This window comes from Eschrichtius robustus, chromosome 3, assembly GCF_028021215.1.
Source record: "Eschrichtius robustus isolate mEscRob2 chromosome 3, mEscRob2.pri, whole genome shotgun sequence".
Classification (NCBI taxonomy): domain Eukaryota; kingdom Metazoa; phylum Chordata; class Mammalia; order Artiodactyla; family Eschrichtiidae; genus Eschrichtius; species Eschrichtius robustus.
In genome coordinates this window covers 79045525-79189703 of record NC_090826.1, presented here as the reverse complement: position 1 = coordinate 79189703, position 144179 = coordinate 79045525, and the positions used below count along the sequence as shown (strand labels likewise).

General features: G+C 40.3%; 1 protein-coding gene across 3 annotated transcripts; it reads right to left on the bottom strand.

Moving 5' to 3' along the window:
* Positions 1-46698: 46698 nt before the first annotated feature.
* LRRC8C (leucine rich repeat containing 8 VRAC subunit C) lies at positions 46699-132183 on the bottom strand. Of its 3 annotated transcripts, XM_068538062.1 has the most exons (4): positions 96707-96875; positions 75393-75534; positions 46969-49012; positions 46699-46878 (listed from the first exon to the last, which is right to left on the bottom strand). In XM_068538062.1, exons 2-4 carry the CDS (start codon positions 75528-75530, stop codon positions 46739-46741), a joined length of 2322 nt encoding a protein of 773 aa, XP_068394163.1. In that variant the 5' UTR covers positions 75531-75534; positions 96707-96875; the 3' UTR covers positions 46699-46738. The 3 variants fall into 3 exon arrangements, with proteins under 3 accessions (XP_068394163.1, XP_068394162.1, XP_068394161.1); XM_068538061.1 differs by lacking the exon at positions 96707-96875 and adding an exon at positions 132058-132183 and having other exon boundaries at positions 46699-49012; XM_068538060.1 differs by having other exon boundaries at positions 46699-49012.
* Positions 132184-144179: the final 11996 nt, after the last annotated feature.

Genomic DNA, 144179 nt, shown 5'->3' with positions numbered 1-144179 from the left:
GCTGGGTGTACGTCAGACATTTATACCTACTGTCCCAACCCTCCCTCTCCCACCCAAACCGATTGATCCCCCGAAAGCCCCCCAAGACCGGGGAATCTCTAGAGATAAACTGTCATGAAAGCCCCATAATCTTTCCTTCCCCAGGACATGGCATTAGAGAAGTGATCTCAGCTAAAACGATTATCGCTGGGCTACTGCCAACAGAGAATATTGTATTCCCGGCTTAATAATAATAGAAAAAGAAAATGTAAGTTGAATCCAAATGAAATATAATTCTATCTGCTTTTTATCCAAGTGATTTCTGTGGACAGAGAATAGGGCTCTGCTGAGAGCAAATTAAATGAGTCCTGGGATACATCACAGTGGCTTTTAGGGTGGTGAGGAGGGTGGGCTGGAGAGGGAGGGAAGGTCACACCCCCTCCCCAAAGGCAAGTCTCTGAATGTCTGAAAAGAGAGGGAGGTGAGGGTGGATTGAAGCCCTGCCTTACTGATATTCCTCCCCAGAGGAGTGTTCTTCCCTTGGAAAATCACTGCTGTAAGCCATGGGGAGTCACAGAAGATTCTTGAGTAGGCGGGTGGCAGGACCAAAGTAGCATTTGGGAAGCTGAATAAATATTTGTTGAATGAATGAATGATTCAGATTAAGGGCAAGACAGAGACATGAATTTGGCTACTTCTGAATATGGATTTTAATAAAGGATTTAGAAAAAAGGATTAGAAAATAATATCCAATCAATACCATAATTATAGTTTTAGGTTATTTGTAGCTTTCTATCTGCTTATTCTTAGGTTAGTATAACAAAGGTGTTAAAACAGATCTGACTGGTGGATGTGATAAAATGCAGCTCTACTTTTGTTTTTACAGATGACGTTTATTTTGTGTGGCACTCTTTTCCTGTCCTGGATAAACACGATTCACCCATAGGTAATAGACTGTCAGTCCTGTGGTCATTTTAAGTCACAAACACGGCCTAAGACACATTAGAACACACAGCTCTGGGAATAATTAAAACCCTGAATTCTATTTAATGTCAAATCTTGCTTTCCCTGGCCCACATTTGGCTGGCAGCCCACCTTTCCCCTTTATTTCTCTTTTCTTTCTTCTCCTTCCTCATTAGGCATACTCCTAGGGTTGGAACACAGAGAAAGGGAAGATGGGAGCAGGAAAGGATCTTACTTCTGCTGTGTCTGCCGTTCCTTGGCTTTGTGCTGAGTTAGGCTCATGTTTAAAGCTGACATTCTCTTGAGGGCACTTTCGGATTCTCTGGAGATGTGTTTGTTGATGCCCCTTTTTCAGCTGGCTGCCCACCCTCTTCTCTGAGGACCCACCCACACACTGCTGAGGTCCCATTGCCCTTTCTAGGTGGTGGTCCTTTAGGGGGATCCTAACACAGCCTCAGGATGGCAGACTCTTGATCCTGGGGACTCTGCACTGGGAAAACACTTGTACTACTGCTGGAGGAGGTTGAAGTAATTTCCCAGACAAAGTGGCTAGTTGCCTTGACGCCATCATCCCCAAAACACTTTCTCTCCTACCCTTCATGTTTCCTGGGGCAGAAGCTAGCCCTCAGCTCACTGTGTCTCCCAAACTTCAGACAACACCTGCCAGACTCTCAAAGTGGCCATGGTGAACACCTCCAAGGCTTGACCTCCTTTATTTCCTCAGGGGATGAGAGGTTTTGAGGTTCTTAGGACAAATTTCTCCGAAGAAATCCTTCTCTCTAGAATCTTTCCTCTTGCTTCCCATTCTCCCAAAACCTTTTATACTTTTGAAATGCAAAAGAAGCCCCTGCATAAATATCCTGAATTTTTAAATCAAACCTCAGATTTCTTTTAAGAGTCTTCTTGTGGCAGTCTGTGGCATATATACCTTGGTACCTGAGAGCTATAACATCAGTCCCTCTGGAGAAATTGAGGTGAGAAGTGTTCTATTTAATATCAAGTTTCATTCACTTTAAGTAGGGCATTCTATACAGCAGCTTTAATTCCACTCACGTAATATTCTTGCCCTTTCAAAGTCTGAAGTTGAAAGAACTTCCAAAGTACTCAGACAAACTGGTAAATGATATCTGCAATCTTTTTTCAGTCGTAATTCATTAATTTATTAAACATAAAAATTAAAAGCAGAGTGGGCTGCTACTTTTCACCTAATAGGTTAATAAATATTAAAAAGTACGGTAAAACTTAGTAATGATGTGAAAAAACTTTCACAAACTGTTAGTGGAAGTAAACACTAATGCAAAATTTTGGAAGGTAATTTATTAACATACATCCAAATTTAAAATGCAATCTCTATTGATTGCAACCATTGCCTGACCTTCAGAGACAGCTCTGGGTTGTGTAGAAGATTTCACAATTTGAGGGGCACTCTTTAAGAAAGAGAATGCAAAATTAGGAATACAAAATTGGATACGAAAGCAAATATTTACTTAGAATGAGAACAAAATTTACAACAAATTACAAATTTTAAAATGCTGACTGATACCAGAAACAAAAAAATCCAGAAAAATTACATGATGCTTTTGTGAATAAATTACCTTATACACATACTTCTAGAATTTCTTTTGAATTTTGATATGATTCAAGAATTCTGAATAAATATAGAAAATTATCTGAAATTAAGGCATTCACAGGAATAATTAAAATGTGTTAAAACACTTCTACATTGCATTATGCTACTTGATTATATAATCACATTATTTTTATATTACATACATCAATTTGTTTATAAATATGTATAGTGATTTTGTCTCTGGGTTGTCTCTTTAAGTTCTTATGCTCCATCGATGGATAATTTTTCATCTCTTTTTGTCTAAAACTGCTGATTCTCTTCAGGATGTGATATGATCCAATATGTTGGATGTATAAAATATGTAACCAAACAAATAGACATGGTCACCATGGGATTCGCACTGGTTTGTACCCTACAAACCCGGGAATTCTGATAACTTCTATTTTATAAGATTTACACCAAAAAAGAAAAAATATATTGTGGGTTTATAATTGCATGCATTGCTTATCAGGTATATTCATGGCAGGACAGAACTTTTGCCTAGGCATCTGTGAGAATCAAATACTCTGCTTATAACTGTACATATCTGAAGATTGGCAGAACTTTCTCAGACTAGCTTCTGCTTCACACTTTTGAAAACTCGTTTCTCCTTCAATACCCACATACTTCCAATGCCTGGTGAATAGATCACATGCATGTCCCAGTATGGCCTCTGGCATTGCCAAAGTAGGCAGTGGGAATATTGCCTGAAGCCATCCCTGCACCAGAATAGCTAGCGATAACTTAACTAGATGTGAAAGTGAACCCCATAAATATAACCTTCTTAACATAAACCCTATGTGTCTTCAACTCAGCTTCGCCTTAGCTGAATCCGAAGCAGCCCGTGGTCTCTCTAACACCAACCTACAGAAGAGCGAGTGTAACAGAGGGTAAGTTGGAGAGGAAAGAGACTGAGGTCCTAAACGACTGTGGCTAAAATAACTTTCACATTTTACAAAAGCATGTGATCATGTGAACACATTGCTTGGATCCCAAACAGGGCCTAGAAAGGGGCCTGAGCACATGAGGGGCCTAGATGTCATTAACTTCAAGGTCAATCTGCCTTGCCAACCAGGAAGGAGCCCTTTTTGGATGAGCCTTCTATTCACAGCAGACTTAAATTTTACAAGGTTGGTGCACCAGGGTGTTTGTCGGCAAATGCAGGTTAGTTATGTTTACAGTTGGCTAACCTCCGACAAGAGTCAGCAATTGAGTAGAATTTTCCTAAGTCTTTATTTCCTAGCCTCAAGGGCTGAGGAAAGTTACTGACCTCATTATGGTGATCATATACCATTGAAAGGTGTTTGACTTAGAAAATGAAGGTATTGATATTTTGGTAAACTAGCAAGAAGGAGGCTCATGGAAGGACCACGAAAGGGGTGGGTTGTGCTCAGACATTGGGAAAATTAAAGAGAGCGTGGGAAGATGCCTTAATAATCAGTTTAAGGACTCTCTTTTGTACCCTTTATAAGGGAATAGTCAGGAATGATTTCAGCTGGAAGTAACAGAATACTCAACTAACGGCGGCTTAAATAATCAAGATGCTTAATTAACTCTTAGAATAAAACATCTGAAGATAGGTGACCTTATAATTCTGCTATTTTGGGACTCTGGGTCCTCGTCTCTGTGATTCTCATGGTCAAAATATGGTTGTCACAGCTCCATGAATCCTTCATCCAAAGGCAGAAAACAGGGGACAGTGAGAGAGAGTGTGTGCCTTTCTCCTTTTAGCAAGGAAGAAAAATCTTTCTAAACAGTTTCCCATCAGAATTCCTCTTTAGGTCTCATCGGCCAAAACTGGGCACGTGGGCAACTCTAGGAGAAGAGGGAATTGGGAAAGTGGGTGTCTGGCAAACGGTCATGGGAGTTCCATGTTTGGCTTAGTCATGCTTCATCTTTCTGCGCTGAACATATGGTTTCCCTGAACAAAAATATGGATTCTATTAGGAAGAAAATGGGAATTTCTACTTGGAGAAAACTAATGTTACATGCAGTTGGAACTTTTGTGCTGAATATCATAAAACTATCCTTTGCTTAATAATTATCAAACTAACATGAATTGAGAACATAACATGAATACAAACTATCAGTTATTTAGTCAATACTCTGTGCCAGGAATGGGCGCTAGCTGTTAGATATATGTTATCTGCAACTAGCCCAGCCCTGCAAGATGAATATTTTTATTATTATTTGCAGAGAGATTAGGTTACCTCCCCATTGGGGAAATAAGTAGCTCTATTTGACCTCTATCATTAAAGTCCTTGCCTTTCTTGAACTTCAAACGAATTAAATCATATAAAATGTTCTCTTTTGTTTCTGACTTCTCCTGCTCAATATTAGGCCTGCAATTCATTCATGTTGGAAAGGGTATCAGTAATTCATTTTTTTTATTACTGTGGATTATTCCATTATTTGAAAATATCACAATTTATTTACCCATTGTACTGTAGATAGATATTTGGGTTGTTTCTAGTTTGGAGATATTCTGAATAAAGTTGCTATTAACGTTCTTAATGTGTGTCTTCTGGTAGATAGAAGCCCTCCTTTCTGTTGGGATTTATATCCAGGAGTAGCACAGGGTATTTTTAGCTTTAGTAGATACTCTTTAAATCTTTAAAAGATTTCCAAAGTGGTTGTACCAGGTTACACTCCCACAGCAATCGATGAGATAACCATCTGCCAGTGTTTGTTTGTTTGGTTTTGTTATGTAGAAGGTGGTAAGAAGAAAAGTTGGGCAAGATAAAGGGGATTGTTAGCACCGGGGGAAGTGCGGCAGTTTGAAATTTTAAATACAGTGGTTAGGATAAGCTTTCTTTTTTCTTTTTCTTTTCTTTTTGAGAAGGTGATGTTCGAGAAAAGTCACAAAGGAGGTAAGGGAGTGATCAATGCAGGCATATGGAAAATGTCCTGGACAGAGAGGGAAGAGCAAGTGCAAGGGCTGTAAACAAATGCCCGGTGCATTCAAGTCAAAGCAACAGGTCTATGTGGAAGAAGCCAAGTGAGTGAGGGGGAAAGCAGTAGAAGATAATATAAGCGAGGCGGATAGAGCCAGAGCCGGCAGGGTCTTGTAGGAATAGGGAGGACTTTGGCTTTTACTCTGAGTGAAATGGGGAGTCACAACAGGGTTTTGAGCAGATGGGTGACATAACTGACTTACATTTTCAAGAGATTGTTCTGACTGCTGGGTTGAGAATAGACTGTAGGGTGGGAGCAGTAAGCTGTTGCAGGAGGTGACAGTGGCCTGGACCAGATGGTGACAAAGACATGTCAAAACTGGTCAGATTCTGGACATACTTTGAAGGTAGAGCCGTTGTTATTCTCGGCATCACCAGCTTTAGTACTAGCAATGCTATGATAAAAATAATAATCATTTTCAGCCTCTTACTATGTCTCTACTCTCTGTTTTATTATCCTCATAAACTAAAGCTCGAAGACATTAAGCAACATCCCTAAGAACATACATTTCATAAGAGATAGTCCAGGGGTTCAGTCTTAGCTCTAGCAGATTTCAAAGCTCTTAAAACTGCTTTATCACCTGTTTCTGGTTTCCTTTCTGCCTAGCCCACTCAGTGCCTTATACATAATAGGTGATCAGTATCTTTATATTGAATTAATCAATGACACCATTCACTTTTTCCTGTACTTGCTGAGATTAAACTATATGTTTGCTTCTGAGGTTTTTAAAAAAATGTTGTTTTACTTTATATTTATGTACAGTAAATTTCACATGTTTTGGTATATAGTTCTATGAGTTATCACACATGCATAGATTTGTACAACCACTACCACAATCAGGATATTTCCATCACCCCTCCCCGTAAATTCTCTTATGCTGCATCTTAGTCAGACCCTACCCTCACCCCTAATTCCTGGCAAACACTGATCTCATCTTTGTCTTTATAGACTATAAACATTAGGGCACAGGTTTTTGTATGAGTGTTAGTGTGCATTTTGCATTTTTCTAGGGTAAAAACCTAGGCTGGGTTTGTTGGTTCATATGCTTATTGTTTGTTTAACTTTATAAGAAACCGCCAAACTGTTTTCTAAAGTGGCTGTACCAGCATTTTAGTTGTGAATAAACACGGCATAAGCATACTTTAAAAAACTTACCCCCTGCCCTTCTGGACCCAGATATCTTTCCATTTGGAGACTGTGTTATTGTGCTGTAACTTAAATATAAATAACAAAACTTGCTTGCAGGATTTTGTGGCCAACAAGGAATTCCTTATGAAATAGGCCTAAGCTTTGCTTTTCTTTCAGGGATGTTGTAGAAGTTAGACAATCATCATGAGATGATGAACGGAAAATTGCCTCAAGATATAAGAACACACATTAATATTCTTATTAAAGATGCCATCACTTATTAATTAAATGAAAGCAGTGTTTACTAAGTAGCTAATATAGTGAAGGTATTTTGTTAGAAATGGTCTATGGAGAATATAAGTATAAAACAGAGGTCTTATCCTCATGGCATTTATACTCTGCTTAAGGAGACAAGTATAATGTAAAAGAATTTTAAATAACTGATTCCAGTAACACAAGAGTATGCATTACAAGGATTTATTTAACTTTTCAAAATGGTTGTACAGACAATAAAAATATCATACTTATCTATTAAACATCCATATGTATATTTATTTATATGGTGAACTGTCGCAAAGTATATAAGTTTCCTCTTACAATACATATCGTGTGAGGTTGACAGGTCCAAGATTATTATATCCGTACCTAAGCAGGTGAGGAGATTTGAGCTGGGTTTGGGAGAACAGTGGAGTCTTGGTATTAGAAAGGAGGGAGAGGACATTCCAGACAAATCAGATGTCAAGAGCCAAAGTGCAGAGTTAAAAAGTGCAAGGCATGTGCGGGACCCGTGAATGAACCAGTTGGCTTGTTAACAGGTGAGTGATAACTGAACACTCACTATGTGCCGAGCACTAGGCTAAATCTGATACATGGGCTGTCTCACTTAAATATCTCCTCAACAGCTTCGTAAAGAAACAAAGAATTTAGAACCTTCCATACAGTTACAAAGCTAATAAGTTGTAGCCTTGGGGCTCTAACCCAGATAGTCTGATTCTAATCCTTCACCTGGACATTATGCTGTAGCTTAAGCCTAGAAAGGAAAGTCGAGGCCAGATTATGGAGGGCTGAGATGTTGGAGCTTTATACCCGGAGGACGTGTGATTCTCCATCTTTTCGCCACTTCTCCGTGTTTGAGGGACAGGACCCCTGGAGGAACTGCTCCTCAGTAAGTGGCTCAGCACGAGCACGGTTTGGGGGAAGAGCATCCACATCGCCAGCCTCCGTGTGGACATGCCACTCACCTGTCCTGAGATGGTGAGATGCCTCTCCAGGAAGGGCATCTCCCTTTTGAGGATCAGCGCTTTAGACAGTGGGGAGGCGAGGAAGGCTCTTAAACACAGAACATAGAAGGTAACAGTGAACGTCTGGAAAAAGAATTTGGCAGCAAGGTGTGTAAAGAATTAAGACACAAGCGACGGAGGCAGAGAATCCAGGGAAGAGACTACTGCCGCGTAACTCAGCCTGGCTGATGAGGCCACAGTTAGGCTGGAGGCACGGGAGAGCTGTTGGGAAGGGCAGGCTGATAGGACTTGGTGCCCAGGGGGATTTGAGGGCGATGGAGAGGGAGGAGGTAGGCTCTAAACATTTTATTACTGTGCTTCCTTCCTGCGTCTTCCAGGAGAGCTGACTAGCCTCGGCACAGAGTCCCTGGGCCCTCAAAGACTATTGCCACATCGGCCATGGCCACTAGGGGGCTTCCCGGCCTCGTCTGCTTGCACCCAGGGAGGGCAGCTCTGCTGTTGAAAATCCAAGCTAGGCTGGCCCTGGAACGCTTCGGGGGAGCTGGGGTTTAGAACATTTGATCTCCATTGACACAGAAACTTGGAAGGTCTCCCACTCGATTGACAATGGCTGGAAACTGGGCCTAAGATGTAGCGATGAATTACAGAGCACAGGCTCTTCGGGACCAGGAGGCGGGGAGGAGGAAACAGCTGCCTACAAAACCCCGGCTTGGCGGCAGCCCTTGGCTTGTCCTGGCCCCAGGGGCCTGAGGCTCCAGAGATTCTGAATCCCTGCTTGCCGTGGTCTCTCAGCTGGGCCAGCAGTTGTTATGTTCCTCTCCTTGTCCCAGGTTTGAAGTGTGTGTGAGTGTGTGGATGCATATGCACGAGTGTGTGTATATAAGTGAGTACGTGTGTGCATGTGTGTACACATGTGGGTGCAGATATGGGAGTGTACGTGGGTGCAGATATGTGAGAGTGGGTGCCTGTGAGCGTGCTTGCGTGTGTGCCTGCCCTGCAGGCGGAATGTTAATGTTTGTTGCTTGGCTTCAGCCCAAAAGAGAAACAAATAATGAGGTGAATGGAAGTGAGCTCCAGTCTGGGCTTCAGCACTAATTAGCTGCTATCAATTTTGACAAAGAGGGCAGACAGTAGTCACAAATGAGCAAAGGATGGAAAACCCAGGGACCAGGGTTGTACAGGGGGCTGGGAGGCCACTTAGCAGTCTCCTTGGGCAGGCAAGGCCGTATCAGAAGGGCAGGTGCCTGGGTCAGGCGGGTGGATCCTTCCTGCCCTTAGGTGCAGATATGTGCGTAACCCCAGCATCTCTTCGGGCTGGTCTTGATCTTACTAAGCGCCACTTCACTTTCTGATGGGCTGATAGTTACCCACCTCACCCTCCCCGGGTGGTTTTCTCCTTCTCTTTGTCAAGCTGGCCCCTGCCCACACTTCCCAGAGATGTGGTCACAGCCCTCTTACTCCACCAGCTGCTCAGATGGCCCTGGCTTTGACCTGTGTCTGCACCTAGTCAGTGTTGTTTTGTCCTTAGGCTCCCTGTGGAGGGTTGGAAGCAGAATGGTAAAGGCAGAAGCACAGACTATTTAGTCGATTGCTGAGAGGGAGCTGCTCCTTAATTTCTAGACCTGCGTATGTGCTTATGTGCAAGTGGGTGGGGAAAACGGTGGTAGAAGGTGACGTCAGACCCCCACCCCACAGGCAAGTCTCCACTCATCAGCAATAGCTGGGGGCCCTGTCCGTGGGTTTCCCACAGGCCCAACTCCCATGGGTTCAAAGACACGGGTTCAGCTGGGGGATGGGTGACCCCCAAGTTGCCAAAGTGCCTGCCATGCCTTCAGAGAAAGAGGTCTCTCCTGGGCCCTCACAACCCCTGGTGAACATGTCTCAGGGGACACCAGGCCCCTTGAGCAGGACTATGAGAAATTTTTCCAAATCTCTCCATACACAGCAAGTTCTCCTCACACTTGTACACTTGAGTGTGTGTGTGGTGGTGGGGAAGGGGTGACTGGGAGGGTATACATCACCACTTCATTCGCACCCTAATAAATCTAGAGAGTGCTCGCTTCTTCTTAGAAATTATTCATAACACCTCCTGTTTGTTATCTGTCTTCAAATATTCCCTGTTCTTTGTTTGGCCTCTTCAGGGCACAAGTGACTCAGTCCCAGTCGGTTTTCTTTCTAATGTGGTTCTTCCTTTATAGTTTGCTAGAATGAACAGCAGTGGGAATTCTCAAATTATAGTAAGAAAAAAAAAAAATCTCCTGAAGAGATTGTCTTAAATGCAGATTTCTCAAGCCCTGTCCAAATCTATAGAATCAGGCTCAGGAATTTGCATTTGACCAAGCTCTCCCCTGTCGCTCCCCACCCCAAGATCCAAAGTCAGGTGGTCCACAGAACATATGCTGTAAAACATGGTGCTGGGGCTTCCTTGGTGGTGCAGTGGTTAAGAATCTGCCTGCTAATGCAGGGGACACGGGTTCGAGCCCTGGTCCGGGAAGATCCCACATGCTGCGGAGCAGCTAAGCCCATGCGCCACAACTACTGAGCCTGCACTCTAGAGCCCGCGAGCCACAACTACTGAGCCTGCGAGCCACAACTATTGAGCCCACCTGCCACAGCTACTGAAGCCCATGCGCCTAGAGCCCGTGCTCCACAAGAAGAGAAGCCACCGCAGTGAGAAGCCCGCACACCGCAATGAAGAGTAGCCCCTGCTCACCGCAACTAGGGAAAGCCCGCGCTCAGCAGTGAAGACCCAACGCAGCCAAAAATAAATAAATAAATTAATTAATTAAAACAAAACAAAACAACAACAACAAAAAAACATGGTGCTGAAGGATGCACCTTTTTTTTTTTTAAATGTTGAGTTTTGAGAGTTCTATATATATTCTAGACCCAAAGCCTTTGTCAGATATGTTTTTTCCCAGGCCGTAATTTGTCTTTTCATTCTTTTTACAGGATCTTTCACAGAGCAAAAGTTTTAAAATTTTTATTAAGTCCAATTTATACATTTTTCCTATTATGGATCATGCTTTGGTGTCAAGTCCAAAAATTCTGCCTAGTCCTAGGTCAAGAAGATATTCTCCTGTGTTCTTTTCTAGAAGTTTTATAGTTTTGTGTTTATATTTAAGACCATGATCCATTTTGAGTTAATTTTGTATAAGGTGTGAGGTTTAAGCCCAATCGCTCCTGCACCACTTCCTGAAAAGGCTATTTCTCCTCCAATGGATTGCTTTTACTCCTTTGTCAAAAATTAATGGGGGATGTTTGTGTGGATCTATATCTGGATTCTCTATTCTGTTCCACTGATGTATGTGCCTCTTCCCTCCACTAGCAATACATTTTCTCAATACTGCAGTTATATATTAGACCCTAACATTGAGAAGAGTGATTCTCCCACTTTATTCTTGTTTTTCAAAATTGCTTTGGCTATTCTAGGGCCTTTCTCTTTTTCTTTCCAATATAAATTTTAGAAGAAATTCATCTAGGCCTATAAGGAAACTTGCTGAGATTTAGATAGGAATTGCATTAATATGGATCGGTTTTAAAATAGGACTATTTTTTTTTTTCTTGCAGCAGAAGATTTTTAAAAAGCAGCTCTAAAGTCTTACCTGGTTAAAGTTATATTTTTACTTCCAGGCAATACAATCTATTCTTTGGTTACAGAGAAGAAACTCTATGTGGAAAAGTTGGGGGGCTGTAGTTGGTATAAGATTTGCTAGTAAACGGTGTTCCATCCTAGAATCCTGGAACCTAAGCAGACTAGTAAGGGTTCAGAATGAGCTTCCCCGAAATGTGTCACTTTTATGTGAGAATTATTTTGAGCTAAAGGCAATTGAGACCCTGGTAGTTCAAGAGAAACTACTACCCCTCCCTTAGCTATCTAGAAGAATTTAAATTGGGGATGTTCGCCAGAAAAGAGTCATTACCAGAGATAAATTCTATTGACATGGCGCCGTCTGTATGGCAGAGCAAATATCTAATTACCAAACATCTGCTCTTCTTCTTATTGTCCTGTGAATGACCTTCCTGTCCTTGGAAGCACCAGGCCCCTATCCCATTCCTTAGCTCAGGATGACATGCATGCCTCATTTTATCTTTCTGTCTTTGAACCTCTTAAAGTACGTGAGGTCTCTGACCCTGCCATGTATGTGAGGTTCCCATACATATGAAATTAAGTTTTTCTCTTGTTAATCTGTCTCATGTCACTTTAATTCTTAGGCCAGCCAGAAGAACCTAGAAGGGTAGAGGGAAGATTTCTTCCTCCTCAACAGACTCAATGCTTTCAATTGGCTTCTTCAGGGCCCATTGTAGCTTAATTCATACATTGTCTTAGGAAAACAGAATAGAGATGTCTGAAGAGAAGTGGGTTATACTTCTTGAGTCTGTGAGAACCAAGCGTTTCCTTCAGCAAAATTGATCCTCCTCTCTACTCTGCCAGAGAAGGAAGATTGAGTGGACTTGAGGGATTATTGGAAATAAGCCTCCCACCAGCACCATCAGGAACTGTTCTGAGGGCAGGGGAAGAAGTCATGGCGGTGCACTAAAGGGAAGTTTTGTTGAAGGCCTTCCAACCTCCCCTCACTGCTCTTGTCTCCTCTTGTGTTTTCTTCATGCTTCTTATCCATGAGGGGACCAGCTCTCAGCATCAGATCCTCCTGTCTTTACACCCTTTTTTTCAGTGTTACCACATCCTCCTAGTCACAACTTTAGTTCTCCAATCCATTGTCGTATTTTTAGTCAGTGACCCAGATACTTGACATGTTAACCTTCATTTTAGTTAACACCAGATGAAGCGATCTCAGTTCCCCTTCTGTCCTCATCCAAAAGTTGGCCCCAGACTAGTTCAACAAAATCTCTGAATTCTTCCTGGGCTGGGCTAAGCAATGTGTGCCCCTTTAGTGAAATGATTTATACTGGCTCTGTGATGGGCACCACATCACACAGCTGCAAGCATTGCTAGGGAAGCCTTTGATAAGAATGACTACTTATTCAAAATTTGCCCTCAGATTGTGGGAATGACTACGGATGACAGTTTTGGGGCATCCCCAGATGCTTCAAGGGGTTCTTCAACTCTGAATTTTATAGAGGCAATCAAAAGATTTGTTGAGAATGACTAACCTTACATGTGGGATGAGAACTGTATCCAGTTAACTAAACAGTTAATTATATCAGTTAATACTTAAATGTGGTATCAACACAATAAGCTTCAAGTGGCATCAGGTACGTTGTAACTTAAAATGCCTCTATCTTAGGGAATTAATGACAGCCTTAGATCTGGCTAAAGAAATGACTTTATCCGAGCTCAAAGACCTCTTTCCCCACTCCCTCCCCCGTTATCCTTATTCGATATTGCTTACCCATCCTCTCGTATGTCCTCTGCCATGTTCCATTGGAATGGTTCTTTTTGGATGCAAACTGTAGCTGATGTGGTCATTGGGTCCATTGTCCCCCGAGAGCTCACTCATGGTGACAGGCATGTCCAGGGCCTGAGGGCTGGAACCCAAGGGAGACAAGGGTGGAGTGTTGCTGAGCTAACCAAGCAGCTGTGTCCTCTCTATTTTCTCTCCTTGGACCATGAGAGCACACAGCTGCCTTGCTTGGGATTACAAGCTTGTGGGGCAGCGCCTGGGGCTATGGAAACAATAACACCCATGGGACTAAGCCATCACTTCTCTTCTTTGCTACGTTCATTTCCATCACCAGAGCAAAAACCACAGTCATCCTCTTCTCCCACCATTTCTGCCCAATCAGTCACCTCTTCCTAGGCTCACCACACTCTCTCTCCTCACTTGCCCGAGGAAGAGGGGGTCTCTGTTAGGATGCACAGAGGGTCCTGAGTTTCTAGTGACACTACTGTGTCCTTCCTCGCCCCAAGCTCCTTCTGCTGATTGCAGAGAGTTCTCAGTTTGCAGGGGCTGCTTCTTTCAGTTCTGCTCTCTGCAGAAACTGGCCCAGCTGCTATTTGGGGGATGGTATCTCCCGCTGAGGTCTGCATGGACTCTGTCCCTGTAGGCTACAGGGATGAGAATGGTTTTTAAGTCCTTGGCTTTTTGGTAGGAAGTGAGACGCTTTCAGATTGAGTATAAGCTAAAACAGGTTTTCCCCTCTGAACTGAGATCCTTGATACTTCCTGTGTTGCAATAACAAACAGCCCTCCTAGCTGCTGCCGGATATGGACTTGGCTGTTTAACCCCTTCAGGCTCACTACGCAGGTGGGGCTCGGAGAGTGGGAGCTGGGGTGCTACCCTTTCAAGTAGGCTCCATCTACAGGGCACTTCCTATAACTCCCTTCCTGCTTTTGTAATCTTGGCAGGACAGAGCTGCCACCATTCCTCTTTGCCAAGCACTGTCTCTGCTCAGCACCTCCTGTGCCCTCTCTAATTTCCCTCTTCCTTATAAAATCCAGCTGCCTGTTGAGGCCTCTCGCCCTGTATTTACAGCCGTCTGATCAGCTGGTAATTTACTTTCAGTCAGTGCCAGATTGCGTTTCTCAGATTTGTATCTCTTTCATTTAGTGAGGAACTTATTGCCTTTCCTTTTTACCATTCATTTTACACATTAGCTGCCATGTTGTGCTGATTAATAGTCCCTTAAGTATGAAGGTATAACCTGCCAGTTCAAGGGCACATTTGTCCAAAGCTTGGCCAGACTTACATCACAGGCAGGTTCAAATGCCTGGGAATGGAGTAGAGTCTGTCCTGCCCAGTCTTATGGCTAATGTCTTAAATCTTTCAGTTATCAGTGTCAAATTTAGATTTCTAGAAGCTTTCTATTATTTAATTCCAGCCAGGAATCATCTTCCTTGCAGGCTGCCTGTCAGGACCATCCTGAATCCTTAGAGGTGGTGGAAGGGCGGTGGAGCTGTGTCAAGGTGTTCTGTCCCTAAGACTTGAGCTATACCTGCTTATAGAGGCTGCCTGATACAGTCTGAAAAACTGTAGGCCAATAGCAAGGAGATTATCTTTGTGGCTCGTGAAGCTGGCTGAGTCAAGCGGAAGAGAAACTGGGGCGCTGAAGAGAGCAGGTGAGGGCAGATAGTCACACTGAGTGAAGGACGGGTGGGCTGAGGGGCAACTGAGTCTCATCCACCCAGACTTTCCCCTTAAGCGCCCCTTGGGATGCTTCACTGGACAGGGGATGTGTCCTTAAATGACTGACATTAGTAATCTGTTGGTCTTTCTGCTTTTCTGAGAAAGACTCTCCTAGTGGGACAGGATCCGGCTGGAGCCCTTGACCCCTGCCCACCCTTAACACTCCCTCCCTTTGTTTGACTCATCCCCAAGGGTATTCTAGGATTTCTCTAGAAGAGGGGCTTACTGGTGACCATCTGCTTGAAGCAGGTAGGTAGGGTGATGGATGATAGGGAACCTGTTTCAAAGCTGCCCGGCATGGTGGGCAAACTGCTTATCCTTGTGAGAAAGGGTGGGAGGAAAGGGTAGCTCTGGAGGCAGACTGCCCGAGTTCAAGTCCCAGGGGCGCCACTTAGCTTTGTGATCCTGGACAAGGGTCGTAACCTTTATGTGCCTCAGTTTCCCCCCATATGAACCAAAGGTAATAATTTGGGAGAGTTATTTGGGAGATCTGTCACTGGACTAGGGCCTGGAGTGGAGAAGGACTGGCAAGGGTGTGAGGGAAGAGCAGGCCCCCACCTAGATCTGTTCAGGGAAGGGGCACCTGGGGACACCAGGCAGCACAGGAGCCCACTGGGGGCCCTGGATCCTGGCTGAGGTTAGCAGCAGATGTGGGTCTGTCAGTTCTCGGGTGTTGTGCTAAGGCCCTGGGGCCAGGAAGGATACTAAACTACATAAAGTGAGTTAGGCCCTCCCTGCTTCTCATGCCTCAGGATTACCTCTATGGCTTCATGAAAGTCAGATCTGAGGCCCCATCTTGGCGTTACTGAGATGAACATATCTGGAGGTTAAGCTTCAATCTGAAGATCTTTACTGGGATGACCACAGGCTCTGACGGGAGGAGCTAGAGTCAGCAGAACCAGGGGAAATGAGGTGGAGCTCACGTTGGAATCAGCCTGCAAACTCTCACATCTCTGGACTGATTCTGACTGTATTCGTTTGCTAGGGCTGCTGTAACAAATTCCCACCAACTGGGTGACTTAACACTGTAGAAATTTGTTGTCTAATGGTTCTGGAGGCTAGAAGTCTATGATCAAGGTGTGGACAGGCTTGGTTCCTGCTGAGACCTGGGAGGAAGACTCTGTCTCATGCCTCTGTCCTTGATCCTGGTGCTTTGCTCCCGATCTTTGGTGTTCATGGGCTTGTGATATATCGCCCCATCTCTGCTTTCATGTTCACGTAGTGTTCTCTCTGTGGTGTGTATGTCTCTGGGTCCAAATTTCTCCTCTTTATTAGAGATAAAGATGCTATCATTATAGATTATGACCTCCTTTTTTTTTTTTGGCCACACCATGTGGCATGCGGGACCTTAGCTCCCCAACCAGGGGAACCCTTGCCCCCTGCATTGGGAGCATGGAGTCCCAACCACTGGACCTCCAGGGAAGTCCCATATGACCTCATTTTAACTTGATTGTCTCTATAAAGACCTTATTTCCAAAAAAATATTACATTCTCAGGTACTGGGGCTTAGGGCTTCAGCACATCTTTTTTGGGGGAGGGAAAGAATTCAACCCATGAAACTGACCAGGTGGGAACGGGATGGAGGGTAGTAGAAGGTGAGTGGGAATCATCTGAGAGCCCAAAATTGCTCAAGAGGGACATCTTGGCTCCTTCTGACATGCTTTCAAAACTCAAAATAACATTTGAAAATTTTTGAAAAAGAGAAAGAGAAACTCACAGGTATAATCAAGAGATCCAATCTTGAGAGATAAGTAACTTTCAAAAAAAATTCTGATAACACAAGTGGAGGTGATCCTGAAGAAAGGAATGATTGTGTCTGCAAAGAGTGCTCTTTGGTGAGTTCTTATCGTAAAGGGTCATGGGCAGAGGAGCACATAATCGAGAACAAATATAACCCGCAAAAGGAAACTGAGAGTGAAATGCTTCTTACAAAAGTACTTAGGGTGATAAAATGGACTTTGTTACACAGGTGTAGAGCAAGGAGAACAAATGAGGCAGAGGTGATGGATGGTAACTAAACTTACTGTGATCGTTTCACTACATATATATATATCTCCAATTATTGTGTTGTGTACCTTAAACTTATATAATGCTCTATGTCATGTGTATCAGTAAAACTGGAAAAGAAAAGAAAATGTTAATTGAGTAACTTAAAAAATGAGAAAGTGATTTTTGTTTTAAATAAATGAACTTTATCATAAAAAGTACCAAATGTGGGAGAGACACTGCATGGGGCAGAGGATATATGTCAGCAGATGATAATAGGCAGGTGTCTATTTTGTTCTGAATTCTTTAATAGAAAGAATACATCTCAAATTGTAAAGGCAGTTCAAAGATGGGCAAAGAGGAAACATCCAAATATAGATGAGCTGACAGAAAGAAATCACATAGCTGTCTTAAATGAGTTAAAAAATTTACCCTAGACTAGGGGTTGGCAAATTTTTTTCTGTAAAGGTGATATTTTAGGTTTCGTGGGCCACGTGGTCTAGGTTGCAATTACTCACGTCCGCTTTTGTAGGGTGAAAGCAGCCACCGATAATTTGGAAATGAATAGGTGTGGCTGTGTTCTAATGAGATTTTATTTATAAAAACTGGCAGCTAGCCAGATTTGGGCTGGGCTGTAGTTTGTAGATCCCTGCACTGAAGCAATGACAACCCCAGAAAATGAAAAGAATCACTGTAGGTCATCTCTGAGGAAGCTTAAGGAAAGAGGAATCATCCAGAATCTGGAGAAGGGCTGAAAACAAAAAGGGGAGATTATTTTTCTTTTTAATTGAAGTATAGTTGGTTTATAATGTTGTGTTAATTTCTGCTGTACAGAAAAGCGATTCAGTTATATATATACATATATATATATATATATGTATATATATATATATGTATATGTATATATATATATATATATAGGTATAGGTATACACACACACATACACTCTTTTTAATACTCTTTTCCATTATGGTTTATCACAGGATATTGAATATAGTTCCCTGTGCTATATAGTAGGACCTTGTTGTTTATCTATTCTGTATATAATAGTTTGCACCTGCTCATCCCAAACTCCCAACCCATCCCTCCCACACCCCCGCTCCCCCTTGGCAACCACATGTCTGTTCTCTATGTCTGTGAGTCTTTTTCTGTTTCATAGGTAGCTTCATTTGTGTCATATTTTAGATTCCACATATATGTGATATCATATGGTATTTATCTTTCTCTTTCTGACTTACTTCACTTAGTATGATAATCTCTAGTCCCATCCATGTTGCTGCAAATGGCATTATTTCTTTTTTTATGGCTGAGTAATATTCCATTGTATATATGCACCACATCTTCTTTATCCATTCATCTGTTGATGGACATTTGGGTTATTTCCATGTCTTGGCTATTGTGAATAGCACTTCTGTGAACACAGGGGTGCATGTATCTTTTTGAATTAGAGTGTTGTCTGGATACATGCCCAGGAGTGGGATTGCTGAATCATATGGTAATTCTATTTTTAGTTTTTTTGAGGAACCCCCATACTGTTTTCCATAGTGGCTGCACCAACTTACATTCCCACGACAACAGTGTAGGAGGGTTAAGGGGAGATTTAAAATCTGCAATCCACTTAACGTCACACTTACTTCTGACAAATTATTAGATAATCCTATTCGACAAATGTTATTTGAACACCTACTTTGCACTGTTCTAAGTTCTCAGGGATAAACACAACAGGCATGGTTTTTGCCCTCAAGGAATTTTTTTAGTCTCAAAAAGAGAGAAAGTGCTTTTGTAAGAAGTGATTGCCGGGGTATTGAATGTCCTGAAAGGGGAAGAGCAAAGGGCAAATGGTTTAAGTGAGGAGATCTAACTTGGTTTAGGGGGTCAGGGGAGGCCTCCCTGAGAAAACTGAGATTTAAAGTTTGAGGAATTAGCCTGGAAAAGGGGACAAAGTAAGAAAACATTCTAAACATAAGAAGGAGCTTGTGCAAAAGCCCAGCATTGGAAAGAGTCCTCAAGGCAGTGAAGGAAACCAAAAGGGGTACAAGTGGCCAGAGGACCGATGAGAGAGAATGGGCAGAACCAGCCTGAGTGGTGGGCAAGAGCAGGTTCAGGGCTATGGGTTTGGTCATTTCCCTGATACACCAGTCTAGCAACACTGGCAAATGTGGGAATGAAGTGATTATGACAGAACTGTGCTTTTCATCAGCTCGTAGTGGCTCCCAAAATCGTCACCCCCTTTCCAGATGCCCTTGAGCCAGCCTCTTAGCTGTTCTTCCTGCTTGGTCTTAGCTCCCTCCAGTTCGCTCCCCATCAGATACATCTCTAAAATTCAAATCTGATTATATCACAGTCACGCTTAAAAACCTTCAGTGGATTAACTACCATGGTCCTTGGGACTTTAGTGTACATGGATTTTAATGACATTTAATTTACTCTTTTTAATGTCTTTGGGTGAAAAATTCAATTTGTAGCTGGATGTAGAGTCTTTAATGGAATTCATGTAAGCTCCCCCTGTAGTTATGACATCTAGAACTTGTGGCCTACAAGGTCTCTGTGTCAGGGGAACGTAAGAATAAAAGAATCATACTGGCTCTTAAATGACTTGGCCCAGAAGTGACATCACCTTCATTCACAGTTCATTGGCCACAGGAAGTCACATGGCCCCAACCCAATTACAAAAGAGTCTGGGAAAAGCAGGGGAGTACATGGCATATTTGGTGATAGGTTAATATGCCTGATAGAAGAATTAATATTCAAAAATATCTCAACTGGGTAGAAGGATAAATCTAAACTAACAAAAAGATATTTAGGAGGATTCAATATAAAATCTTATACCTAGGTGAAAGGTTGGACTTGATGACCACTAATATCCCCTTCTATGTCCAGATTCTATGACTGTCTCATTTATATATGTCACTGTTCACAGGACGGGCAATAACTAGAAAGTTTTTAATGATTCTTTTCCATGGTAATGCTCATCTAAGAATGCCACCATTCAATAAGCCACATGTATGTATTGATGTTTCTGCTCCTTGATTTTGTCCCTGATCTACCTTCAGCAGAGCATGGGCAGCTCCTGGAGCAGTGGAGATGAACTAATGCTTCTTCATTTACCTTCTTTTGTCTGGTGTCCCATATGACCAAAGGGAGCCCGTGAAGTATACAGCCAGATATAGAGAGGAAGAGGGAAGCAGCATTCATCATGGAACGATGCAATGCTGATGGCCCATGTGGCCAAAACGTGGCTTTGTCCTCTTTGGCCCTCTGAGTGAACCAAGATTCAATGCTGTTTGAGGGCTTGCAGGGAGGAGAATAGGGCCACAGTTGTGTTGACCCCCAAATAATTCAATTCCAGTGGAAAATAGCAGAAGACTAGGACCCTGGCCCACAGATATTCCTCCATGGTGATCTTATTAAAAAAAAAAACCCAAATCTGACCATATCACTCCACCAATACTCTCCAACTGTCCTTATAATAATATCCAAACTCTAGATCATGGCTTAAATGGTCTGATTCTTGCCCCTCACTCCAACTTCATCTCATATACTTGTTCTAATATTTATTTCTTGAGGGTAGAAACCTTTTCTTGTGCCCTGTTGCATCGACAATGTTGAGAACAGTACTTGGCATATACTTTAATAACTATCTGTTAAATAAATGAATCCAGACTTGACTTCCAAAGAACTTGACTGAATGCATGTAATGGAACCTCTCATCACTAAATTCTTAAGAATAATCCCTTTTTAGAACCTCCATCCCCATATCCGCATCATGCTTTGGAAATGAAAAGCATTAGTTTAATGCATGAGGGGATAGCTGAAGAAGTGAAGAATAATATTGAATATCATGTCCAGTTCAAACTCCTTGGGAGAATTTGGTTGGGAGGATGGAATTACCCAAGTTGGACTGTGCCCAGTGCACCAGGCTTAAGTTATTGGATAAGAGTATATTAGAAAAATGAATTTTGGCAGCCAACAAAATATTCTCTTTATGTGGAAGTAAGTGACCTTGGATTTAGTTTCTTTTAAAGACTGGTTTTCTCTGGCAGGGGCAAGAGATGATACTTTGTAGGAGCCAGGATTTTGCAATGACAGCAGCAGTACCAGGAAATTTGGGGGTGGTTGTCCTGCGTCCACTTCTCAGCATCCATTAGAGTAGGAATGTGATGGTCCAAATCTGCTTCTTGTTTTGCCAGTATTTGGTCTCTTCTTCTGGAGAATCACCCATGATTGTAGCTGACTGTATTCCAAGATTCGTGAGCCTTGGCACCTGAATCAGGTACCTATGGATAAAAAGAAACCATTTATTTATTCCTTTCTTCTTTCTGTCTTCTTACTCCCCTGTTTAACTGTCCCAAATTGTCAGCAAATGAGTCAAGTGTTCAACATCTTTTTCCAGAGAGACTGAGTTTGGAAAAGCTGATACAGTCCATCATACTGTTTCTCAGCAAGTTTACCGTGACATTCTGGGATTTTGAAAAGACATCTTTTCTGTGTCAAGCCATCCTAGGGTAGCTTTATACCCCTTTGTTCATCTTTGGCAAGACAGATGAAGGACAGGGCAGTAACACAGCAGGATGAAAGGGAGAGAGTGGCGGGATGAAAGGTGGCGATATGGACGTCGACAGTGGAGGGTGCAGATGGAGCAAGAGGGAAAACAGCAGGGAGGGCTGAGCGACCTCCTTGTCTGAACTGCTCCATGTTGCGCATGTCCCTAAAACTGGAAGAGAACTTAAACAGTGGAGGCCTTCTCTGAGGTATTTATAGTCTTTGCTAATAAGGTCATAAATAATCACCTTTATCGTGAAACCAAATAGATTATGTAATGCCAGTCATGGTGGGGTTTGGAGGAAACCACCCCAAAACACCTCCCCTACCAGCCTGGTCTGGCGCCTACAAGCTCTGCTCCCATCCTTTCTTTGCGCAAAAGCCCTGTCTCTCAAAGCCCCTGTGAAAATGCATTTTACCTGGGAGGGGAGGGAGGTCAGTTGACTGGAATGGGGTCGGTTTATTTGGCTGTCAGCTAAGAATTCAAGAGATTGTAGCTAGAGAGTTTGGAATGGGGGCGGGGAGGTGGGGTGGCAGCTGCAATTGCTTTCACACTGGAGAGCTCTGGGGAGGCAAGAGCAGCAATAAAAGACACCTGTTTGGGGCCAATTAGGTGAGTCAGAAGATTAGCGGCAACATGTGTGAGCTACAAAAGGACCATTGCTTTGCTTCTCCCCTTCAAATCTCCCACAAGAATATCTCCTGTGGCCACTCTGATGGGACACGTGCAGGGAAGGGAACTCTGGGAAATGCAGTTCTGCCTCACCAAGTGGACACTTATCAAGCCAGCCTGCCAGGCCAGCTGCTTCCATATCCTGCAGACTTCCCATGACACCACATCGCCCCTCTCCAAATGGCCTTCTAAGTTATTTCTTCATTCTTCCTAGTTCAGCCTAGTTTAAGTATTGATACCACAGGCCTCGAGCAGGGTTAGTGCTGGGGGCAGCGTGGAGGAGAAAGACGACTCGGAGGTTAGTGTCTTCTCGGGGAGATCCAACCACAGATGAAACTCCAGCTGCAAAGGAAAAGGGTCTCATCCTTGGGGTGTATACAGTAGGGGTCAGGCATTTTGTTTTTCTTTACCCCTAGCCCTCCAATACCTCCTTCTCACATAGCCAGCTACCAGGTGCACTTATGCAGTTTCTGTTCTGCACAAAGATGTCCAACCAAGGAGGAATGTAGCCCTACTTCTCTCATTGGGCTCACAAGTGCTTCAGCCTTGAGGAATAAAAAATGTTTCCGATCCAAGGCCCTGAAGGAGGCACATTTTTACAGTGTGCACAAAGGCACTGGATGTGTAGCTGAGCCCCTTGAGTCACCTGTCTGTAGCTGTCTCACTTTTTTTTTTTTTCTTTTCATTTGGGAAAGCCGAGCCAGGGTGGTGTGCCTGGACTTCACAGATTGCCCTCAGATAAGCTCAGCTCCTGGCCTTCCTGTCTGGAGCCTGAGTGCACCTCCAGGTGAGGAAGGTAAGAGCTGAGAGGAGGAAAGTCCTCCCAAAGCATCGGTACAATGATGCCTTCATTATGATTTTGAAGAGTTTCTCCTTTTCTTGTTGAGGGTCAGCAGAGCATTTCAATCAGAAACTGAGCTTGATAGAGGAGGATTTGGGGTGTGTGTGTGTGTTGTAGGAAGTGAGGCGATCGAAGCACATTTTCAAAGAACCAACTTCCCATCAAGATGAGAGGCAGACTGTTGACTGATTTTGGCTACATACAGTCTGTGAGCTCACAGAATAGGAATGTGTCTTATCAGGATGCCCTGATAGCTTAGTATCCACTGAGGATGCTTCTTTCTTTCCTGCTGCCTGTCATGGCTCAGACCCACCTGCTTTAGCACTTCCAGCCTTTTGCTCTGATGTCCCTCTGAGCTTTTGCTTTGGCCCTTATAGCCTGGCACACTCCTGGTGGTGCTATTATGGGATGGCTAACTGGAGCTGGTTTTGGACAATTCTTCATATTTCCTTTTAAGCATCAAATGAAATGCTGAAAGTATGTAATGCTTGTGATTAAAACTGCAGTGGAAAGTACAACTGGCCCACACCAGATTCTGCTCTAAGAATCAAAAAGAGATGAACTAGTTGGCTAAAGAGCAAACATACATTGTTTTCGAGGCTTTCTGATGTAGACACAATGAATCATCATTATGTGGTGGGCACTTTGTGCTATTTAGGGGTCCAGGCCTGGAGCCATTCACATACCCACATCTGTAGACCCAACCCAAAGTAAAACTATGCCATTTAGGAAGTCTGTTCTTATGTTCCTGGATCCTTACTAATTCTTTTATCTGCATCCCTTTCTGTCCTCTCTGGAACTTCATAATTCTTTACTCTTTTTTGCAACATGGAAAAATACAAATAATCATAGTTAGTTAATGTGTATTACATACTTGGCACGTACAAGGCATTGTGCTGAGCACGTTACATAAATTGAATGCTATTGTCCAATAAATATTTATATAGGACTTACTATATATTAGAAGATGTTCCAGGTGCTGGGGTTACGGAATAAAGCAGACAAAAATCCCTTCTGTATGGAATTTACATTCCAAAGGGAGATAAAGAGAATTTAAAAGGTAAAATATATGATAAAGATGATGATAAACGCATTGTAGAAAAATAAAATGAGAGAGGGTGCTAGGAAGTGCTGGTGAGGGTTGAGGAGCAGACGGTGTGGGTAAGTAGGGCGGATGGCAACACCGAAAGCTGACCCACATGACATCTCTGTAAGACAGATAATACTGCTATCCTCATTTCACAGATGAAGAAACTGAGGCTTAGAATATTAAAACTTCTTCTCAAGAATAGATCTACCCGCTCTTCTTCCGCCAGAGTCTATCCCTCCCAGAAGCATTTGCTATAACTTCCTTCCTAGCTGTAGAATGCAAAGCAATTTTACACAGTTGAGGAATTATATCAGCAGTGGCTATGCCAGAAGTGTGAGAAAGGAAATGTTCCGTTTCTTGTGGCTCCTACAATCACGATGGTTTAGCTGGCTTGCTTACCTTGTCTCCCTCTTGAGATAGAACAGACCTCTGCATGATGCTCGGCAGGGTTCTATGGCCATAGAACTAAGACTTCAAAACAAAAAAAAATCTCAGCCAATTTTAAAAAACGGACTTTATTATTTAGAGCAGTTTTAGGTTTGCAGCAAAACTGAGTGGAAAGTACAGAGAGTTCCCACACCACCCCCCATTCCCACCCTGTCAGCCTCCCCACTATTGACATCTGGCTAGTCTTTTATTTACAAGGGTAACTTCTTCCCTGTCCTGTTCCTTTCTCATGTATTAAATCTGGGCTGCAGATTCAAACACTATCACTCACTAGGTGCTGAGGCCCCGATTCACACCTGGGCTGCCCCATCCATCAGGGGCCGGCCGTTCTCTCTCTTTGCGAGGAGGACGCAGTGCAGGCAGAGGAGGTCAGAAGGACATGCAGGAAACACAGACGGACAGACGGCTGTGCTCCTGAGTGCTTGCAGGGCAGTGAGCTGCTGCAGGTCTGAGGCCATCCCCGCCTCGTAGCCCTGTCAATTCAACCAACCTTCCCCTGCCGGCCAAGGTTATGCAATTTCCTAGGAATTTCTCAGCCCTGGGTTTCCCCTTTTGCTTTTCAGTTTCTCACTGTGAGTCAGCTCACCTTGCCCTCCAGACTTGCCTAAAAACTCCATATTGGATGTTGAGCCGTGAATAAATTCCTGTCTGCTGCCACGTGCTGAGTCACCGGGGACTCCTCACTGACTCCTGCCTGCCTTTTGGGCTGGGGGGCGTGCCCTAGGGCCGAGAGGAAGCAGCGGCCAGCGGGATAACCACACCTTCAGGCAGAGGCGCTGCTGAGAAGCCGTCCTCCATCCTCGGGGTGAAAATGTGTCATCAGCCAGGCGGGTGGGAGAGGTGTGTGGGGTGGGGCCGGGGGTGACATCATGCCCGATCTTTCCTGCCAGATTGGAGGGGAGGTCATGCTTAAGCTTGACTTTTGAGGGAAAAGGAGGTGGAGTCATTGATGAGCTTTCTCTACTTGAGAGTCAGGGGATGAGGTCACATCTGGGTTTGTCTTCTTTCGAAGAGTGAGCTCATGCTGCTCTTTCCCATATTTTGGGTCCTGGAGTGAGGAGACAGGGTTCACTGTGCTAGGATTTGCCTTCTTTAAGAGGCTGGGGACGTTAGGAAGCTGCTGTGCCTTCACAGGGAAGAGCTTGCTTCTCCCTGGGAAGGTGCCTGAGGAAGCAGCCCTCTGGGGCAGCACAGTGTTGGAGAGTTCCGCCGTTCTGCTTGGGACATCCAAGGCCACACTATGATTTTCATAGGCCCCTTCCTCCATGAAAAAAGATTAAGAATTTTCTTTTATAACTGTGTTGGTGTAGAGATGAATAGAATCCAGACTGGAATCATTATTACATATGCATTATTATATTCATTTTCTTCTGATTTTAAAAGAAAATGAAAACATTCTCGCGGGTCTCTAAGAAGTTTCACGGGCCTTAGGCTCTCTCTGCCTAATGGATAAATTGGCCCTGAGGTCAGGGGTCTCCTCATCTTCAGAAAGGACTCTGGGGCTGGAGCAAAACACACAGGGCACCATCGGCTCCCCGGCCTCACTTTGCCTGACTGAGATGTTCTACCGGGAACTGGGCTATGAGACCGCACAGAATGCAGCCTGTCTTCTTGTGCAGACAGGGCACTGAGCAGAAGCAGAGTGGCCCAGCAGGCAACAGGCTTGCTTACGAGGACTGACGTCCGGTGACCTGCCCTTACGCTAAGTACATAATTCATCCAAGAGCAGATACTAGTCATCTCCTCAGGCAAAGGCAGAGATCCACGGGGGCAGGATTTGGAAATTCATGTCAGGTGATCAGTGTTGAGGAAGCCATATAAGGTAAGAGTGATCACATACAATATTCACATTCATTCATTCAACAGATATTTATTGAACATCAGCTATGTGCTAAGCACCAGGCCTTGGGGGATACAAGTTCTGACATTCATGGAACTTTCATAAATATTGTACCCTGTGCATTCTCCAAGGCATCTATTTATAGCCACAGATAAGTTGGGGAAAAGGGGAGGGAGAAAACCATTAAATTGTGAGAAGCCATGTCACCTACTACCTGCCAGCAGCCTGATGTGCACTGTCACTTGATCTTCTCACCACCCCATGAAGCATAAATGTAAAGGTACGTGCATACCTCTGGTTGAGATACGTGCAGCGTCACTATGGGTGCCACACCTGAAGTGTGATTGCCTGCCCCAGACACACTCAGCAGCTGGGCACAGCAGCCAGTAGAACATGGAATGAGAGGTCTGCTGGGCAGGAAAGTTCTGCAAACGGAAGTCAAGTTTCAAGGACCAAACCTAGCTGGGGTCAAAATCCTGGGATGTACAGAACAGGAACCTCAGATCAGCCAGTCTCCTTCAGGCGGGCACCGACGATCTGGGCACACGCGGTTCCGGAAGCAGGGGGTCAGAAACCACAGCCCTGGAGACCTGGACCCAAGCGAGGTGAACGCCAGTCCCACAGAGGGAGCTGTCTGCTCCTGACTTGTTTTTGCCATGTGCTGGTGTGTGTGTGTGTGTGTGTGAACATCAACTGGGGCACAGGGAACTGGGTTCCAGGTATTCACAGGAGCCAGCAATCTAGCAGTTTCTGGATGAACCCTGTTGCCTCCTGAGGCAGGGTTAGATTATTGTGTTGACCTCTCAAAAATGTGAAATTGCTCGTTCGTTTTACACTGCCATAGCATCTACTGATTGAAATGATCGAAAATGTACTTAAAAATAATACAAACAGGTATTTTTCTTCACAGCCTTCTTATACTGTCCTTGTTTTTCTCTTATATACTGAGACTCACGTATAACCCAGTCCTGCCCCACCCAGGCTTGGTCACATAATAGTAACTCAACAGAATAATATGCTGAGACACATAGTTGCCATCATCTGTCCATTAACTAACCTCTATTTCTGCTTCTAAGCCCAAACCCCATTACCCACCCAAGTCACTTTAGAAATAGATTATTTTTTCTTCTTTCCCCTCTAAGTATCTGACCAAACCAAGAGCATGTGAGTCTTTGGATGAGATCCAGTCTTCCCAATCTGTATGGTCTTCCCTCCCTCCCTCCCTCTCTCCCTTCCTTCCTCCTTCCTTCCTTCCTTCCTTCCTCCCTCCCTCCCTCCCTTTCCCCTTTCCTTCCTTCCTTCCTTCCTTCCTTCCTTCCTTCCTTCCTTCCTTCCTTCCTTCCTTCCTTCCTTCCTTCCTTCCTTCCCTCCTTTCCTCCCTTCCTTCTGAGTAGTAAGTAGAGTATATAGAACTTAATTTAATCTGTTTTAGTTGATAATGAAAATCCTTCTGGAAATTCAGATTCACCATTAGGAATTATTTTCATTGGATAGAATGATGAATATTCATGTATGAAGTCTATAGACTAGTCTGAATTGATAAATCCTTGAGAAGTGTCCTGAAAGTTGGTGGTGAGCAATCCTCAATTTAGAGTCACTTTTTTTGTGATTTCCCATTTTCTCCTAAAACTCAAAGGCAGAAGAATTTCTGATTAACTGAAGTTTCTAGTTATTTGGTCTCTGGTTAAAGCTTTCTTTGCCACTTTCTTCTCGTCTTTTCCTGATACATCTGGGTTAAATTATTAGGAAGAACCTAACAAAGGAAAAGCCCTGCTCTTTATAAACCGTCCACATATTTGTCTGCAAGATCATCTTCATGTTCATAATTATCTCTAGTTGAAAACATTTTATCTTGATTAATTAAAGCACTTCTGCTGCTACCAACAGCAGGGAAGGGTCTCTGGAAAGGACTCCAAAGTCACTTAGCCTCTTTAAAACCTCTACTGTCCACAAGTCTAGACAAGCACATGTCTGCCACCACTTTAATATTTTATCTAGCATAGCAGAATTGTGGCAATTACATATTTTCAATTACTTCTGTCACACTTGAACTCTACCCACATAATTAACAACCTCAACTTTTAAAAAATGCTTTTCTGTTTTAAATTCCATATATTTTCATTGTAGATACAGAGAAACATAAAAAAAGTACAAAGATCACCCTTAATCACACTACTAAGTGATAAACATTAACATTTTGGTGAATATCCTTCAAGTATTTTTTTTTTATTTACACAATTTTTTATATTCAACTTAAATCTTACATTTTATAGGGATTTGTTATTTTTCCACTAAAAAATATATCACAGATATTTGTTCCATGCAGGTAAGCATTCATACACAACGTGACGTTTAATGGCTATGTAGTGTCCAGTTGTGTAGATGTATCATGATTTAGTTAATAAATCTATTGGGAACCACAATTAGGTTGTTGTCATTTTTTTTCACTGTTGTATGTAATAGAGACATAGACAGCCTTGTACATAAATCTTTGCAAGAAATCCCAATTACTTCCTTATGGCAAATTCCCAGAAATGGAAGAGTTGGCTGACAGGGCTTAAACATTTTCAAGTCTTTTGCTAAAATACTGCCAAACTTGTCTCCAGAAAGAATGTACCAATACTAGTGAGGCTGAACACTGTTTTACATGTTTAATTGGCCATTTGTATGCGAGCCTTAGGGAATGGTTCATTAATGCCATCTACTCAATTTCCTAATGTGATGGCTATCTTTTACTTATTGGTTTGTAGGTGAGCTAATTGTTAGGTAGTTTCCTCTGTCAGATCATTTCCAAAAATAAATTTTATGGCAATGTTTGTTTTATACACTTCTTTTTTGTCACCTTCTCTAAGAAGGTTATGGTAAGTGAATGCATGTTAAAAACCCGCCAGATTACTTTGCTTCCAAATTTGCAAGTAATGTTTCTCCTAAGTCTATTCATATAATTATTCTGTTTTGAAATTTTGCAGTGACTCCTTTTCACCTTCAGGATGAAAATGAAACTCACTAGAAAAAAGCAACATACCTGACCTAGCAGCAGATTTCTTCTGGAGCTGTGCTGTTCAATACACACTAGATCTGATGTTAAGCATTCTCACCACACACAGAAAAGAATAACAGAGTGCAGGAGGAAACTGTTAGAGGTGATTGATATGTCTGTGGCATAGACTGTGGTGATGAGTTCACAGGTGTACACTTACCTCCAAACTTATCAAGCTGTATACATCAATTATGCACAGCTTTTTGTATGTCAATCATACCTTAATAAAGTGGTTTTAAAACACAGTAGCCACTAGCCACACGTGGCTACTTAAATTTTAAAAATGAAACAAAGTTAAAATTTCTGTTCCTCACCTGCTCAACAGCCACACATAGTGAGTGGCTAACTGTTTGAACAGTGACGATATAAAACTTTTCCATCACCGCAAACGGTTCTGGACACAACTGATCAACAGATTTAGCTTTTTCCAGTGTCTGGATCTGCTCTCTTCTATACCTCCTAGCCTCTACGTAGAATGCCCTTCTCCTTTTCTTTGGCTAATTCCCACATATCCTGCAGATCAGCTTTCACCTACTCTGGAGAAGTGTCTCCTAACCACTCATGTCTCCAGCCTGGATTGCATGCCCTTCTGTGACACATTGGAGCCCTGGGCATAGAATGCCCACTACAGTCAACTGCAGATGTCGGTTCACTGGTCCTTGTCCTCTACCAGCTCACTGAAGGAAGAGTATGTCTGCAACTTCTGATTCCCCAGGACCTAGCTTAGTTTCTGGAAAATGGACAAAGCTTAGTGTATGTTGAATAAATGGTCTGCCCATCATTTGCCCTCATCCTGTACAAATGCAGTGAGTGGTTTATTCTTAAAAATTCTCAAGAACTAAAAAGTATACCAAAAGAAGTATTTAAGGAACAATATATTTATTTTAGGAATACAGTTATTAACTGTAATAAAGTAATGAAATCCATGGGCATGCTTTATGAACCGCCTCATAAAAGATAGCTACAACAGCAATACTCTAACCTTTCTCCTGATAGAGATATAGACATATTACCTTTATACTTCAACAAATATACATCATTGGAATAATTACAAACCATTTCCTCTTAATAATTCTCATAAAAAATAAAAGCTTTTCTGTTATCCTTAATCTTCCCGACTCTCTCTGGGTTCTTCATCGCCTGTTCCTTCTAAATTGACAGAATATTGCTGGAGAATGTGCATTTGTGAGCACCAGGTCCAGGGTGCTTTTTTATCTTTTAATTAAAAAAATCACAATTCATATATATTTCTTAGAGAAAAAAATAAAATACTGATACATGTAAAAAAATAAAGGATAACTCACTCATAATCCCATCACCAGATGACAACCTCTGCTTGCATCTGACATATAACTTCCTTCAGTTTTTCTCTATGAAGAGATATTTTTTTTGTTTCTTGCAAAAGTGAGATCATACTGTCCTTAGATTTTAATTTTTTTCAATTAACACATCATAAATAAGTTTATTTATCAAGAAATATGTCTGTAACATTATTTTAAATGTCTATCTAGTATTTAAAATAACACTGTCCGCTTTTTGGAAGCTTAGATTGTTTCCAATCTTTTTTTTTTTTTTCTTCTTCTTGTTAATAGTGCTGTGACGGCTCTCCTTCTGACTAAATGCTTTCCAGGGATCTATAGATCTGAATGTGTTCTCCTCCAAGGCAGAAACAAGGAATGACCTTCTTTTGGGGCTGTAGAGAGAAGAGGTGATTACAAACCTGCCCAGGCCAACTCAGAAACAAACCAACCAAATTAATGGGTCAGTGGACCACTGTTAGTGGATTCCCTAGAAAACCATCTGAGGTTAAAGCTTACCTGCTAATGCTTCTCTGGGAGGTGCAATGGCAAGGTCGTGAAAATGAGGGGAAAAGAAAAGCAAGGCAGGGAAGGAGGAAAGTGAGTACTTGTTAACGAGTTGGTTACAGCTTCACGATAAAGCACAGCTGGTTTCTTGGTGACATGGGACAGCTCTGGCAGGGCATAACAAACAACTCAGCCTCAGAATGATCCATAGCAGGGAGGATCCTTGGGTCTCCTTTCTCTCTTTGGTTCAAGTAAATCCCGCCGGCATGAACTCCCCCTCACTTCCAGGTTGTGTCACCTGGTCAGCTCTGGACAGCGGTCACTATGGGGCGGTGTTTCCTCTAGGTCTGAAAGTGGTTGGAAGAGCGAGGGACTCCTTGGGTGTAGTCAGGGTGAGCACGGGTTACAGAGATGCTTCCACCATGGCAGGCTCACGGGGTCCTGACAGAACCTGAGCCCCACCCTGAGAGAGGCAGGAAGTGCAAATAAACTAAGAAATGGTACCAGCAGAGGAGGCGGATAACCTCTGGCTTTTCAACCTGTAGTTTTCCCAGTAGGCCTATCAAAGTCCTTGGTTTTGAGAAAAAAAGGGATTCTGCAGAGTGCTACTAGCCACGTGAAACACCAAGTCCCATTCTCCCCAGGAGGCAGGACGGGAATGCAGCATTGTGAAGAATGGGAAAAGGAAATTAAGTTCTGTGGGCAGGAAAGCTCCACCTTTCCTCTGGGGAGAGAAAAAGAGCAAGAGGTCAGACGGGGACACTTGGCTGAGTCCAACCACGTCCTCCTCTGCATCTTCTGGTCTGGACCCTCCAGCCCACGTGACTCAAGCCAGCAGCCGGGCTCAGCCAGGAGCCGGCTTCAGAGAGGGTGGGCAGATACAAACTGTACATCTTGTTGTGCCCTGAGACCCACAGCACCTCCAAATGAGCACCCCCAAACCACAAGGGGCAGAGGCAGAGGGGGGAGGTTTTGATTCGAGAATGACACTAAGAGTTCAATTTAATTGAGTGGTTTCCTTTATGACTTTCCAGACTCTAAACAAGGCAAGTTTCCCGCAATCAACTGGTCTATTAAAAAAACGGCAGCAAAGGAAGAAAGTAGGGTGTGAAAGAAGAGGAAGAGGCAGGGACAAAGGAGAATGAGTCTGGGTGCTTCCCCTGAGGTCTCCCATGCCAAGGACAAGTTGAAGCAACACATTACTGTTTATGAGTCTCATTATGCACGGCCAAGTTTGCTCTGGGCATTGTCAGTCTGCCCACACTTGGCTTCTCCTTGCAGCCTTTGGTTTTCTTCAAGACCAGATGGTAGTTTTTTCTTTTTACAAGGATTTGAAAACAGAGAGGAAGGTCTCAGACAGCCTCTGTAAGATTATCCAGGCTTGGAATGTAACTGAGGATAGGCTTAAATTCCTTCCTGTTTCCCACTGCCTGAAGGATAAACCAAAGAGCTCTCTGGTGTTGGTGGCATATCCAGGGCGCCCTCAAGCCGATCTGTCCATCCTTACTTCCCATCCATTTCAATGGCTCTTGATCCTTCCCTGCCCCTAAGACCTCCAATGACATCATGGGCCTCTCAGGCCTCTGTGCCCACTCAAAAATCTCTTTCCCCACAGTGCTCTCAATTCTTCCTGGGCGTCACCTGCATCAGGACTCGGCTCAGGTTCACCTCCTGAAACCCTTCCTATCATCAGGTGAATCTGACTGCACCCTCCCCGTGCTCATGTGTAGTGTGAATGGACATCTAGGTAAGCTCTTGGAACACACTGTAGCTATTGGAGACACGGCTGTCATTTCCTACTACATTATGAAATATTTAAACACAGGAATCATATTCATTTTTGATCTTTCGGCATCTAGAACAGTGTCTGGTACCTGGAACGTGCTCAGAAAATGCTGGTTGGTGGAGAAAAGCGCCTGTGTTTCCAGAGTAGTACAGTTGGTCCTGTGGATACAGAGGGCCGCCTATTCTACGCTATTTTATATAAGGGGCTTGAGCATCCATGGATTTTGGTATCTGCATAGGAGCCCTGGAGCTGTGAAAGGAAAATCAAAATGGCACCAGTGTTGCTAAGAGAGCCCTCTAAATAGAACTGGGAGGCCATTGAGGAAGTGTGGCTTGTACACATCTCGCCCGCATAGAATCTGAACTTTTGACCACTTATTGTCTTAAACGCAGGCACCCAGAACAACTGCCAGAAACTCAAGATGCTTACCCAACCCTTACCTTAAAACAACTGGTGACAGCCTATCCCTTAAGGACAAATATTTCTTTTCTTTTGTCAGAGTACAGCCTCATGGCTTTTGCCTTTATAAGCCCCTGACTCTTTCTTTTCCCTGGAACACTCTTTTGGCTTTACCTGAATCTGTCTCCCAAAATGCAATTTTCAGACCCCAAATAAACATTTTTCCCATTTGTAGCCTTCTGGGCTTTTTTGTTCCACAGAACCAATCCCCTACAGATATCTAGGGACGACTTAACTGCATTTACACGCCTGCTACACCACTCATCATGCTGCCCAATGGTAACTGCTTACCTGTGGCTCTCCTGGGATGCTCCAGCTCCTTGAGGGAAAAAGACAATGCCTTTGAGACGATGCCTAGAACATTCTAGGTGCTAAATAAGTGTTGACTTTAGGAAAATGTACAGTATTGTAGGCTACTTTTTACATTACCCAGAGCTCATTACACAGTCATAATAACACAAGCAAATTTCTTGAGGGCAAGCATTGAGCTAAGCACGTCTTACACATTACACAACTAATCATCACAACAGCCTTTAAGATGGGTACCCCTCCCCCGCCACCCTCCATTGTATGATGGAGACTATGACTCAAGGAGCTAAGTGATTTGCTGTAATATACACATCCAGACAGTGGCAGAGATGAGATGTAAACTCTGGTTTGAATTCAGGTGCTATGAGGCAGCCAGCATTCGGGCTCTAGCCCTTCCTCCCCATATCTCCAGTTACTACCTTTCAACATCTGAACTTCCAAGAAAAGGGAACAAGTCTTCCTCCCCTAACTCTACCCACTTCTCCTCACAGTTACCACTAACTGCTCCTCCATAGAGCTGACCAGCCACTTGGTTGACTGCATTATTACTACATTGTCATTCCATTTTACTTTTTGGCTATCAAACTTTAGGTTGTATCATAGAGACCTTGAAAATAGCTATGACTTGTGGCTGAGGGTGCAAGAATGGAATACTATGCAGCCATAAAAAGGAATGAAATAATGCCATTTGCAGCAACATGGATGGGCCTAGAGATTATCATACTAAGTGAAGTAAGTCAGCCAGAGAAAGACAAATTCCATATGATATCACTTATACATGGAATCTAAAATATGACACAAATGAACATATTTACGAAACAGAAACAGACTCGCAGACATAGAGAACAGACTTGTGGTTGCCAAGGGGGAGGGGGAGTTGGGGAGGGATGGATTGGGAGTTTGGGATGAGCAGGTGCAAATTACTATATACAGAATGGATAAACAACAAGGTCCTGCTGTATAGCACAGGGAACTATATTCAATATCTTGTGATAAACCATCCTGTGATGAAAGAATATGAAAAAGAATGTATATATATGTATAACTGAATCACTTTGCTGTACAGCAGAAATTAACAAAACATTGTAAATCAGCTATACTTCAATAAAATAAATTAAAGAAAAAGAAGAAATTTACAACTTAGTAAGGACAGACTTGGTACCAGCATTAGGATGTATAACATTTTAGTACTTCCTGAGAAGGGCCAAAATATGGATATCTTTAACATAAACAGAGGCCAGAGAGTTTACATTAACTTTCCCAAAGTCATACATCAGGTACATGGAGAGTGACGATTTGAATTCACGTTGGATTCCAGGGCCTGTATTGGAAATGTAGGTCAGGCCTAGATTATGGTAGATCTTGAAAGGAAGTCTAAGACCGTATTAAGAAGACAGCGAGAAGGTTTTTGAACAGAGGAGCAATAAGATCAGAACTAGACTTTGGAAAACTAGTCTAGTAACGGAGAAGAGAAAGTGAGGGCGGAGGGACGAGAGGTCTGTGGGGAGACCGTTTAGGAAGCCGCTGCCATGACTAGTTACGCTTAGATGAGCTTTGCCCTCGGACACATTACGGTGTGTTGAGATAAAGGACAAATGGAAATGCCCAGAAGCTAGCTGGAGGTGAGAGGTGGAAGAGAAGTGGTAATTAGAGGCAGAGATCTGGGAGTGGCTACAGAAAGGCTGCAGACAAAGCCCTGAAAGTAAATGAGGTCACTAGTGGCTGGGCTAAGAAGGAAGGGGGCCGAAGGAGTGAGGATTAAGCTTGGAGATTCGGCATTTTCAGAGGGAAGGAGAAAGGCAGGGAATTTTGAAGACAGGAGGAATAGTCAGAGAGGTGCAGCTCAGAGCAACGACTTGTAACAAACTGGCTGATAAGACAACTTAACAGCAGACATGAGAACTCCTCTTATGGGATGCAAGTGTGTGAGAAAAACTGTGATAAGCTGCCAGGGTGACAGGGGTGAGAGCGAGGAAGTAGATAGCGGGAGAAAGTTAAACTACCCGGTGCTGGAAGTGAGGAATTTGAGATTAGGGCTGTGGTGGAGCAGAGAAAAGACCAGAGGGCTGGGGAGAGGGAAGGATGGGGGTGGGGAGGGGCGGGGGGAGGGGTGATAAGGAAGGTAGAGGGGATGGCCAAATCCCTCCGTAGACTGGCTGAAGGGCTGTTACAAAATTAGGGCTCTAAGGTGGCTTTCATGGCTCTCATGAATGCTCTGTATCTCTCCAAACCTTCATTAAAATCTGAAATGCACCGAAGCCTGGTGTGTGCACTGGGGGAAATCAAGGAAAGGGCAGATCGTCTTTCAGGTGTAGAACAGGCATCAAACAGGGGGAACAGTGAGTATGAGTGGAAGACATTCTATAGAAACAGAGGTTCAGAGCCAGTGGCCTGAATCCATAACCATACCAGAAATTTGTGAACTTTGGGGAGGACACTGGACTTCCAACGAGCACGGAATGGGGGAATAGCCAACTTCATCTAAATCTTGAGACATTCAGACTCCAGCTGACACCTGTGGTACAACCTTATGGTGGAAGACATGCCCTTCAATAGTTATTCCTTCTGAATGAACTAAATATGCTGGTGGATTTTAGAGAGGGAACATGAGCGAGGAGAGCCCTCAGTGAACTGGTTTGGAGATTTAGTAGGATGCAGGGAGAACACAGATCTTAAGGCAGCATTACATAGCTCACATCAGCTGTAGCAGGGCAGGCTGCCCAGCTGTGAGTCATTAGTTTAAATTGTCTGCTGGAGAACATCTCTGGGACTTTTCTGGTCCATTTGCTCATGAGTAATTGTTTCCTAGAAAACTTTTCCAGCCCCCAAATGTTCTTCCTGAGCTAGAAGGATAGGACCTAACAGATAAGGCTGCTGCAAGCAAGGGGTCAGAGGCTTCAGAGACCTGTTCTTGCTGCCTGTCCTGCAGTCACTGTGAGGGTTTGTCAGGAAGGGAGCTAGGGAGGGAGACAGCTTCTGTGCCTGGAAAAGAACGGAAGCTGAGGAACTTGGCTAAGGGACCACGGCAGGGCTCTGCAGTTTTCCCCACAGACACTGATAAGACTTTTCCTCTTATTAATTTGTGTATGTAACAGACCCAGGGTGTAGGCATGTTTGTGTACACATGCATCCCTGAGCAACTGAGGAAATTTTGGCTGACACTGGGAGAAACATATGATAATCAAATAAAATTTCTGAAAGCACCTTGCTTATACCCTGTCAAAAAGTTGACGATTTTTAAGATGTGATTCAATAAAATGAAATGATGGCTTTCTTCCAGTTATTTCATAATAGTTATTCTGCCAGGCTCTCCCAGCTTGCCCAAAGAAATTAGAAACAGAAGGAGTGAAGAAAATAGTAGCTTTCTCAATTCTCTGGTTTTTTACAATAATCACCAGATATGCTGAAAGATTGTATGAAGTTTGTGAGGGTACTTGGCCTTCATGGATCTTGTATTTCTTAGCTACAATTGCTAGTGAACATCAGTTATGGAGAGGTGCTGCCCAATGGTTGAAGAGGATGGTGTATATTGTGTGACAGATTATATTTTTCACAGGCGCCTCAACAATATCTCCTGCTCCACATATGCTTCTTACAATGTGACATGGACACTCCTCCCGTTGAAAAGTGGGGTTCTGTGTCCCCTCTCCTCTGCCCCTGAACTGGACAAGATTTACAGCTATTTCAACCAATGGCAGAAGTGATATCATAAAATGTGAGGCACTACACTTTCTGCCTGTTGGAATAGTCGCCTCGGAACCCTAAGCTATCATCTAAGATCTCTGACTACCCTGAAGCTGACATCCTGTGAGGAAGCCCAGGCTGTATGGAGAGGCCCAGCTGAGGTTCCAGCCAACAGCCAGAATCAAATGCCAGACGTGGGAGTGAAGACGTCTCCAGAAGATTCTAGCTTCCAGTCACCGAGTCTTCCCAACTGAGGTCCCAGACATCATGGAGCAGAGATAAGCTGCCTTTGCTGTGCCCTTTCCGAATTCCCTATCCACAGAATCTGGGAGTGTAATAAAATAATTGTTTCACCCTATTAAGTTTTGGGGTGGTTTGTTACAAGGCAATAGTAATTGGTACAGTTATGAAACCAGGAGCCCTATGTGGTCCCCGAGTCCTCCTGAGATACTCTGTGGAAGAGTTAGAGCTTCTTGGAATACTATTTGAAAACCTCTGGACTAACCAAGGGCTCCAAATTCCGTGTTTCTAAGAAACCTGGAATGTAATAGCTTTATCAAGAAAGAGAATTGTCTTGCTCAGTGTTATGAACTGAATTGTGTCCCCCCAAAAGATGAAGTCCTAATCCCCAGTACCTGTGAATGTGAATTTATTTGGAAATAAGGTCTTTGCAGATTATCAACTTAAGATGGGGGCATCAGGGTGGGCTCTGATCCAATATTCTGTGTCCTTATAAAAAGGAGAAGTTTGGACACAGAGACACACACAGCGATAACGCCATATGAAGATGAAGGCAGAGATTGGGTGATGCATCTATCAGCCAAGGATTACCAAAGATTACCAACAAACCATAGACATATGGAACAGATTCTCCCTCACAGCCCTCAGAAGGAACCAACCCTGCTTTCACTTTGATCTAGAAGTGTGAGACAATAATTTTCTGTTTGTTTAAGCCACCCAGTATGTGGTAGTTTGTTACGGCAGCTCTGGGAAAATAATACATTCGAGAACCAGTTTGAACAGGAATGATGGCCCTTTATATCTCCCAGGCCCTCAGTTAATGCAAGTTAAGTCTTTTGATTCATTCAGCAATATCTTTTCAAGGTCCATCTCATAGAAGTCACAATGGGAAGCACTTCAGAAAAATACAAAGATAAATTAAGTCTTGGTTTCCACAATCATTGGAACACCAACTCTGGAAGGAGAGATATGATAAGTCCTAAAATAACCATAGTACAAGTGATAAGTGCCCTAGATAATGAGGCATGTAGAAAGTGTTAAGAGAAATTCTAAATAAGTCTTAAAATTCTTTTAAAAAGTCTCAGTGATCTTAGTATAAGTAGAGCCAAAATTAGATTTGGATGGACAGAGTTGAAGGTAGAAGGGGCATTTCTATGAACGTCTAACACTCAGTGGGTCCCTGGCTAATCGATTAAAGTATATAGGTAAAGTATAATCGATTAAAGTATATAGGTAAAGTATAACTCCTTTATTGTCAGGTCTATTTAAAGCATTTATAGAGTCCTAGATACATTTTTGTATAATGATTGTTTCCTCCCTGTACACATAAGAAAAAAATGTGTATGAGTCTAAACATTTTAAAACAACCTAGAACGCAACTTCTGTCTTACAAGCATTTACTACAAGGCTTTAGAGTCAACTTCCAGGCATTTTTGAGGCAAGTTCTTTTTTTTTTTTTTTTTTAGTTTTATTTTTATTGGAGTATAGTTGATTTACAATGTTGTGTTAGTTTCAAGTGTACAGCAAAGTGACTCAGTTATACATATACATATATCCACTCTTTTTTTAGATTCTTTTCCCATATAGGTCATTACAGAGTACTGAGTTGAGTTCCCTGTGCTATATAGTAGGTTCTTATTAGTTATCTATTTTATATACAACAGTGTGTATATGTCAATCCCAATCTCCCAATTTATCCCTTCCTCCATCTATCCCCTGATGCAAGTTCTTGATCAGATTTATAATTAAAGCTCTCAATAGTCACTAGTAGTTTCTTTTTAAAAAATTATTTCTTTTCATTTATTTTATTGTATCAGTTTCTGAGTTAGGAAAAGTTATTTGAAAATAATGGTCTAGCTAGTTTTCCATACTTGAGATTTGATTGTTTTCACATTGTTGGTAGAATTGAAGGGCAACAAATCAGCCTGAAGTTTAGAAAGTGCACTGAGCACCCTTTATCAGGGGGTTCCCCGTTGACTCACACCTCTACTCCCCATACTACCCCACAACAAACAAAAGCCTTATGTAATATAAATCAGGTTATTTAATCCCTCTGACATTTTTCATATTTCCCATTTGAAACCAATTCAGTTTCTTTAAGAGGTTATCTGGCCTTAAAATATTTATGTAGCTAAATGTTTAGACTGAGTAGTTTTGATTGAAGCTGAATCTCTAGTTTTCAATTTCACAAGCAGAAACTCTTTTTAAATACTTCCTCACTTCTCATAATAACCTAGAATAGAAAATAATCTTAAAATTATATATATATATATATATATATATATATATATATATATATATATATATATATATATATATATATATATGAAGTACTTTTCTGTACACATGAAGCTAACACTACATTGTAAATCAACCATACTTCAATTAAAAAAAAAAACAAAGGGGAAAAATACTTCCTCACTAAAGTTAGGGCAGTTAACATCCTGTCTTTGTTTTTGGATGCATAAAACAACTAAACCTGTTAGCATGCTGATATTGTTAAGGCTTAGAATGTGACTCCCAAGAATATATGCAAGTTGCATCACCAGAGGCTAGAACCTGGGGAGAATTAAGATAAAACCCTGAATAAATAATAAGTCCTGAATAAAGTCTTCCTTACCATTCTAACAAGTGTCAGATTAATTTTTTCTTTAACACCACTTAGAGGTCATTAATGTACATGGCCTCAGGTTTTTGTTGAGATTGGCTAAATCATAAAGTATTTTTCATAAAGCGATTTAAATCATTAAGAAATATAATTTATACATACAACTCAACGGGCATAAATGGAACACATCAACTATTTCATAAACTTGTGGACATTTATTTCTCAAATTTACAATGATTGTAGCTTCACATTTTGCACTGATTTTATTTATTCTTGGACTAAATCAGCCTGAGATGTTGAAAGCTGTTCAAATGTTACTTAGAGTATGATTTTAACAAAATTATTCCACATAATCTATGTGAAATTAAAACGGAATCCCAAGAACCTTGTAATTCAGATTGAAGAAATGTAATTTTTTCCTATACCAAAATCTCTGCTGAATAGTTGATTTTTTTTTCTTAGAAGAACTATGGAGGAGATATAAAATGCAAAACTTGCATGTTGCCTCTTTGTGTCACTTTCCCCAAGATCTGTATTACATGAAACTAATAAGAATGGAACTAAATACTTTTTTAACGGTGCTAAATGTAACCTGAGTTGAAATAAAATTAATTCCACAACACGGACCTACTGTATAGCACAGGGAATTATATTCAATATCTTGTAATAACCTATAACATAAAAGAATCTGAAAAAGAATATATCTGTATATATCTGTATCTGTATATCTGAATCACTTTGCTATATACCTGAAACTATCACAACATTGTAAATCAACTATCCTTCAATTTAAAAAATTAATTCCTTAAATGTTTAAGAAAATAAAGTCCCTCTTCTAATTGTTCGTAAACTTCATAAAAGAAGAATCCCTGAATCAAAATAATCAGAATGGTCATTTCTGTTCTGATGTTTGGTAATAAAATCTTTGCCTAATGTTGTGTTTTTTATGCAAAATCTCCAAACTCTGAAAATACTTCATCACTTATGGTATGCCTGATCACATAAATGTTTACTCGTACCTTGCCTTGTTCAAAAATGTTTAAATATGAAATCTAAAGTATAACCTGTATTCAAAGATTTACACACAAAAATAATGTAGCTTATGAAGAGCTTTTCACTTTTTCCTACTTGGATATTTAGGATGACATTTAAATGTACATTCAGAAATATGCAGGCCTTGTGCTATGGCTATTTAAGTATCCCACTGAGTCTAAACTGGCTTTAGTGACTACTCTCTTCATATACTTCTTCATCCAAATCAAAGTGCTTATCTTATATCTCGCTAGCCAACATTAATGAATAACTGAATCAATCTAGTTAATTTCAGTGTTTATCTCAATAGTCTGTACAAATGAAAGGACTGGAAGATGGGGCAGTGGAAGGTGGCCGTGGACAAGAGACTTTTTCTTATGTGCAAATTGCACTGAAATCACCAGATGTCTCTAATCTGCTGCCCATCTCAGTTCTTGTCTCCCACGTTTCTCCAGATCTCTCACAGACTCCCTTCTAAGTTTCTGATGCACACATTCGCAAGGCCTCTCTCACCACGCTCACAATCTTTCCTCATCTCAACAGTTCTTCTCCAAAGGATTATCAGTAAAATAACTGAGTCATAAATAACTATAGAAAAATATGTAAAGTGACAATTTAGCTTCGAAATTTACCAGTCACAATTTTCTTATGCATAAGTGGTACATAAAGTTTTCTTATAAAGGGCTTCCCTAAGCCTGGGGTGTATGTGTTTAACTAGGGGAGGCCTTCTGGTTGTACAGAACCATTCCGATTTCTTTAACGACAATCATTACCATAAAAGTATTTACTGAAAGCTGGGCTGGACAGCCATTGTACAATCTGATCTGGCAAATGCACAGAAACTGCACTCCAGATTACACAGTAAGGCACTAATTACCCAAATGAAACTCCAGGGGCACCTTGGGGAGATGCAGTACAGAGAATTAAGGAAGGAAATAATTAGTCACAATTGCAGAAACTAGCTAAATACAAAGTGAAAGAATGCATGCGGCCTATTTCCTGCAGAGTACAGGAAGCCTTAATAACAGAATATGCAAAAATACAAGAGAAATCCAAAAGAGAAACATGATTTGTACAAATGAATAAGAAAGGGACCAATCTCAATTTTAAATTACAAAAATGACTTTATTTTCTGTTCCTAGGTACTACATAGCCAAATAACTTTAAGACATTGTATCATGAGTTTACACTATGACAAACCAACTTTCAAGCATTTTCTTGACAGTCTTAGAGGTTTTGCCGGCATTTGACACAATCTGAACACATACAGTGCGAGAAAACAAGCAGCAGAAGGAAAACTAAGTGACCACGTAAGGCATTGAGTTTCAACCCTAGTAAAAATATTCATTAAATAGGCAGAATCGTATGGGAGAGGGAATGGTATTCAGCAGAAAGCAAATTTATTCCACATCTGAAACCACGCATAGGGACTGTTATTTAACATGGCCGAGAAATTAAGTTGTTCGAAGTTATATACCCCTTTTTAAGGTCTTCTAAATAAAAAAAAATTCCTTGGGGTGGGAGGAGACCCTCTTCCCTCTCCCCAAAAGGAATTCAAGGATGTTACTTTTATCAGTGAAAGGCTCTGGGAAGATGGAGTAAGAGTGGACAGCTAGTTTGGAAGGATGGTATGTAATTGTATTAGAAGCATGTCACTGAGGCCTAAATCTGAAAAATCAATGGCACGTCTGGTCGAGACTGTCCAGGCTTTCTTACAATGTATCTGAATAGACAAGAAAAAAAGTGAGAAAATCTTACCGACCCTTGAGGCATTCCCCTCACTAATTAACTGTGCTGTTTTGCTATGGAACCCTATCTACCCTGAGTTCTTGAGATCCTACCAAAAATGTGAATCGCTTGAACGGCATTATCACATTCAGGATTTATAGGAGAATGTAAATTGAATCTTAATTTAGTCTCTAAACACAAATGGAAATTGTTTTGAGGTTTATCTTATCTATTCACTACTACATATTGCTGACAGTTTTCATAAAGATGGATCATGAGTGTTCACTCTTTTAGTAAATATATCATTACTACTGATCAGGTATTTGGTATGAAATTAGATTAGAGAGTAAAATATTCCTTAAAAAATGGACTTTTCTTAGAATTAGGAACATAAACAACAGCCAAACCCTTTGGGGAAATGATAACAAGAGATGTAAAGATTTTTTTCTCCTCTTTCTTATAACAGAAATCATAAGATAACATATTGCAGAAATGTGGACTTTCCTCATCGCAAGTAACCTAAGGAAGATTCCAGGTTGCTTAAGCCCCTCTCTATAAAGATGGCTTCAGAGGCAGATAAGGAGGCACCTCTTAAATGACCGAAGTATTCACAGCAGGCTTATGTCCCAAGCCTTTCTGAAAAAGCAGTGCCTGCACACAGGATGCCATGGAAATTGTTAGAACTCATTACAATAGCTACATTGGAAACCTAAGGCAGAGAAAGGTGGGTGAACAATCAGAAAATTTACCAGTGTAAATAACAGGTTTCACTGTATCAAGAACACTTATATTAAAAGTGTTGTATTAAAAACAAAACAAAGTGAAAACCCAACATATAACTAGTTTTCTGAGATGTGGTCATCTTAGGTGAGTTCCACTGGGATATACTTAGATGCTCTGTTTCAACCAGACCATCCCCAGACAACTGTCCGTTCTACACTTAACCATTAAAACTGACCAAAGAGCATATTCACTATGGGTGTCCAATAGCCATAGGATTTAAGAGCACATACGATGCTTTTATATTTACATAAGCTGTTTCTCATGAGTCTTACAGAAGTTGGAGAAATAGAGCTAGTTGTTCCTTTTTAGCAAGAGCACTTGTTAAAATACGAAAAGGACTGGGTTTAATACCCCTTTTAACACTGAGTTGATTCATTAAAGAACTTTAGAAAAGTCAGCAGTTCATTTACCTGAGTTTCCCAGTTAAAGGCTAAAGAGTAATTTAATGCTTTTCACTTAAGAATGTGAACAAAAATATACAATATTAAAAAGGGTCAGGGTCAGAAAATTTAGACTCAAGATGAAGTTTGAACATTTTGAATTTTTATAAAATCTAACAGAAACATCTATGAATTTTCCTTCCTAGTTAAACCATAAAGTCATAGAACTATACTGATTTACTGGATGTTATTTAGAACTTAGGTTAGGGGTCAGCCTGTGAAATCATTAAGAAAGCGAATCAAATTCTTTTGGCATTTTGAGCAAATTGTCACAAAGACTAATTATTAGTGACTTCAGTTATGAACACATATGAGATTATGAGTTAACACCAGATAAAGATTTCAGCATAAATATGATTTTTAACCTGAATAGGTCCCTTTTAAGGGTGATATAGAAAACAACTATAAATTTTATCCAGAAAAATAGTGCACCTAATGTTTTACCACCTTTCAACAGGGGTATTCTTGTCATGCTCAGCCATGGACAATCTTCCAGGTTTGTTTGTTTGTTTGTTTAAAACAGGTAGGGCTATGTTTCTAAATATAACACATTGTTCATAATCAGGATCCTAACAACATTCTAGAATTGAATATTTTATCCTACAAGAAATATAACCATGTTACTATCTTAAACATTTTGTTTCAATTCCAGGGCGAAATAAACCAGCTATACAAAATCACCATTGTTAACACTTAAACACAGAGCAGAGACAGCAAAGCATTCTGGTCTACATGATTCAATTATTAAATAAATGAAAGGCATCTCTTCCCCAAATCCTTTACCCCACGATGTATCATAACATTTAAAACACAATTGAGGTACATACATCTGCTGAGTAGTTCCCATAGCTGTGTTCCATGTATGACTCAAAGTAGCATTAAACAAAGTCACCAGGATCAAGGGGTAAATTTTAAAAGCAGCATCTTGAAACCCCAAACCATCTTTCTACTTTTCTTCGTTAAGTCACAAAACTTCCTTAGGTCAGACTAGGGTTCCGAAAACAGTGTGAATTTGGAGCATAAAACAAAAATTCCCACGATAGGTAGCACTGGTCCTGGATTGAGGGCACAAATAGTGCTTTCATTTTCCTGTTCTATACAGCTTAATAGTCAGTGAAAACTTTTGCCCAAGACCCATACTACGTTGGGTGTTTAAGTACAGAGATAAATAAAACTCGGCTAACCACCAGGCAAAAATTATTTCTATCTACTTAGCAATTTATTCACACTTAAAAAAAAAAAAGGAACAGAACCATTTTAGATGAGATACTTTTTTTAAGCCAAAGAGAGCAGACTTTCTGTGCTTGCATCACTAGCATTTGCAGCAAGGGCAGTCTTGAGGGAGATAGATAGATTTATATACGTACATATACGTGGATTATTTCGTGTAACAGGCAGAATTTGAATAGAGATCACCACTTCCACACTACCCAGAGGAACCAGTGTGCCTGCCTGGGTGCACCAGCTCTTCAGCAGAGTGCTTTAGTAGCACATTTTTTTTTTTTCCATCGGATGTATTCACATATCAAGATATCAAAGATGATTAAGTTACTGAAAAACAGGCTTCTGATTCCGATTTTTAAATTTAATTACCTATTTTAATTAAAATAAATTAGCTTTTCTAAGGCTGTTCACCAGTACTACATACAATATTGATATTACATGGGAGGAACCTCTGTATTTCCTTTTCAATGATATTTTTTAAATGTTGGTAAAAATGTAAATCAGTTAAATTATAAATGACCAATTCAAGCAAGCTGACCATGGGAGATTATTGTCTTTACTCACTTACAAAATCCTTGCCCAAGGATAAATAACTGTCAGGTATGTGAAAGAATAGAATTTAGGGTTCTGTTGGAGGCAAGGGGAAATTTCGAAAATAATAGTCTATGACAATGCCCTTATGTGAGTTTACACTCCAGAGAAGTGTTTTCTATAGAGTGAAATACTTGGCCAATGGAGAAGGCAGCTGGAATTAAAATAACTAGCACAGATTCCTTGGTACACATACAATGAAAACAAAAATAAGGACCCTGTATAGGTGTAAAGAAGCTAAAAATGACCTTGGCAAAATATCTTCACTGATTTAAAAAACACCAAAAGCATGCAACTTAAAATTCCCTTCCCTTCACAAGAATGAACTGAAAAACCAAAACAAACAAAACAACCAAAACAAAAAAACAGACGGAACCATCTGTTTCTGTCAGTGGAAAACAGTAATAGATACATTAGGTTCCAGGACAAATAAAACTTTAAAATATTAATATTGAAAAAATACAATTAAATTTTTATTAAAAATACATACTCCTTAGCCTTTGTGTACATTTTGTTTTGTGTGAAAAAGAAAAAAATAATAAAATAGGAAAGGCGCTAAGACTACCTAATTATTTATACTGTATTTGGTAGAAGCATGTTTCAGTCAAACTTTAAACAAAAATAAGTTATTCTGTTTTCATTTGCTCCCGGACATCAGAAGGCAGGGTTTCAAACAGAGCATCTTCTACAACTAAACCAGCCCGCTTCAGAGCCCGACAGTCGCCCAGTTCGGGAGGGAGAATTTCAAAGTGATTGCCTTTAACATCTAAATAGGAGAGAAACAGTAAATTTCCAATTTTTGGTGAAAGTACTGATAGGCTGTTTTTCCCAATCTTCAGAGTTTTGAGTTTCTTACAGAAATAGAGTTCATCTGGAAGGCTCTCCACTTTGTTACAAGTGATGGAAAAATACTGTAAACTTTGTAGAACTCCGATCTCAGGCGGGATAAATCTAACGTCATTGTAGGACAAGTCCAGGTATCGGATCTTGTTGCATAGGAAGAGGTGGGAAGGCAGCACCTCTATTTTATTGTGACTAAAGAAGAGGCGCTCCAGGCTGGTGAGTTTCTTTATATGCTCTGGGATGTAGGTGATGCTGTTATGCCACAGTTTTAGCACTGTCAACTTTCTCAAGTGCTGGAAGCTAACGATCTCTTCTATAGATTTCAGATTATTTTCCTTGAGGTCCAATTCCTGGAGGCTAAGCAGGCTGAACACGGCGTGAGGAATGCGCTCCAGGTCACAGTGGACCAGCTCTAGCTCTGTCAGATTGGTCATCTTCTTCAGATTGTTAAGCATCACCAGCTTGGTGCCATCGTTGTGTATGCACATCTTCTGGAGATGGCTGGAAACATCAACCACTGCCTGCGGGATTTTGGAAACATTGCTTTTGATAGAGAGAATTTTAAGGCTTTTGAGATCCCGCAGAGACTCAAGGGTGATATTTTTGGAAATATCGTGACTTAGAGAGCCAACCAGGGAGAGCTCCTCCAGGTTCCGGAGGCCATACATCCAGGGGGGCAGCTCCCTCATATCATCAAACTTGACGCTCAAGACCTTGAGGTTCTCCTTCAGGAAAGAGAGCGCCGCGCTGTGGATTTTGACCGAGCACTGGTGCAGAGAGAGCTCCTGGAGATTGTCTAGCTGTGCAATGGTGGCTGGTATCATGACATTCTTAATGATTTCAAGTTTTAGAGACTGCAACTCTGTGATTTCAAAAACAGTGTCTGGAAGGCCAGAGAGCATGATGAGAGGCAATTCCAGGCGGTTATGGGCATTCGTCTGCAGCTTCTGCCTCAGTTTATCCGGAGTCCACTCATTGTTTAAATTCAGCTGCTTTAATTTGTTTTCACTCACTTCAGATAGGAACACTGCAAACCTCTTGGAATACAGAGGGTCGTACTGATCTATCATATGAAGCATAAAAGCAAAGTCATTTTTCACGTCTGGAATATCATCAATTCCAGTTTCCTGCCGGACATACTCAAAAGAGTACTCCCTCAGAGAACGGTAGAACAGCCAGTATAAGGTATAAAGGCATGTCAATCCGTAGATACTTACAAAGCACAGGTAGCAAAAGGAGAGTTTTGAGAACAAGTGTGCCATGGTATGATTGCAAGAAAAGTTTTTATATCCAGTCATGTCCTGAATGTCAACATTACAGTCCACTGTAAACTGGACTTTGGAAACCAGGGCGCTATTATATGCAATGATGATTAGGAATTTTATAACCTTAAGTACAGTCTGACGAACATACATAGCATATAATATATCACCTTCTTCTACGTGCAGCCTGAACTTCTTCACCTTCTCAAATAAAGCCTTCGCTTGCTCACCCTCCTTCTTATCTAGAGCCCCTGCAGTGGATTTGTCAACCACAAACTTCTCAGGAATTGACTTTAAAGACTGAGAGTTGACCAGGCTGCCTTCTGGACCAGACTGGGTGGTGTTGGACCGGCTCATGTTGTTCTTCCTGTTGTCCTTTTCTTCTGAGTCCTCCCCAGACACTTCAGATAAAGCCCGTGTGGTCCAGGGAGAGTCAAAACACTTCCCCAGGATTGAGATGAAATGTTCTATTTTGGAGCTGGAACCAGGGAATTTGAACCAAAAGTTGCTACAGAGCATGAAGACCAGGGTATGGATGAGGACAAGGTAAGGGAAATACTTGGCGTACCAGTGGAGGGCTCGCTCATAGCACATCTGGTTAATAAAGCTGTACTGCTGAAGGTCCAAATCTGTCTTCAGTCCTTTCATTTCCACAGTGACTGGGTTAGTAGGAGACGGTTTCGGTGGAGGCAGCGGGGTGGTACTGGCCACTGCTTGAGAGACATTTGAAACAGAAGAGTGGTTCTGAGAAGGCTGCACTCTTTTTGGAAGGCAGATTATCTTGTCTTGCATGACCTGAAACAAAGAAATAATATTTTCAAATTATATTACTCAAAGAGCTTTCATAATGTCATTAGTGCGAAGAAAGCAGCAATAACATCCAATAAATGTCCATTTCCTTTGCCTGGAGAACACAATGTTCAATTCCAGCACCGAGATTTTTATTCTTAGCCCACATGTTGGAAAAATGAAATGTATCGATATATCTTTGTTCACCATGTCTAACTCATGACACAAAACGCAGCAGTTTTGTTAGGACACAGAACGATTCACAACAAAATAAATATTTAAAGAACATTCATGTTTAAAAAAAATTTTTTTAAATTTGCATTTCTTCTCTCACTGAAGCCTGGGAGAATCAGTCATTGGTCTGGGAAGTACATCCTCTTATCAGACTCAGTCTTGAATTGGATGGCTCCCAAGATTTATATTAGTTTCTGTATGAGAAGCATCAAAAGGAGGAAATACGGGAGAAATTCCCATCTTTATCGTTTCCTCTTTTCTTTCTATCCATATCTTAGACATGCACAGATGAACGTGAATGGCTTTAATAAAATGGGAATTTACTAAGCTTTTGTAAAAACTATTTCTTCAGAGAGAGATGAAAAAATACAGAAATGTTCGATAGTAAAATAGTTATGTCTAAACTTGCTGCTTTTCACACAAAATATTACATCAACTTCTATCCCTCTACCAATGCTTCAATTTGTTGAAAAGAATATTAAGCCCTAAGAATGTCCAGCAGTCTCATAAGATTGCAATTTGGGTAAGAGAGAACACATTCTTTCTGAAGATGAGGTAGGATGAGGCAAAATACTCCTTGAATCAACCTGGAGGAATCACCCCCAGGAAGAAGTACACGTAAGTGGAATCATCTGGACAATAAGCAAACAGTTCAGAGAAAGAATAATAACCAAGAAATTGATGGTAATAACATGGAATTAATAATGCAGGGGAAGTCTATTTGTACCTTATTATGTCAAATGGCTGAAACTCCATAGTGTACAATGATTTTGCAACAGCAAAGCTCTTTATGTTGATTCTAGAAGTAGAAACTGACTCTATTACAAAGTAGACTGCTATGGCATGAGAATATGACCATAACCTGGTGACATGGGAGATATAGCTAGTATGTTAATATGACATTGTTAATGGTGTGATGAAAATAGAGACGAGCTAGAAGGTAAAAAGGCAGGCACCTTCTGGAGGTGCTAAGTCCCTGCCAAGCAACCAGGCGGCCCCATTACTGCCCCCTGCCCAGCCCTTCTCCAGGCTTGCTGCTCATGGGGGAAGACGATAAACCTCTGGAGCGTGGCTGCTGCAGAGGGTTTCAGGTTACGCCCTGCACCAGGGTGCCCAGCTGAGGGGCAAGTGTGGGCTGAAATCCTGCTTGTGCCCCCCCTCGCTCATCTGTTCACCCTCATGGGATGCCTTTTTATATTCTGCACAAAGGTACCTGATTGGCTAGCGTCTGCCATGCTAGAGAGGTAGGTCATTTTCTCCCCATTCTACAGAAGAACCCAACTAAAGTTCAGAGAAGTTCAATAACTTGCCCACGTTCATATAGCTAGGAAACAGCAGAGCAGGCTAGTATATTTCCACCACTCCAGATAGTCTCCTCATTTCTCCGAGTTTCTGCTACGATGGCTTTAAGAGAACAGCCCAACATAGGAGGGGAACACATAGGCAATCTACAAAAGTTCCTCTCCGCCTTCTGATGTCATATTTCTTTCAATCTTCACAAAGATGTAATTTTTAAAATGTGCCTATTTAAATCCCAGGAAGGTAAAGACAGTGATCTATTTTCCAGAAGCTGTTAACTACTCAGAAATGAGCACAGAGTAGAAAAAGATACTGGAATTTAGTCACTACGAACAATAGCTGCTCATGCTGCCAAGAGAACACATCCTAAGAAGACTCCAGCAGAGACACAGCTCATGGTTGAAGTCCCAAAGAATGTGATGGCAGGTTGTCTATCCAGGACTACGAAAAGGAAGAGGGCAGGTTACGGAGTCCAACAGTAAAGAGTGGAAGTTATCTTCCATGGTTAACGGAAACTCTGCAACACTGAGAAGAACTGGGAGAAGCATCAATATTTTCAAAGGTACAGTAAAAAAGAGAAAGAAGACAGAAAAAAATAAGGCAGATAGGTTTCTTTTAAAAAAAGAAATGGGTAAAGGGTGTTTCTGTGGGATATTTGTAAATAGCAGCTTGTAAGAACTTGAAAGTTTCTGTTTCACCTTTTCTGCTCTTTTGAGAAGCTTGTCTAATTAAACCTATACCTCACTTCTTTTTACCTTTACCCAGAAATTTAAAGATTAAAGTACAAAACAAGCCTTAAGGGAAGGCTGCAAAACAAATTGCAGGGCTCCAGGCTGCCGGTGCAGGGCTAAGGGAGAGTGCTTGGGGTAAGATCAGGGAGAAAGCCACCACCCACATCCCATTCTACAAACGATCGAGGCTCAGACCATCACCACCAGCTGATACACACACGTCATTATGACGAGGAATCCCATCCTTTTCTTCTAGGGACAACCCTCAGACTGCCTTTGGAGGAAAAAGCATTGAGACTAGAGCTACACAGAGTGTTTACATAGGGGGAGGGTGAGAAAGAGGGGAAAGAAATGAGGGTAGGGGGAAGAGAGAAAAATTTAAAAAGCAAGATGAACAAGAGAATCTGATCCACAATATAGCAAGGTGAGAAAGTTACTCTCCTAAAAGCAGATACGAGAATAATTCTTAAAAAAAAAATTTTTTTTTTTGATGTGGACCATTTTTAAAGTCTTTATTGAATTTGTTACAATATTGCTTCTGTTTTATGTTTTGGTTTTTTGGCCACGAGGCATGTGGGATCTCAGCTCCCCGACCAGGTATCAAACCCACACCCCCTGCATTGGAAGGTGAAGTCTTAACCACTGCACCACCAGGGAAGTCCTCCATGAGAATAATTCTTGAACGAAATCATCTACGTTAAAGAAAATATCTCAGTTAGTTTGGGAATGAGGAAGACAGGGATCTAGAAGGAGGTGAGTCACTGAGGGCAAAGGTCAGGTGAAGCCAGGCAACAAAGATGCTAAACCCCCCACGCTGTATTGGGATGAACAGGCTTGGAGTTAGGAGGAGTGAGTCAGCAGAGCAGAGAGGGTCTAGAATCGAAGGAAATAGCTCAAGCAACATGGTAGGAGGCTGGGGTGTACACTCATTATTTCTGTTTTGAGATGTAAATACCTTTCACTCTTCCCTAAACCTTTGGTAAAATCTGCTAAACACACACACACACACACCCCTATTATGAATGAATTTTGTGGAAATCACAGCAAAAAAAGGACTAAATTTCATGCTTGGATCAAAACTGAACAGACAAAGAGAGTTTGCCTGGGATGCTAAAAATCTATAAACTGTTTCCATGGAAGCAGGAACTGGGACCATGAGAACCTAATTCTTCTAGGAGTGTGTCAGAACTTAGGCCATGGACTGGAATTTGGTCCAATATCCTCTAGGTCCTAAGGAGCAGCTGACATCCAGTAATATAAATATATAAAATGCTCCTCAAGACTTTACAATTAAAGTTCCTAGAGGAATAAAAAATATACATGTAAAATTGTTCCATGTCTGTCATAATATCTAGGTAATATTTCTGGAAAAGAAACACAAGGGTTGCAGTGATTGGAGAAATGGGCTCACTCAAGTTGGATTCATGAATTCCCATTTGCAAATTATTTTGAGATAACACCACAGCTGTTTTTGAAAAAAAATTCTAAGGTCAATGAAATAAACTGAATTTCTTGCTGCTACTTTCTACAGGCGGATGTCTTTCAAGAGAAACAAAGTCAAATTCAAACTTCTTTAAAAAAGGAAGCAACCCATCCAAACTATGCCCTGAAATGCTGCTCAGATCTAGGAAAAGAAATCAAATATTTAAAATTGTAATTATCACATTTATACTAGCAAAGAGATGCATTTTTTTAAGTAGAGTATGTACCCTCTTGATCGCATATTGAAATACCTCGCATGGTCAATGTAAACGTAGGGCCTTTTAATAGTAATTTTCAGTTTTAAATCATTAATGTTCGTCTACATCTTTGATTGTTTATCTTTGATGACGGTTATTTGATTCTCAGTCCCTTTGTTAGAATCATAACACCCATTATTATAATGTAAAAATAAGATCTACTTAATTTAGGCAGTTTCCAGAAAAGGATTGCAGTGAGAAGCAGCAGGGAACAGTGGTAACATGTTGAAACAGTTTCACATTTGCATGAATGAGACACCAAAGGGCTGAGGTTCAAACCAAACCAAACCAGACCAAACCACTTAGCTTCAGAGGAACTGCTTGATATAACAAAAATAGAGCAACATAAATAACGGCCAGCTTATCTATTACATGAGGGAGACATAAATGACATTGATGGCGGTGGTGTAGGATGTGTAGAACCCAAGTGCTGAGTAGTTCTGCGTGTGCCTCAGGAAAAGTCAACCATTGTGGAGGTTCTGCTGTACGTCAGATATGTTAGAGATACCAAGAGCAATGCGCCCTTCAAGGTCAAGCACAGGAGAAAGACAACTGAATCAGTCATGAGTGTTGCAAGTGCTCAAATTCATGCTCATCTTTCACAATGAACTTTATAATCAACTTTATAGTCTAGATCCAGAAAAAAAAAAAAAAAAAAACCTTGGTGGTATTTTTATTGGGATTACATTACATTTGTAAATTAATTTAAGAAACACTGACATCTTTATGGTGTTGATTCTTCCTCTCCATGGTGTGTGTTTCCACTTGTTCAATCTAATTTTGTGTCTCCCAAGTGTGTTTCATAGTTTTCCCCAAATAGATTTTGGACATTTATTGTTAAGTTATGCTTAAACATTTTATTTTTTGCTATTATAAATCTTTTTTAAAAAACACATATTTAGCACAGAAGGGAGTCCCTTCACCTTTCCTACTCCCTTGCCATTCCTTAGGAAGCCCTGATAAGCTGGGTGCGTACTCTTCTGGATCTATATCTGTGCATTTACAGAAACATGACATATAAACACATGGGATCTTCCTATATGAGTTGTTCTTGCACCTTGAGTTTTTCACTTTCATAGTTATGTCTTGGAGACCTTAACACATCGGCACATAGGGATCTACTTCATTCTAAGGGCCACATTATTACATGGTGTGGATGTGCTATAATTTATTAAAAACATTCCAATGACGATGTGCATTTAGGCAATTGTTAACTTAAAAACAGTGCCAGCCTCAAAAAAGTACATGCTGCCTGATTTTACATGGCATTCTGCAAGTCAGGCCAGAGAACAGATCAGTGGTTGCCAGAGGTTCACTGCAAAGGTTCAGAACCAGGGAATTCCTTGGGGTGTTGAGACTCTTTTGTATCCTGTGTGGTGTTACAAGAATTTATGCATGTTTTAAAATTTAAATAGATACCTTGTTTTGATAAAGAGTGCATTTTAGAAATGCTGTCTAATATTAACAGAGCTCCACTGGCTTTTTCCTGTTTTTTAAATATCCTTCTTTAATCTCTATTTTGCACTTTTGTCTGTGATTTTGTTTTAATTTTTTTGGGTGTTTGTTTTATGTATTTTTTTAAAACTCTAATCACCTCTTTCTCTTACAAGTGAATTTAATCTATTACATTATTTTGCTAACCTCACTCATATTTGGACATTTACTGATATTTGGATTTATTTCCATAATTTTATTTTTATTTTATTTTATTTTTTTAACATGTTTATTGGAGTATAATTGCTTTACCATGGTGTGCTGTATAACAAAGTGAATCAGCTATACATATACATATATCCCCATATCCCCTCCCTCTTGTGCCTCCCTCTCCATATTTTTATTTTTATATATACCATTTCTTCCTCCTTCCTGCTTTCTGTTGCATTGATAACATCTTCCACATCTCCTATTTTCCATCCTGCTTCAGCTGATTGGGAAGGTGAAGACTAAATTTCTGTAATAAAGGTTATCTATAATTTCTCAAAATGTATACACTTAAAGCTTTTCAGAATCCCTACCTCCCCTTCCAAGCATGTTTTAACTACCCGCTGAACCAGAGTTTGTTTTAGCTTCCCTTTGAAACACACAATTAAAAAAAATAATCTGTAGTTGATTGTGATTACTTACGTATTTATCATGTGCTCACCAATTTTCTTAGATCCTTTATCTTGCCCCTGGGTTCCTTTTCCTTTTGGCTAAAGTATCTCCCTTAATAATTCTCTAGGGTAGCTTTGAAGATTTTACCTTTAACCCCAGATCTTCTATATTTTCACTTTAATTTTAAGTGTATGTAGATGAACACTGCTTGATATCTGTAGCTAAGGACTTGACTTTCTTCAATTTTGGAAAACTTTAGCAATATCTCCTTAAATAATTGCTTCAAAACTTGCTTCATCATTTCTTCCATTTTTTTTTTGCAATTCCTATTAAATGTATGTTAGAGTCTCTCAACCGATCTTCCACGGGTGTGTGTTTGTGCTTTTTAATCCCTGTCTCTCTCTGTGCTGGCCTCTGGGTAACTCAGAACTCTTATCTAAGTCATTACTTCTTTCTACAACTGAGTACAGTGTCATTATTCTACCTATTGATATTTTAAAGTTCAGTGGCTTTTTTATTTCCATGATTTCTAAATTTTTTATATCCATTTGATCTTATGTCATATCTACCTACTTTTTAATGTTATTTCTTTGACCACTCTAAATCTATTTTTTCTGCTTTTTATTTTTTTTGAACTTTTTAAAGTAAATGTATTTATTTTAACTTCACTGCTTGTTTTTTTTTTTTTTTTAATTTTTTTATTTATGGCTGTGTTGGGTCTTCGTTTCTGTGCGAGGGCTTTCTCTAGTTGCGGCAAGCGGGGGCCACTCTTCATCGCGGTGCGCGGGCCTCTCACTGTCGCGTCCTCTCCTGTTGCTGAGCGCAGGCTCCAGACGCGCAGGCTCAGTAGTTGTGGCTCACGGGCCCAGTTGCTCCGCGGCATGTGGGATCTTCCCAGACCAGGGCTCGAACCCGTGTCCCCTGCATTGGCAGGCGGATTCTCAACCACTGCGCCACCAGGGAAGCCCTTCGCTGCTTGTTTTAAAACTTAGTTTCATCTCAGGTGGAGTGAATCAATATTCCAACTGTCAGTTTTGCTGAGAGACTTTCTTAGCATCATTTTCTTCATGTGTTCTGGGTGGTAGGCTTGTTCTGAGATTGTTTTCTCTCGCGCACTCTTTCGTGGTTTCCTGCGCCCAGCTCTCCAGTCCACCATTAGGACTTGTCATGGTGTTTTGATGTTCTCCTGTGATGTCAGGATCTCACAGTTCCAGTCAGGGAGACATGGGCAGGCTGACTCAGTTCCTGGTTGGGAGGCACCCCAGATGCACGGTTTCCTCTGAAGTACCAGCTCCAGCAGCCAGTTAATTGCCATTCTTTTTAGCTTCCTTTTGGGAGTGAGGACCTTTGGCTACAAACAGTGACCAGGCTCCGGTCTCTTATCTTGCTTGGTGCATTTTTAGTTCCTTTACTGGCAGGAGCTGAGCTCCTGGCCGCTACTGCCTGCATTTGGATGACAGCCCAGCTGTTGCTTCAGCCCCGCTCAGTATTGCATTTGTGCTCCACAGAAGTGTTTATCTTGTTTTTGAGTCCATGTATGCATTTTTGGTACCTCCTTTTATATTTTATCATGGCTATACACGTTGAACACAGGGAGTGTTTTCAAGCATAACTCTTGCTTTACTATCTTTTCATAAGAGAGAGACAGTGTTCTGTAATATAAAATTAGTCTCAAGACTACCATTATGAAGAATCAACATTGCTTGGGTAGCGCCAAACAAGGTAAACCTGCAATGTCAAATTCCTCTCCCCACAAGAAAAGGCTGGATTTCTTTATACATCTCCCCCTAACAGCATATGAGAGTACTTATTTTCCTACAACCTCAACAATTAAGTACAATATTTTTTCTATGAACTATAACCCCAAAATTATTTCTCTGGTTTAGACTTTAAATCTTAGTTATGACTATATTATCACTGAAAGAAGTGAGAAAACTTGCTGCATATGGTAAAACAGCAGGCATCATTCCAATATGTTAATGTGTGACCCGGGGGTATTCTTTAGATTGTGACCTGTTCTTTTAAAAGATGGTGCCTTAACTTGGTTATGGCAAGTTGGATACAGACATGTAGACTGGAGCCACAAAGTGGCAGGTGGGCCAACAGGAAGGTGATTAGCTTTTACCCTCCCTCCACTCCATATATACAAATACAACTAGTTCCAAAGGGTTGCACCCTGAAGCTGATCGTCCAGGTTTGTCCCCAGTCTGATAGAACAAAACAAGCTATCTCTGCTGATCTAAGAGTGACCTAGCAAGAAACAGATCCCAAAGACCTATTCCCCAGGGCTTGTTCAGAGAGATACTAAGGACAGACTATCCATATAGTCTAAAACTATAAGGATAGTTTATCACTTATTGAATATCTACTTTATGCTAACCATTATAGGAAAATCAAGGAGGCATAACTCATGTTCTAAAACTTATTGAATATCTACTTTATTGAATATCTACTAAAACTTATTGAATATTTACTTTATGCTAACCATTATAGGAAGATCAAGGAGGCAGAACTAACGTTCACTGTTCTAAAAGCACTTACAGTCTCGTTGGAGAGACATAAATAGCCACATGAAAAGTCAAACAACAGTGCACACAAGGCTGTATATATACCATGTGAATGATGTGGTAAACGAAATAAAAGCTAAGGCTTGCAGTGAGCAGAGAAGGATTCATGAAGTAGGAGCAACTTCATTTGGGTCTCGAAGCTGCTGGATTTGGATAGGTTTTGCTGGGAGGGTAAGGTCAGAACCTTGTGGGTTCCAGAGACAGGAGGCAAAGGGCTGCATTTGGGAAGAACAAGGAATAAGATTAAAAAGATGGGACCTCCCTGGCGGTCCAGTGGTTAGGATTCCGAGCTTCCACTGCAGGGGGTGCAGGTTCGACCCTTGGAAGGGGAACTAGGATCCTGCATGCCGCACAGCGTGGCCAAAAAAAAAATTTTTTTTTAATAAATAAAAAGATGGACTGTTGCTCTTCCTTTCTGAGGTAGACCCATTTCTCCTGGGAAAAGAGATGGAGATACAAGGGAAGGGAAATAACTTTCATGTCACTAAGTTATCAGTTAATGTACGAACTAATTATGTTCTCTCAGAAATAAGATGCTAGAAGACAAAGCATCTGTCCTCAAGAGACGTGAGATTTACCTTCATCAGTGATAGGATTAACTCTGAGAATGCAGAATCTGTTTTAAGGCTAACTGCTGAAAATATTTTAAGTACCAAAAATCTTGTTGAGAAAGAAGGAACTGAAAAGGCAGGGAAGGTGGTTCTAAAAGGGCGAAGATTTAAGTGCTTTCATTCTCAGCAAATGTCTTATTCACAAGGCTTGCTACTCTCCAAGTCCAATACACGTGTATTTGGGGGCAATCACCACTGGAGCACAAAAACAGACATCCACGAGCACCACACACACTGCATGACTCTCACCAACACAAACAAGTCCTTGTCCCCAGGGGAGATGGAAAAGCATAACTGCAAGGGTGTGGCATCTTTTCCTGCCTGCTGTGCACGTGGTAGCTTCCTTCTTTAATGATGATGTTTAAAACTCATGTGTTGGTCAGGAGATAACACCCTGTGTATGGAGGAAGTTTAGACGCAGAGAGTAAGGAAAGGAAGAGAGCGAGCAGTCTAAAGATAACTGACAAACTTTCAGATGTTTATTAATAAACACAAGGGCTGAGTAAAAAGTCTGCTTTTATTGGTTGCTCGTTTCCTCAATAGCAACAGGAAAAGGAGAAGCACAAGATCATACCCTGGCACCTCTGGGGCATGAAGGCAATGTCCTGGGGAAAAAATCGAAGGGGTTGGAGGGGTGAGCTGATTAAAACTTAGATTTTTGAATTAACGAATTCTCTTGGTGGTAAGGTGTAACAATAGTACACTTGCTATAGGATTCATCTGTACATGATTAAAAACCAGACATCAAGCAAATCTTCTCTAGTGAAGCATCAACAGAAATTTATCTGCTTGAGGAACATAAAATGCCACCAGTCTGGTAGAAGAATTAAACATTGAAAAAGTTAAAGCATAATTACCTGAGTCATTACTATACATTAATAGAACAAAAGTATACAGTTAACTGGAGCAGTTTTTAAGTACTGATTTTCCCTCTATCGTAGTACCTGTGGAAACATAGTGTAATTGTCTATTATCATTTTACCTCCTAGACCAATAAGCTCTCTAAAGGCAAGCTCCAACCTTGTTGATATTGCGGGGCACAAAGTAAGTATGTACTAAATATGAGGTGAATAAATAAACACTGTGCCCCCTCTCCAAAGGAAAACAAACCACAACAACGGCAAGTACACACATGTATAAAATCAGATGCCAGTGAACATCTGGAAAAATTTGCCTTAGCTACTTTCCTCTGAGATGAAACAGCTCACTTCGCACAACCTCCAAATTGCCAAGTGATGTCAGCCTAGTGATTCCTAAAGCCGGAGCTAAGTGCTGACTCATTTAAGATACACAAAGAGAGTGCCAGATTTGGGAGGCACTACCTATTCATTTCATTTCCAAGTAAAAGAAGAAACCATCACATCTACTTTAGGATCCTGTATGCATTTTGATACCTCTCTTAATAAAGGCAATTCTCCTACCACTATGAATATACATACACTGACTTTTCGAGGGTAAGGATGACTATACGTACTATGAATGTTAATTTTTTTTAAACCCTCGGTTAGCCTGAGACTTCCCAGACATCAAGGATGCTTTCATTTCCTGTAGCTTGTATTTTAGTTGTATCTATGTTATGTTTTCTTCCCCTTTCTTTTAAGGAAAGCTTCTCCAGGACACAAAAAAAGAAAAGAAAAATGAGGGAGTGGATGAGATTCAAAACTGTTTTCATTTTGCTTCATGGCATTTTTCCCATAAGCCAGGTAGACTAATGAATTATTTGATCCATGGCAATTTAAGATTTAAGTGGAAAGCATCCATTTCAAAGTCAAACCATGCGAGAAAATTCAGTGCAGATACAAAAACTATGGATAAACATTAGGAACATACTGTTAGTGATTCATAACCAAGACAATTTGTTTCTGGTGCTTAAAAATTTGAAATATTTATAATTATGCTCTTGAAATAATGAAGAAAAAGCTCTGAAGCAACCCCCGGGGACTGAAACCATAGTTCTGTACTCAACTGACTTATCTCTGGACACTGTGCAGTTCACTGATAAATCTGTGAGCAGGAGTAAGATAAAAGAAATTGGGAGAGTCCCAGAGAAACATAAATCCTCTGGACTATCCACACCAATGTACAAACAGCACAAAGATAAGGAATTCTAACACTGGAATCATACAAATAAACAAAAAAGTATTAAAAGAATCTTTAAAAAAAAGATCATTTATTTTAGAAATTTTCTATAGTAATCAAAGAATAATTTGCTCTAGTACTCAGCAAGTGAATGATGTCAACTTCCAGGCTGTGGTAGCTGTACCTTGTTATGACATCACAGAAGACTTGCAGGTAAGGTAAGAGTCATGATAATCTGTCATTTAGGTGTGGTGGATGGTAGGAGAATTTTTTTTCCCAGTCATTATGCTTTTTGGAAGTTAAGCTATCTGGACTTCAGAAATACCATTAATTTGGTTCCACACATTCCAAGCGAATAGATCTTTTACCATATAAGGTGAATTTCGGTTATGGATTTTTTCTTTTTTCTGACTCATCTAGATGGCTGATCTCTGGGCAGGACTCAAGACTCTTCTTTGTTCCTCCTTACTTCTTTCTAGGAGAAGGAGGGCTAGTAGAGGTGGCAACATTAAAGGAGTAGTGTCAAACCTTGGTGCTCATAAGGGGTTAAGGCTCTGAGTTCAAGCAGGGGATCTCTTGGAATTAGTTTGTTTGCAGTCTCTCTTTAGAGCTTCTCTTAGGAGTCATCACTTTGAAGTCTCTCTTCTTCCTTGAAGTTGATGTGATAGGGTGGGTCTGGAGCTGCCTCCCTCTTGGAAGGGGATTATACCCTCGGAGGGCCAGGGGAGGATAGCTCACACAAGCTCTCCTCTTGGCTTTAGGGAGAATCAATAGTCAATTTCCTCCTCCCCACCGCTTCCTCACCCTGTCTCTTCCTTGCCCAGGTTCCCCTTTTCTTCATCTGGGCAAACAGAGATTAAAGTACAGGGAAAGAGGGTAAGGAGGCTTCCTGTGCTTTCTCCAGCTTCTGGTCCAGGTCTTTAGCACTTAGGCAAAGGAAGTCCTTGTGACTTATCTGATTTCTGGCCTAGCTCACCAGGAGAGTGATAGTGAGGTTTGGCGCCAGAGCTTAGTTGTCATTAAATGTTCTTTTGTCTGTCTTGTCCTCTGTCTATATAGCTCCTGCAGATCCTCTGGGAGAGGAAGGCAGATAGCTGTGGGAGGGAAGAATTGGGCATGTGGACCTTGATCTCAGATTTCTCTCAATCCGTTTGCCAGAGACCCAACTCATCACACCTGTGACATATGGAAATGCCCCAGATGAAGAGAAGGCATTTGAAGTCTATAGTTTAAAAGACTAAAAATAATAAATTTCTATTTTACCATCATTTTTTTTTCATATCTGTGAAGTAGGAATGATGCCAATCCTACTCATTTAATACAACTGGCTCAGAAAGGCCATGTATTTTACCCAAAATCATATGGCAGAGCCCATGTTTTCTGCTTGAAGCTTTGGGGAAAGATTTAACTCTTCTCTTTAATTTACTTGACCTAGCCGAAATTATAAAACTTAACCAAGATTTTATATTTCCAGTGAGCATATGAGGTTTCTTACAAGGTAAAATGATGATGTAGCTGATGGCCTGTTTATTAGACAAAAGATTTGTGGCTGATACTGCAGAATTTCTAAAAATATTAAGTTAAGAAACTGACCAGTACAATGATACACAAAAGTGATTCAGAAAGGGATCTCTACAACATTGTCTCATCATGCATTAGGTATTTTATGAGTCCAGTATCCAGCACCAACATTTTAAAACTTAACATCAACATCCCGAAACATAAGCTAATGTACTTGAACTTAAGATTACACAGCCTTAGCTTTAGGTATCAGTGCAAAGAATCTCACCAGCTCTTAACACTAATATACCTTGAGTAGGGAGATGCCAACTCAAATTTAAAGTAGCTAACTCTAATATTGCCAGTTAGCATAGTTTATTTCTTAGGAAGGCAAAAGATTTAAACTTGCTATTACATGATGAACAGTCATGTGTACATTTAAAAGCCTTTATTCCTTTATTCTTAGAAATAAAGTGCTGTTACACCTAAAAAGCTGAAAGTCTTTATTTGCTAGACACTTCCATGTGGACATTTGCCTCACAAGTCTTATTCTTTGTAACACACCACAACACTTTTTTTTTTTCAGGAATATAATTGAAACCATCCTACCTAGAAATCAAGAAACTTGATTTCCCCAGGTAGACTTAACTATCCTTCCTCTTTTGCAGCTATTGCAATATATGGTCATTGCAATATGAACACACACACACACACACACACACACACACACACACACACACACAAACCCTGCAGCAATTATCTTCTGTTTTAGAAGGATGTATATGAATGTCCATCTTTGCAACAGTTTAAACATCTTCAGGGCCAAGACCAAGTTTTGTGTTGTCAGAACTTAGCACAATGCCTATAACATAGCATACTGAATAAACTGGTACAATGAATGAATGTGTTATTTTGCTTCTCCAACTATTCCTTAAGCTCCTTTGGGGCAGAGATGGAGCCTTAAATTATTTTGTATTCCCAATAATACCTTACAGTGCTGGGAACCTACTCAACATTCAATCAATATGCACTGATTTATTTGCAGTTTCATAGCAAAAATTTCATTAAACAGAACACTTCTTGCTATCACCAAATATACTCAAGTAGAAACTAGATATTAATCTGTCAAGGAAGCTATGAAAGAGATTTCTATACTGGATGAGAACTTATACTAAATCACCTCTAAATTCTTTTCCAATTCTGAAATTCTATTATTTTTATTTTTAAAAGAAATTTAACTAGTGTAGGATTGTAACCTTCTTAGAATAAACCAATATCATGAAAATATCACCATTACTCAGAAACCACTAAATTTTAAATGAATTTTAAGAAATCTCCGAAAGACTAAAGTATACTAAATAGTTAATGAACATAACAAGCCCTCAAAAGTTCATTTGAAAACTGGTTGTTTAGAAGGAAGAAACCATTTTCCCACAAAACAACATGGAGGTTTTTAGACTCTCAGGGCAGTTCATAAAATCTGTTCTATGGGTACAAGATCAAGTACTAATACTGTTACAGAACTCAATCAACACTCATAATGTGGTTTATCTGGGGATGCCCGAAATATACTTCTCCATACAACATCCGTATGAATGGGCAATCATCTGGGTAAGAAAAACCTGGTTTTCACCATGGCATTCAACTTTATTATAAAACAACCACATATGGCCAAAACATAAATTCTCTGTTTTGTAAAAATATACTTCATTGGTCTCACTGAAATGATTCTGTAACTTGCTCTACTGAGGTGCCTCAATGTCTACAGCTTCTTAAGTTTCTCTGCCATAACAGCATGATTTTTTTTTATACACAAACTTTGGCTGTAGTTTTCTAACATGTGAGGGCATATAACATATACAAGTCAGGAATTGTTGATCTATTATTAGCACATTTTTGCAGTACATCCTCAAAGGACTTTTTCTTTCACGTTTATTGCTCAAGCATAAGGGCCTGTCTCCCTTCTCTGGCACTAGGTTTATGCTAATTATTCTAGACAGGATGCTCCTCGTATTCCTATCCAGCTCTGCAGAGTGCTGTGGTTAATCTCGGATACTACTAAAGAAAGACCATTTGCTACTGGCTGCTTTTTCTACTTTTTGCAGGGGAGATCTGATTTTTATCACCTTGTCGTTAATTATCCCACACAAAGCTTTTCTCCATCAGTTTATGATCCAGTTTTAAATTACCGTTTGTACAATTGTTTTTATTATTAAGAGAGTCAATGAATTCTTAGAGCTGCTGAAGCACATTGATGCATTCACTCAACACACATTTCTTGAGTGTTAGGTCTAAGACACAAAGGTGGGTACAAAGATGTATCACACACAGATCCCGCCTTTTAGCAACTTGACGTCTTGAATGGCCCATGAGATATATTCTTAACATTTTCTTCCACACACTGTGGTTAGTTAAGTGTCAACAAAGAGGTAATACTAATTGTTTTGGTAGCTCATAAGGTCCCAGATTCCAGACACTGCAGGATTAAATTCTTTGTCTTAACTCTGGCAAGTCTGAAGCTTAAATCTCAGAAGGCTGACATTTGCAGTAATGCTCAGTTTAGGTCAATATTGACTTCAAGCCTTACACAGTGGATCCTAGCAAGAGAACACTGCAAGGGGCTACACTCCCTCGTGCTGTCTCTATATCTGCCACACTGGCCTCTTGTGATTCCTTTGCCTGGAATGTTCTTCTTCCAGATACCCACATACCTCCCTCTCTCAGTTCCTTTAGTTCTGCTCCAATGTGACTTTTTCAGAGAGGACTTCCTTGACAACCCTACTTAAAGTAGGACCCCTGTCCCTCTCTCTCCTCACACTGCTTTTTCCTTACAAAGCACTTATATCTGACATTATATTTTAAATGGATCTTTATTTATTTTTTTTAAAAAATTTATTTATTTATTTATTTCTGGCTGTGTTGGGTCCTCGTTTCTCTACGAGGGCTTTCTCTAGTTGCGGTGAGCGGGGACCACTCTTCATCGCGGTGTGCGGGCCTCTCACTGTCGCGGCCCCTCCTGTTGCGGAGCACAGGCTCCAGACGCGCAGGCTCAGCAGTTGTGGCTCATGGGCCCAGTTGCTCCGCGGCATGTGGGATCTTCCCAGACCAGGGCTCGAACCCGTGTCCCCTGCATTGGCAGGCAGATTCTCAACCACTGTGCCACCAGGGAAGCCCCTAAATGTATCTTTATTTTTTTGGCAGGGCCTTGTCATTTTTATCACTGCCTAACCCCATTGCCTGGAACTATTTATTATATGTTAAAGACAAATGCGCATGGTTCTCAGGACACATGGATTCTCCTTGTAGCCTCCCCTCCAACAGGCTATTCACTCTCTACATGGGCATCTGCAATAATAGGAATCTCACTACCTAACATGACATTTTCAGAAAGTTCTTAACTTTTTGAAAGTTGAGTTTGTATTGAGCGAAAATCTTCCTTCCTAAAACTTCTGTTGTTGGTTCTATTTGGTGTTCCAGGACACGTGGAATCAGTTTAAACCATCTGCACTTTCCACATGGCAGCTCTTTGAGCATCTGCTGTCTGTGCTCATAGTCCCATCAATCTTCTCAACTTTAGGCTATGTATACCTTCAACCAGGTCTCATAGAAGGGTTTTTGGTCTCTCTTTTCTGCTGGTCACAGTCTCTTAAGTTATGGTGTAAAATACCCAGAAATTAGCACAGTATCTCTGTAATTCAAAGGTCTCAGTCCCTTTCCACAGCCGTTAAATGTTCACTGTACATTAGCACATGCCAAAAATGTCTCATCCACTTTTCCTCACTCACTCATCCCTTCACTCCACAGAATGAACTCTGGTCAGCACTTACACATGACCCACAGGACTGCTATGGTCTTTCATTCTGGGGGTGCAGGAATGAACCCTACAGACGAGGCCTGGCCTTATAAAGTTTCTATTCCTAACAATTAGAGGTAATTCTTCCAACTAGAGTTTTGTTTTTGAAACAGAGGATGCTAAATCTTAGAGCTAACAATTCACCCACTTGTAAAATTTAGAGTTAGGAAATTTCCTGCTTGTGAAATAGAATATTTGCACAGAGATTTAGAAATTTACAACTGGAAAAGGGATGAGAATTAGATGGAGCTTCTGAAGAAATTAGCTCATATAGTCAAAGTGTTTTGTTGTGTGTGCGGTGGGATTGGGGACCCTCCGGGCAGAGGGCTGAACTCTCCATATTCCTCAAGGTACAGTATGTTATCAGTTCCTGCAAAGCCCCTCCTTCCCCATCTCCTTCATCTCCTCTTCCTCCTCTCTGTTTCTTTTCTTTCCTTTTATCACCTCACACCATTCTATTCCCCTTCACCACCATAAGTGAGCACTCTTCATATAAATTTTGGTATATGTTCACCAAGTTGTTTCTTCTAAAAAAAAAAATCTAACTAGAATTTTCTTAATATTGCTTTGAATTTATAAACTAATTTGTGAGGACTGAACATCTTCGTAATATCAAGTTTGTGCCATCCAAAGACATACAATGTCTTTCCATTTATTCAAATTGTCTTATATGTCATTGACTAGGCATTTAAAGTTTTTTAAGTTCTTGTGTATTCTTTTTTTTATTTATACTTTATAAACTTATTTATTTATTTATTTTTGGCTGCGTTGGGTCTTCATTGCTGTGCGCGGGCTTTCTCTAGTTGCGGTGAGCGGGGGCTACTCTTCATTGTGGTGAGCGGGCTTCTCATTGCAGTGGCTTCTCTTGTTGCGGACCACCGGCTCTAGGTGCGCGGGCTTCAGTAGTTGTGGCGCACAGGCTCAGTAGTTGTGGCTCGTGGGCTCTAGAGCGCAGGCTCAGTAGTTGTGGCGCACAGGCTTAGTTGCTCCGCGGCATGTGGGATCTTCCCAGACCAGGGCTCGAACCCGTGTCCCCTGCGTTGGCAGGCGGATTCTTTTTTTTTTTTTAATTAATTAATTAATTTATTTATTTATTTATGGCTGAGTTGGGTCTTCGTTTCTGTGCGAGGACTTTCTCTAGTTGTGGCAAGCGGGGGCCACGGTTCATCGCAGTGCACGGGCCTCTCACTGTCGCGGCCTCTCTTGCTGCGGAGCACAGGCTCCAGACGCGCAGGCTCAGTAATTGTGGCTCACGGGCCTAGTTGCTCCGCGGCATGTGGGATCTTCCCAGACCAGGGCTCGAACCCGTGTCCCCTGCATTGGCAGACAGATTCTCAACCACTGCGCCACCAGCGAAGCCCGGCAGGCGGATTCTTAACCACTGCACCACCAGGCAAGTCTTTGTGTATTCTTGATTAGCTTAATTCCTAGATATTTGATAGTTTTTGTTGCCATTCTGAGTGGTATCTTATTTTTTGTTAAATCTTTTAGTTGGTATGTATCTTTCTAGTTGGGAGTGTTTTATTTCATAGTTTAAAAATTAGACACAAAATAATAATACTAGATTTAAAGAAAAACTATATGAAGGCCAGATGTCCCCAAACAATAGGAATTATAAAATAACAAAAATGCATGATTTTACAAAGGAAAACAGTAGTATAGGGGACAAAGGAGCAACACTCATTATTTATATTAAATAGAAGACTCCAGATATAACCTAGAAACCTACTAGCCTTGCAGTTAAAATGTAGTGCCAGTGTTAGCCTAATCCTTACCACAGGGTCACTGTATGGCTGGGAGGATCCAGATGTGGTCAGTGTTCTCAGGGAAACGGGAAAGAGGGGCCTTGGAGAGGAACCAAGCGAGGACAGAATTCAAGTGGATCTGTTTGCCTGATAGGATGAGAGGATCGGGGAGGGTCTCCAAATCAGGGGTCCTGATTAGAAATACAAGATTATCTCCCCCCATATCATGATAAACCCACTTAACAGAGATTTTTAAACACGGATTTTGGTGATTTACAGTACAGGATCCACAACAGAGACTAAATATGCAGTAAATCTCATTTGCTTCACATAGGAAAAACTCCAGTACTCTGTCAGTGCTTTATTATTTGAGGGAAAAGATGTATTATTAAACAATCAATAGGCAACATGGTCGTAACAATCCATAATAGTGAAATAAAAGGAAATGTTCCCCATTCACTGACTGGCATTGGACGGCAGCAGATGATCTAAGAAAAGCATTTAGATTCATGCCCCGTGTTAAACCCAAGCAAGTGAGGTGAAAGGCACTCATATATTATTCTTGTGGCCAGGAATTCACTGCACGTTAAGTTGTCAAGCTGATAGATGACAAGAAATAAAGTTCTAGGGAAGAAAAAAGTATGAGTTTGAATAAACCACCATAACAAGGAAGTCCTAACTAAGGCATATTTTTGTTACTAGATGTAACAGGGATTTTGAAGTAGTGTTTCTCTCACAGCATCCACCACCATCCCTACAGAGATGCGAAAGGTTTCTCTTTAAAATTATTTTCACCATCAAATGATTTTTGTTTCATATTCCCCAAAGACTGAAGAAGAATATTGACATGTCGTGGGTACATAGAAACTTTATAAAACATATCTTAGATGAGGTCTTCATTTTAAGCCTACCCATTGGTGCTATCTGCTGTTTCATTAGGATTCTGAATTTCACCTTAAACAATAGGCTAATCTAAGTACAAATTTCTGAGTCTCCATCTGTAAATACAGATTTGGCAAAAGAAAAAAGATCTACTAGAGATCCCGGTTAGTATGGGACAGACGATTGGGGGAGAGAGGTATTATAGAAGCAAGGATTCAGGACACATTATCAAAATGAACTACTCTGAAATCCCTCTGCAGTCTATAATTTTTACCACCTGTGCTTTCCAGTGAACTGCCTGTGAGCATTATCAGCTGAAGGTCATGTGCCATGGCGTTGATGCTGATGGTTCTAAATCAGAGAAGCAGTTGAGTATGTACCAAAAATAAAAGCGGGGATTAACTCCAACCAACCAGCTCAGATGTTCCAAACTCTTCTCCAGTGTGAGCCTGCTGGCCAGTTTGCTCCTGGTGATTGGCTTAGTACACAAGGATTTTTTTTTTTTTGGTAGGTGGTTTCAAGTCATTGAAATCATTCTCTTGGCTTTTTTTCCCCCCTAATTCAGAAAGCAGGAAATGTCTTTCCTGTGTAGCAGTCACAGAGCAGTCCCCTAGGGTTTCCAGGGGGCTTGTCTTCCAGTTCCTGTTTCTGGTTTCTAACTGTTAACTCTATATTTGGTAATGGCCTGACGATGGGCTGGTTTGGATTCGGTCATAATAAGATAACCTGGAGTCACGGAGCAGAGATCTAAAGCAATCTTATTTTTCCAGGAAGCAACGTGTTGACCTTTCAGGATTTCGTCTATTTTATTGAGTGTTTTGAGTATCTGAATAATGTTGTTTATTTACAGCACAAGGTTGGGTGTTTATGCTATGGGTCCTTGAGGGTCTGTGACTGTACAGAAATAGGATACATACACTCTCCTGGTTTACAATGAGTTTATATTTGTTTCTTTCTGATGTAATCTAAGGAATGCTCTTTATGCATGCTCTTATTCCATGGCAGCCTTGAAAATAGCTACTTGCTCAGAAATGAATAAATATTTGTCAGATGAGTAAGACAAGTGTTGATTTTTTTTTTTATAAATTTATTTATTTGTTTATTTTTGGCTGCGTTGGGTCTTCGTTGCTGCTCACAGGCTTTCTCTAGTTGCAGCGAGCAGGGGCTACTCTTTGCTGTGGTGCACAGGCTTCTCATTGCGGTGGCTTCTCTTGTCGCGGAGCATGGGCTCCAGGCACGTGGGCTTCAGTAGCTGTGGCACGTGGGCTCAGCAGCTGTGGCTTGCAGGCTCCAGAGCACAGGCTCAGTAGTTGTGGTGCACGGGCTTAGTTGCTCCGCGGCATGTGGGATCTTCCCGGACCAGGGCTCAAACCCGTGTCCCATGCATTGGCAGGCAGATTCTTAACCACTGCACTACTAGGGAAGCCCACAAGTGTTGATTTTAATCCTTTTACATCAGGGCAAGAAAGAATCAACACCCCATTGATAGTTGATAACTTCCTCCTTCCCCCAGTATCTTTAAAGCTACATAGTGTTAAACCTATATGCACACAATCTTTTAGGAATAAAGAGATAATGAAATATTGTTTGCCATTGGAAGAAGCCATTTATAAAATAGTCAAAAAGCTATTAGATTCCTATTTTACCACCAGAGTGCTCTTCTAACCCTACTTAGATTTTGCTTTGTCGTGTTTTCAAACCCCAAGCGTTAACTTGTTTTGTAAGTAAGATCAGAATGACTGCACTTTCATTTCACAAAAGGAAAATCAAGGCATAAAAACATATTTTGATTATTGTACGATCACCTTGGAAATGGGAAAGGATTTTGAGCTTCACAGAGAACCTTTTGCTTATGAAGCTATCAGTCATTAAACCAATTTCAGAGGATTATCATAGGAGAGCTAAAATAAGAGATTAAATTCTCCCCCTTGGAAACATTACTTTCATTTGTAATATGAATACTGGGTGGTTTTACTTTCTTTAGTAATTTATATCTTATTTCTTGTCTGTTTAATATTCACTATAGGTTGGAAGTTTTTTTTTTTTAATGGCAGGTGTATAGTGAATAATCTTGTAGAGAATCTAAGCTGTAATTCAGAAAATCAATTCTTTTTATAACTTTCTATTTTCTCTTTTAGTCATTTTGCACTTGTTTTTATACTTAAAATCCTGTTTTACAAGCCAAAACTTGGCCACAGGATCTGTGCAATTGTAATGATTCCATAATATCCCATAGCAGGGTGCACAGGGGTGAAAGCCACATGCTGGAGAACTGACCTGAGATCTGAACCCTCACTGCATCCCTCTTGGCTTTGGGGCATTACCTAACCTTTCAGATGAGAATTCTCACCTGAAAGATGGGACTAATCTACTCCCCAGGGGTCCTTCTGGGAGCTAGACAAAGGACATAAGGATTCTACACACAGGGAGCACAGGTTCCTTACCAGTGTCACTCAATGCGAGTGCTATTAGCATCCTGGATTCTGTGGGAATGCCCCACCCAGTGCAGGATGCCCCCGAAAATGCCATGAGGACCCATAACGAGGGCTTTGTGAAATGATCACACTAAGTCTATTGCTTATGCTGATTTTTTCTTCCATTCCTCTTTTTTAAAATGTATAGTTTGGCTTTGTATACTCATTCTTTGAGAATTAGCTCAAATTCACCTCCTCAAGTCCCTAACTTCCAGTAGCTGAGATGACATCATACTTAATGCTCTTGAAATCTACCACCATAAAGGTGCTTACACACCAAATGGCATTGCTTCTGTATTTGTACAGTCTGTAGACTATTAGCAGTCTGAGGGCAGGGGCTGTACTGTATTTCTCTTTCAGTGTTTCGAGCACCCCACATAATGCCTGATGTATCTCGGGTGCTTAGGGATGTTTGTTGAACAAATGGTCCACCCCATATGAATTCTGAGCCTGGTAACCTTCATATTCTGATGGAATCTTCCTTTGGGGTATTTCACATTTTTTAGAATCTTGACATCTCAGACTACACTTCCTGTACCCAGTCAACTGGCGTCCATATTCTTCTTAAGGGCTGTAAGGATAGAACAGGCCTGTGTGTGAAGGGTCCGGATTAGGTCACCCATCTGAGGGGCAGGCACTGAGCGTGCTGGGCAGGGTGCTCAGTGGGATGCTTCTGTGCAGCAGAGAGACGTGATGGGGGCTGTGCTCCGGGAAGACGGTTCTGACCAGGGCTCGGGAAGAGATGCTTAAGTTGTTCCTGAATCCCCTTCTGAACTCACTGTGGCCACATCCCTAAATGATGTTCATCATAGACATTTTCATAGGTCCACACTACCATTTTCATTTATTTTGTTCCAAGTTAGCTACTAGTTCTTATAGATGCTCTGTGTGGTTTCTCTTTTCTGCATTTCATCCTATTATGGAATAAGTAAACAAGAGAAACGACGCCATACTCCAATATAAAATAAAAAATTTTTTAAAAAAAGGAGAAACGACTCCTGTGCTTGCTCATAAGCAGGTCCTGTGGCAGTGCTGGTGCTGTGCGTGGCACAGTAATAAAGACAGACGGAGAGTCCTCCTGCAATCTATGTCACCTCCCTCTGCTATTTCCCAAACTTGCCATTCCAAAATTCGCCCTTCTCCACTACCTACCTTGTTGTCACATCCTGCTACCTCCCTTACCTCACAATCTCTCAGCAGATGTGTCACTTACTATTTCACAGAAGCTACAAGGCACACACTCCCATCTTACTGTGCCTCTCCTCTCCTGCAATAAAATGCATCTGTAGCCACCATTACTATTCTTGTGGAAGGTATCCCCTCCACCCAAATCAAGGATAATCCCACCTGGATCCTGGATCCATCACATCCTTCCTCCTGAAGATGACCATTCTTCTCTTACCCTGAACTACCGGGTCTTATATCCAACTGCTTACTCCTCCACTTGGATATCTAACATATTTCAAACTTAACATGCTCAAAAACAAACTTTTTCCAAGTGGCTCAGGCCTAAAAATCTTAGAGTCATTCTTGATTTCTCTTTTTCTCTCATACATATCACTCACGCTCAGTTCAATCTTCTAGCAAGTCTTAATGTTTTTCCTTCAAAATATATCCAGAACCACGGCTTCAGTCCTGGTCCAAGCCATCTGATTCATGTCTTCCCTGGATTATTGCACTAGCCTTCTCAGTAATCTCCCTGCTTCCGCTCTTGCCCCCCATACTGTACTCTCAACACCTAGAGTGGTCTTGTCAAAACCTAAGTCGGATAACGCCAACCCTCCAAACATGTCCCACCTTCGTCAGAGCAAGGACAAAACCTTTACAGTGGCCTCCAGGCCCTACATGATCCGGCAGCTGTTACCTCTCAGGACTCATTCTTCTATCACTCTTCTCCTCACTCTGCTGTAGCCCACTGGCCACCTGGCTTTTCCCTCAACATGCAAGGAATACCCCTGCTTCAGGCCTGTGACATCACCAGGGGTCTTCCTAGGATCATCTCAACATTCAAACTTATAGTATTATCATAAACCTCATTTGGTACCAGAATCATTGGAAAGAAACAGGAATGGAGTCACAGCTTGCCAGCCAGGCAGCACCAGACTCTCTCCCTTTGGGGGAATCTTCACAACTGCCTGTGTGGTGGCCCACACCGCTGCCCAGGAGCTAGTCTCTCCCCAAGCTTCCCCACGATCATCTCAGGTGCAAGAAAAAGAGTTCCACTGTAGGCAGATTCCGGATTTACTCTGGCTTCGATGCCTTATGCTCCAAAGGAGCCAAGAGCTCTTGTAACTCAATAGATACACCTTGCATGTATCAAGGGACATGCCCAGTTACAAGTGTCACCACAATCACAGAAATCCCATCTATGGCTTCCTACCAGGCGCTTATCATTCTCCCAGCCCAGATGCAGTTGACCAATCAGCAGCCATTTATGCCATAAGCAATGTTGCCTAGTAACACAGTTAACATTCTACCTTTATCAGGCTCCCAGGGAAGCTGAGCTAGAAAATTGAGAAAGCCAAATGTCAAATTCTCCTGCAGAAGGGGAGGGGTCCTGTGACTGCTTTGTTCATCGTGTCTCTTGCTCTTTCTGTTCCCTCTGTCCGGATGGCTCCTCCCGGAACATCTGCAAGGCCCGCTCCCGCACTGACTTCAGTTCCCTCCTCAAAAGTCACCTCCCAGTGAGGCCACCCTATTTGAGAACCACAACTCCTAATCTCACCTGCTGTGACCTCCTACCATCCTCGTATGCTTTATTTTCTTTTTCATTGTCCTTATTACCTTCTAACATATATAATTTACCAACTGATTTTGCTTATTTTGCTTGTTTTTTCCCCCATAGAATTTAAGTTCTACAAGGCTGGGATATTTGTCTTTTATTTCTTTCCTCCTGCACTGATAATGCTTGGCCCCTAGAACAATGCCTGGCACACAATAGATTCTTCAACAACTATTTGTTTTATTTATGAATGAATTAATGCCCTTTCTCTCTTTCAAACTCTAGTTTTTCATTGGCATCCTTTTTTTTTTGGTGGGGGGAGGAGGGCGAGATATTTTCAGCCCGTAGATAAAAAGCAGCATGGTGTTAGGGATTAAGGATAGGGACTTTGGGGCCAAACTGCTTGGATTTCAATAAGGGTTTTGCTACTCACCTTGGAAGTTTCTCTAATCTCTCTGTGCCTTAGTTTTGCATCTATAAATGGGGATAATAATAGTATATCCTAGGGTTGGCATGAGGATGAAATGATTTAAAACATGTGTAAAGTGTTCAGAAGAGTGCCTGACACGTAGGAAGCACTAGATGATAACTATTATTAAAATCAACGTTAAAAAGGTCTTTATTTCTACTCTGCACCACTTCTAGCTATTTCCCTCTCTCCTGGCTCCTCTTCCTCTCAGATGATCTACTTGAAAGTTCCATAAGCCTTTAACTCCCATTCACTTTTCCAACCAGTGACACTAAGATTTCTAATGCCCTAGTTGCTGCTTTTCTCCCCTTAGCCCGTGAGTTAGTTGAACCACCTGCCATCACTGACCACACCTGAGCCCCTCCTCTCTCTTGGTTTCCCCTCGTCCTTATGGCTGCCCCTCCTCAGCCTTCTTCAGAGGTGTCTCCTTTTCATTCATTCACTCTTTACTGTTATTCCTGACATCATCTCACCAACCACATTCTCCTGGGGTGACTCCATTCCCAGGCATGGCTTCAACTCTCATGCTGATGACACCCAAAGGGTGTCAGTCCTAATGACTGTTTCCTAGAGACGTCATGTCCTTTCTCACATCCATGACTTGGAGCTTTCCTTCCTCTTCCTGGCACTTTCTTCATCCCCAGCTCCCTTTTCCTGACTGGTTCTTAAGTTTTAATACAACCATTTCTCTTGTTCCTTTCCTTTGGACTCGCATAGAGCTTTTCAGAAGCCTCTAGCACAGTATAACCTTTTCTGTTGTTTGTTTGGTTTCCCCCTAGATATGAACTGTTTATAGGTATATATGTCCTCAAAGTATGGTGCCTGATACATAGGTTTGCAAAAAAATCTGGATTCAATATATGAATATACAGTATCTATATAGAACAAATTATGGTTCAGTTACAATTTAATTCAGAACTAAGCATTGGGTAAGATAATGTCTCATCAAAATGTCAGTCCTTCCAGAAAATCTTATCAGGGGTAAATATAAGAGGTAAAGAAAAACGTTCCTTTTTAACAATATAAATGGCACTCTGGCTATACATACTATATTTTGCTATATTCTACATTTTGCTGTGGATATAAAACCAACTTTGAAAGATAAAGGACTCCCTTCGAATATTTGATGTTCGTGACATCAAATATTACTTGACTATAGTCAACTGCTCTCTGGGCTCAGTTAAATCTTACAAGTACCATATTTACCTAATTAGGAAAGTTTGGGAAATTAGGCTTCAGGCTCCCTGACATGATTACAAACACCACACGTAAGTAGAGAAGAGCAACTAATATACACATGGTTAAAAATCACACACTCTTTTTTAAGAGGTTTCAACGGCTTAGTGTCTTGCCCTGGCTCTGTTCTGACGTGAGTCCAGGCACCTACCTGCAAAGTGCACCCGAACACACCAATCATCAGCATGGCCACGGACAAGTAGTCGGTAAATACATCCCACCATGGCTTCAGAACCCGGAAGGCAGGCTGCTGCTCAGAGAACTGCCGGAACTCTGTCACCGGAATCATGTTTCTGAGAAAAGGGAGATTACTGGTGAATTAATTTATCTTTATGCACAACCTACTGCACTGTTAACAGCATTTGAAATTCTGCTTCAACTCGTCGGATTCAGCGGTCTGAATCAGTCCGGGAGCTGTCACAGCACCTCAGAGTTTTAACAAGCCACTGAGAAATCCACCAGTTGAGGAAATAAGGAGCCCCATGTAGAAAACGCAAGTACCTTTACTAACTCTTGTCTAATCAGCGGGTGCCCTTTAGCGCCACATGGACCAGAGAGCATGACCAGAGCCGCCCGTTGTTTCCTGGTGTCTCCCTTCCCCTAAACAGAGCACCACGATGCCAGAAAGAGCGGAGCCCATCCTTTAAAATGTTTCTGCTATTTATCTTATCATCTTGGGTTTTTGCTTCAAACTATTTTTTTAAGTGTATCCTCAGCATTGGTTGGTATTATTTACTAAGCCCTATTTGTAAAGCCTTTTGCTTGCTCCCTGGGGAAGGCAAACGACTTTGCCACTGGTCCTTTTCTTGTAAAAGGGACAATCTCATTGTGGGGAGGAGGTGTTGGGGAGAACTTCATTTTTTTTTTGCCCTCCCTCTTTTTTTGGTTCCTGTGCTTTTGACTTGATTTTTTTCTCTATTTCCTAAACTCCTTATATTTCACTGTGAACCTCAAACGCATCCTCTGAGAAATCAGTTTTCTCTGGAAACACCTAACCCTATCTAAATGACAGAGGATAAATGAATTGGGTGCACTGAGGCTCTGGGAAAAGAGGAAAAGAGACGCATCCTTTTCTTAGCCTGCATTGTCCTTTCTTATCGCTCAGTCCCACTGCCTGTATTATGATCTAAGACTTGAAGGTAACCATCCAGCTACTGGGAGAAGGAATATTCTTTCCTTATCTCATGGCAAGGAATAAGGGTGGCCAGTGAGGGCCAAAAAGAGTTTCTCTCCCTTTTGCCATCTCTGGATCCAATAATCTTGCTTTTTACACCTGCCCTTGTTATTTAGTCTGATTAAAGGCAGGGAAAGGCTACATTTGGTGCTCTTTCTCCCAAGCCTTTTGTTTCCTGGATCCTCTCTTCCCTAATAGTGAATTAAAGGCTGTACAATAAACAGCCTAGAGAAAACCAGAGCCTCTTCTTTGAGTTCACTGCTGTTTATCTTTGGAAACTATTATAATGTGTTCCATTCCATCTCACTGCTTTATCTGACTTTTTCTTAAGCAGTAACTTGTCTTCCTTAACACAACATTGAAAATTCAACCACTTGGTGCTGCTTTTACCTATGACCTACTTACTTGACATCTGTGCAGCATTTGATATGATTGCCTCACTTTATTGAAACACAACTTTCCTTTTCTTTTTTTTAATATTTATTTATTTTTGGCTGCGCCAGGTCTTAGTTGCGGCACTCAGGCTCTTCGTTGTTGTGGCATGAGGACTTCTTAGTTGTGGCACGCAAACTCTTAGTTGCAGCATGCACGCGGGATCTAGTTCCCCAACCAGGGATGGAACCAGGGTCCCCTGCATTGGGAGTGCGGAGTCCTACCCACTGGACCACCATGAGAAGTCCCCAAACACAACTTTCTTAACTCCACTTTGTTACCACCACTGGGCTGCAAGTTTCTTGAAGGGGGAAAACCTATATGTTATGCATATGTGTGTTCTCAAAACATATGTTGCAGGCAAGTCACCCAAGCTAAATAAAAAACTTCACTTATTCGTAGTGTTATTAGCATTTCAGACTAGTCCAAAGTTTGATTTTCCTGACCTTTCATGACCTTTTTCTTCTCAATGGATCATTATAATCTCATGGCCCCAAATGTTTTCTCATCACAGATGTCCAGTGGCAGTCACAGACAGGCACGAACTCATCTTAACTTCCACATTCTGCCTAGAAGCGACTGTCTTGTTCTATTTTGATCCTACCACTTACCACAGTCTCTGGAAAACAAGAGGCCCTGAACAACTGTCTGTTACATGGATGGGTGAATTCAGATGCTTGTTCATGGAGCAATGCTCACCCAATCAGATTGGGGGGGACCCTAGCCAGCTACAGTGACAGCACTAACAAGTATGGTACCTGTGCTGTCGTCTACATCCTTTGATAGATTTAGTTATTGTCTCCTTCATGATAAGTTCCTGTACATCTTGGAGGGAACTGGGCTTTTTCTTTGAAGCAAGGAACAATTTCAGGAATAAAATATACCAATGTGTATTTCATTGAGAGCTGTGTTCTCAAACTTTTGGACCTCAGGATACCTTCATGTTCAAAACGTAGTGAGGAGGACCTCAAAGAGCACTTTTTAGGTGGGTGATACCTACCAATACCGGCCACATGAGAAATTAAAACCAAGAAATTTCAAAAATATATATTAACTCACTTAAAAATAACAAACCCATTACAAGTTACCATAAATTGTTATTATAAAAAATAACTATATTCTCCAACACAAAAACAATTAATGAGAATAATGGCATTGTTTTACATTTTTGTAAATCTCTTTAACAGCTGGTTTAATAGAATATAGCTGGATTCTCATATCTGCTTCTTCAATCTGCTGAGATATGTTGTTTTGATTGAAATTTATGAATCAAATATATATGCAGTTAGAAAAGGGAGGAGTATCTTAACAGACTTTTTATATAATTGGGGATATTAACTTTTGATAATATATCAGACTAACTTGGTTAGTTGCAATATGGAATCTGAAAACTATATCAATGAACTTTTCAAACTCCTTGATGTTAAAACTCATTCGTCAGGGAGGACCTTCAAGATGGTGGAGAAGTAAGACATGGAGATAACCTTCCTCCCCAAAAATACATCAACATGTGGAAACACTCCTACAGAACACCTACTGAACGCTGGCAAAAGACCTCAGACTTCCCAAAGGCAAGAAACTCCCCACGTACCTGGGTATGGAAAAAGAAAAAAGAAAAAACAGAGACAAAAGAATAGGGACAGGACCTGCACCTTGGGGAGGGAGCTGTGAAGGAGGAAAGGTTTCCACACACTAGGAAGCCCCTTCGCGGGCGGAGACTGCGGGTGGCGGAGGGGGTAGGCTTCAGAGCCACGGAGGAGAGCGCAGCCACAGGGGTGCGGAGGGAAAAGCGGAGAGATTCCTGCACAGAGGATCAGTGCCGACCAGCACTCACCAGCCCGAGAGGCTTGTCTGCTCACCCGCCGGGACAGGCGGGGGCTGGGAGCTGAGGCTCGGGCTTCGGTCAGATCCCAGGGAGAGGACTGGGGTTCGCTGTGTGAACACAGCCTGAAGGGGGCTAGTGCACCACAGCTAGCCGGGAGGGAGTCCAGGAAAAAGTCTGGAGCTGCCAAAGAGGCAAGAGACCATTGTTTTCGGGTGTGCGAGGAGAGGGGATTCAGAGCACCGTCTAAACGAACTCCAGAGACGGGCGCAATCCATGGCTATCAACGCGGACCCCAGAGACGGGCATGAGACGCTAAGGCTGCTGCTGCCGCCACCAAGAAGCCTGTGTGCGAGCGCAGGTCACTCTCCACACCGCCCCTCCGGGGAGCCTGTGCAGCCCGCCACCGCCAGGGTCCCGTGATCCAGGGACAACTGCCCCGAGAGAACGCACGGGCTCGCCTCAGGCTGGTGCAACGTCACGCCGGCCTCTGCCACTGCAGGCTCGCCCCGCATCCGTACCCCTCCCTCCCCCCGGCATGAGTGAGCCAGAGCCCCTGAAGCAGCTGCTGCTTTAACCCCCTCCTGTCTGGGCGAGGAACAGATGCCTGAGGACAACCTGCATGCAGAGGCGGGTCCAAATCCAAAGCTGAACCCCAGGAGCTGTGTGAACAAAGAAGAGAAAGGGAAATCTCTCCCAGCAGCCTCAGGAGCAGCAGATTAAATCCCCACAATCAACTTGATGTACCCTGCCTCTGTGGAATACCTGAATAGACAACGAATCATCTCAAAATTGAAGCAGTGGACTTTGGGAGCAACTGTGGACTTGGGGTTTGCTGTCTGTGACTGATTTGTTCTAATTTTTATGTTATCTTAGTATAGTTTTTAGCGCTTGTTATCATTGGTGGATTTGTTTATTGCTTTGGTTGCTCTCTTCTTTTTTTTATTATTTATTTTTTATTTTAATAATTTTTAAAATCTATTATTATTCTCTTTTTCATCCTTTTTTTCTCCCTTTTCTTCTGAGCCATGTGGCTGACTGGGTCTTGGTGCTCTGGCCTGGTGTCAGGCCTGTGCCTCTGAGGTGGGAGAGCTGAGTTAAGGACATTGGACCACCAGTGACCTCCCGGCCTCATGTAATATAAATCGGGGAGAGCTCTCCCAGAGATCCTGTCTCAACGCTAAGACCCAGCTCCACCCAACTGCCAGCAAGCTCCAGTGTTGGATGCCCCATGCCAATCAACTAGCAAGACAGGAACACAACCCTGCCCATTAGCAGAGAGGCTGCCTAAAATCATACTAAGTTCACAGACAACCCAAAACACACCACTGGATGCGGCCCTGCCCAACAGAAAGACAAGATCTAGTCCCACCCACCAGAACAGAGGCACCAGTCCCCTCTACCAGGAAGCCTACACAAGCCACTGAACCAACCTCACCCACTGGGAGCAGACACCAAAAACAATGGAAACTACAAACCTGCAGCCTGCGAAAAGGAGACCCCAAACACAGTAAGTTAAACAAAATGAGAAAACAGAGAAATATGCAGCAGATGAAGAAGCAAGGTAAAAACCCACCAGAGCAAACAAATAAAGAGGAAATAGGCAGTCTACCTGAAAAAGAATTCAGAGTAATGATAGTAAAGATGATCCAAAATCTTGGAAATAGAATGGAGAAAATACAAGAAATGTTTAACAAGGACCTAGAAGAACTAAAGAGCAAACAAACAATGATGAACAACACAATAAATGAAATTAAAAATTCTCCAGAAGGAATCAATAGCAGAATAACTGAGGCAGAAGAACAGATACGTGACCTGGAAGACAAAACAGTGGAAATACCTACCCCAGAGCAGAATAAAGAAAAAAGAATGAAAAGAACTGAGGACAGTCTCAGAGACCTCTGGGACAACATTAAATGCACCAACATTCGAATTACAGGGGTCTCAGAAGAAGAAGAGCAAAAGAAAGGGTCTGAGAAAATATTTGAAGAGATTACAGTTGAAAACTTCCCTAACATGGGGAAGGAAATAGTCAAACAAGTCCAGAAAGTGCAGACAGTCCCATACAGAATAAACACAAGGAGAAACATACCAATACACATATTAATCAAACTATCAAAAATTAAATACAAAGAAAAATCATTAAAAGCAGCAAGGGAAAAGCAACAAATAACACACAAGGGAATCCCCATAAGCTTAACAGCTGATGTTTCAGCGGAAACTCTGCAAGCTAGAAGGGAGTGGCAGGACATATTTAAAGTGATGAAAGGGAAAAACCTACAACCAAGATTACTCTACCCAGCAAAGATCTCATTCAGATTCGATGGAGAAATTAAAACCTTTACAGACAAGCAAAAGCTAAGAGAATTCAGCACCACCAAACCAGCTTTACAACAAATGCTAAAGGAACTTCTCTAAGCGGGAAACACAAGAGAAGGAAAAGACATACAAAAACAAACCCAAAACAATTAAGAAAATGGTAATAGGAACATACATATTGATAATTACTTAAATGTAAATGGATTAAATGCTGCAACCAAATGACACAGACTGGCTGAATGGATACAAAAACAAGACCTGTATATATGCTGTCGACAAGAGACCCACTTCAGACCTAGGGACACATACAGACTGAAAGTGACAGGATGGAAAAAAATATTCCATGCAAATGGAAATCAAAAGAAAGCTGGAGTAGCAATTCTTATATCAGACAAAATAGACTTTAAAATAAAGACTATGAAAGCTGGAGTAGCAATTCTTATATCAGACAAAATAGACTTTTAAATAAAGACTATTACAAGAGACGAAGAAGGACACTACATAATGATCAAGGGATCAATCCAAGAAGAAGATATAACAATGGTAAGTATTTATGCACCCAACATTGGAGCACCACAATACATAAGGCAAATGCTAACAGCTATAAAAGGGGAAATTGACAGTAACACAATCATAATAGGGGACTTTAACACCCCACTTTCACCAATGGACAGATCATCCAAAATGAAAATAAATAAGGAAACACAAGCTTTAAATGATACATTAAACAAGACGGACTTAATTGATATTTATAGGACATTCCATCCAAAAACAACAGAATACACTTCCTTCTCAAGTGCTCATGGAACATTCTCCAGGATAGATCATATCTTGAGTCACAAATCAAGCCTTGGTAAATTTAAGAAAATTGAAATCGTATCAAGTATCTTTTCTGACCACAACACTGTGAGACTAGATATCAATTACAGGAAAAAACTGTAAAAAATACAAACACATAGAGGCTAAACAATATGCTACTAAATAACCAACAGATCACTGAAGAAATTAAAGAGGAAATCAAAAAATACCTAGAAACAAACGACAATGAACACACGACGACCCAAAACCTATGCGATGCAGCAAAAGCAGTTCTAAGAGGGAAGTTTAGAGCAATACAATCCTACCTCAAGAAAAAAGAAACATCTCAAATAAACAACCTAACCTTACACCTAAAGCAATCAGAGGAAGGAGAAGAGAAAAAACCCAAAGTTAGCAGAAGGAAAGAAATCATAAAGATCAGATCAAAAATAAATGAAAAAGAAATGAAGAAAACAATAGCAAAGATCAATAAAACTAAAAGCTGGTTCTTTGAGAAAATAAACAAAATTGATAAACCATTAGCCAGACTTACCAAGAAAAAAAAGGGAGAAGACTCAAATCAACAGAATTAGAAATGAAAAGGGAGAAGTAAAAACTGACACTGCAGAAATATAAAGGATCATGAGATATTACTACAGGCAACTATATGCCAATAAAATGGACAACCTGGAAGAAATGGACAAATTCTTAGAAAAGCACAACCTTCCAAGACTGAACCAGGAAGATGTAGAAAATATAAACAGACCAATCACAAGCACTGAAGTTGAAACTGTGATTAAAAATCTTCCAACAAACAAAAGCTCAGGACCAGATGGATTCACAGGCGAATTCTATGAAACATTTAGAGAGGAGCTAACACCTATCCTCCTCAAACTCTTCCAAAATATAGCAGATGGAGGAACATTCCCAAATTCATTCTATGAGGTCACCATCACCCTGATCCCAAAACCAGACTAAGATGTCACAAAAAAAGAAAACTGCATGCCAATATCACTGATGAACATAGATGAAAAAATCCTCAACAAAATACCAGCAAACAGAATCCAACAGCACATTAAAAGGATCCTACACCATGATCAAGTGGGATTTATCCCAGGAATGCAAGGATTCTTCAATATACGGAAATCAATCAATGTGATACACCATATTAACAAATCGAAGGATAGAAACCATATGATAATCTGAATAGATGCAGAAAAAGCTTTCAACAAAGTTCAACACCCATTTATGATAAAAACCCTCCAGAAAGTAGGCATAGAGGGAACTTACCTCAACATAATAAAGGCCATATTGAGAAACCCACAGCCAACATCATTCTCAATGGGGAAAAACTGAAACCATTTCCTCTAAGATCAAGGACAAGACAAGGTTGCCCACTCTCACCGCTATTATTCAACATATTTCCAGAAGTTTTAGCCACAGCAATCAGAGAAGAAAAAGAAATAAAAGGAATCCAAATCCGAAAAGAAGTAAAACTGTCATTGTTTGCAGATGACATGGTACTATACATAGAGAATCCTAAAGATGCTACCAGAAAACTACTAGAGCTAATCAATGTATTTGGTAAAGTAGCAGCATACTAAATTAATGCACAGAAATCTCTTGCATTCCTATACACTAATGATGAAGAATCTGAAAGAGACATTAAGGAAGCACTCCCATTTACCACTGCAACAAAAAGAATAAAATACCTAGGAATAAACCTACCTAAAGAGACAAACTACCTGTATACAGAAAACTATAAGACACTGATGAAAGAAATTAAAGATGACACAAACCGATGGAGAGATATACCATATTCTTGGATTGGAAGAATCAACATTGTGCAAATGACTATATTACGGAAAACAATCTACAGATTCAATGCAATCTCTATCAAACTACCAACGGCATTTTTCACAGAACTGGAACAAAAAATTGCAGAATTTGTATGGAAACACAAAAGACCCCGAATAGCCAAAGCAATCTTGAGAAAGAAAAACGGAGCTGGAGGAATCAGGCTCCCGGACTTCAGACTATACTACAAAGCTACAGTAATCAAGATAGTATGATACTGGCACAAAAACAGAAATATAGTTCAATGGAACAGGATAGAAAGCCCAGAGATAAACCCACACACATATGGTCACCATATCTTTGATAAAGGATGTTAGAATATACAATGGAGAAAAGAGAGCCTCTTCAATAAGTGGTGCTGGGAAAACTGGACAGCTACATGTAAAAGAATGAAATTAGAACACTCCCTAACACAGTATACAAAAATAAACTCAAAATGGATAAAGACCTAAATGTAAGGCCAGACACTATGAAACTTTTAGAGGAAAACATAGGCAGAACACTTTATTACACAAATCACAGCAAGATCCTTTTTACCCACCTCCTAGAGTAATGGAAATAATAACGAAAATAAACAAATGGTACCTAATGAAACTTAAAAGCTTTTGCACAGCAAAGGAAACCATAAACCAGATGGAAAGACAACCCTCAGAATGGGAGAGAATATTTGCAAATAAAGCAACTGCCAAAGGATTAATCTCCAAAATGTACAAGCAGCTCATCCAGCTCAATATCAAAAAAACAAACAACCCAATACAAAAATGGGCAGAAGACCTAAATAGACATTTCTCCAAAGAAGATATACAGATTGCCAACAAACACATGAAAGGATGCTCAACATCACTAATCATTAGAGAAATGCAAATCAAAACTACAATGAGGTATCACCTCACACCTGTCAGTATGGCCATCATCAAAAAAATCTACAAACAATAAATGCTGGAGAGGGTGTGGAGAAAAGGGAACCCTCTTGCACTGTTGGTGGGAATGTAAATTGATAGAGCCACTATGGAGAACAGTATGGAGGTTCCTTAAAAAACTAAAAATAGAACTATCATATAACCCCGCAATCCCACTACTGGGCATATACCCTTAGAAAACCATCATTCAAAAGGAGTCATGTACCACAATGTTCATTGCAGCTCTATTTACAATAGGCAGGATATGGAAGCAACCTAAGTGTCCATCGACAGATGAATAGATAAAGAAGATATGGCACATATATACAATGGAATATTACTTAGCCATAAAAAGACACGAAATTGAACTATTTGTAGTGAAGTGGATGGACCTAGAGTCTGTCATACAGAGTGAAGTAAGTCAGAAAGAGAAAAACAAATACCGTATGCTAACACATATATATGGAATCTAAAAAAAAAAAAAAAAAAGGTTCTGAAGAACCTAGGGGCAGGACAGGAATAAAGACAGAGACGTAGAGAATGGACTTGAGGACACGGGGAGGGGGAAGGGTAAGCTGGGACGAAGTGAGAGAGTAGCATTGACATATATACACTACCAAATGTAAAGTAGATAGCTAGTGGGAAGCAGATGCATAGCACAGGGAGATCAGCGCTGTGACCACCTAGAGGGGTGGGATAGGGAGGGTGGGAGGGAGGGAGATGCAAGAGGGAGGAGATATGGGGATATATGTATACATATGGCTGATTCACTTTGTTATACAGCAGAAACTAACACAACATTGTAAAGCAATTATACTCCAATAAAGATGTTAAAAAAAAAAAACAACTCATTCGTCTATCTTGCACTTTGAGTGGATCATTTATCTGTGCATGATTTGGTAACAACATGCGTTGGTCATCTGGAAAATACAGGATCACTTAGTTATGGAGATCTTCCAAATGTTGACAAATCATACCTAAAAATCACATTCATTAATATCACTACTACTTTCATCAGAAAATTTTTTAAGTAATTGGAGGCTATCCAACTTGTGGTGGACACAAATTTTCCAAAATTCTATTCATCACTTGAAAGTTTGAATTTTATTTGTGGCAGCAAATATTATCAGTTGTTTTCCTTGAGATGTCAAGTTCGCTTCAATCATTTTGAGAAAGTATCTTCCACATACCCAAGTCTGAATAATCAGTTGTTTTATTCAATTAAAAATGGTACATTATGATAAAGTGGCTAATTCAACTTTCAACTCAAATAAGGATTTCCCTTGAGACACCTACTGTACTTTGAATTCAGCAGAAATGCTTTATGTATTCTTCCCTTTCATCACACTGTATATTATTACAATATGTAGTCAAAGGTCGAGAGCTATTAAAATAATAATTTTTACTGATTCAATGAGGACATTAGATGAAACTGGCTTTTTTCTTCCTTTAAATTGTAAATGTGTGCCAATGAAGAATGCTCCACAGTAGAATTTGGTGCCTCTATCTTGATTCATGCTAAGATGACTTACCCACCATTGCTTTTGTACCATCAGTGAAAAAGGCAAAAAATATCTTAGCATTAAAAATTAGTTTTGATCTTGTGGACCCCCTAAAAATGTTTAGGTGACTGGTGTTCCATGAGCCACACTTTGAGAACCACTGAGGTAGAGGTTCACTGTTCCTTCCTTTATCTATGGCTCACCTTGAAAAAGCAAAGGCCTTGGCACTCAATAGTGAGATTCTCCGAGTCCTTGGCTGAGTTGTTTCATTGGCATCATTCTCTTAATATGGCAAATAAAGACAAACTGAGGAATCTAAGAAACTTAAGTATTATCTACTGCTTCCTAATACTGGCACAGCCTAGTTAAGATGGACTGTCAGAGAAACAAACAGTCAACATGAAACAGACTTTTAGCGTCATAACTCTACTCAATGTACTTAACCTCTTTTGGGTAAGTGTGTGTATGTGCACGTGTATGTACATGCCCTTATATGTATGTACATATATAATACATATAAATGTATGTAGACATATGTGTAATATACACACAGATGTACAATACACATACACATAGACTTTATTGTTTTAACATATCACAAGGCTCAAAGCCAATATCCAGCACAGATTTAATCCTTGGAATTATTTTTGATGTAAAAAAAAGGAAGTAAAGGAGAAGTTGACTTAAAAACTCCAAAACTAAACAAAGGGTAGATGAACCTTCTGCTTGCTTAACTGAAAAAAAATTTTGTATTTTTTCACAAATTTCAGCACCTCTTAAAGTTGTGTATTACAGTGATGAAACAATTTCTCTTTCACTATCATTGTAGTTTCCACACGATTTGTGACCATTTCAAGCTGAAGAAGCCACTTCTGAATAAACTGCTGAGTTTACATAGTTTTTTGCCCTAAAACTCAATCAGGATAATTATACTTATATTTTAAAACTTTTTCTATTTTAGAAGTATAAATGGTTATCTTTATATTTCTTCCAGCTCCAATTTCCAACCATTATGTAAGATTTTAGCTTACCTAATAATGTCTTTGGAAACATGGCATTTCACATTCAATCAAGAGATTCTGGTATCCTATACCAAGGGGGGGTGGGTAGGATGAATTGGTAGATTGGGATTGACATATATACACTATTGATACTCTGTATAAAATTGAAAACCAATGAGAACTTACTGCATAGCACAGGGAACTCTACTCAATGCTCTGTGGTGACCTAAATGGGAAGGAAATCCAAAAAAGAGGGGATATATGTATACGTATAGCTGATTCACTTTGCTGTACAGTAGAAACTAACATAGCATTGTAAAGTAACTATACTCCAATAAAAATTTTTTTAAAAAATTTTTAAAAAGAGATTCTGGTATCCTAATTAAAAATATATAAACTTTTATATTATGTTATATATTTGCCTCTGTATCCTTTTGCAGAAATCTATTTGCATTACTTTTATTAAAAATACTTATTACCAAAAGTCATTTTAATGGCTTCATTGTCTATAAAATTTTACCTCTCAAAAATATCACATCATACAATCCTTTGGTAAAGAATATTGGTAAAGTTAGTTGCAAACTCAGAGTTTCTTATTTCTTTCATTTATTCGGTTCTTCCTGAAACAATCTGTCTTCCTCCCTCTCAGGAGAAGTTTAATATCTTCCCCAAAATTAATTACAGAACAAATTCTACTCTATTTGTTAACCCATGACTTTAAGAATATCAAACATATTCTACTTTGATTCAAATCTGATTGCTAACACTGTTTTCCAACGGCTATCAGGTGGGTATATATGGTTAACAGTGCTTTGTTCCAGAAACATTTTTCTGGCAGTTGGAGAATGGCATCACCTTTAGATGGTACAATCATATACCACTCAAGGAAACAAGGGCCAATTCCAAGTGATAAGAGTAATCATATCAGTAACATAGTGAGTGTCCCCTTACAAAAATGAATTTTAAAAATTCAGTAATTCCTGAGCATCAAGTGTGAATTCTACAGGAAAGAAACCCACATATATTATTCATCTATGTGGCTAAATCTAATGGTCAATTCTCAGCCCTCACCTTACCTGCTCTATCTTCAGCATTTGGCATAAAATGACCATTCTCTACTTGGCTTTCAGGATGTCACAGCCTTTAGGTTTTCCTCCTGTTTTCCATGCTGTTCCTTCTTTAACTACTTGTCTGTTGCCTCATCTTCCCCCTGACCTCTGACTTTGGTGTGCTAAATGCTTAGTCTTCGATGCAGTTCTCTTCCCTAACTCACTCCCCTGTGAGCATAGTGCTTTAAATGGCAGGCCCAACTGCCTACTCGGTATCTCCATCTGGACATCCAGCAGACACATGAAACTCACTATGTGCCACACTAACTCCAGTTCCATTCCCTTATCTCCACCTCTCCCATCCTGGGCAAAGCCCTGTTGCTCTTGCAACTTTTCCCCCTTGATGGCAACTCCATCTTTCCAGTTGCTCAGACCAACATTTTTGGAGTTATCTGTGAGTCTTCTTTGTCTCTTACATCCCACATCCCATCTGTCAAAAAATACTTATATTCCTTATTGTCTGTCTCCCCTAAAAGAATGAAAGTTTCTTGAGGACAGGAACTTTCTTTTCAATTCTATTTTGTATTTTGACGTGTCCCTGTACCTAGAAGATAATGCTTGGCATATAGTAGGCACTCAATATTTGCTGAATAAATCAGTGAATAACTAGTAATTTTAATAAAGATGGGGGTGCAATTGCCTTTCGTTCTGGAAATAATGATTATAAAAGCAAAGCGTCTGAGTAATGTCATGGGAGGAAGATCCCACAGTGCAGGGCCAGGACATCGGCACAGCCAAGGCCAGTGCAGAAAAGCAGTGCAAAAGAGGAAGGGCACAGAAATACCATGATTTATTTATGGGTTCTTCTCAGTGGTACCAATCAAAATAAAGTCATCAGAACATGCTCAAAACATCAATTATAAAACAAATTACTTTTCCTCTAGCAGTGCAAAGATGGAAATAAAAAACAGGACAAAAGCCAAAGTTTCTAATTTTATAAAAATATCTTTCTTTCTTAGGAGAGTGTGACTCTAGATTGTGTTTTACTCTGTAGTTGTGGTATATGCGACAAAATTTTTTTTAGAAAAATCCACTAAAGAAGACCATAATTATATGGTTCTATAGACATATACTTAATTTAAAGAAACTCATAAATGGGTTATAACAGTTAAGAACCTGAAAGGCACTTTCAGAAGTCATCCACTCCATAACTCTCATTTTATGAGTGAACAACCTGAGCCAAGAGAGATTAGGTGACTTGCCCAAGGAACACAGCTAGTGGTGAGCCTTAACTTCTAATCAAATCTTACCTCTTACTCTACAGCTTAGTTAATACTACATCATGCTGATCTGAATGTACAGAATCTAAAATATACTAGGAAACAAATGGTTTAAATAGAATTTCTCTTTTCATGTCCCTCTTTGAAAATAAAATGAAAAATAATTATTAATACATTTAAATGATTCTTAAGCTATAGTGCTCTTATAGTCCCATAAATGAGAACTTTAGACTCAGAAGGAATCATGAGGCAAGTTGAACTTGCAACCCAATGGATACTTCTGTACTATCATCTCCTTGGATATTTCCACTATGCCATGTGTTAAATTAATGGCCCAATCACATTATCTGAAAAGTATTCAAAATGAGCTTAACCTGTTTTTCTAAGAGAGGTGGGGAACAAAAATTATGCCTACCTGGCAATTTTAGTTCTCTTTTAATCAATTAAGATATAATACCTCTTTCTCATTATACCCTTCCCATATTTAAAGAAAACCCCTTTAGTCACCGTGCTTCAGGCCACACATCTCAAGGCTGTTGCTTTACATACTAGTTTCCACAGTTATCTTTAGCATAGTCATAAGCTTTTTTTAAAAAATTTAATTTTTTTATATGGGAGGTTCTTATTAGTTATCTATTTTATACATATTAGTGTATATATGTCAATCCCAATCTCCCAATTCATCCCACCACCACCAAAAATTTGTTATGTACTATTATCAGTAGCTGATTTTTCTCTCTCACAAGCATAATTCATTTACTCATGCACTTGCTATAAATAATTATAGCATTATAATAAATATTTATTAAAATGTATATTAAAATGTACATTAAAAATATAAATTTTAAGATATGTCAGGCACCGTGCTAGGTGCTGGTGGATTGGAAGTGAACAAAATAGACAAAGTGCCTGCCTCACCCCTGTGTACTCTACTAGGAGAATGTGTATGAAAGAAATTCCTATAAAAGCATGAATTGTAACTGCTCTTCTTTGTACATGTGATTATTGTTTCTGGTGCCAATGGTGCATTTAAAGAGGTTGTTGTTTTCATTTCATTGAGGACAAGGTTTATACCTTGTTTAACTTTGTATCTTCTAGAAAATAGCACAATGCCTTAGAACAGACCCTCAATACATGTTTGTTAAATTCAAAGAGGCCTAAACATATACACACAGTCACACACAGATACACACACCCAATTGAGCATTTTGTAGTAAAGACCAAATTCTTCTATTATGTTATTATCCTCTGTTATAGTTTGATACTACAATAAATAAGAGAGTAACTATTACCACACAGCTTCACACTGTAAATAGTGATTATTCAAAGGACATCCACTACTGAAGAGACTGTTTGAGAAGAGGACAAGAGTCAGGAATAATTTATAATTTCAAAGTTAAGGGTCACTGAAATTTTAATGTACAATGTCTGTCACCAGTTATAAAGAGGGTGTGTCATTCGATGATGACTTCTTAGGCACCAACCTGTACCCAATGGCCACAATTTGCGACTCCCTTATCAAAACATTACCCTATTAAGAAACAGGTGGCAGAAAACAGATCCAAACAAAGAAGTCTTATTTATAATATAGTGGTTTGGAATACTGCATTTATAAATCTTAGTGAGATCTTGATTTCTTTGGAATTTTTGTCAAAGAGCTTCAGCTACATGTATATGACACTAATAATTATGTAATGCTTATTCTATACACTTTAAGTAAATTTCAACTCAGAAATCTTTTTGAAAATGAGGCTAAATTGTGATCTAATAGTTTTTTAAACCCTGACCATAAAAGATTATCATAAAATGTTACTCATTCCCTCAGCTCTCTGCACCCCACTGGTCTTCTTGGTCACCTCTTCATTCCACACTGTTTCCACCTCCTTTAAACCAGGAACAATCTTCCAGGAATTAGTGTATACTCAAACCCCCTCCCTCCCCCGACCCCATAGGATTCTAAACCCTTGAAAAGACTGTGTGTTTCCCCTTATGTGATTTAGACGAGGTTTCGGTTCTTACTAGTCTTAACATCCAAAAACTAAGTCTAGATTTCAATTTAGTAAATCTGTAATGATTGTTTTGAAGATGATTTATTTCTTCCTTTAATGGACAAAAAAAGACTGAGGCTTATCTTCAGTCCAGTTTTCCCCCTTGAACAAAGAAAGCACAATAGTTCTAAGCAGCTGACACACCATGAATATACAGTGCAGGCCAGAAGATTTAAACAAGTGCAGGAAGCCATCTACCTGGAAGGCGACTTTCTTTCTGAGGAAGGGACAGGGAGGAGAGGTAGGTGGAGAAGACGGGAATATTCCTGATCTCTAGAACATTCCTGCTCTCTAGAACATTAAAACTAAAAAGTTTTTTGTTGATTTTTCACAAAATAGAGTAGTCTGAAAAGGCAGGGATCACCTTTTCTTTCATATTGCTTGCTATGAGGCCTAAAATGCTCAATAGTTTGTTGAATCGAATTCCTAATGATTCTATGGGGGGAATGTTGCCTCTTCTGTTCCAACAGAAAGTTTGGTGTGTTTTACAAACACCTTTTCACACACATAAGTAGTCTGGTATGTATGAAAACAGAGCACCAACCAAAAGAGTGACCGGGAAGTTAAAGCAACTTGTTATCAAAACTTTGCTACTGGGGACTTCCCTGGTGGCGCAGTTGTTGAGAATCTGCCTGCCAATGCAGGGGACATGGGTTCGCGCCCTGGTCTGGGAAGATCCCACATGCTGCGGAGCAACTAGGCCCGTGAGCCACAATTACTGAGCCTGCGCGTCTGGAGCCTGTGCTCCGCAACAAGAGAGGCCACAATAGTGAGAGGCCCGCGCACTGTGATGAAGAGTGGCCCCCGCTTGCCGCAACTACAGAGAGCCCTAGCACAGAAACGAAGACCCAACATAGCAATCAATCAATCAATCCATCAATAAATCTTTAAAAAAAAAAACAAAAAAACACGGCTTGTGTACTGGGACATGCCTGGTGTAAGGCCAGCATCTCTCCACACACAACCTCTAAAAAAAAAAAACAAACAAACAAAAAAAAACTTTGCTACTAAGCTTTCTTTTTTAATGGGGTAAAATTTCAAATTTCCAGCCATGTTAAATACAGTAAGAAACAAAAGTAAGCCTCCTCAGGAAACAAGAGATTGGCAGTTAAAGTGAGAGATTGAAAGACTAATGGATTTATAGTATGACCGTTTTTATCGTCCTTTTTTATCAAACTCATCTTTATAAGAATCTGCCATTCACAATTTCCCTTTTCAGATCAGGGACCATGGTAGCGTTGTTAATAGCAGAAAAATATTAAATGCTGAATAAATCTCTTTGGGGCTTTTCAAGAAGGTTGTTCTCAAGAAGTTAGCTCTTGGTCTGTCTTTTCTGTTGGCTAAAATCCATGATGGAAGGAAGAAGTTCAGATCCTCCAGTCTCCAAGAAAAAAAAAACTACAGGAGAAAATCAACAATGACCAGAATTTTACTGTCAGAATATTAAAAGTGACATGAATGCACCTGAAAATTGGAATATTAGGTTTTTGTCCATACAACCAATAAATATTTAATGCAAGGCTTTGTGCCTAAAAGAAAAATATTTGTTGGGTTTGGCTCTAAAGTTAACATATTGATTTCATGGCCCATCCTTTCCAACTTAGACATTATATGAGTTCCCTCTTCCAACTCTTATTTTCTCACAGCAAAGCTAAATAAAATCTAACATGATGATATTCAGTTCTCCTAGAGTCTCACATCCTAGAGGCTGACAAAGGGCATAAGAAGCTTCTGTATATGAAGGCTCTAGGAGAATATGGTCAAAGGCCACTTGCCTCTCACACCTAGACTGTGCCAAAAATCTAAATGAAAAATTCCTTGGAAAATATAAATCAATTCATTAAAATACATCTGTTTCTGAAGATGATATATTCTTTTCCAAAAACAACAAAACACATAATAAAACCCTATTTCCCGCCCTCCAGAAAAAGGAAAGAAACTAGGTATATATACATGATTGCATGTATATATGTATGCAATATACATGATTGCAAAGGTTGAGTGATCTCTGGGGCTCTCAAAAAGTCACTACAATGGAGATACAAGCAATAGTAGCAGGTCCTTGTGGTGCTAACCCTACAATAGGAATGTTCTTTCAATCTCTCCTCACTTTTCAGACTCCTGTGTATCCTGCAGAGCTTGGCTCTAGCATCACTTACTCAGAGAAGCTGTCCTTGATCTCCCTGACTAGGGCAAATCCAACACTGCAGGCTCTCACAGCACTGTGGCTCTCTCTTGGTGGTCTCTGTCAGAGACACCATTTTCCATTCATTTGTGTGCTTCTGGATGAATGTTGGTCTCCATTGTCTTCCCAACACCTAACAGTCTTGGCACGTAACAGGTGCTCAATATATATTAATCGAACAAATTAATAATTCATTAAAAACAAAGTTCCAAGAACAGTTCCAAAAACAGTTCCAAGTGTGAGATCTCAGACTTATTAATTTGAATACTTTGTCAGCAGAAAGAAAATAGAGGGAAAAATTTAGAGCCCATCAGCTAACTTGGAATAAGATCCAAAACAGTACCATCTTTATAGACAAACTGTATAGCAATATTTTGAAATTGTTTACTTGCAGTTGCTATTATTAGTAAGAAAGATGGCTTGGGGCCAGATGAGGTCTTCCTGAGAAAACTATTTCAAAGATATTGAGCTCTGCCAAATGTATTTTTAAATGGTTCAAAGACCTAGAAAACAACATACTGAAGCCCAGTAATATATCAACTTGCATGGTGACATCTAGTTATCTAAAGCAGTTTTATTCAACAACCTCATCAGTAGGATGAAAAGGCAGATTGAGGATGCCTGAAAGGAATAAAACTGATTCAAGAGTTGTTAAACTGGGAGGTTTTAATTATTAATCACAAATACTGAAAAACTATGCAGAAAGGTCATAGACATTTAAAAACAGATTTAGAAGGAAAAAGTGACGAAGAAACAAGTAAAATTTTTTTTTAAAAGTCAAACATTTCAAAGCTGAGAGATCTTTGGAAATTCTGAAGTAAAGTGGGATTTAGGAATGAATGAATAATCTTTTGGGTGGCTTAGGGCCAAGGGAAAAGACAAGGTTTACGGAAAAACTGTGGGGATTTATTTGTTTTTACTTATCCTGTAATGTTTAATCCTATTTCAGATGACCCATGTCAAAAACTTAGCAGACCAATGTTTTAGGGCCCTAAAAAATGGTTATACAGACATAAGTTAAAATTGTTTCTGGAAAAACAAAATAAATGTCTACTCAACAAAGGAATAGAAATTGGTGAGAGATAAGTTCGTTCATTTCTACTCAATGTTCTTAGATATGAAAAGTGTTGGTATTCTTGTGGGAAAGAAGTGGGACCTAGGGAAATGAGGTGTAGAAGGCCACAGGATTTTGATTCATCCTTGGTCTTTCCTTTCTGGAGGCTGAGAGAGGGATATATTATCATTAGAGAGAGCTACTGTAGAGGCACAAAGTTTTTCAAGGATAGATTCGGTGCCTTTGAAAAGCTCTATATTCCTAGCACCTACCACGGTGCCTGGCAGCTTTATTCATTCTTTCTACAAGTACTAGAGTAGCTTTTATCTGCAAGGTATTGAGCTCACTAATGTGGATATACCATTGATTAAGACAGATATAACTCCTGTCCTTATGAACCTTATATCATGATGAAAAGACATAGTAAATAATGACACACAAACATTTAATCACAATTGTGACAGGTATGATGAAGTGGAAGTTTTGGGTACTCTGGTAGTATACTGTAAGTCCCCTACATACGAACCTTCAGGTTGCGAACTTTCAAAGATACAAACATGTTCGCGTGTCCAATCAAGTAAGTTAGTTCACGTGTCTGGCGTACACTGTCACGTGCGTGCATCCTCTACAAGCGGTTGTGTTTTTGTGTACTTACATTGCGTAGCTTACTGATGAAGACCTGATGGAATTGGAGGCCCAGAGAAAGGACAAAGAGAGACAAGAGGAAGAAGTAGTAACTGACGAACTGAAGAGCTTCATGATGCAGGAAATGGCAAGGGGATTTTCTTTATTTGAGAAGGTACTGTTAGTTTTTGAGGCACAGGACCCGAACGTAGAACGGTACACGAAGGTTGCGGCAGCCGTTCAGAATGCAATCCAGTGCTACCGTGTCATCTATGATGAGATAAAAATAGCTACTACCGGGCTTCCCTGGTGGCGCAGTGGTTGAGAATCTGCCTGCCAATGCAGGGGACACAGGTTCGAGCCCTGGTCTGGGAAGATCCCACATGCCGCGGAGCAACTAGGCCCGTGAGCCACAACTACTGAGCCTGCGCGTCTGGAGTCTGTGCTCCGCAACAAGAGAGGCCACGATAGTGAGAGGCCCGCGCACTGCGATGAAGAGTGGCCCCCGCTTGCCGCAACTAGAGAAAGCCCTCGCACAGAAATGAAGACCCAACACAGCCAAAAATAAATAAATTAATTAATTTAAAAAAAAAAAAAAAAAAAGCTACTACCCAGACATCACTGGGTCGTTTTTCCAATAGGGTAGATAGAACTGAATCCAGCAAGGAACCAGAACTTGTGCCATCAACGTCAGGCGTGACTGAAATTGCAGCTTGCCCTCCGTCTCCTATTGCTGACGATCCTTCAGCTCTACCATCTCCCACCTCCTCCCCTTCCTCCAGTCAGTAACTCTTCTTGCCTGTTCACTCGATGCCAGATGCTATACTGTACTACTGTACTTTTCAAGGAACGGTACTGTAAGATTAAAAATGTTTTATTTTTTGTGTTTGTTTTTTATGTATTATTTGTGTGAAAAGTATTATAAACCTATTATAGCACAGTACCATATAGCCGATTGTGTTAGTTGGGGACCTTGGCTAACTTTGTTGGACTTACCAACAAACTGGACTTATGAACGTGCTCTCAGAACAGAACTCGTTTGTATGTAGGGGACTTACTATACTGAGGTACCTGAGCTACAGGGGGTTTAGGAAGTGATGCCTGCATGAAAATAGGAAGTATAGGTAGGAATAGTTACTTTGATAAAGTTGGAGCCCAGGACCAGGAGAACATTCTGGGCAGAATGAAAGGTCTGAAATGTGACGGCTTTTGGTTCCCCCTTTGAGACATATCATTTTGCCCTCCATCACTCATTAGAAAGGTTTTGGTTCTGTTTATTCGAATAAGGTTGGACTTGATATCTTCTGTCTCTGGAGACATGAGGGAAGGGGTAGCCTGAGCTCGTTCAGATTCTATGAGACAGGGGGTGCCCCAAGTTATATGTTCTTAGACTGAAAGGACAAAAAGTCACCAGGACTCACCAGCAGTCTTCTTCTAAGGTGGCAGCTATGAGGGCCAAAGGCTGCTCTTCTCACCTGCATCCGTCCGAATGTGTACCAGCCTGCAGAGTAGTCATCTCACTCAGAATCTGTCTAGAATTCCTCCTTCGGAACTGACTTCTGAGTTACACACAGGAAATTCAGCCTTTGGTCAGAGGAGAGTCTCCTTTAGTCTGTTTTTTTTTTTTTTTTTTTTTTTTTCCTTTCCTCCCTTGGGTAGAACCTTCTTCCTTCCATTTCTTTCTTCCTCTTTCCCTTCCTTTTTCCTCCATCCCTCCCATTCTTCCTCTTTCAACATTTGTTATCCAACCACTCTGTGTCAAGTACTGGGGATAAAAGATAAATAAAAAGCGATAGTTGAGTATGTGGGCAACAGATCTATAAACAAGGAGACTCAAAATGTGTTACCCCTTCTTTCTGCTCCGCATCTATTTGTATGGATTCAAACCCAAAGGGTTTATGTGAGCCAGACCAGCACTAGGAAAGAAGCACACCAACTAGCCATTTAACCTCTGCAGGCAGTTTGCCAAGAGCCCTGTCAGAGAAGGACAGATATAAAAACAAGCATGAAATTGTCCTGGGATGAAGTAAAAATAAAAATGGAAATAGGGACTTCCCTGGTGGTGCAGTGGTTAAGAATCTGCCTGCCAATGCAGCGGACACGGGTTCGAGCCCTCGTCCGGGAAGATCCCACATGCTGCAGAGCAACTAAGCCCGTGCGCCACGACTACTGAGCCTGCGCTCTAGAGCCTGTGCTCCGCAACAAGAGAAGCCACGACAATGAGAAGCCTGTGCACCGTGACGAAGAGTAGCCCCTGCTCGCCGCAACTAGAGAAAGACTGTGCACAGCAACAAAGACCCAATGCAGCCAAAAACAACAAAAAAAAAAAATGGAAATAAATAGGTACCTTAACTTTCACAGTCTGAACTGGAATAGACTGGGATAGATTTTTTGTTACACAAACTCTTGCAACTTGCTATTCAAAACCCAAGAACCAAATAAATTTGGATAAGAGAGACTATTTAATATTTCCATCCATTATTTCTTTTTGTAATTGAGATATAACTGACATATAACATTGTATTATTTTTAACTGTACAACATAATGATTTGACATATTATATACTGTAAACTGATTACCAGAACAAGTTTAGTTAATATCCATCACCACACAGTTACAAATTTTTTTTCTTATGATGAGAACTTTTAAGATCTACTCTCTTAGCAACTTTCTAATATACAATACAGCATTGTTAACTATAGTCATCATGTTGTCCATTACATCCCCAGAATTCATTTATCTTATAACTGGAAATTTGTACCTTTCAACCGCCTTCACCCATTTCAGCCACGACCCCCGTGCCCACTCCCCGCCCAGCCTCTGGTAACCACCAGTCTCTTCTCTGTATCTATGCGTTTTTTTGTTTGTTTTTTTTAAGATTCCACATACAAGTGAGATCACATAGTATTTGTCTTTCTCTGTCTCACTTATTTCACCTAGCATAATGCCCTCAAGGTCCATCCATGTTGTTGAAAATGGCAGGATTTCCTCCTTTTACATGACTGAGCAATATTCCATTGTATATAGATACCACATTTACTTTATTCATTCATCCATCAGAGGACACTTCAGTTGTTTCTATGTTTTGGCTGTTGTAAATAATGCTGCAATGAACATGGGGGTGCAGACATCTTTTCCAGTTAGTGTTTTTGTTTCCTTTGGATAAATACGCAGAAGTGGAATTGCTAGATCATATGGTAGTTCTATTTTTAATTTCTTGAGAAAACACCATACTGTTTTCTATAGTGGCTACACCAATTTACATTCCTACCAACAGTGCACAAGGGTTCCCCTTTTTCCATATCCTCACCAACACTTGTTATTTCTTGTCTTTTTGATGATAGCCATTGATTTGCATTTCCCTGATGATTAGTGATGTTGAGCACATTTTCATGTGCTTGTTGGCAATTTGTATGTCTTCTTTGGAAAAATATCTATTCAAATCCTCTGCCTATTTTTAAAAATTGGATTGTTTGGGTTTTTTTTTTTTTTCTATTGAGTTGTATGAGTTCTTCATATTTTTTGGATATTAACCATTTATCAGATATATGACTTGCAAATAATTTCTCCCATACCATATGTTGCCTTTTCATTTTCTTGATGGTTTCCTTTCCTGTACAGAAGCTTTTTAGTTTGATGTAATCCCACTTGTTTATTTTTTGTTGCCTTTGTTTTGGGTGTCAAGAGCTCACTGCTAAGAATGATGTCAATGACCTTACCTGCTATGTTTCCTTCTAGGAGTTCTATGGTTTCAGGTCTTTAACTCATTTTGAATTGATTTTTGTGTATGGTATACGATAGTGTTCCAGTTTCATTCTTTTGCATGTGGCTGTCCAGTTTTCCCAGCACCATTTATTAAAGAGACAATCCTTTCCCCATTGTATATTCATCCTTTTTTCTTAAACTGGTGCTTCTTTCTGGTGAGAAAATCCATAGCTCTTTTCTAATCCTCAATGGAATTTGTAATCCCCCAAATACTTAACCACTACACTGCAATACATCAGCTGTTATGACTACAGAAAAGCAGAAAAACGTGTGTGGAAAGAAAGTAGCTGCAGGAATTAAACTAGAAAAAAGTGGTAAGAACATGAATGAGTCAGCATGAGGGTATAACAGCTTTAAAAGGTATCAACTTCAAAGAGAAAATGAAATTATTTGGGTTGCCCTAGTAACACCAAGATAAAAATGTGGAAGTGAAAATGCAGGATTTAACACTAGGAAAACCTTCTTTGGCACCAAGATCTCTCACATCATGGAATGAACTTTACCATGGCAACAGGCAAAAAACATGTAAACGGAGTAAAGAAAAAATATCCAAGGGAGTGGAAGCACAGTAATAAAGACTAAGCTGATCTAATAAATAATCTGTACCTTTCTTTTCTTTTAATTCACAGAATTAAATAGGGGGAAGGCAAAGGGTCTGCAGGGATCAAATGAGACTTTCCTCAGTGACATGCGATCTTAAATGATTTTAAAAGTTCAGCTTAATGTATTATTTTCACACACTTATTTTTCCCCAAATGGTATAGAATCTCTACTCAGTCTAGACCTCTGGTTTTATTACAGGAAAAGGCAAAAGAAATAAAAACAGAAAGAATAGGTTACATTTTCCATGACCAATCTCTACTTATTTGGAGGAGTTATGTCCCTGGTGATTAAGGCAAGAAGAGACATTCATATTAATGTACTACTGCAGTATTAAAGGATTACTCTAGTATTATAGTATTCAGGGCACAGCACTGAAGTCAAAGTGTCCAGGTCTAAATCCTGGCTCTGTCACTTGTGAGCTGGGTGACCATGAACAGGTTACTCAATCCTTCTCTTTCCTCATCTTTCAAATGGAGAAAAGGATGGTATCTTCCTTCACTGGGTTTCTGGGAAGTGTATAAGAGGTAATTCTGGCAAACACTAATTGCTGTACTAGGCAGGAAATTAGCACTCATATATGACAACTACTAATATTATCAATAGAGCTAACAATCCAATTTGATAAGTGTGATAGGGAGTTTACTATTAAGAATAAGAATTTCTTGGTGTTTAGGGCCTTCAGCTCTAACTTGAGGTATCAAACTAAAAACAATTCTTTATAAAACAAAAGAAACAAGCTTTGAAAGATCGTTTTTGTTAAAAGGGAGAGGAAAGATATAACAATGAATATCTAATATTATTATGCCTACTAAATACCAGGCATTAAACAAGTTATCTGTTGAGCTTCCACATGAAACCCATGAGGCAGGTGTTATCTTAGCTCTTCAGAAGAAGAAATGTACAAGAGAGATGAATGATTTCTCCAAGGTTACAAAGCCTGTGACTGGCACACCAAAACTTCCCACTCTGCTCTGTCAGATTCCAATGCTCAAACTCATTCTACTTCATGAGAGAAATTATTTTAGTCTCTAACAACCTACTTTATGGGAAATTCAGCCTTGTCATCCATTGGCCAAAAAGCCTATTTGGGGAGTTAGCTATCCGAGGACTGAATTCAGGGCAATCAAATCTCTAGCCTAAAATCTGGCACTGAGAGAGAAATCCAGTCTGAGGAAAGATCTTTTAAAAGTTTACAAAGGACTCAGCTTCTCTCCACAAGGGGGTAACTGGTACCACACTTAACACTTCTGTTGTAAGGAGAGAGAAAAACACAATTTTACCAGAACCACAGAAGATCTTTTATGTTGTACTCTTGGTTACACCTATTTTTCGTTTGATGGTAAACCCCTGGGTGGAGAATGCAATCCCCCAATTTCACACTGTTCCAGTCTCCTTTAGGGGGATCTGCATGTGACTTTCAGGAACTCAGTGCAGCAAAACAGCAAGAACCTTCTGTACTGAGAATTTGAATACTGGGAAACATATACCAAATCAAAACAGAAGGACAGTGACTACTTCCTTCCTTTTCATTGTTCTTATTCAAGTTAATTTGGTCAAGACACTTAACTATTAACCATCTCTTGCCCCTAGAAAGTTATCACATCCTCCCTTTCTTGATGCTTCAGCAAAGTGTTTTGCTTTATTGCAGATATGTCTACAAAGAGGATTTGTTTTTCTGAAAAATGGTTCAAATGTCCATTGTCTTTTTTTTTTTAAATTTATTTGTTTATTTTGGCTGTGTTGGGTCTTCGTTTCTGTATGAGGGCTTTCTCTAGTTGCCGCAAGCGGGAGCCACTCTGCATCGCGGCGCGGGTCTCTCACTATCGCGGCCTCTCTTGTTGCGGAGCACAGGCTCCAGACGCGCAGGCTCAGTAGTTGTGGCTCACGGGCCCAGTTGCTCCGCGGCATGTGGGATCTTCCCAGACCAGGGCTCGAACCCGTGTCCCCTGCATTGGCAGGCAGACTCTCAACCACTGCGCCACCAGGGAAGCCCCACTGTCTTTTTAAAATTATGACTCTGAATTTCTTGCTTCCAGTTTCAGATCACACAATGTTTCCAGAAGCAGGGGACAGAAAGTGCTTTAGGTGCACTTTATGTAAAAAATTCCCATAGGTACCTGAAGTCTCTTCCCAATCCATGGGTTGATTGGGAAGAACTAAGGTTGGCAGCCTCAGTTCTGCCAACTAATTCTTTTTTTTTTTTTAACATCTTTATTGGAGTACAATTGCTTTACAATGGTGTGTTAGTTTCTGCTTTATATCAAAGTGAATCAGCTATACATATACATATGTTCCCATATCTCCTCCCTCTTGCGTCTCCCTCCCACCCTCCCTATCCCACCCCTCTAGGTGGACACAAAGCACCCAGCTGATCTCCCTGTGCTATGCGGCTGCTTCCCACTAGCTATCTATTTTACATTTGTTAGTGTATATATGTACATGCCACTCTCTCACTCCGTCCCAGCTTACACTTCCCACTCCTCGTGTCCTCAAGTCCATTCTCTACCTCTCCGTCTTTACTCCTGTCCTGCCCCTAGGTTCTTCAGAACCTTTTTTTTTTTAGATTCCATATATATGTGTTAGCATACGGTATTTGTTTTTCTCTTTCTGACTTACTTCTCTCTGTATGACAGTCTCTAGGTCCATCCACCTCACTACAAATAACTTAATTTCGTTTCTTTATATGGCTGAGTGATATTCCATTGTATATATGTGCCACATCTTCCTTATCCATTCATCTGTCAGTGGACACTTAGGTTGCTTCCATATCCTGGCTGTTGTAAATAGAGCTGCAATGAACATTGTGGTACATGACTCTTCTTGAATGATGGTTTTCTCAGGGTATATGCCCAGCAGTGGGATTGCTGGGTCATATGGTGGTTCTATTTTTAGTTTTTTAAGGAACCTCCATACTGTTCTCCATAGTGGCTCTATCAATTTACATTCCCACCAACAGTGCAAGAGGGTTCCCTTTTCTCCACACCCTCTCCAGCATTTATTGTTTGTAGATTTTTTGATGATGGCCATTCTGACTGGTGTGAGGTGATACCTCATTGTAGTTTTGATTTGCATTTCTCTAATGATTAGTGATGTTGAGCATCCTTTCATGTGTTTTTTGGCAATCTGTATATCTTCTTTGGAGAAATGTCTATTTAGGTCTTCAGCTCATGCAGCTCAATACCAAAAAAACAAACAACTAATTCTTGATGTTAAGACATACCCAAACATGTGGACCATTCTGAAATTGTAGCTCTTTTAGGGGAATCTGACTTATGATATGATTTCATGTCAACCTGAGTTCTAGGGTACATGTTCCCTTAGCTTCAATTTTTCTTCATATCATCAAATACAACCTGCAGATACTTCTATTAGTGCTCTGCTTTCTATTTATATTTAACCTTAATGTCTTCATCCCAACTCCCCAAGTTTCCTCCTTTTCTTGTTTTCCCCAATATAAGTGACTCATGATGTATCTGATGGATCAGATGTATGGTTTGAGAGAGAAGAAGATGACACCAAGATTTTTGACTTGAGGAACAGAAAGGATGGAGTTGACATTTTCTGAAGGGAGAAGGAAACGACAGAAAGAGCAAATTTGGGCAGGGGGGGATGAGGAATTTGGTTAGAGCCATGTTAAATATGAGACATCTATTAAGATGACCAAGTGGAGGGACTCCAGAAACAGTTGGATATACTAGGCTAGAGTTAGGAAAGACCTGGGCTGGAGATATAAATGTGGGGGTCATCAAGATATAGGAAGTGATTAAAGCCATGGGACAGTATGAAGTCACTTTGGAAGTATACAGAGAGAAGAAAACTACCTAAGGACTTCTACAGCAAGGAGCATTTTCCCACCAGATGTGGGATTGAATTACTCTCTCACTTGTTTAGGTTACTGTGAAAATGTCATATTATCATTAACATGATAATGGAACACTGTCTCTGGTGACCCTCTTTAAAATATTAATACTAGCTTGCCACCACCAGTGGCACACTATCCAAGCATTCCATTTTTTCATTCTCCTAAGTGACTTTTATCAACAGCATTATCTTTATCAGATGTACTACATACGTGTTTACTTGTGTTTTTGTCTGTCTCCTGCATTATAAGGTACATTTCATAAGAAACAGGGACTTTGTTTTGTTCACTCGTACCTCCCAGTGTGCAGAACAGTGCCTGGCACGTAAAAAGGACTCGGTAAATAGTTGCTGAATGAATGAATGATGAAGAATGAGTATACACGTTTTCTGAAATTCTCTCAGTTGTTAAAAATGAATAACTATTATACCTGTTTTATTGCACTTCACAAATTGAAGGTTTGTGGCCACCCTGCATTGTCAGATAATGGTTAACATTTTTTAGCAATAAAGCACTTTAAAATTAAGGTATGTACATTGTTTTTTAGATATAATGCTATTATTGCACACAATAGGCTACAGTGTACTATAAACATAACTTCTATATGCACTGGGAAACCAAAAAATTGGTGTGACTTGATTTATTGCAATATTTGCTTTATTGTGGTGGTCTGGAATCAAACACACAACATCTGTGAGGTATGCCTGTATAACAGAAATATTTCTGTAAATACCAGAATTTAGAGTTAGGTGCACTTAGTTTTGAAGAAGAGAACCACCAGATTTTTTTTTTTGCAACACTCTGCATTTTCTCATGATACCCACACTCTGCTTCAGGGCAGAGGAGAAGCAAAGAAGGTATAAAAGGCCACCTGGGAGATTTATGCGGAGGTTGAAAAGGAAAATCTTTCTCTGCCTTGTTCAGGGAGTTGGGAGAGGGAAGATAGGAGTGGGAAAAGAGAGGTTCTCGGCCTGATTTATTTTGAACTTGGGCTCCCAGATAATAATTGTAGAAGTATCATATTCTTTCCTCTACTTCCATCGCCTGTCTAAATCACCTTCCAGGGACCTACCATAGAATAAGGTAAAGACTGCAAGAAGGGAAGGACAGGTACTCACTAAGCAACAGCAGGCAAGAGTGATCATTGATAGTTTGGGTCAGAATTCTCAACGGTAAATGACTGGCAAAGCACAGGTGCAGGAAAATGGGAGAGTCAGGACTGTGGGAAGCCATGGTGAATCTACCATCATTCTGCAAAAAACATGATACTGAATTGGTGGTAACAAGAGGTTGTAAGTCAACCTTTTGCTATAACTAGCATTATTCAGTCCCTTACTGGAGTCTGAGTTCCATCTTTCGAGAGGAATGTGGAAAAATATTAGATAGACACTTATTTAAGAGCAACAAGTTCCACCTTCAAAAATATATCCAGATTTCAATATTTCCAACTCAGCTCTATTGCTATTACCCTGGTCCAAGCCATCATCATCTCTCAGCTAGATTACTGCAATAGCCTCACAACTGGTCTCCCTGCTTCTACCACTGACCCATATAGATTTGTCTCAACTGAGCGGCAGAATGATCCTATTAAAATATTGGGTTTCTCCTGCGCTCAAAACCTTCTGACAACTCCATCTCACTCAGAAAAAGCCAGAATGTTTACAAAAATCTTACTAGGCCCTATGTAGTCTGCACTCTCCCCACACTCAGCACCAGTGTCATAGCCTCCTTCACTCTGACTAGCTCCAGCCACACTGGTCTTTCCTGCAGTTTCTTCAACATCCCAGGTTCACTCCTGCCCCAGGGCCTTTGCATTTGCAGTACCCTCTGCCTGGAATTCTCCTCTTCCTGACACCAGCAGGGCTCAATCCCTTGACTTCTTCAGGACTTGATGAAACTTATCCGGATTCCAACCACTTTTCACCACTTCTGTCACTACCACTCTGGGCCAAGCCTTCACCAGCTCTTGTGTGGATAATACAGCAAAGCTGATTTCATGTATTACAACCCCAGCCCCAGTACTCCCTTTCTTCCTGCCCTGCCTTATTTTTCTCCATAGCATTTGGCACCTTTGAACATACTACACATTTTAGTTACTTACGTGTTTCTCTTGTCTCCTCCCCCTTGACCGTAAGTCCCATGAAGGCAGGAATTTTTGTCAAATTTGGACACTATTTTGTCCCTATGTCCAGGAGAGTGTCTGACCCATATTTGTCATTCAATAGATATTTTTTGATTGAAAGAATAAAGCAATAGAAACAGAATTTATAGAGACATGTTACCTAAATCGAGACAAGCAAAGGAATATATAAGTCTAACAGATGATTCAAGAACCTAGAAGTATATGGAGAGACTAAGGTACCGACTACAAAGTGCTTCAATTTCAGATGTAAAAACAGGCCTCAAACTGCGGCATGAGAGATTTAGGGTAGACAGGAAGAACCTGTTGTTAAATTATTCAATAGACGGTTCTAGAACAAAACCTGTGCGTTGGTCACGCCACTGAGATGTGAAAAATGGGTGCGACTTGCTCTCTGGGGCTGGAGTGCTAGCTGAGAAAGCCCAGCGCTGCTCTGCTCGGAGCCTAAGATGAGTATTTCCCCAGGAGCCAACATCACTTACTGAAACAGCAGAGTGCCATGTGCTTCCAAAGGGAAAACACATGTACTGGTATTAAATTAGGAATTACCCACTGGAAAACCTGTTGACAGAATCTGGGCTGAGCTGGGCTCCTGACATTTATTAGAAAATCTTGGGGGAAACAAAACACAGGGTACGTAGAGTGGTGGCTCTCAACGTGTGGAATCAGCTGGAAAGTTTTAAAAATACTAATACCCGGGTCCAGTTAAATCAGAACATACCCCAGGCAGGACGTTTCTTCTTTAAAGGTGCCCAGGTGATTCCAACATGCAGCTGAGGTTGAGATCGATTTCCCTAGAAACCTCGTACTTCCTCTTTTTGTGATTAAAAAGTAAACCTATGAACCAGGTGATGTCTTCAGGAGAAACTGGAGCTTTATCTGTGCCTACCGAAGCAGAGTTCACTTACTTAAAATGACTTCAGTGCTATATGAACTCATATTTTAGTATCAATGTCTTTAGTTAATAGGTACCCCACCTCTCCCCGGATCACCACATCAAGACTGACAGGCTTCCCCAGGCGGCCCGCCCTCCTGTGGGAAGAGGATAACATTTGACCGGGTCATGACCATAACTGCAGTGTCCTATTTTGGAAGCCTGTGGCTGAGTGTTTTCATAGGCAGTCCAAGATCAACACTCTCCCTACCTGCTCTGTTCACTCCTTCACTCCCCTGGGTTATCTATATACGAATCCATCTCCCCGCCCACACTATAAATTCTGTAACGGCAGACGCTGCCTTGCTCATTTTGGCACTCCCAGCCTCTGACCTCGTTGTCTGAGGAGTAATGACAAGAAGCTCCACAGGCATAGCAATGATTTACCCCTCCAGAACATTTTCTAATGTGGATGATGCATCGAACACGAGAACTGTAGTTTTGATGGGGTCCATTTTTACTTTATAGGTGTTTTATTTTAGAATAACAGTGAATGTGGATCTTACCAGCAAAGATCTCTTTATGAATAAAGAAAAATCCCATCTCCACCACAACATGAGCTAAGGTTTACTATGTGCCTAGACAGTGTCAGGCACGTCACATGTATCATATTATTTAATCCCCAAACATCCCTAGGCTCTAGGTACCCTTACAGAAGAAATTGAGACCTTGGAAGGTTAAATGTCCTGCCTAGGGTTACACAGCAGTAAGTAGAGGAGCCTGGATGCAACCAAGGTGACCTGGTTTTAGAGCCAATTATTCTAAGTAAGTCACTAAACCTAACATTTCATGGATAACAGAATTGAAAATTGAATTTCTTCCTGATTTAATTTAGGAATTAGTTAGCAGGAAAGGGTGTTTTCCCTTACTCTACAGAAGGGTTTCTTAAAAACTGGGAGTGCTACTACTTAACATGTCCTATTAACTTACATTATAATATCAGAGATGCTTTCTTTTAAATTCATATTATATTCAGAGTATAACATATTAAGAGATGTTATCTTTAAACTTCCTGTTTGCTTTTCCATTGGTGTTGACTCCTAACTTTTTGGCTTTAAATCTCTTAGCTCTTCAGTCTCTTGGTCAAGCACTTAATAGTTTTAAAGAATCTTAAGAGTAGAATCTACCGCATCCCATAGCTAAATGAGAGTACAGCTAGTCTATTTTCCTGTTGTACACCCATATTTTTAATAACAAATTTATAGTTTATTACTTGATAAAGAAAGATAATACACAGGTTCAATTTTTATGTCAAGTACTTAGTTTAGGAAAGATAAAATGAAGATTTCTTTAACCTTCTTCATAGGTGATTCTAATATAAAAATACTGATGATGTTTAGGTAGTGTTTCTGCTACTTTCCCCACTTTCACTAAATAAATTAGTTGGAGTATGGTATGAGATGTTGAGAGATTGGGAATGACTCTCTTAAAATGTCATAGAGATTAAAAATTTTCTCTTTCTCAGATTATAGTCTAAAAACAAATATATTTTAAAACAGGCTTCATTCCAGGTTTCCAAGCAAACACACCCAAATAGATTAATTAATATATCAGAGCCTTAGACTGTTTTCAAGTGCTATACCTACACTGCTTATGATGTCATACAAATAATTTTGATTCAGTTTGAACATGTCAACAGGAAGAGGTCTGGCAGAAACAAAATTCTAAGCAAACTAATTCTGAGACTCAAGCAATTCCATTCCCAGAAATGCTAGTTAAACCAAACAGTAGTGCGGCCAAAGAACATCAAGGAACACCACTGTTTTCAAGATTTGTGGTTTCCTCATATAAGGGACCTATTCTGCTCTTACTTGGATGTGGCACAAAGGGGCTTTTTAAAAGCATGGTATATTTCAGTTTAATAAAAAAAATCTCAATACAGCTGAGTGAACATAAAGATGCTCGCAGTCGGATACATTCCTCAGTCTCTATGAATATGTCTGCTGCTTGACATCAATAACACACCTTGTTGCCTCACCTAAAACATTCTTGTTTTTGCATATCAAATATTCTAATGTGATACAGTCCTTTGTGCATGGCTCCAGTTTGGGTCTAATATTCTCTTCCCTTCTATTGAAGAATAGGTCTCCTGAAAATTTTGTAGAAACATACTGTCATCATACTAAGCATCTTTCTTCCAAACCACAATGGCCACTGCTGACTGAGCTTACTAGGCAAAACCATTCATAAAGGTGGGGTATATTCCTTCTTATGGCATCAGTGAGATATTAATAGCATTTTAATACAAAACCTCAGGGTAATTTGTGCAAATTCTTTTCTCTATGAAGTGATTCTAGTTTTGTACATTTAGGCTGATATGAAATCCTTAGTCCAAAGCAATATATGCCAACAGTAAAACTAATAAAAGTATTCCTGTTGTTGCCTTATGGGTATATATTACATCATTGAACATCTGTATTCTGAGAACTCTAAGTTTAGTCATAAGCAGCCACATTAATCTAAAAAGTAAAAATGGAAGTAAGTTATCTCTACTTACCATTTTGTTCAACATAATGCAGTGGTTACAATGCAAATTTTACAGCCAGAAAGACCTAGGTTTGAAATCTAGGTCTGTGGCAATCTCTTTCAATTATGCACACTTAGAAAAATGCTTGGCAGTAAATATGACAATTATCAACCTCATTATTTAATTAAGAAAATATTAGCTAGGCTTCTCTCCTGGGAAGCTTCTGAATTCTGAAAATCCCACTTACTGTATGTTTCTCTATATCTACTGTTCACAGAATATGCCTAAAAGTACCCCCAAACTGTGGTGTCCTCTAAAACATCTGGTAATTTTTTCCACTTACCTCAAGATAGGCCAGTTTCTTCAAATCAACCACCTCTAATTTACCTGTTTTACCTGTCTTTGCTGCATGGACATACTGAAACAAAAACTCATGAAAATGCCAACCTACCCCAATTCTTGAACTAGATATCTGGAAATTTAGAGGTCCCAGATATGCAAATCTGTTAGATCCTCCCCACCCCATTCCTGACTATGTGGCTCCTGAAGCTTCCTCGGCACCTAGCATCCCTGGAGCATGACCCAAAGCTTTAAGGAAACCTCAATAGCTAAGACTAGTAAAGATAAGGCCAATGGAGCAGTTCCTAAGAACAAGTACCCAGCCCTACCCCACACCTTCAGGTGGTTAGACCTGCCAGCATGAAAATCACACCACCGTGGAAAGGCTGTTCCTCTGACTGCAGCCATCCAAGAACACCGCTGCCCTTCTGGGGTCTACCAGATGGCCAGCAGCTGCAGCTGCAGGACTGATTTGTCCCTTCACAGGAGACTTCCTGGAAGCTGAGTCACTATTTCCAGAAGTAGTCACTGAAAGAGCCTTCATGCTGAATCTTCCTTGCAAGGTGCTACCATGGCCCTGCGCTCTTTGTGGCCTGAGCTATAAGATGGCAACACCTAGGTAGGAGAGATCACTTATTGTCTCCTGGTATCCAATGTCTCCTTTTTACAAGATAATTGATAAGTGCCTGTTCCAGCCCCCTTGCAGGCAGGTGTGACCATGTGACTTAGTCCTAGCCAGTGAAATAGAAAAGATATCTTCAACTCTGAGTTGTGTCCTTAAAGGAGAGGAGCTTGCCCTCAACATACCCTCCTCCTCACTTCTGAGGAGGGTATGTCACTTCAATCAGACCAACAAGGGATACATGATAGCAATGGTGGAACATCAAGACATAAGGAGGCTGAACCCTTGCCATTATAGACCCCCATGATCATGTTCCTACTAGTATGGGAAAGAAAGAATGTCTTTTCTTGTTTAAGCCACTATTAGGAGGAGGCAGAGGGTATCTCTGACATCATTTGAACCCATAACTCTTAGCCATATGTGGCAGTGCTCACACTGGGGTAGGTGAATGCATCCAGGTGGGGAGTATGAGAAACCATAAGATATACATGTGTATTTTCTAGGTACATAGACTTTACTCAAAGATTCTGGATTAAAAGTGTTATACTGAAACCAACGGGGACATGGTTTCATATGTTTTTGAAAGTTAAAATACAAGATAATAAATGAAATTTGGTGCTGCAGACAGAATATTTCTAGCTCTATTCCAGGTTCCTGAAATAAGCAGAAAATCTCTTCTATCCTGAGGGAGGCTCTGATGGAAAGTAGGAGGTGTATTAGTTGTAGAAAGGATATTTAACTACAAGTCCAAGGTTCTAGACCCAACTCCACTTCTGACTATACTATATGAGACAAGTCCTGCTGCTCTGTGCTTTTAGGTTTATGAAACAGAGCCACATGTCTATGTGTCCAGTCAACACACTGCCATATATATATATATATATATATATATATATATATATATATATATATACACACACACACTCTTGGGTTGCATGGGGGATAAAGAGGACTTAGACATGATCTTGGAAGGCAATGAGATGCTAGGAGTTGTAATCCAGGAATAATGACATCCAAGTGGAAGCCTTCCCAAAAAAGGCCACTCACTACCTGGACAACCTATTGTGAAGTTCTTTAGTGGAAAACTTCTACAATTTGCACAGAACTCCCAAACAACTTCCTATGGTTCACTATTAAATGAGAAGACAATTATAAATTACCTGCTACTTAGGGAATGCCTCCACATATAAATGCCTTTATAAGAGAGATATAAATAAGACAAATACACAATCAAAGGAGCAAATGAACACACACAAAAGCCTAAAGCAGGAGAAACATGCAAAGAAAAGAGCAAATCACTTTTAAAAAACTCTAAACTATAATTAAACTTTTCAGGGAGCTAGCAGAAGATATTGTGTCCATAAACATATCAGAAAAAGCTTGGAAATTAAAAATAAGATAATTGAAATGTCAACATCAGGGTTAGATTATAAGGTTGAGAAAATTCATCTTGAAGTGGAACAAAAAGGCAAATGGGGAAGAAAAAATAGATATATAGATTCCAGATCCAATATCTGAAAAACGAAAATTTCATAAAGATTATAAAGAGAAAGTGAGTAGAGAAATTACACAGAAAATACTGCAAGAAAATTTTCTCAAATTGCAGAATATGAGACTCAATATTTTTAAAAAGGATGACCAAAGTGTCCAGCATGAGGAATAACTAAAGCCCCATACCATCATGAGGTGTCAGAGCATCAAGGATAAAGAAGATTCTGAAAGCTTCTGGGAAATAAAGGGGGTTAGAGGGCATATATGAAGAAACAAAATTCAGAACCACTGATATTGTTAGACTTCTCAATAACAATACTGGATGCTAAAAAAAAATGGTTTAAAAAAAAGTCTTTAAAATTCTTAGTGAAAGTAGTTGTCAATTTAGAGTTCAATACCCAGCCAAAATAACTTTCAAATCTGAGAGTAGAATGAATAATATATTTCAGACATTGAAAGACTCAGAAAACTCACCTTTATGCATTCTTTCTTTTAAAAGTACTGAGGGATGTAAAGGCAATAAAAAGTTCCTCCCTTGAATTCCAGACATACATCCAGCTGCTGACTTGACATTTACAATTAGATGTTGAATAGGCATTTCAAAATCAGTAAGTCCAAAACACAATTCTTTATTTCAACCTCATATCTGCTATTCCCACAATCTTCTACGTTACAGTTCCTCTGGTTTAAAACTTTGGAGTTAATTTTGACGTCTTTATCTTGCACCCATGTCTATTCTGTCAGCAAAGCCTAGTGGCTCAACTTTTAAAATATATCCAGAATCTGACCATTTCTCATTAATTATACTGCTACATCCCAACCACCAGCATGTCGCATGTGGTTTACTGCAACAGGTTCATAACTAGTCTCCATGCTTCCATCCTTGCCTCCTACAGTCTAGTCTCTACTATTTTTTTCCTCAAAGTGTGCCTTTTTTAGAAAATCAGTGAGGTCAAAACTATTTTCACAAGAATACTACACATGATTTGCCTTTTTAACTCACATTCTCTGGTGAATGTACAGAGGAATTTTCTGGAGGCTACATGACGTTAGTGAACAGACTGAATGCCAGGCATTAAAGAAATATGTAAAAATTTAAAACAATGTCATTGTCTTTCTTTGGGGGAAAATATAGTTATTTTCATAAAAATATATTATTTGTGTTAACATGTTTTCTTATTATTTTAAAATAAGTTAATACTTAACAGTTTAAAATTTCTAATATGGTAAATATCTACAAATATAACACACATAAAGCTCTCTGGGAGTCTTCAATAATTTTTTAAGATTACAAAGGCCCTGAGGCCAAAAAGTTGGGCTAATGGCTTCTCTATACGGCAGCCAGAGTGATCCTTTTAAAACTCAAGTCATATTATGAACCTCATTTGCTTAGAACCTTCTAATGGCTCCTCACTTCACTCAGAGTAGAGGAGGACAAGACACTTCATGAGCCTACAGTACCCTCTCCTAATAACTACTACCCTCCCCTCGCTCAGTGCCTTCCACCCTCACTGGCCTTCTTGCTGTTGCCCCATCATGCCAGGGATATGCCTTTGTATTTGCTGTTCTCTCCTCAGGTATGGATGGCTTCCTCCCTTCCTCCAGGTCTTTGCCTTATGAGCCATATTTTTTGTTGTTTCTCTTTCCAGATATTTAAATACTTGCAAATATTTCCCTATTCTTCTATGGTAGTGCTACCTCTTATCTTTGCCACACATATATTCGTTTATCCTACCCCACCTGTCGCAGAGTATGTCCTGAGGACAGTGGCTGGTTTTTAATCTCCTCAAAGGAGAGCAGATCGGGTGGTGGTTTGCACCCAGTATGATCTTGAACTGAATACACATGGCTGAACTCAAGGGATTATCTGGCTAAACCTTTAGGAAAGAATACACTCAACCCAGGGCAGAGAGCCCCAACTCTATTCAAATTTTGAAAACAAAGACCCAGTCTCTATGAAAATTTGTGGAAAGCCTGATGACTTGGTGTCAGAAAATTCTTTTTAAATTCATATGCTGCAGGAGAGATCTTCAAGATGGCGGAGGAGTAAGATGCAGAGATCACCTTCCTCCCCACAGATACATCAGAAACACATCTACATGTGGAACAACTCCTACAGAACACCTACTTAACGCTGGCAAAAGACTCAGACTTCCCAAAAGGCAAGAAACTCCCCACATACCTGGGTGGGGCAAAAGAAAAAAGAAAAAACAGAGACAAAAGAATATGTACGGGACCTGCACCAGTGGGAGGGAGCTGTGAAGGAGGAAAGGTTTCCACACACTAGAAGCCCCTTTGTGGGCGGAGACTGCGGGTGGCGGAGGGGGGAAGCTTCGGAGCCACGGAAGAGAGCGCAGCCACAGGGGTGCGGAGGGCAAAGCGGAGAGATTCCCGCACGGAGGATCGGTGCCGAGCAGCACTCACCAGCCCGAGAGGCTTGTCTGCTCACCCGCCGGGACGGGCGGGGGCTGGGAGCTGAGGCTCCGGCTTCGGTGCTAGCCGGGAGGGAGTCTGGGAAAAAGTCTGCAGCTGCCGAAGAGGCAAGAGACTTTTTCTGGCCTCTTTGTTTCCTGGTGCGCGAGGAGAGGGGATTAAGAGCGCCGCCTAAATGAGCTCCAGAGACGGGCACGAACTGCGGCTATCAGCGCGGACCCCAGAGACGGGCATGAGGCGCTAAGGCTGCTGCTGCCGCCACCAGAAAGCCTGTGTGCGAGCACAGGTCACTCTCCACACCGCCCCTCCAGGGAGCCTGTGCAGCCCGTCACTGCCAGGGTCCCGTGATCCAGGGACAACTTCCCCGGGAGAACACACAGTGCACCTCAGGCTGGTGCAACATCACGCTGGCCTCTGCCGCCGCAGGCTCGCCCCGCATCCGTACCCCTCCCTCCCCCCGGGCCTGAGTGAGCCAGAGCCCCCGAAGCAGCTGCTCCTTTAACCCCCTCCTGTCTGAGCAAAGAACAGATGCCCTCAGGTGACCTACACGCAGAGGCGGGTCCAAATCCAAAGCTGAACTCCAGGAGCTGTGCGAACAAAGAAGAGAAAGGGAAATCTCTCCCAGCAGCCTCAGGAGCAGCGGATTCAGTCTCCACAATCAACTTGATGTACCCTGCATCTGTGGAATACCTGATTAGACAACGAATCATCCCAAAATTGAGGCGGTGGACTTTGGGAGCAACTGTAGACTTGGGGTTTGCTTTCTGCATCTAAGTTGTTCCTGGCTTTATGTTTATCTTAGTTTAGTATTTAGAGTTTATTATCATTGGTACAGTTGTTTATTGATTTGGTTGCTCTCATCCTTTTTTTTTATACATATATATATATTTTTTTCCTTTTTCTCTTTTTATGAGTGTATATGTGTATGCTTCTTTCTATGATTTTGTCTATATAGCTTTCCTTTTACCATTTGTCCTAGGGTTCTGTCTGTCCGGGTTTTTTTTGTTTTTTTTTTACTATAGTTTTTAGTGCTTGTTATCATTGGTGGATTTGTTTTTTGGTTTGGTTACTAACTTCTTTCTTTCTTTTTTTTTTTCTTTTTCAATACTTTTTAATATTTTTATTTTTAATAATTATTTTTTAATAACTTTATTTTATTTTATTTTTTTCTTTCTTTCTTTCTCTCTCCCTTTACTTCTGAGCCGTGTGGCTGACAGGGTCTTGGTGCTCTGGCCGGGTGTCAGGCCTGTGCCTCTGACGTGAGAAAGCTGAGTTCAGCACATTGATCCACCAGAGACCTCACGGCTGCATGTAATATGAAATGGCGAAAGCTCTCCCAGAGATCTCCATCTCAACGCTAAGACCCAGCTCCACTCAACGACCAGCAAGCTACAGTGTTGGCCACCCTATGCCAAACAACTAGCAAGACAGGAACACAACCCCACCCGTTAGCAGAGAGGTTGCCTAAGATTATAATAAGGTCACAGACACCCCAAAACACACCACCGGACGCAGTCCTGCCCACCAGAAAGACAAGATCCAGCCTCATCCACTAGAACATAGGCACTAGTCCCCTCCACCAGGAAGCCTACACAACCCACTAAACCAACCTCAGCCACCGGGGTTAGACACCAAAAACAAAAGGAACAACGAACCTGCAGCCTGCAAAAAGGAGACTCCAAACACAGTAAGTTAAGCAAAATGAGAAGACAGCGAAACACACAGCAGATGAAGGAGCAAGGTAAAAATCCACCAGGCCAAACAAATGAAGAGGAAATAGGCAGTCTACCTGAAAAAGAATTCAGAGTAATGATAGTAAAGATGATCCAAAACCTTGGAAGTAGAATGGAGAAAATGCAAGAAACGTTTAATAAGGACCTAGAGGAACTAAAGAGCAAACAAACAATCATGAACAGCACAATAAATGAAATTAAAAATTCTCTAGAAGGAATCAATAACACAATAACTGAGGCAGAAGAACGTATAACTGACCTGGAAGATAAAATAGTGGAAATAACTACTCCAGAGCAGAATAAAGAAAGAAGAATGAAAAGAATTGAGGACAGTCTTAGAGACCTCTGGGACAACATGAAATGCACCAACATTCGAATTATAGGGGTCCCAGAAGAAGAAGAGAAAAAGAAAGGGACTGAGAAAATATTTGAAGAGATTATAGTTGAAAACTTCCCTAATATGGGAAATGAAATAGTCAATCAACTCCAGGAAGCACAGAGAGTCCCATACAGGATAAATCCAATGAGAAACATGCCAAGACACATATTAATAAAACTATCAAAAATTAAATACAAAGAAAAAATATTAAAAGCAGCAAGGGAAAAACAACAAATAACATACAGGGGAATCGCCATAAGGTTAACAGCTGATCTTTCAGCAGAAACTCTGCAAGCCAGAAGGGAGTGGCAGGACATATTTAAAATGATGAAAGGGAAAAACCTACAACCAAGATTACCCAGCAAGGATTTCATTCAGATTTGACGGAGAAATTAAAACCTTTACAGACAAGCAAAAGGTAAGAGAATTCAGCACCACCAAACCAGCTTTACAACAAATGCTAAAGGAACTTCTCTAGGCAGGAAACACAAGAGAAGGAAAAGACCTACAATAACAAACCCAAAACAATTAAGAAAATGGTCATAGGAACATACATATCGATAATTACCTTAAATGTAAATGGATTAAATGCTCCCACCAAAAGACACAGACTGGCTGAAGGGATACAAAAACAAGACCCGTATATATGCTGTCTACAAGAGACCCACTTCAGACATAGGGACACATACAAACTGAAAGTGATGGGATGGAAAAAGATATTCCATGCAAATGGAAATCAGAAGAAAGCTGGAGTCGGAATTCTCGTATCAGACAAAATAGACTTTAAAATAAAGACTATTACAAGAGACAAAAAAGACACTATGTAATGATCAAGGGATCAATCCAAGAAGTAGATATAACAATTGTAAATATTTATGCACCCAACATAGGAGCACCTCAATACATAAGGCAGATGCTAAAAGCCATAAAAGGGGAAATCGACAGTAACACAATCATAGTAGGGGACTTTAACACCCCACTTTCACCAATGGACAGATCATCCAAAATGAAAATAAATAAGGAAACACAAGTTTTAAATGATACATTAAACAAGATGGACTTAATTGATATTTATAGGACATTCCATCCAAAAACAACAGAATACACTTTCTTCTCAACTGCTCATGGACCATTCTCCAGGATAGATCATATCTTGGGTCACAAATCAAGCCTTGGTAAATTTAAGAAAACTGAAATCGTATCAAGTATCTTTTCCGACCACAGTGCTGTGAGACTACATATCAATTACAGGAAAAAATCTGTAAAAAATACAAACACGTGGAGGCTAAGCAATACACTACTAAATAACCAAGATATCACTGAAGAAATGAAAGAGGAAATCAAAAAATACCGAGAAACAAATGACAATGAAAACATGATGGCCCAAAACCTATGGGATGCAGCAAAGGCAGTTCTAAGAGGGAAGTTTATAGCAATACACTCCGACCTCAAGAAACAAGAAACAATTCAAATAAACAACCTAACCTTACACCTAAAGCAAAGAAAGAAGAACAAAAAATCCCCAAAGGTAGCAGAAGGAAAGAAATCATCAAATCAGATCAGAAATAAATGAAAAAGAAATGAAGGAAACAAGAGCAAAGATCAATAAAACTAAAAGCTGGTTCTTTGAGAAGATAAACAAAATTGATAAACCATTAGCCAGACTCATCAAGAAAAAAAAGGAGAAGACTCAAATCAATTGAAGCAGAAATGAAAAAGGAGAAGTAAAAACTGACACTGCAGAAATACAAAGGATCATGAGAGATTACTACAAGCAACTGCATGCCAATAAAATTGACAACCTGGAAGAAATGGACAAATTCTTAGAAAAGCACAACCTTCCGAGACTGAACCAGGAAGATGTAGAAAATATAAACAGACCAATCACAAGCACTGAAGTTGAAACTGTGATTAAAAATCTTCCAACAAACAAAAGCCCAGGACCAGATGGATTCACAGGCGAATTCTATGAAACATTTAGAGAGGAGCTAACACCTATCCTCCTCAAACTCTTCCAAAATATAGCAGATGGAGGAACATTCCCAAATTCATTCTATGAGGTCACCATCACCCTGATCCCAAAACCAGACTAAGATGTCACAAAAAAAGAAAACTGCATGCCAATATCACTGATGAACATAGATGAAAAAATCCCCAACAAAATACTAGCAAAAAGAATCCAACAGCACATTAAAAGGATCATACACCATGATCAAGTGGGGTTTATCCCACGAATGCAAGGATTCTTCAAAATATGCAAATCAATCAATGTGATAAACCATCTTAACAAATTGAAGGAGAAAAACCATATGATTATCTGAATAGATGCAGAAAAAGCTTCTGACAAAGTTCAACACCCATTTATGATAAAAACCCTCCAGAAAGTAGGCATAGAGGGAACTTACCTCAACATAATAAAGGCCATATATGAGAAACCCACAGCCAACATCGTCCTCAATGGTGAAAAACTGAAACCATTTCCTCTAAGATCAGGAAAAAGACAAGGTTGTCCACTCTCACAACTATTATTCAACATAGTTTTGGAAGTTTTAGCCACGGCAATCACAGAAGAAAAAGAAATAAAAGGAATCCAAATCAGAAAAGTAGAAGTAAAGCTGTCACTGTTTGCAGATGACATGATACTATACATGGAGAATCCTAAAGATGCTACCAGAAAACTACTAGAGCTAATCAACGAATTTGGTAAAGTAGCAGGATACAAAATTAATGCACAGAAATCTCTTGCATTCCTTACATTAATGATGAAGAATCTGAAAGAGAAATTAAGGAAACACTCCCATTTACCACTGCAACAAAAAGAATAAAATACCTAGGAATAAACCTACCTAAGGAGACAAACTACCTGTATACAGAAAACTATAAGACTATGATGAAAGAAATTAAAGACGACACAAACAAATGGAGAGATATACCATGTTCTTGGATTGGAAGAATCAACATTGTGAAAATCACTACACTACCCAAAGCAATCTACAGATTCCATGCAATCTCTATCAAACTACCAATGGTATTTTTCATATAACTAGAACAAAATATTTCAAAATTCGTATGGAAACACAAAAGACCCTGAATTGCCAAAGCAATCTTGAGAAAGAAAAACGGAGCTGGAGGAATCAGGCTCCCTGACTTCAGGTTACACTACAAAGCTACAGTAATCAAGACAGTATGGTACTGGCACAAAAACAGAAATATAGATCAATGGAACAGGATAGAAAGCCCAGAGATTAACCCACGCACATATGGTCACCTTATTTTTCATAAAGGAGGCAAGAATATACAATGGAGAAAAGACAGCCTCTTCAATAAGTGGTGCTGGGGAAACTGGACAGCTACATGTAAAAGAATGAAATTAGAACACTCCCTAACACCATACACAAAAATAAACTCAAAATGGATTAAAGACCTAAATGTAAGGCCAGACACTATAAAACTCTTCGAGGAAAACATAGGCAGAACACTCTATGACATAAATCACAGCAAGATCCTTTTTGACCCACCTCCTAGAGAAATGGAAATAAAAACACAAATAAACAAATGGGACCTAATGAAACTTAAAAGCTTTTGCACAGCAAAGGAAACCATAACCAAGACGAAAAGACAACCCTCAGAATGGGAGAAAATATTTGCAAATGAAGCAACTGACAAAGGATTAACCTCCAAAATTTACAAGCAGCTCATGCAACTCAATATCAAAAAACCAAGCAACCCAATCCAAAAATGGGCAGAAGACCTTAATAGACATTTCTCCAAAGAAGATATACAGATTGCCAACAAACACATGAAAGGATGCTCAACATCACTAATCATTAGAGAAACGCAAATCAAAACTATGAGGTATCACCTCACACCAGTCAGAATGGCCATCATCAAAAAATCTACAAACAATAAATGCTGGAGAGGGAGTGCAGAAAAGGGAACCCTCTTGCACTGTTGGTGGGAATGTAAATTGATACAGCCACTATGGAGAACAGTATGGAGGTTCCTTAAAAAATTAAAAATAGAACTACCATACAACCCAGCAATCCCACTACTGGGCATATACCCTGAGAAAACCATAATTCAAAAAGAGTCATGTACCAAAATGTTCATTGCAGCTCCATTTACAATAGCAAGGATATGGAAGCAACCTACGTGTCCATCGACAGATGAATGGATAAAGAAGATGTGGCACATACATACAATGGAATATTACTCAGCCATAAAGAGAAACGAAACTGAGTTATTTGTAGTGAGGTGGATGGACCTAGAGTCTGTCATACAGAGTGATGTAAGTCAGAAAGAGAAAAACAAATACCGTATGCTAACACATATATATGGAATCTAAAAAAAAAAATTCATATGCTGCAAGTTAAACTTCTGTCTCCTTTCAGAAGAGATATACAATCACTCTTTAGATTCCACTGGAGATCCCTTCACATCACTGGAAGTAATTAAATTTCTGCTTGCCTTCCTTGTCTTAGCTGAAATATCCCAGTGCCTTTCATTTATTCCACATAGATTCAGTTTTTCAATGCTCTAATCCTCTTTGTCATGGTCTTTTGACTCTTTTCCACGTTTTTCATCTTCCTATTTATTTGTGTAGTCCTAAATTAAACTGTAATAGTGTGACATCCAAAGAATCCGAATCTAGTTTTCTTTTATTATAACTTACTGTATGCTTTTAATACATACTAATATGTTGCCTTATAAAAAAAAATGTTCCAAATCTGTTTGTGTAATATAACTTGCAACCTCTTCCCAGAAAGAAATTAATGTTCCTGATACAGTGCTTAATTAATTGATTCTCATGAACTTTAATGACATTAAGAAATTCTGGGAAATTAGTTACCACCCAAGCAGTTGATAAACTGTCAACCAAGAGTTTAGTAGCCTTTAACCAAATATTATTTTCTTTTGATGTTGAATGTAACACTTTTCTAACCATTTTTTTTTCCTATAAAATGTCCCTACCAAGCGCAAATCTTTGAATTAGCCTACTAGAGAGCTTTTTTTTTTTTAAACAGGAAATCTATTGTAATTCTTTGATACATGCTAAGTACAAAGTTTTTTGTTTTTTGTTTTTCAAATGCAGGGATCAATAAGCTTATTCTATAGAAGGAGAGACAGTAAATATTTAGGCCTTATAGGTCACATCTGGTCTATGTTGCATATTCTTTAAATTTTTTTAAACAACCCTTCAAAAATGTAAAAACCAATCTCAGCAAGTGGGCCATACAAAAACAGGTTGCAGACCCAAACTACGCGGGCCACAGTTTGCCAATTTCTGTTGTAATGGTTCTTGGAGGTTCCATGGAGACTTGCTCATCTCAAAAGAGCAGCCTCTGGATCAAGGAACTTCATGGCATGTACGCTATTGAGATCCCTTGCTTCTCTTCGTGAGCCTGGGATGTTTTGCTGATCTACGGCAATTTGAGGCCTTGAATGTCAAAGTCTAGTGGCTATCTGAAAGGACTCCTGTTCTACTGGGCTTATGGTGATTTACTATCTAAGTTGAGAGCCTGGAGAGTAGGCTGGTCCATAAGATTGGTTACACTTGGGGTTGGAGTTAAAGCAGAACTCCTCCCCAGGATGAGATCAGAGAGGTATTTTGATATCTGAATGACATAAAGAACTCCCAAAAGGGGAGTCAAGTGTAGAACCCGAAGTTTCCAACCCATATTTTAAATTTGAGAACTTCCATGGCCAGTGTTTTGAATTTGACATATTCAACGGCCAAATGTCTGTTATTATACTAAGAAAAACCAAAGCCCTCATAAAGTAAGTTTAGGATGAGCAACTATGCATTTTTAGGGAAAAAGGTATCTAAAAGTTGGAAGTGAGGCAAAGGGAGGGCAGAATATCCTTTTATTATTATCTTGAAGAACTGTTTAACTGGCCTACGCAACGATAATTTAGGGAAATACTCTTTTTTTGTTTTTTGACTTGCTAATTACTATTGATTACATTCCAGACTTGCAGATTTTTGTTCGGTAGAAAAGAAAACCCAAAACATATGTTTTTTATTGCGCTGAAGGATGTTACCTAGTTTTGTATCTAACCTAGCAATGTTTTTCTAACATTCCTTTTTAAAATAGTTCCTGGAATGCTCTTTAAACCAAACGCTTTGCCATCTTGCCAGCTCCTTCATTAAGGAGTTGAATAAACCTTTGACATGTTCATTCTATATTCGAGTCATGTTTAACTTTTTGAAAATTATCCCTTGACAACAATCACAGAAGTCTTATCTTGTGTTTTGCTTATAGTAGGTTTGTGTATATACTTGCACTTGTATTTGCATTTGTCTAACTGTTAAAAAACTTGTATGTAGGAATTGGTTCAGAGGTTTTCTGTATATTTGCCTGTTTCTGTAAGTGGTTTTTTTATAGTGCTCTGTTTTTCTGTGGTCAGTGATTTCTTCGGGCGCCTACTAGGCGTATAGCTTCTCCCTTGCTTCAAACACCTCTAAGAATGAAAGTTAAGTGGTCACAGAATTTTGTCCTGTGTGTGCTAGGAAAACACCTCCTTAACAAATAGATTCACTTTGAAATGAAGGGAGAAGGGGAAATCTGCCTGGGTGATTTCATAAGAGTGTGTAGCAAAGAGTTAAGGGAAATTTCTCCTAGGTCTTGGTCTGATAGTGAATTAAAAGAGTAGTTCTAATAGACCAAAACAGATAGAATCTACAGTTTAAAAAGATAGTCCCTCTATCACCATCCTGGGCAAAAGAGTAGTGCCTGAAAGAATGTTAGCCAATGAAAGGTGTTTTACTTTTAAAAGTGCCTTTACCTCTTTCCAGAGGGAAATTAACAAGACTGTAAAGACTCAAAGGAATGAATTCACATATTCCAAGCAAGAGGTAATAAACATATATATCTAGAATAAGAGAATATGAAAAATATTCACCTCTGTCCCACCACAAAAAGAAGAAAAATGCACAAAAGGGAAGTTTGGAGGTAGTGGTGGTATCCAGGTCACTAATGATAAGGAACTAAAAAAATATGTAAATAGTTTTCTGGTCAGCCTTCAGTAGCTCTTTTTATATTTCTCAATCAGAACTTTTAATTCAAAGAGATTCAGTAGTACTTTAACAGTACTTTGCAAACTATGACTGAATTATATAAAATTCAAAGTTCAATTGATATTCCTGATAATGAGTACTTGGACAAGTTAAACTATTTTGTTAAATTTCATTAAAAAGACAGTTAAATGTCTTAGCCCTGATTTTATTCTAGTTTGGGAGATGATGAAAAAATTATACTTCCTTTATATCAAAATGTTAAACACAGAGACACCATATGACCCAGCAATTCCACTTCTGCACATATCTATCCAAGAGAAATGAAAACAAATGTTCACACAAAAACTTGTATATGAATGTTCACAGGAGCATTACTCCTCATAACTCCAGAGTAGAAACAACCTGAATGTCTATCAATTGATGAATGGAAAAAGAAAATACGGTATACCCATATAATGGAATATTATTTGGCAACTCAAAGGAATGGTGTAATGATATATGCTACAACTTGGATGAATCTTAAATATATGCTAAGTAAAAGAAGCCAGTCACAAAAGACTACATATTATGTGATACCATCTACATGAAATGTCCAGAATAGGCAAATCTATAGAGACAGAGGATAGATTAGGGGCTACCTAGAGCTTGGGAGAAGAAGTGGGGGTGTGGTGGGGAGTAATAGCTAATGCGTACAGGCTTTTTTGGGGGGTGATCAGAATGTTCTAAGATAGATTACGGTAATGGTTGTACAATTCTGTAATTATTCTAAAAACCACTGAATTGGATACCTTAAACAAATAAATTTTATAGAAGGTAGGTTATACCTCAATAAAGCTGTTAAAATGTATTTTAGTTCATGCATGACTGATCTGTCCTCTGATAGGATGCCTATTTAATTGGAAGTTACTAACTTCTTGGTATTTGTCTCATAGGGCAGATCATTTTGTTGTTGTTGTCGTTGAATTATGTTTTATTTGGCAGATAAAACTGAGGACACAGCATCTCAGATAGTTCTAAGAGACTGCTCCCCAGATCATTATTTACACTAAAAATTTAAGTCTTTGTAGATATGTTCAACAACACTGAATTATAACTAGTGCCAATTTATTTAATGTTTGTTGTATTCCTGCAGTAATATGAAACCATGGAATGTCATATTTCCCTGATACATTTTTAATATGAACTGTGATTATATCATTTTTAAGTGGCAATGTAAATTGTAATTAAACATAATTAATATTAAGACCTGGGACTAATATTATAATTAGATAATTAATGAATAACCTTTGGCAAATACTATCATATGATAGTTTTAACCTATGTATCGTATCTATACATAAATATAATGTTCTTCATAACATTTAAATAATAATACGATAATAATTGTCTTATATAACATGCTTTATAAAATTAATTTTATCTTAAAAACCAAAGCATAACAAATTAAATACTGTCATCCACCATTTTTTTAGCTTATGTGATTTTTATGATAAATAACATATATTGAGATAAAATTATTTTTTAATTAGCTTAATAGAATAGGTAACTGGTAACTAAGGAAAAAAATTTTTCTCAATATGAAGCTGTAAAATTATTTACTTACCATATCGTCTACCTAGTTGCCAAAAGATATTTTTTCACTCACCCAAACCAAATGTGTTCTTTCAGAAGGGGCAATTAGCTTTCCTGCTTTTGTGCTGATTTTTGATAATTCAAAATTATAAATAACTGAAAACAAACAAGTAGAATAATAAAGAGATTCCTGACCTCTAGAGAAATTAAAATTCTGGGATTTCTTAAACACTTTCTTAGTTGTAGTTAATAAGCCAGCCATCAATATGGCCTTCTTTTATCATTGGGCATCTACATTCTTATCTGACAACATTTTAAAATGTTGCTTTGAGATTGTTTCAAATTTGGAGCAATACAAAAAGGAGCAGTTTTTTAATATTCAAAACATGTTTGAGACACACTAGACAGCCTCTAGGTAGCACCAAAGGTGTGCTCCCTCTCCTATAATCCAGGATGTGGCACTCATAAGTAAAAGAGATGCTGGAAATAATTCGTTTTAATTGATTTGCTCCTTAAATTCCTTAATTAGGTCAACAGTAGGCTGTTCTGCTTATTGAAGTACATTAGGGGAAAGCTGTCAAGTAAAAAAAAAGTTAGATAAAATGTTAGTGATGTGATTATGTTATTAGACACCCTTTCAGGATAAGTAAAATCATCTTCAAGTTCAGGTACAAGGGCTGACTGAAACAGTCACCGTCAACAGATTTACTTCAAAGATTTTGTTGGTAAATTTTAAATACCCACATGTCAGTTAGAGATTAGTGTGGCATTTATCTTTATTTGTTGCTTTGTAGATTCCTTGGGATATGGAATCCTGATTTCAAACACAAAGTCTGTAAGGAGAGATACTTTTACTTCTTCCTTTCCAATCTTTATGTCTTTAGTTTTTTTCATCCTTATTGCACTGGCTAGCCTCCTGCATGATCTTGAATGGGGATAAGACTTGTCCTTGGAAACCAGCTAAAGAGGTAATCAGTTAACTGTCAACTGTTAGGCAAGAGTCTAATGACCTTGAACCCACATTTTTTTTATCTAACCTAACAATGATATCTAACCAGCCATATGCTTATAAAATGTCCCTAGTCAGGATGAATTTTAAAACTGACCTACCAGAAATCTTTTCTCTTATATGTAAGACTAAAGCAAAACTTTAACACATACTCATAAATGATTTGTCCAAAAAGTGTTTTCTAACAGTCTATTCAGTCTTCTAGTTATCCATCACCATCTCCTTAGGATTAATTTTACTTTTGCCCTAATGGCATGTAGCTAGTCTTTCTCCATCTTGCATTTCATTCATGTAGTCATTCAACAAATATTTACTGATCCTTTGCTAACATATACTGTTCTAAATACTGATGATACAAAAATGAACATAACAAAACAAACAAAAATCTAGTATATTTGTATGGTTGGTTTATTTAGTTTTCTTCAAGTTACAATTCTATACTTTCCTTAAATGAATTTCACTGCTCAGTTTTGACTGTTTCCTTTCATTTTTATTTTATTTTATTTTGCCAAGCTCGTTTCCAGTCTTTCCTTCAACACTGTACTTCCCTATCTACTGTGGAGCCACTCACAGAAATATAACACGTTATGTTATCCAGATCCTTAGATAAAATGCTTAAACACTCAACACAGATCCAAACCCTAGACACACCTCCAGCTGCTACCTCCTCGGCTTTAACCATTTTCTGGTTACAGGGATCCACATAGCTGTGCATTAACTAGAAAGGTTTTTTGTATGCTGTACAGTATTTCCTAACTTTGCTGACTTTAAGAACATTATCCTGGACCTTGCTAATTTCAAGGGCGATAATACAAATTAGTGTGATGGTTTTTCCTAGCGAAGCTATCCTCACAGTTATTTTTAAAAATCAAGGTGTTATTAGCTAAATAATCCCCTATTGTATTTTTCCAGGAGTTGGATTTATAGGTTATATCTTTCCCATTAAAAAAAAAAAAGATATTTGAACCTGTTTCTAATTTTCATAAATCTCTAAGGTATTTGAGGAAGAGTAGTTAGTAATTTTTATTGATTTGACAAGTTCTTCATATATACAGGGAGAACACAGGACCCACAAGCTTTCATCTATTTAGCTTACTTAGTGACTTTTAACTAGGATTGGTTTTGATGTTCTGACTTCATATTTTATATAGTACTCCAAATTTCCAATTACATATAGAAATATTTCTGTATACATATTTCATGACCCTATTGAGAAGAATAACTTCTAATTACACTCTCAAATTTCATTTCTAGAATTTAAAATAATAGAAAGGGAAATGGATACACTCTAAGATGTTAGAAACTTTACTGTAAAATGTACTGTTACATATTTATTCCACAACTCTTTCTTGAGCAGCTCTGTCCCAAGCACTGTACAGGTGCTGTTGATACAGAAGTGAGTGAGACAGAAATGGCCTATATGGCCTCTGCCCCCAGAGGCCATTGGGACTTTCAGCGCAGCTCCAAAAATCAAACAAAGAGAAAAGATGCTGAAAAACAAGGATGTTTCTGGAGGTTTGAGGGGAAAGGAGAGGGAAAAAAACAATATGGTTAAAATAAAAGCTGGAGAAGAGGTTGAGCTGTTGTCGGGGAAGGAGCATGCAAAGGCTGAGAGCCTCCAAATGCTGAAAGAAGCCAAGCTCCTCTAACCCTAACAGTTCTGAGGTTCCACATCAGAAGCCCAGGCTCATGCTCCCCAGGGAACCGAAGCAAGGAACCGAATGTGAAAAAGCTGAGTGACTTCAGAAGCCCCACCCTTACCCCCAAATATCTACTTGTTATGAGTTAAAATCTCTTAGATAGGGAACATAGTGTTTCATAATAATAAATAACTACTGTAAAATGCAAATGCTCTAATAAATACAAACGAATTTATACTCATGTGTAATTGACCAGTCACAAGAATGAATGTTTAGCATCAGAGCCTTCCCAGCATACTAGAAGTAAGTAAGTAAAAGATGTTGAGTATTTAAAGTTTGGGGAGGGCTTCCCACCCAGATACAACACCTACACCCTTTGCCAAGATGAAACTGGGACAATTGGAAGACATATTTTTACAAACATATTTCAGCTTGAGAGCCAATAAAGTATGCTTCTTTATAAAGGAAAAAAATGTATATGTATATACTGTTCTTCATGTCTTTTAGTTCCATATGGCTCTTTTGTGGTTTTCAAACATAATCTAGAATCATGCTCTACCATGTGTTCTCAACAGGGGGGCAATCTTGTCCCGGTCAAAAATTGGGTCTGTGGGGCAGCGTAAAAGAATCTTCAGGTTTGTAGCCGGACAACAGGCCACAGTACGTAAATGGGTATACCAGTGTATCTGTGGCATTACAATGTATCTAAAAAACACTCTGGAGGGAGGGTAGTAATGAACTAAAGATTGAAAAATGCTTCCCTAAGAGCTTCCTTATGCTCTCTTGTGCTTCCAGCCCTCCGGCAGTGTTTGGGTTTAGCCAAACTAATTTTCGTCCTTGCTCTTCCGACCTACCCCTCTCCAGTATGGCCAGAGCTTGGGTTCTTCTGAGTTCTTAGAAGGGTTCTTTAAAGAACATATAGTTCTCCTGGATGCCTTTGACCCCGGATACTTCAGTCATCTGGAACACTTTCAGTTGTTTCTCTAAGCTTTAAAACATTTTTCTTAAAATTGTTTTTTGAATTTCGCCAATTTCCTCTTTCCTTTTCTTAACTCTATTCATTTTCTAAATATTACCATGTCTCTACCAACTGCCACTCACAGACTATAGAATCATATTTTAAAAGGACACCCATCCAACACTAGAAAAGGATCCTAAATTCACTCCCAGAACTTGTGACAGTGTGTTACACTTCTAAGTAAATAGCCCAAGTTATTTTTTTGTTTCATGCCTGATATTGGAAATGAGTTCAGTTATTCTCTACCTTTTAATACATTTAGGAAATTTTCAATATACCTGCCAAACTATCTACTTTAAGAAAAGCTCTGAGATTACCCACTTGCCCTTCTGTGCCAGCGCTGGAAGCAAATGGGAGTATATTAATGTTCTAGATGTTCGAGGCCACACAGGAGAGGCAGAAAACAGGACAGTGCATTTGCCAAAAAATACAAATTCCATCCCATTGAAACATGGCTAGTAATGTTCTAAAAAATGTGCAGAGTGAGCAAAGGAAAAACTACATCAGGTGAGTAAATGTTTATAAGTCAAGACTACAAAAAAGGGATATGATACAAAAGTTAAAGAGGCTAAAAACCAGATAAGGTCTTTATACAAAAGAGTGAATCTCTGACAACATCGACTAATCGCTATATGCAAGTAAAATACACAAATGTAAAATAAAGCAGAAATTTCGATCCATGCTAGAATACAGTAACCCCTACCATTTATTAAACACCTACTAGGTGGACAGGGGCTGTCCTTCATATGCATTGTTACATTTAATCTACACAGTGATCCAGCTAGGTAGGCTTTATTAATAACCCCGTTACACACAAAGAATCTGGGGCTCAGAGAAGCTCAATAATGTGAGTTAGTTGGCACTTGCATTGTGCAATAGAGCCAGAATTTGTATCAGCTTTTCCTATGTTGAGGCCATGCCCTTTACCCCATGCCAGTCTAGAATGATTTATATTTTAAGAGAAATTAAGTGAATTCAAGGTGCATAGCGATGTCACCTCACATATTGGTTGCAATATGCTTTCATGAGTGTTCAGGGGCTAGAGATACAGCCAGCACTCCAGGGACTGAGTATAAAGTCTTTGGGAGTGTGTTGCAGCCCATGAGGCCATCATTATCAATGTGGATGAGAACAGCTGATGAGCAGGAGTGAAATGTTCATTAGGTTAAGCTCTAAATCAGTCATTTAACAGAGATCAGCGGCAAGAACAGGGATTTGGGAAACAGATGGCCCTGATTCCAAATTCGAATTCTGCTGTATACAAGTTACACGGAAAACCCTGGACAGGTGATTTAACTTCCTTGATCTCCATTTCCTCATACAGTCATTACGGTAAGTTAACAAAAATTTATGTAGGAAAAAGAAAAAGAGGCAGCTTTGGATAAAAAAGTAAATCATTAAGACTAGAGGCTTTGGATATATGTATTCGTATAACAGATTCACTTTGCTGTACACCTGAAACTAACACAACATTGTAAATCAATTATACCCCAATAAAAATTTCTTAAAATATACTAGAGGCTTGGCTTCATTCAGGCATTAACTTAGCTGTAGAGTCTTGGGTAAGTCACAAACTCTGAGCCTCTTTCTTCTGTGAAATGTGAATGGCCATCTGCCTTAAGGGTTTGTTGTCAGATCCTGAGATAAGGTGTCAGACACCTACAGCAACTAGACCGTATTATAGTGGCGCTCCATATTAAATTATTAACACAACACTTGGCAAAATAAGTGTGCGTTTCCACTCTATTTCTTTTTAAACTTGGGCTTTATTATAAAGTCATTGGTGACTACAACTTAAAAATACTACAGACTATTAAGAATCATTACAAATTTGGTAAAAATCAGATACCTTAGAAGTTAAAAATATTGCTAACTTTGTATTTTTTTAAAAGATAAACTTCCTATAAGTGGAAAACTATTCATTCTTTTCTCTTACAGTTCCTCATACTTTTTCCTTTCACTAAAAGCATTCCCTTCTAAAAACACACTTCATTAGGTAAGTGCCTAGTCAATCTGAGAAATAAGAGATTAGTACCATTAACAAAGGCTTTGATAATTTTATTAATAAGAAAGTTGTTAAACCTGGTTGCTATCTCTGATATGGCTGTTGGGTTAGTGGGCCTTATCTGTGGTCAATCTATTATGTGAACCATGAAAAACATCCATCCTTGCAAAGCTGCTCCCCACCTCTCCCTCAAAAGCAAACAAACACACTGACCTAAAGAGTATATAATCACTCGAAAGTAAAGCAAATCAGGGTCACATCCACATCTTCCCTATTGAAGCAAGTCACAAGAAATGCAAATATCACAGATAAGAGTTGTATACATCTAATCTGTTATCTATGTCCACACACCCAACACATGGTTTATGAATCTGAGCAAATTTTGTTAAGTTCGGCTTACCTTTGGGGCTTACATAAATCATCAAAAAATAGAGAGAATGTAAAAACACATAAAGCTGATTGGCTCTGACGATTCTGCAGTATTGTGCCGAGAGGGTTAAGACCACTTGTCCTCATCGCTCATCTGGATGGCATTTTAATGACTTGTCTATGAAGAAACCTCAGGTATGCCTTAGGAAACCACTATATACCTGTCCGGAAATGTGACCGTTGGTTAAGCCTACATTTCTTACACTATCGATGGCTTGTAAGAAAAGTGTGACTAAAATAGGGCTGCCATTTCCTTTACCTATTCCTCCCCCACAAGGCTGCATGAAATAGTCATTCAAGCCTCCCTCTGCCCAACACCGGCACTCCCACACAGGTCGATCGGTTCTTACTTTTTACTTTAAGGTGGATGGGGACTTGAAAGTGTTTCCTAACTGGTTTCCTGGGAGTTTAAAATGCTTAAAAAGAATTCGAAAGTGAAGTTTGGCCTAACCCTCTCAAATATCCGTCCTGGGATGTGGGCTAGGTGTCCGTGGCATTCAAAGCTAGGTACAGAGCGAGGTTTTGAAGGGACTGGAATCTGATGTACCCCGGCAGGCGTGGGTGGGGGAGGGAAGAACTGGCGGAGGGAGAGAAGAAAGAATTAGGGTGTACAGAGCACATCCTAAGGTTGCTGAGTTGCTAACTCCATCCCTCACCGTCTCGTCGCTGAGAACCAGCTGGAAAGGGAAAGGCCGGCGAGCCTGGGTTTGGGTCGAAGGCAGCGGTCCTGCCTCGACCGCCGGCCTAAACACCTGGCTTCTGGGGCCCGCGCGATCCGGCGAAACTCTCTCTCCCCTAGGGTCCTGCTGGGGAGCAGATATCGCGCTCTCGTTCCCTTCGGAGACCTTCTAATTCCTCTCTCTCTCCAAAAGTGCTAACTTCAGGGGTTCGGGGGAGGCAAGGGAAGAGCAGACCAGAAGGGGCAGGCCCTGGGGTCTCAGGGGTTTTTAAGGTAGAACGACGATCGCTCCCAGCGTGGCCCCGTTTTCTCCTGGTCCCCCAGCCCCATCCCCCCAAGTCCGCGGAACCTGCCGCGCTGCGCTTGGCGCCAGGCTGGGGTCTCTCGCCCGACGCTGGGGCTGGCGTGGGGAAGGGTGGGGAAGGGGTTGGCGGGTCCCCGAGCCCCAGCAGCGTATGGCTCCAGGGAGCACACGCTGGGCAGGAGACTACAGTCTGCCCGCCCGAGAGCCGGGGAAAGGCAGGGACGCGAGCGAGACGGGGCGAGTCATGGCCCAAGCGCACCTAGCGGACCGAGCCGCCGGTCCTCGGCGGGCCGTCCCTCTCCATCCCATCCCTCGGCGGTCCCCGCCCTTACCTCTGGGCGAGAGGGTGCCGGCTGCGAAGGGTGCTGGGGAGCGGCGAGCCGTCCCCCGGCCGGGCTCAGCGGCGGCCGGCGACAGCGGGGCCGCTGCTCATGGCTCGTCGCGCTCCGAGCACTGCGGCTGCGGCCACGGCGGCGCCTTCCTCCTCGTCCTCTTCGCGGGCTCCGGGCCGGGACGCAGCTAACGCCCCAGCCTCGCAGCCCTCCGCCCCTCCGCCTCCTCGGCCGCGGATGGAGCCGCCTCCAGCGCCGCCCTGCAAGCAGCGGGGCCAGCGGCAGCCAGCGCCGCCCAGCGCCCGGCCCCGGGGTCGCCGCGCCCCCCACCGCTCGGCTCCACGGTCCCAGCCCGCTGTGACGCAGGCCACGGGGCCCGGGAACTTCCTCCCCCGCGGAGACCACCCCAAGCCCGGGCCGGCCGCCAAGGGGACTTCCTTCAGAACACGGAAGAAAATCTCCCGCCGCTTCCCGGCGGGGCCACTGCGGCCTCTAAGACGCCCACCTGGCGGCCAGTGCCGGGGGAATCGGCTGGGGCTAATACCTTCCCCCATCCCTAACAATGCGCGGAAAACCCGGGGCTTCCCTGCGCTCGGCGCTCACTCCACGACCGCAGCTCCTCCCCTGGGTAAGTTAGAGGGGAGCAGCTACCCCTAAAACTAGCCCTTCTGGGAACTCCTCGGAAGGACCGGGGTCAGGATAGATAATCCCTCCTCATTATCATCCTCCCCGCACAGAAGAACTGAACGGTGGGAAGGGGTGGTGGGACGCCTCGAAGGAGACAGAGGACAAGGGCAGAAACCAGTTTTTCTGGACCATAAAGCCCATGGGCCGGTCGCTTGACACCTGAGCTTGCTGTCCAGCAGGAACCCCCAAGTTCCCGGACCTTAACAACAGGGCGCCTGGATCTCTCGGCCGGCCGCAGGTTCCAGGGATGCTGAAATTGAACGCTCCGCCTACAGTTTCGTGCTATGCAGGAAGGAGTTGACCAGGCACGTCAAAACCACCTGTTGTTTAAAGAGTATGGGGGAAGGGTTTTCCCTTTTTTTTTTTTTTTCTTTTAAATTTATCTGAACAATTTTTTTCTCCACCTTTCCCTACCCAATTTCAGGATGAAAAGCGAACTCTGCCTTCTTGAAAGCTGACAGTTATCTGTATGGAAAATCTGCCCAGTGGAAAAATGTCCAGAAAAGATTACTAAGTAATATAGGGTCTTCTGGCATGCCTTACCAGTACGAACTTTTCTAAGAGCACCAAAAATTAAACTATTGCTTTGTCCTGGCATTCAGGAAAAGACAGTTGTATGCCAACAGAGGAATTCATAGACAACTAGTCCTCTTTCACTAGTTGGTTGGTTCTTAACACGGTTGGTTGGTTGGTTCTTAAGAAAGCAGGCACCTCCTTTTACCCCAAGCCAAAATTAAAATGTGTCCAAAAGTTGTTCTCTTAGGCTTTTTACTGATTTTTCCATGTTCCTCTGGCAAACTCCTAAACTTTTTCCAATTCCAGTACTGTTGTTGGGTGTCTTTCCCAGAAGACAACCTGAAACCCTCTTAGGCCTTAGGAGATAACCCGAATACTAGCCTTAATTAACCTAGATCAACACAAAATTCTAGAGTGGGGCCATCCTCCCAGATAGCAGGCGGAAAAATTCCTGAAAGTTTCCTGGGGAAAAGACAGAGGCTGACTAGCAATTTGCTAAAAAGTATTGAGTACCTTGCAGGCCACCAGGTACTAGCTGAGGTAGTTCCAGCTCTTCAATGCCTTGCCAGGATTTAAATGCTCAGTGAGGCGAGTACTAAGGGCACAAATGTCTTGTGGAGGGCTTTATTCTCCAAGGGCTTTCTGAGTGCACCTCTATCCTCCTTGTGCCACTGGCACCCTAACTGAAGCTTAGTCATCCCTGAAATGCTCCCACACTACCCAGTGTCAAGGAACCACAATTCTAGACTTTGGACTCAGGTGAACCAGGAGGAAATCCCTACTCTTCCTGTGTAAATGTAAGGAAGTTACTGCTACATTTTTTTTTCCATCAACAATATAGGTATAGTACTATAGGGTGCTGTGAGAATTAATAACATGCTTAAATCACCAAGAACAGGACCAAACACTTTACAAGTACTCAGTAAATGGTAGCTGTTGTATTTACTACAGTTCATTGCCCTGAGAACAAAAGGACAGAAACAGCAAGGAGGTTTGGAGATGGATTTGAATCCCTGCAAGTTGAGTTCCCCCACCCGATCCCTGACAGTTGCTTAATTGTGATACTTTTGTCTACTCTGTGCCTGCTTTCTAGTAGGGTGAACTGGACAGTTCTACGTGTAGTCAGGTGACTCCCATGCACACTGAAGTCTGAGAGGCACTAGTCTGAAAGCCACTGTGTTGTACTGCTTAGGTCTCCTTTTCTTATTTTACAGAATGTAAGCTGTAAGTCTAGTCACCTCACTTCAGTCAACCTAACAGCAATCAACACACACACTTATCAAGCCCTCTGTAAAACACTAGATGAATCAGCAATCAGCCAAGTTTTGTGAAGGCTGGACCCTGAGGGTCTCAAAGAAGTATAAGGCTTATTCCCTGACTTCAGGGTGTTCACAGAGCATGAGAGAGGGAATCTGGCATGCATATGAATCAAAATAAACCATTTTTAACTAAATGTGGTTGAAGTTCGGAGAAAGGAGAGGGAACTGTGGGCCAGAGCCACCATCTTGATCTTTCACTTAATACCCAATTCTTTAGGGCAAAATTTGACATTCCAAATGGGCTTCCAGAGTGAGTTTCCATACTTAGACTCCACACATAAGTTAACTATGTACTGGTTGACAAATAGGGAGCAGAAGTAGACCTTTCTGAGCAATGCACGACCATGATAAGAAATTTGGAGCGATGTAGATCTGGGCTCAAATCCTATGTCCACCGCTAACCAGCTATGTGACCCTGAGCTTCTTAATCTTTGAACCCCAGTTTCCCCATCTGTCTCTTAGAACAGCAATACCTTCTTTTTAAGGTTCTAGTGAGGCTTAGAATATCTGCAATCGCTCTGGTGGACTGTATGGAAATGGTGATTATATTACATTGTCTTGTTAGCTACAGGAAAAAGCAGGCTGGACTATATCATTCCTTAAAGGCATATTTCAAAAGCTGCCTTCTCTGTGGAGCTCTGCAGGCTCCAGCCAAGTGTAATTCTCTCTTCCTTGTGCTCCCACAGCACTTATTTTTGAACCTCTATTTCAGCACTTACTGGTGTCCTGCCATTTATTTCTTTACGTTTTGCTTCTCTACTGTATATTCATCTCTACATCAACACCTAGCAGAGAGCCTGGCATTAAATTTTGAAAGAACAAGTTTAAAAATGTTTCAATTTCTTGTACTGGTTCTGACTTTCAGTATAATTTGTATTAAACTGCAGGCTCTAAAACCTGAACCCTTTTGCTCGTAGTTTATACTAAAATTATGTATTATGAACATGTATCTGCTTAAACCTTGATTTTTCAATGCTAGGCTTATTCTTTAAGACCAACCTGCTATGCTTGTTTTGTTTTGTGATGTCAGTTGATCCTGCCCAGTCATAGTGAAAGTAAAATCTAAATTCTAAACCAAAACCACCAGCAGGATTTTACTCAGCATTCTCTACCCGCTCTGTGCACATCTGCTCCCCAGACCTTTTCTGAGCTTTGTGGGAAAGATCCTGAGCTAACAGGAAACATGGTTGTTTTGAGTTTCAGCTGTTAACATTGTTGCAACCATTACCACTTTCTGAATTAATAGCTGCAAGATAAAACCCACCTTTAGCAACAGTTTTGAAATCCTTGACTCTATGCCAATAAAAATGCTAGGGAAACCTTCCCTAGAAAAAGTCGCGTGAGCAGGAAGTTGCCCAAGAGGTAGTGTGGTCAAATGTGGTCTTGACCCTAAAAAGGCAGAAGAATTTGTGCCAGAGGAGAGGGTGGTGTCGCTGAGGACTTAAAAATAGGATTCTAGAAAACTTTGGGTCAAATTCTTCTAAAATCAGCCCTGTATCATTTATACACCTCCCTCCACACACGCACACGAGTTGGAAGTGGTTGGTACCACTAACTTGTGGGATATTCTTTGGAAATAATAATAATGAATAAGCACTTACTAGGTACATGGTATGTGCTAAGTACTAGCTTTATATGTATTGTCTCATTTAGTCGCTGTCACCATCCACTAGTAGGCAGTGTTATTTTCTGCTATTGAGAGAGGGGAAAACTGAGGCACTTTGTAATCAAGTAACTAGCCAAAGGTCACATGACCAGTGAGTGGAAGAGTTAGGATTTGGACCCAGGTGAGTCTAATTTCAGAGTTCTCAGGCTTAACCACTACTCAATCCATGGAAAAGGAATATTTATTTTTAAATTGAATCCATCAAGTATATTCAGTAAGGTTAATGATGTAATTTTTCAGTAGTTTTTGAAATTGCATTCATTTGTACTTTTCTCAATAGTGTATTCATATCCTAAATGTGCCTTCCTGGGGTGATTTCACAGCTTACTCTTTAACTGAAAAGCATTTTATGACTGAAAGCAAACTTAATGAAAGATCATGAAGTGTCTGTGGTTCTGAGTTTAGGCAATATGAAATATACCAGGCAGAGAGCCTAATTCTTGGAATTATTGTTTATATGATAGCTATGTAGTATAAGTTTAAAGTAAAAAATGAGTTTGACATTCTAAGGACTTTTTTGTACCCAAATATCACGGCTATAACTGCATTACTAAATAATATTTGCTTGCTACTATTTATTAATCATGTACAGCCACTGATCTAAGAACCTTATATGTACTAACTCATTAATTCAATCTACAAATGACTGGCTCTGTCCATGAAGTAAATTATTCTAAGGAAAATGAAACACTCTTCAGGGGTTTAGAACTTCCTTAGTTATTAAACACAATACATTAGGATTTACCTCTCATGGAAGGTAACTCATTTTTTTCCCAGGACTCAACATTTTCAGCCTTTTCTTAATACCGTTATCATATTATGCATGTATAGAATGTACCTTAGAACATCTCAGGTCACCTTTTAACATCAACTTGCTTCAAATTTCAGTGACATCAGCCCTGACAAAGCACCTAATTTCAGGCCTAAGGAACTGCTTCTTTCCTTTGACTAAAAAGCTGCTCTTTCTCTCTCTCTCTCTCTGAGGCATGAAGATCCACGGCTCAAGACACCTTGTCAGGGTAAGTGAAATTGAAGATGCTGTTGTTACTCACATAAACATGACTCTCTCTTTGGAAAAGTATCATGGACTGTGCTTTGTTTACTTAGAAGATGCTACAAGCATGCCTGGATGCTCTCTTCTTAAAGCTTCCACCCATACTGACGCAAGATGCATTTTCTTGAGCCTTTTTTCAGTTGATTCATTAATTTCCTGAATTTACTCACGTTGTTTACCTCTCTGGGAAAAAATCAACAAGAAAGCCTGGTTAGCTTTCTCAGCATCAATGATAATGATCATTTATGATCACGTTTATTGCTAGCAGTGAAAAGAGCATAAGCCGAGATTAAGAGACCTGGAGTCCAGGTGTGGTTCTGTCATTGACTAACTTTGTGACTTAGGACAAGCCTCTTAATATCTTTGGATCTTTGGTCTCTTTATCTGAAACGAAGGAGGTGGAATAGGTGATTTTTTAGGATTTATTCAGTGCTAGAACTTTTCACATTGATCTTAAAATGGTACATATTCATCCTCCCTAGGTTTCAGTCAGTAATGGATATAATCACCAATATGTAACCAAAGATCCAAGAAGGCATCCGGTGCTGCTATCTATGGGAAATATGTCTAGAGCAGGGCAGACCAATCAGGCAACATCTTCTCAAAGCACCTCTGTCTTCCACCATCCATCACCAGTGAGATAGAGCCATTCCTCTACTGAGGCATTTCCAAGTAGCATTCTGTAGAACCTTTGAGTACGCTGAGAAATAGGGGTCTGTGGTCAAAGTCATTTGGGGAACGCTATATTCCTCTTGGAGATTCACAATGCATATTACCATGCTTAGGGCTCTGAGAAGTCCCACAATAAAAATACTTGTTGACTTTGCTGAACCTAGCATGTCTCTAACTTCATTTACCATGGAACTATTTCCTTTGTTATATCTATCAACATCCCAAGAAGAATAAACTCTCTCAGAATAGAATATTTGAATTGTTACTCTAGAGTTAAAGACTTCAGAACCGTCATAAGATTTTCCCCCTTTGGAAAGAGAAGGGAATTATAGGCCGTGTTAACTAATTTAATGAATGCCTACAAAGATGAGCCCTCTTGATAGATGCGATCTGCAGGCATTTTCCTTACAAACAGCCATAATAGAGTGCCTGTTATCTTCAGTAGGACAAAGAGCCCCCATTCTCACTGGTAATAGTGTAACCTTGTTCCTTTACACTGAGGAATATTCCCTTGCCTTTATACGTTTGTATTGGCCTCTAGGTTCTTTGACATTCTTTTAGAAATAGTTGAAAGTGGTATAAGACAAACACATTCATTCTGTGCACTCGAAGAGATATCATAGAATAGTTTATCAATGACCATTGGGAGACAGCTCTCCATGGGTCTCTAGTATTTCTGCACATCTTATGAGCAAGACACTAACTGCCCTTTCCTCCGGACTAGATTTTCAAAGATATTTGTATAGTGAACAGCCTTCGAAGATAGTGATAATGTCTGCCTCTAGAGCAAAGGGCATGCGTACTTACTGTCCAGTATAATAAAGATAATGTCTCTCTCCAGAGCAAAGGACAGGCAGACACACTCGTTATAAAGGGTTCACATTCACTGAGCTCATGGTCCCTCTCTTATATCACAACCTACTGTTAATATGTTAGAGCTCAAGGAACGGACACATAAAAAATGCTGATACTTCTGGCTACTGCTGTTGCTGTGAGGGATGAACATTTTTCCATCTCTGATCCAGGAGCTTCATGTCTTCTACCAGAATCCAAGAAACTGGAGCAGGCTGATTTTTTAGCTTGCAAATAATAGTCTCAGGCTTTTCACAGTCCTTAACAGTAAATGGCTTTTTCCTTCTTATGAACTGGACAGTGGTGGAGTAACTTCATGTCCTTAGGTGTCCTCCCTCCCTGGTGCTGTGAACATACTCTCCTATGAGTGCTTCTCTAGGCCTGTTGTAACATTAACAGCTGTCCAGCCCTCTTTCTGAGGAACATTCAGTAGAGGGCTGATAGAAGTGATGTGCTCTGACTATGGGATATCAAAGAAAGGCACCATGAATTTCTGTCCGGCATGATAATATTTCATTAAAATGATTAGAAACTATCTTACTTTCTATCTTACTTTAAAGGAATTTAAAAATTAATCCTCAGTGAAGAGGAAGTACCATCTTACAGTACAGAATGGATAAGTATGTGTCTGGGGGCGGGAGGGGTGGATACTTCTGAGTTAACTGCACTGATTTCTTCCAAAAGCAATGTAGATAAAGGAAAAGACTAGAGTTTGGATAAGATAACTTATAAGCACATAACTTGCTTCCTGTGGCCAAAGGGAGCATGATTTTACTATAACATGAAAACAACAGTGATCACGTTTAAGAAACTGAAAACATCCAGATTTCTTGAATGTCAACAACATTCTTCAGCTTGTAAGATACTCCCTACAACAGTCTATTTACACCTTATCTGATGTCATTTCATATTAACTGTTGATTTCATTGGCTAAACCAAAACTCAAAATTATCTATTCTGTAATAATGCTTTTGACCAGTTGCTTTGAAACAAATATTTTCTGATCAAAAGGGTTTCAGGAACTTTAGAATATAACAATAATTGGTTTGTGAGCGACCTGGTCTGGAATTTTTAAGAGGTAGTCTGATAACTTGCTACAGTGATTTGAATGCCACAAATAGGGTAGTAAATTAACATTTGTTGAGTGCTCTCTGCCAGGCAGGGTCTAAAGCATTTTACATGTATGATTTCATTTACTCCGTGTAACAACACTATGAAGTAGGTACTATCACTGTCCCCATTTCACAGATGGGGAACCTGGGGGCACAGGTAGGTAATGTGACTTGCCCAAGGTCATGCTGCTAGTAGGTGGCAGAGCCAGGAATAGAATCAAGGCGCCTACAATGGAATCAAGCCTACACTCTTACTCTACTCTTGTACTTCCTTTCTGCCTTATAACATCAGAATTTTTTAAACTTCTAGAAAATGTGATTTTTTTTTTCCTGTAATGCTTAAGGGAAATAAACATCAATTTCCTTGCTTCTTTGGAGTTTTATCTCTAGACTATCTTCCCAGATATAATGTTTTGTTCTTCATTTCTCCGTAATGAATATATGTCAGGACCATTAAGGATGAATTATGTCCAACATCAGCCCATGTTGACTGAGAAGAGAGATATTGTGTAGCTCGTTTTGAGCAGGGAGACACTCCAATTAAGCCACCTTGAAATGCTCCATTTTGATGCACCTTAAACTCCTGATACAAGATGCATTTGAAAAATCTTTTAATAATCTAAAACAAATACAAAATGTTGAGTGTTTTTGTCTTTCAGTCTGTATCCAGAGAAGGAAGAAAAAGTAACCATACTTTTAAAGTTACCAGTTCTTTACTTGGGCAAGCTTTAATTTTTCATGACCAGGAGTGGTGCTACTACCATTCCCCAAATCACCCACAGTTGCCACAGTCCCCAGATGGACACATTGTGACCCTGTCTAGGCTAACAATCGCATCACATCACAGTGCTTTTCTTCAAATCAGACTGGCAGCTTATCCCAGCTAATCTACCAAGGAGCATGGTGGTGGGCAATAATAGGGGACTTCTAAGTGCTTTAAGGGGAAAGGAATTTTAAATATCTTGGCTGACTACTACTTAGAATGATGAGATCATTTAATATACAGCATTTGTAGATTGTTGGCCAGCCTCTGGAACTCCAAAACGATTGCTGAAAATTTGTGAGAGGAAGGTTTCACGTAAAACTCTCTGCAAGGTTAGATCTGTTCAGTGTCTGGCTAATGAAGACAAATGATATGGCACAGATTTCAGCTGCAAGAACAAGATGCACTTCTGCATCTCCTGCCACCATTTTCACAAGAAAATGCAGGAGTCATCATGGTCTTTGCTGAATGACTTTTGTGGAGATTGGTCGGTATTTTTCCTTCTGTCAAGGACTGGAAGAAGTTTCAAATCTGGAGTGAATCTAGAAGTTTAAGAGGAGTGAGTTGATGGTTCACAAAGCTCCTTGGGAGCTTCCCGGTTGTGATCTGATGCCGGCTCCCTTACTGGGAGGGCAGGGAGAGACAGAAGAAAGAGGCAGACCACTCCAGATTGGTAGGTGGCAGGTTTCATACGGAGGTTTACTTAACAAGGCTTGTCTTGTGCAGATGCAGGACAAGTAGATTTCCGCACCTGCCCGCTGGAATCGTAAAAGTTTATATAGAGGTCTTAACTGGGTTCAGTCGCGTACACAGTCTAGATAGTCTCATCACCACATTCTTATTTCAAGGCTTCATCCTTGGGGCAGCTTCTGGCAGTGGCGGAAGCAAGGGGAGGGATGCGGTGCCTCCACCTGCTCGGGTCCAGCTTGCAGGTCAAACCAGTGGTCACGTCTTCTCAGTGACCTCCCCCAACACAAGTATGGTTCCATCTCCTGATCTCTGTGAGACCTCAAGGAGCTGCACAGAAATAGTGTAATCCCTTAACTGAAAGGATTTGGATTTATCTGGACTTTAATCTGCATTGTGTGTTTTTGTAACTAATATGATAACTGAATGCCTATGGACCGAACATTTTTTGGCCAAATCACCTTCGGAAGTGTTGCAGTTGTTTGCTCTGAGGGGACACTCTTATCCCATTGGCACATGCCTTTGTAACTCTTTACTACCACCTTGATTTTGTACAGGTCTTCACACTACCTTCTGCTTTCTCTCATTTCTCTTTTCTCATCTCTCCACTCTCCTCCAGATTTCATCAGCCTTTTAAAATGTCCTATTCAGATTCTCTCTCCATAAAGTTTTTTAAAAAAACACTTTCTTTTCTGTAAACTCTTACAGTAATGAATCATCTTTTTATCTTCCATAGCTGTGAGAACTTGGATAAGCTGCTTAACCTCTCTGAGCTTCAGGCATAGTTTAACGGGGATAGTTATAGTATTTAATTTATAGTGTGGCTGTGATGATTAGATTAGCACAGTGCCTGACACATTGGAAATATGCAGTAAATGTTAACTTTCATTAATATTCAGCAGCTAATTACATCTTCTTTTTTGACACTTTACATTTTTTTTCTGTTTCCCACATAGTTGATGTTCAAAAATTACTTGTTCACTTAATTATTTTAATAAAATGTCAAAGGAGGAGTCTTTCTGTCAAGTTTTTTCTTAAGTATATTGACAAACGTGAAGAGTTGCCAATTGCCAATTTTCTTAAAAGTCAACTTGTTAACTTGATATATAATAAAAAAATTTTAAAGTAAGCATAATGAGTGCTTACTGCCTGAGTAAACTATATATAATTTTTACTATTTCATTTCTATTTCAGTGTAACATATCACCCATGATACATTAAAATAATCATCATTTCTCTTCACCCCCAAATTTAAATCCATTAAATTATTTTTTTGAAAAATTCTTATCTAAAATATCTGTCATATTGCAGTACTTCCTCAGATATGAGCGATTCACTGTTTTAATAATTTGTGTGGAAAGAAACTACACACTGAGAATTTTGAAATATTACTTTTATTGTTTACTTAAATCTGCATGCAGGAGGAAATAGCTGGTTTTTCACACAACAATATTACAGGTTCTCTTTTAGACGATTTATACAGGGATACATCATGAATTTGTGATCTACAAGGAGAGGAAGGACCTTGAACTCAGAAGTGAACAAATTTCAGAAAGTTGTTTGAAAGGTAAAAACTGACAGTATTCATTTTAGAACAGAAACAAGCCTTCCATTTGAAGACAAGAGGAGTCCACATTTTTTGTTCAGAAGAATGCATGGGAATATGGCATTAAAGATCAGGACAGGGGTCCTGAAATTTGTCCAAGAGGTAAAGCATTAAGATCTTTAATGTTAGTTGAATTTTTTTTTAACTTTTTATTTTATATTGGAGTATAGCTAATTAACAATGTTGTGATTGTTTCAGGTGCACAGCAAAGCGACTCAGCCATGCATATACACGTATCTATTCTCTCCCAGACTCCCTTCCCATCCAGGCTGCCACATAACATTGAGAAGAGTTCCCTGTGCTGTACAGTAGGTCCCTGCTGGTTATCCTTTTTAAATATAGCAGTGTGTACAGTTGAATTTTTCATGTTTAGAATACAAAGTTCTGTTAATCACAGAGGACCCACTTTGTCAATATTACTTACATATCTTTAGAAGATAGTTTAACTCTTCAAGTAGTTCTAACTTCTCAGTCCATTGTGTAGCCTCTTATAATGGAGATAAAACTTTATGATAAGTCAAAAGCTTCCTTCAAAATCTCTCTCAACTCCTCCCTTTCCTCCATTTCCATGTGCACTTCTGCTCCCCCAGTTTAGCTCTCACCACTTCGTGGCTACACAGCGGCCACTGCCTCTTTCCCAGTTTTCCTGTCTTAGCTTCAGCCAGACCACCGTCCATGCAATCGCCCAATTTATTGCCCAAAGGTACTGCTCTCAGCACATACTATGAATGGCTGGCCATAGTAGCTGCTCAATACATGATAACTTCAACTTGCTTTGAGTAAGTCTCCACTGCCCAAAGGAAACAGCTTAAACTCAAAGCCCTGATGGTTTGTAAATAATAAAAGACTGTGGTACAATAAAGAATATACTTGGTATTTGTCTATTCCTGGTACAGAGCTTCTGAAACCTTTGGAATTTCCTGAGTGATGAAGTGCCTTTGTTAAGTTAATGAGGTGACTCATCTGGGCCTCTAGATAGTTTCAGGATAAGGGCTGGACATCAGAAGGACCAACCATGTAATTAGAGTGTTGGAACTTTGGGCCAGCCTGACCTCTGGGATTGGGGGTGCCTGGAGATTGAGTTCAATCATGAGTCCGATGATTTAATCAATTATGTCTATGTAATGAAACCCCAATAAAAACCCTGGACACTGGAGCTCAGTGGAGCTTTCCAGTTAATGAACTCAT

What these genes read in the sequence shown, in the direction of transcription:
- LRRC8C (XM_068538061.1), bottom strand. Translation starts at nt 75,530, where the DNA reads ATGATTCCGGTGACAGAGTTCCGGCAGTTCTCTGAGCAGCAGCCTGCC. An exon ending in TGTTCGGGTGCACTTTGCAG is followed by an intron (nt 49,013 to 75,392) that starts GTAGGTGCCTGG and finishes TCTTTGTTTCAG; the next exon opens with GTCATGCAAGACAAGATAAT.